This window comes from Chiloscyllium punctatum, chromosome 32 (assembly GCF_047496795.1).
Source record: "Chiloscyllium punctatum isolate Juve2018m chromosome 32, sChiPun1.3, whole genome shotgun sequence".
In the NCBI taxonomy this organism is placed as follows: domain Eukaryota; kingdom Metazoa; phylum Chordata; class Chondrichthyes; order Orectolobiformes; family Hemiscylliidae; genus Chiloscyllium; species Chiloscyllium punctatum.
Window position 1 is genome coordinate 22,249,848 of NC_092770.1, and position 144,179 is coordinate 22,394,026.

At 43.4% G+C, this 144,179-nt stretch overlaps 3 protein-coding genes and 2 non-coding genes across 9 annotated transcripts in view; 3 read left to right on the forward strand and 2 right to left on the reverse strand.

The window, feature by feature from the left end:
* Window positions 1-10,875: 10,875 nt before the first annotated feature.
* On the reverse strand, window positions 10,876-61,973 carry tbk1 (TANK-binding kinase 1). Of its 2 annotated transcripts, none has more exons than XM_072551886.1 (21): window positions 61,897-61,973; window positions 54,402-54,523; window positions 51,750-51,890; window positions 47,468-47,597; window positions 44,743-44,924; window positions 42,689-42,849; window positions 40,553-40,663; window positions 38,527-38,706; window positions 36,826-37,022; window positions 34,175-34,233; window positions 33,980-34,071; window positions 33,286-33,387; window positions 32,510-32,588; window positions 30,911-31,032; window positions 30,729-30,805; window positions 27,152-27,191; window positions 22,945-23,046; window positions 18,560-18,656; window positions 17,341-17,450; window positions 13,225-13,296; window positions 10,876-12,901 (listed from the first exon to the last, which is right to left on the reverse strand). In XM_072551886.1, exons 2-21 carry the CDS (start codon window positions 54,486-54,488, stop codon window positions 12,850-12,852), a joined length of 2,193 nt encoding a protein of 730 aa, XP_072407987.1. In that variant the 5' UTR covers window positions 54,489-54,523; window positions 61,897-61,973; the 3' UTR covers window positions 10,876-12,849. The 2 variants fall into 2 exon arrangements, with proteins under 2 accessions (XP_072407987.1, XP_072407988.1); XM_072551887.1 differs by lacking the exon at window positions 61,897-61,973 and adding an exon at window positions 57,409-57,428.
* Window positions 61,974-84,669: 22,696 nt separating this feature from the next.
* Window positions 84,670-137,694, reverse strand: xpot (exportin, tRNA (nuclear export receptor for tRNAs)). 4 transcript variants are annotated; one of them, XM_072551891.1, is made up of 25 exons: window positions 137,630-137,694; window positions 135,550-135,672; window positions 133,987-134,069; window positions 133,505-133,561; window positions 130,263-130,332; window positions 129,566-129,784; window positions 123,748-123,932; window positions 121,151-121,319; window positions 120,002-120,238; window positions 117,724-117,762; window positions 117,573-117,635; window positions 115,770-115,894; window positions 113,302-113,446; window positions 112,150-112,269; window positions 110,985-111,079; window positions 106,958-107,027; window positions 106,194-106,432; window positions 104,044-104,329; window positions 101,043-101,232; window positions 97,513-97,629; window positions 97,306-97,421; window positions 94,033-94,080; window positions 93,829-93,900; window positions 90,815-90,871; window positions 84,670-85,202 (listed from the first exon to the last, which is right to left on the reverse strand). In XM_072551891.1, the coding sequence occupies exons 2-25, from the start codon at window positions 135,607-135,609 to the stop codon at window positions 85,176-85,178; spliced, it is 2,889 nt and encodes a 962-aa protein (XP_072407992.1). In that variant the 5' UTR covers window positions 135,610-135,672; window positions 137,630-137,694; the 3' UTR covers window positions 84,670-85,175. The 4 variants fall into 4 exon arrangements, with proteins under 4 accessions (XP_072407992.1, XP_072407989.1, XP_072407990.1 ...); XM_072551888.1 differs by having other exon boundaries at window positions 129,557-129,784; XM_072551889.1 differs by having other exon boundaries at window positions 129,557-129,784; window positions 137,562-137,668.
* Window positions 137,695-138,269: 575 nt separating this feature from the next.
* Window positions 138,270-144,179, forward strand: part of rpl18a (ribosomal protein L18a) — a 12,005-nt gene continuing 6,095 nt past the window's right edge. Inside the window, exons 1-2 of the mRNA XM_072551893.1 lie at window positions 138,270-138,381; window positions 140,236-140,415. Of these exons, the coding sequence (XP_072407994.1) occupies window positions 138,364-138,381; window positions 140,236-140,415 (198 nt within the window). The 5' untranslated portion in view covers window positions 138,270-138,363. The remainder of the gene's footprint in view (window positions 138,382-140,235; window positions 140,416-144,179) is intronic.
* On the forward strand, window positions 140,037-140,168 carry LOC140458319 (small nucleolar RNA SNORA68). Its single transcript, XR_011953477.1, has one exon. It is a non-coding gene; the product is annotated as a small nucleolar RNA SNORA68 (small nucleolar RNA).
* On the forward strand, window positions 140,550-140,686 carry LOC140458321 (small nucleolar RNA SNORA68). Its single transcript, XR_011953478.1, has one exon. It is a non-coding gene; the product is annotated as a small nucleolar RNA SNORA68 (small nucleolar RNA).

Below are 144,179 nucleotides of genomic sequence, written 5' to 3' on the forward strand. Positions count from 1 at the left end.
CAGGGTGGAATGTGTTGGTGAAGTTGATGAATTGCTCAACCTCCTCGCGGGAGCACGAGGTGGCGCCAATGCAATCATCAATGTAGCGGAGGAAGAGGTGGGGAGTGGTGCCGGTGTAATTACGGAAGATCAACTTCTCTACGTAGCCAACAAAGAGACAGGCATAGCTGGGGCCCATATGTGTGCCCATGGCCACCCCTTTGGTCTGGAGGAAGTGGGAGGATTCGAAGGAGAAATTGTTAAGGGTGAGGACCAGTTCGGCCAAACGAATGAGAGTGTCGGTGGAAGGGTACTGTTGGGGACGTCTGGAGAGGAAAAAACGGAGGGCTTGGAGGCCCTGGTCATGGCGGATGGAGGTGTAGAGGGATTGGATATCCATGGTGAAGGTGAGGCATTGGGGGCCAGGGAAACGGAAGTCTTGGAGGAGGTGGAGGGCGTGGGTGGTGTCTCGAACGTATGTGGGGAGTTCCTGGACTAGGGGGGATAGGACAGTGTCGAGGTAGGTAGAGATGAGTTCAGTGGGGCAGGAGCATGCTGAGACAATGGGTCGGCCAGGGTGGTCAGGCTTGTGGATCTTGGGAAGGAGGTAGAACCGGGCAGTGCGGGGTTCCCGGACTATGAGGTTGGAAACTGTGGGTGGGAGATCTCCTGAGGTGATGAGGTTCTGTATGGTCTGGGAGATGATGGTTTGGTGATGGGGGGTGGGGTCATGGTCGAGGGAGCAGTAGGAAGAGGTGTCCTTGAGTTGACGTTTGGCTTCAGCGGTGTAGAGGTCAGTGCGCCAGACTACCACTGCGCCCCCTTTATCCGCTGGCTTGATGGTGAGGTTGGGATTGGAGCAGAGGGATTGGAGGGCTGCACGTTGTGAGGGTGAGAGATTGGAGTGGGGAAGGGGGGTAGACAGGTTGAGGCAGTTAATGTCCTGGCGGCAGTTGGAAACGAAGAGGTCGAGGGCAGGTAATAGGCCAGCGCGGGGTGTCCAGGTGGATGCAGTGTGTTGGAGGTGGGCGAAGGGGTCCTTGGAAAGTGGGCGGGAATCCTGATTGTGAAAGTAAGCTCGGAGGCGGAGGTGTTAAATACAGAGTGGGATTAACTACATTTTTACTACATCATATGTTACATGATGCATGACTAGTGCCCTCTATGCAAGCTGTGGTTATGTGTCAGAATCAGTAAAATTAGCCAAACTTTATTTGTAAAGTTTCCACTGAGGCAATGCAGTGTTTGTGAGTGGGATGAGGAGTTCGTTGCTCGGCTGTTTTGTTTGCCCCTTTTTCAGTTCAACACCAACACAGTGTCAAACCGTGTCTATCTCACAATGAACGTCCTGTTGGAACTTCCCACGCTGTAGGGAGCCAACACATTAAAGCTATTCTGTGCAAGAGAAGGAATTAAAGATTTAACATCGAAACAAGTTCAATGGATGGTTGCCTATTATTCATATAGAAACATGGGAGTAGGCCATTCAGCCCCTCAATCTTACCCTGCCATTCTAGATCTATTTTGTGGCTGAGCATCTGCCATTCTCCCAGGCCCATCTCCATATCCCTCAAAGTTATTAGTATCTAGAAAAGTTAGCACTGCTGCCTCACAGCACCAGGGACCCGTGTTCAATTCCCGCCTCGAGCAACTGTCTGTGTGGAGTTTGCACATTCTCCCTGTGTCTGTGTGGGTTTCCTCCGGGTGCTCCAGTTTCCTCCCACAGACCAAAGATGTGCGGGTTAGGTGAATTGGCTATGCTAAATTGCCCGTAGTGTTAGATGTAGGGGAATGAGTCTGGGTGGGTTGCTCTTTGGAGGGTCGGTGTGGACTTGTTGGGCCGAAGGGCCTGTTTCCACACTGTAGGGAATCTAATCTAAACTTTGACTCACACTCTGTAAATTCTTACATTCTTCATTCTGGAAGAGGAAACTTGCTTGGGTGCCTACATTCAAAACATTTGGCACAGATCCTCATGAGGAGATACGAGGACAAATGATCTAAAGCTTGGTCCAAAAGGTAGGTGTTGTGGAGCGCATTAAAGTTGGGAGAAGAATCAGAGAGAGCGCGCAGTGGTTAGAGAGGGAATTCAGATTTTAGGCCCTGTAGGGTCAATTAAAACCTGAGAGGTTCAGGAGGGCAGAATCGAATGAGTGCAAGTATTTTGCATAGATATCGCAGGCTTTCTAGCGAGAGGGTAATACAGAGATTGGGACTACTGATGCTGGGTAGGGATTTGGAAAACTTTTAGCAGCCAGTGTAGCTCAGCAACACAGGGTTGATAGGTACACAGGACTTGGTGCGAGTTAGGATATGGAAATCAGAGTTTTAGATTATTTTTCATTGGATGTGGACAGAGCTGGCTGGGTCAGCATTTATTGCCCAGAGGGCAGTTAAGAGTCAACCACATTACTGTGGGTCTAGAGTCACATGTAGGCCAGACCAGGTAAGGATGGCAGATTTCCTTCCCAAAAGGACATTAGTGAAGCAGATAGGTTTTTTTTAAATAGCAAAGGACAAAGTTAACATGTTTTTGCCTTATTGGAGTCAACCTCCACTGCCTGTCATGGTGGGATTTGAACCCATGTCCCCAGAACATTCATCTGGGTTCTAGATGACTAGCCCAGTGACATTACCACTACAGTACCACCTCGCACCAGGTTCAAGAGGTATAGAACATGGGAGACTGGCATTGGAGTGTCTACAAATGAATATACAAATAAAAAACAGGTGTACGACACTTGGTCTCTCAAGCCTACTCCACCATTTAATAAGGTGATGGCTGACCTGATAACTTCCTGCCTCCTGGTGAGAACCTTCACTCACTTGCTTATCCAAAATCTATCGACCTCTGCCTTAAAGATTCTGCCTCAACCAACGTTTGAGGAAGAGAGTTCCAAGACTTGTGATACTCAGAGAGGAAAATGTTTCTCCTCCTCTCTGTCTGAAAAGGGTGACCCTGACCTTCTATGATCACCCACATAAGCAACGATCCCCCAGCCAAGACACCTCCAGAGTTAACAAAGAAATGACAAGAGGCTTCTAACAACCGAGGAGCTGAAGTGTGGCAATGGGCTGTCCCAGAAAATTATGGAGGTGAAAACAGGCCATCTTAGAGATGGTGCTGTCATGGTGGTCACAAGCTCATCCCACGTTCAAATACGACACCGAATTTGTGAACCATCTGGTTCAACTTCAAGAACAACTGCAACCTGCCGATGGGAAATAACTAACAAAAACTTGCTCTTCAAAACACGGTGGCTCAGTGCTGCTGCCTCACAGCACCAGGGTCCCAGGTTCGATTCCAGCCCCGGGCATTTGTCTGTGTGGAGTTTGCACATTCTCCCCGCGTCTGTGTGGGTTTCCTCCGGGTGCTCCGGTTTCCTCCCACAGTCCAAAGATGTGCAGACCAGGTGAATTGGCCATGCTAAATTGCTCCATAGCGTTCGATGCATTAGTCAGAAGGTAGTGGGTCTGGATGGGTTACTCTTTGGAGGGTTGGTGTGGGCTAGTTGGGCCGAAGTGTTTCCACACTGTAGGGAATCTAATCTAATCTAAAACACTGGTCATAACTTCTCTGATCTTATCCGTCTCGACCCCTGCATGTCAGCTCATCAAAACCACATCAACGTTATTTGAAAGGGATTGAAGCATTCACAGGACCAAAGGTGAGGAGATAAAAATGTAGCTGGAAAAGCACAGCGGGTCAGACAGCTGTCTCCGGGCCTGTAACGCTGACCTTCCTGCTCCTCAGATCCTCGCTGACCTGCTGTGCTTTGCCAGCTTCACATCTAGACCATAGAATGGAAAAAAGTACAGCACAGATCAGGCCCTTCAGCCCACCATGTTGTGCTGAGGATTATTCTTAATCTAAAATAAAATAACCTAACCTACGCACCCCTCAATTCACTGCTGTCCATGTGCATGCCCAGCAGTCGCTTAAATGTCCCCAATGACTCTGCTATTAACTCTTGCTTCCAGCATCTGCATCTGGGTCAATGGGCTGAGAGGTGGCAGATGGAGTTTAATTCAGATAAATACGAGGTGCAGCATTTCAGGAAAGCAAATCTTAGCAGGACTTATACACTTAATGGTAAGGTCCTAGGGAGTGTTGCTGAACAAAGAGACCTTGGAGTTCAGGTTCATAGCTCCTTGAAAGTAGAGTCACATGTAGATAGAATAGTGAAGAAGGCGTTTGGTATGCTTTCCTTTATTGGTCAGAGTATTGAGTACAGGGGTTGGGAGGTCATGTTGCGGCTGTCCAGGACATTTGTTAGGCCACTATTGGAATATTGCGTGCAATTCTGGTCTCCTTCCTATCGGAAAGATGTTGTGAAACTTGAAAGGGTTCAGAAAAGACTTACAAGGCTGTTGCCAGCTACAGGGAGAGGCTGAACAGGCTGGGACTGTTTTCCCTGGAGCGTCAGAGGCTGAGGGGTGACCTTATAGAGGTTTATAAAATTATTAGGGGCATGGATAGGGTAAATAGGCAAAGTCTTTTCCCTGGGGTCAGGGAGTCCAGAACCAGAGGGCGTAGGTTTAGGGTGAGAGGGGAAAGATATAAAAGAGACCCAAGGGTCAACTTTTTCACACAGAGGGTGGTAAGTGTATGGAATGAGCTGCCAGAGGAAGTGGTGGAGGCTGGTATGATTGCAACATTTAAAAGGCATCTGGATGGGTATATGAATAGGAAGGGTTTGGAGGGATATGGGCCGGGTGCTGGCAGGTGGGACTAGATTGGGTTGGGATATCTGGTCGGCATGGACAGGTTGGACCGAAGGATCTGTTTCCATGCTGTACATCTCTATGACTCCTTACTGTCTGCAAGATAAAAATGTAGTTGAAAGCACTCTTTGTTCTTATTTATTTTCCAGCTATTTTATATTGAAGGCTCCAAAATGCAGAATCCAGATGGTCAGTGCACTGAGGCGATTCTATACCTGGAAGGAGATGGCAGCTAACCTATCTTGCAGAGTACTCAAGTTTGTATTTCATACATATATCTTTTGCAAATTTCTTCTTTCACTGTAACATTTACTCCTGCTAACTGCAAGGAAACAACTCACCTAATCCATTCACAATTCACTTTTTAACAAGGGTTATTGCATGGTACATGATTTACGTTTGGAGGCTGCTATTGTTAATTTTATGGCATATACTTTAGCAGAACCTCCTTACCAACAGGGGACTTCATGGCACCATTTGAGTTTGTGCAAGCAACAGAGGAATGTAATGAGCCTCTGGTTTTCACTTGGAGGCACGCAGTGAGATTGGTTACTTGATTTTAAACACCAGGAGTTTGTCCATGGGTAAGGGATATCTTGTAAACTGGCCAATCTTTCTCCCATCAACTCATACCTGCAGATAGATGACCTGGTCATTATCACATTACTGTCTGCGGGAGCTTGCTATGCTGATTGGTTGACATGTTTCCCAGATGACTGCAGTGACTACATTACCAAAGCACATCGGGTTTCATCTTGAGGTCACAGAAGGCACGATGTCAATTTAAATCATTGATTTTGACAAAAAGATGTTCTTGCATTTGGCTAAACATTCTTAGCCAACATCCCACAGTGGACAACTTATTAGAACAGAGGAGCTTTCAGATTGGTTACAACCTGTGACCAAAATGGTGCAAAACCACACCTCCAGTGGCAAGATGATAAGACCATAAGACATAGGAGCGGAAGTAAGGCCATTTGGCCCATCAAGTCCACTCCGCCATTCAATCATGGCTGATGGGCATTTCAACTCCACTTACCCGCATTCTCCCTGTAGCCCTTAATTCCTTGTGATGTAACTGATTTGATAGATGCATCTAAAATAACGAACATGAAAACTAGGAGCAAGAGTCAGCAATTCGGCCCCTCGAGACTGATCCACCATTTAACACAATCATGGTTGATCTCATCGTAGCCTCCACTCCCCCATTTTCCTGCCTGCTTGCTGTACCATTCAACCTATTACTCATTAAAAATCCGTCTACTGCCTTGTTAAATTTACTCAACGTCCCAGCATCTGGGATATCACAATCTGGGGTAGTGAATTCCACACATTCATGGCCTTTTGAAGAAAGCAATTTCTCCTCCTCTCTGTTTAAAATTTGCTAGCCCTTATTCTAAAACTGTGACCTCTCATTCCAGATTGTCCCACATGGGGAAACACCCACTCCATTGCCTACTTTGTCAATCCCCTTTCGCATCTTGCGTACCTCAAATAGATCTCCACTCATTCTTCTAAACTCCTGAGAGAATTGGCCTAGCATTAGGATAAGGTAGATTTACTCCCTCATAAACACCAATCTGACAGCCGTTGCAACACACTGTTGATGGGAAGGCCGGATCATGTTAAAGGCCAGCCTCACTGGTAATTGGCTGGAGAACTGCAGGAAGGTTGGTGAGATGGACCTTTGAACTGCTCATGTGGTCGCTCAATCCAGTGTCTGGGCTGATGAAGAAACCAATCTACTGGTACCTTTGACTAAATTTTCTGGAGCCTGAATGAATCCACTAGTCCCTTGGCTGAAACTGTTAAGAGTGCACACTGGGCAGTACTCAAGTCTTTGACCAACATTACTGTACAGGTTACCATTTGTGGGAGTTCGCTGTGAATAAATTATCAGCGCTTGCGACAATACTTCCCAAACGTTTTCACTCAGCTGTGGTGCACTCTGGGCCACCCGGAGGCTGTGAAAGGGGTCATATAAATGCAGGTTCTCTCATTAAATTAAAAATCCAGTGCTAGGTATAATTTTAATTTTATAATGACTTCTCTCCCTGGCTCAGGTAGAAGATCCGGAAAGAAAAATCATATCCCAACTTTTTAAAGGCCAACATTATGATTACTTACTGGCCAAGGTAGATCCCAGAGTGAGATATAGCAAAGAATTGCAGATGCTGGAAATCTTAACCAAAACAAAAAAAAACAGAAACTCAGCAGGTTTAGCATTACCTGTAGAGAGAAAATGGTGGCTCAGTTGTTAGTACTGCTGCCTCACAGCACCAGGGTCCTGGGTTCGATTCCAGCCTTGGGCGATTGTCTGTGTGGAGTTTGCACGTTCTCCTCGTGTCTGCGTGGGTTTCCTCCCACAGTCCAAAGATGATGCTAGCTAGGTGAATTGGCAATGCTAAAGTGCCCCTAATGATAGGTGCATTAGTCAGAGGGTGGTGGGTTACTCTCCAAAGGGTTGGTGTGGGCCTGTTTCCACACTGTAGGGAATCTAATCTTTTAAAAAAAAGAGTTAATATTTCAGGTCCAGTGACCCTTCAGGTCATCAGACTCAAAGTGTTAATTCTGCTTTCTCTGCACTTAAGCTGCCCAACCAGAGTTTCTCCAGCAATTTTTGACCTTTTTCAGATCCCAATGAGATCCGGCTTGATAGATCAAGTTTTCTCTTTCTTTCTGTTGACTGAGGTGAAGAAACTCTCAAACAGCTGTCAATGTACTTTTAACAGTTTATTAAACGAAAAGAAACAAATTTTATTGCACTATTACACAAGAGCTATTGGGATGAACTCATTACTAATATCAGATAGATTCAACCCTTTTACGCAACAACTACTTTGGGTAGTTCATAAAGAGAGTCACCCAATCTCTTTGCTAAAGTTTCTTGTTTAGTTCTCGAGCTGTAAGTAGATTTTGATAAAGTTCTGTGCATTTACTCAATGCCTTTCCCAGAGATCTTTAAATAACTTGCTAACTTAGCTCACTGTTACTGCTGAACATGGGTTCCTTAAGGCATAACAGCCTTGTAGGATATTGTCCTCTTTGATTTCGCCACAGAATGCTGCTTCTGAAGTTTCCTTCCAAGAAATGCAAAACTTCTCTGCCTCTCCCCTATTTTAAAGCCTGCTAAATTGACATCACCTCTGCTGGTAGAGACCTTTTCTCTCTGAATGAACTAATGTCTAGGCACCTCTCTGGGTTGTAAACCTCAAGTCAACAAACACCTCAGCAATAATCTTCCTAGGTACAGGGAGGCTGCTAGCCATTTAGTTAAACTCTGATGATTTATTAGAAATGCTGAATTTAACTCTGCTACATTCAACTGTTAAATTACATTCTAATCCTTTGAAAAGATGAAGCCTTCACAGAACGGAAAACTTAAATCTATTTTCCTGCAACCTAGAACCCAAGTTTCCAAATAATATATTATGAGCCTTCATCACAGCAGGTAGGAGGTTCATTGATCTCAACAGGGGTAAATTTCCAATGGTGAAAGCTTATGAGACAAGGGTACACAAACATCAAATTAAATGTAAAATATCAAGGCCAAAGGATAAATAGTTTTTCACAAGAGGGCTATGAAGTTGTAGAACAGAACTCCAGAGTTCAATGGTAAACCAGATACCATGGGCAGGAAATTACAGCAGTTCGATGGCGCATATTCCCTCCACCCATATGGAAGAAAGGTTGGCATGATTCAGACAGGTTAACAATAATCCTGCCACACTGCCAGAAATGTAATTTGGGCATGCACCAGAGCCATGGTAATGGCAGTGCCGGGACAGCAGGCTCAACCAAAGAGGGAGCCCAATCCATGCAAAAGTGAGCGAAGTCATGAACCTTGGATAGGGAAGGCTTTGGCATTTTGGAGTACAGGAGTGGGGGATGGTTTTTAAAGCATGTGTGGGTAAGGAGGGAGGTTACTATAACTGGGGTGTACCTGATGGACAAATGGCAACTCCCTGAAGTTAGCACCCACATCTCTGCCATTTTTGACACTGAAAGAGGCATCCTAGCCATGAGAAGTTTATGACACAGGAAGCAGAATAATTATTGACTTATGGTGGGGTGGGGGGGCTGCCGATTCCAGGTAATCTCAGGAGTGAGCGGGATGGTGGTGATCCAGCCATTTAATTCCACATGACTGAAAAAGCACCCAGCAGGGGGCACGTAGTGTCCAGCTCCAGATTACTACCCAGGATAGGAGAGAGACGTGGCTCATAGAAAGGCACAAAGAGATATATGAATGAGATAGCCATGCAGAATTAGGATTACTGCTTGTTGGGGGACAGGCTGAGCTGAAGGGTTTGCTCATAGAGTCATACAGCATGGCAATAGACTCTTTGGTCCAACCAGTCCACACTGACCATGCTCTCAAATTAATCTAACCCCACCTGCCTGCACTTTGCCCATATCTTTCTAAACCTTTCCTACTCATAAACTTATCCAAACATATTTTAAATGGTGTAACTATACCTGCATCCACCATTCTCTCTGATGGGTCATTCCATACACGAACCACTCTCTATGTAAAAAGGTTGCCCCCATGTCCTTTTTAAACCTCCTCCCACCTTAAAAACATGCTCCCTTGTTTTGAACTCCCCCAACCTAGGGAAAAGACCCTCGTCATTTACCTTATCAGTGCCCCTGATTTTATAAACCTCAATATGGTCACCCCTCAACCTTCCATGGGCCAGTGAAAGAAGGTCCAGTCTGTTCTTATATTACAAACCCTCCACCCCTGGCATGAATATATAAAGTTAACAAGTCACATGGATAGCTCCATTGTAAATGCAGATAAAGCAAGTAATAACTATGGAGCTACAGTGGGACGGGAGGCCACTGACCCACTGAGTCTGTGACGTCTCTCAAAGGGCAATCCCACTCTTTTCCCATATCCCTGCAATTTATTTCTCTTTCCAAGTATTCATCAAATTCACTTGTAAAGGCTGCTTCTGAATCTGTCTCCATCGCACTAATAAGAACTGCATTCTAATTATGAATTGTCCAAAGTATTAGAAAAAGCTTGTCTTCAGGTTGTCTCTTACCTTACCTCAGCGCCCCCTCAATATCATCCTGACAGTCATTAGAAATAATCTGTCTGTAGTTACTCTTTACAAACACTTTGGAAACCAAATGGGTTCTCCCAACAATTGACAACAGGCTCATCATTAGACTGTTGATTCTAAACTCGTATTAAATTCAGAATCCACCACCTGTCATTGGTGCCATTACGTGGGCCTCTGGATTAATACCATAAGGCCACCACCTTCCCATAACAATTTCATATTTCTTTCCACAGATGCTGCCAAACCTCCTGAGTTTCTCTAGCATTCTGTTTCTGCTCCAGGATTTTAAATCCTTCTCACAACCTACTCTTAGCCTGAAATTCCTCATCCCCAGAAACAATCTGGTGAATTGCTTCTCACAAATCACAGATTTGCTGCAGTGTGGAAGCAGGCCAATCCGCCCATCACGTCCACACTGACCCTCCGAACAGCATCCCACCCAGACTAACTGCCCCTACCCTATCCCTGTAATCCTGCATTTCCCATTGCTAATTCACCTAGCCTACTCAATCCTGGACACTATGGGCAATTTAGCAGAGCTGATTCACCTAAGCGGCACGGTGGCTCAGTGGTTAGGACTGCTGCCTCACAGCGCCAGGGACCCGGGTTCAATTCCCGCCTCGGGCAACTATCTGTGTGGAGTTTGCACATTCTCCCTTGTCTGCTTGGGTTTCCTCCCACAGTCACAAAGATGTGCTGGTTAGGTGAATTGGCCATGCTAAATTGCCCATAGGGTCGGTGTGGACTTGTTGGGCCGAAGGGCCTGTTTCTATACTGTAGGTAATCTAATCTAATCTAAACCTGCTCATCTATGGACTGTGGGAGGAAATCCATGCAAACACTGGGAGTATTTGAAGCTGGAATTGAACCCGGGTCCCTGGCGCTATGCTAACCACTGTGCCACCCTCTGGATTCCTAAACAAAATGTGGTTCCCCAAAACTGAATACAATATCCCTACTGGAGTAAACTTGCAAAATAAAAACACAACACAAATCTGACAACAGAAAGTTTGATTTAGTACACAGATGCAAGAGCTTTACTCTAGATGGTTTCTAAACATTCAGCTTACACAGTGGAGACAAAAGATTACTACAAAAATCTGTTTCTGTACTTTATTAAAAGTATAACCTTGATTGATTCTGCAGCTCTCAAGTGTATCATAAGAGACTTACACATGTCGAAATCAAAAATATTTATTATTTGCTCCAGTATTTATCCAGTCAGCATTAGAATACCTTTGGTCAATTTATCCAGGCAGCAGTTTGTCCCATAAACAAATTCAAATGTATCATTGACTATAAGAGTTTGAAAATATATTTTTAAATGTAATTTACAGAGACAACAGGAAACACCATCTTAATATTACTGCACTAGAAGTGCAATCTCATTGTACAGACTAGGTAGTATTTTTAAACAGTGAGTGAGAGTTAGTTTATACAGTTACACAATACATGACATAAACATCCTGCTGGGTCGCTGACGGTAAGAAATTTAAATAAACCAGCCATATAAATACTGTGACTATAAGAGCAGGGCAGAGGATGGGAATTCTACAGCGAGTGACTTACCTCCTGACTCTACAAGGCACAGGTCAGGAGTGTGATGGAATGCTCCCCACTAGCCTGAATTAGTGTAGCTCCAACAACACTCAAGAGGTGAAAAATGATCCAGAGCAACACAACTGCACCAAATCCACTTCCTCAAACACTCGCTTCCACCAGCAGCGCTCATTGGCAGCAACGTGCAACATCCTCCATCAACAGGCTTCATCAAAGCTCCTTCGACACCAGCTCCTAACACACAGCCTTAATTTGGAAACTTCAGGGTTCTGAAGAAAGGTCACAATGTTAACTCTGCTTTCTCTCCACAGATGCTGCCAGGCCTGCTGGGTTTCTCCAGCCATTTCTGTCTGTCTTGTGCGGTCAACTCCTTGAAAATGCTTCAATCTCACCACAAGGGCCTTTGAGAGGCCTACATACACACTGCAGCGACTCAAGAAGCTCACCGTTACCTTCTTCAGAGTAATTGGAGATGAGCAAAACATGCGGGCTTGGTCAGTAATGCTCACATCACATTCACAAACTGGGAAATAAAACAAAGTCACTAACACCTATAGTTTTCCAATTTCTTTTAAAATAAGCTCAGCTTCCATCTGCGCACTCTGTTCTATTCAATAGAAGGTGTAAGTTATGCATACAATTATATACATATATACAAACAAAAGGGGCTGTATTCACACTCTTTAGAAAAACACAAACAGCCATTCAACTAATCACTTGGGTTCCAGGTTCATAGAGTAATCAACGTGAACAAACTGCTTTCGTCACTTTCAACATTGGTCTCATCTGAAGCTACTGTCTGTGGAGATATGACAGAACATCGCTTAAGTCTGAATTCCTTTGCCCCGTCCCCACAGATTTAATAAACAAAGAGTTAAAAGTTTGGAAAGCACGTGCCAAAGCCATAGCCCCCATTCGACAGTTCTGCAAGTCCAAGGGTGACTTTGCACCAGGTAACACCCAGCAGGTATTTGGTACAGAAGTGGAGGGTGTACATGGGCACCTTTTGTCATCTCCCCCACCCCACTCCTGCCCAACATCTGGAGGGGGGGGTCTTCAACCCAGTTTATCGACCATATTTATGACCAGTTTCCTCAATCCTTCCTTCCCCCTGCCATTTAGCTCTGACCACCACCATGAGGCACCTCAGGCTATTTCGCCAAAACCGGCGTAAAATAATTATCAGGAGCTGTCACAAATCAGAGCGAACAAGACGTTTCTTTGTACGTCACTAACAAGCAGAGCACACCCTGCAGAACAAGTACATTTGGGAACATGGGAAACACTGTTATAAGATTTTGCTATTATTTTGATGAGGACAGCATGGATTGGAATAAAAACATTACACCAAGGTATTAACAAAAAGGGGGAAATAACCAACCCAGCTTCTATGTACATTTCAGGCTCAACTTTCACAGTCTTCGAAAACAAAAAGGTTTAGAGCAGGGTACACTAGGGTTGATAACTGGAAGGGACAGTGGTTTCTGTTGAACGGTACATTGCGCATTCCAGTTTAGAGACGATTGGTGTTTTGAATTCCTCCATCCACAGTCAAAGCTCCAAACCTGTTGGAAACAATTGAGGGAATAGCATCAGAAACTCCTGATGAACCCTTTGAAGCAGAGGGTGACCTGGCCAACTTATATCGCTCGATTAACATCACTGAAAGAGCTGATCTGGTGGCTGTCTCCATGTAGTATGAGTGAGCAGGCTGCGTGAAAATTGGCTGCTGCAGTTACAATGGTGACTACGCATTGAAAAGGTAACTGGCTCTGATCTGCTTTGAAACTGTGTGTCAATGCATGGGCTTTTTATCTGCAGTTACTTTTCTCAGTGCACAGAATGCTGTGTGGCAATTGCAGGGCTACCAAACTGAGGCTGTACTTACCTTTCCAAGATGTGATTATTCTCAGCAAGCTCCTTAACAACTCCCTCCATCTCTTCCTTCAGTTTCTTCATTCTGTGGAAAGATTTAAAGAATGCATCTTGAAGAGGAAGAAAATATTATACTAATTTTGTCCATCTACTAGAAATAGTGACACGTCCACAGAATCATAGGACTGTTACAGCACAAGAGGTGGCTGTTTGACATATTGTGCCTTTGTTAATGAACATTATGATTCAGTTCTGTTCTCCTGCCCTTTCCCGCAACTCTGAATATTGTCTCAATTTAAATCATTATTGAACAACCTCAAGAGGTTCAATTGAACTTGCTTCCACTACAGTTCCAAACCCCGATGACTTATTGTGTGAAAAATCCAATTTAATGTCTCAGCACTGAAATTCTAAGTTTCATAAGTGCAATGCAAAATAAACATTGAGTAAATTAATGCAAACAAATATCATTCAACATTAAAGAAGATCAAGACTGTGTTCTTTGATAAAGGAGAAATTATCTCTGAGGATACAACACTGTTAATTCTTTGAGCTGACTTTAATATACCACTAGGTGGCAGAGTCACATCAAAGGGCATTCTAAAGTCTTCTTTTATGAGATTTATATCTAACATTACTTGCCTTACCTAGCATAGCATTTAATTTGTTATTTATGGACTACTGGTTAAATATTAAAAGGAACAAAAGTAGGAACAGTTCATGCTTGGGTCACTAACATTCCGTTTCTTGAAGATTCTGAAATTTCTTCTGTTGTTCACACAAATCAAACATGTTTAAGTCCTTTCCAATTGTTTATAGTCTATTGTGTTGTACATTCATTGTTCAAACATTACACCTTTCTCCTAGTGTTTCAATCACCAAGGTTGATTCCAAATCAAAGGTTGTACGCAATCACGTTTGGGACAATTAAAGCAGCAAAACAGTTCCTAACACATCCTACAATACGACGATAACAACCTGCATTGATGCCAACACCTTTGAAGCAGTAAACCTTCCCAACCCATTTCACAGCAGCTTCAGAAAGGAAATTTGACAAGTCTTGAAATATTAGCGATCACAACCAAAAGCTCTGTCAAAGAGGTAAGTTTTCAAGAGTGTCTCAAGGAATTCAGAAGTTTTAGGGAATTTCAGAGTTTAGGGTCTGAGCAGCTGTGTTGCACTGATCAAAAAGATGGAGAACTCAAGAATGCAGCATTGGAGGATAGTGTACCGAAAGGCAGGATTGGGCCTCTCAAAGCTGATCGATCATATTACTGAGGTACTGACTACTGCGGAAAGCTGGGCTCAAAGTGGACAGGCGAAACAGATCACTTTTGGTGACTGTTGATTGTCAGATATCTCAGTCCTCCCAATGAACCTATCTAGAGCAAGCTATTAATGCAGACCTTCGCTTGTGCAAATCTGCTTTAGGGCAGAACAGCACATACCTGGTGCCTCATGATGTCGTAAGAACATATGAAATAGGAGCAGACGATGCAAACCGTCCAAGCCTGCCAATCATTCAATAAGAGGATGGCTGATGTCTGCTCCTCTTAACCCTTGATTCCTTTGTGAATCAACTCTGCCCAGTTTATGCCCTGCCTCCCTGTTCTTTGCAGAAGAGAACTTCAGAGATCAATGACCCTCAGGGCACGTTCCCTTGCTGCCGCACAAGGTGTATAACCTGCACCCACACCTCCCCCCTCACCGCCATCCAAGGCCCCAAAGGATCTTTTCACATCTGGGAGAGATTTTTCTCACATCCAAACACCTCATCTACTGTGTCCGTTGCTCTCGATATGGTCTCCTCTACATTGGGGAGACAGGACGCCAACTTGCGGAAAATTTCAGGGAACATCTCTGACACACACACACCAAATATGCCCACCGCCCTGTGGCCAACCACTTCGACTCCCCCTCCCACTCCACCAAGGGCCTCCTCCACTGCTAAATCCAAGCCACCCAACACCCGGAGGAGGAACGCCGCATCTTCCACCTTGGGACTCTCCAACCACATGGCATCAACATTGATTTTACTCGTTTCCTCACCTCCCCTCCTAGTCCTTGACTGTCCCGTGAGGGAATTCTCTCAATCTTTGCAGCAAGGGGCAACTTTTTCATGCAGAGGGTGGTGCGTGTATGGAATGACCTGCCAGAGGATGTGGTGGAGGCTGGTACAATTACAACATTTAAAAAGCATCTGAATTGGTATATGAATAGGAAGGGTTTAGAGGGATACGGGACAAGTGCTGGCAAAGGGGACGAGATTAATTTAGGATATCTGGTCGACATGGACAAGTTGGACCGAAGGGTCAGTTTCCGTGCTGTACTTCTCTCTGATTCTATCTGCCCTGTCAGATTACCTCAGAAATCTTGTGTCCTGACAAAGGGTCACTGGAACCGAAACATTAACTCTGATTTCTCTCCACAGATGCTGCCAGACCGGCTGAGCTTTTCCAGCGATTTGTTTTTCAGAATCTTGACTCTCACATTCAGGTCAAATAAGGTCAAGATAAGTGAGGAGCAGTTTAAGGCCATCGAAGAGGGCACAGGTTACAGGGAGATGACAGGAGAATGGCACTAAATGAATTGTTCATTCAGATGTAGACATGATGGATGAAATTCTGTGCAATTTTACACAATCTGCAGAGCAAGCCTGATGTATCAAATGATATTTTGTGGGGCAAATATTTGTTCCTACAGCTTAGATGCCAATTTAGAGAGAGAGAGAGAGAGAGAGAGAGAGACTGTTAATAGTTACTGCTTTGCAAATTCATTTTATCAATGATAAGTAATGCTTAGATTAATCCAGTAAATAGATATCCCTATTTTAACTGAAGTAAAAGAACCAGTCATACATTTATCTTTATTTAATTTATCTACATGGTGGACAGACAGTAGGCTCAAGAAGCACAGTGGGCCAGGCAGCATTGAGTGGGGGGGGGGGGGGGGGGGGGGGGGGGCAGTGGTGGAGAGATCGTTGTTTCAGATGTGGCCCTTCTTCAGGACTTCAATCCTGGGAAGGGTCGCACACGGGGAGTCGACTTCTCCACCTGCTGATGCTACCTGGCTTGCTGTGTCCTTCCAGCCTGCCGCCTGTCTAGTAAGGGGATTCTACAGCTGCATGCCAAAAAGTCCGGTCATTGTGCACAGCTCTTAACCTGGTCATGCAGAAGTGTAGGAATGGATGCAGTTCGGGTCAGATCAACCAACTGGTGGGGAAACATCCTTGCTGAAGGAAATGGGAAGACCTATCAAAAGGAATAATAAACTATAAAATGCTAAAACTGCTTGAAAACTGAGTCTAAGCTGCTGACCCTTCATCAGAACTGAAGAAAGAGAAATATATTAGGGTTTGAGGAAGTGGAAGTAGGGCGGAGCATGTGATCACAAGTGAGATGCATATTACACACCGAAATAAGTTGCTTTTGATTTTTGCAGGGAGAGCAGAAGCCGGCACAGATAGGTTTATAAAAATATTACAGAAAGACCTAGAGCACTAGAGGCTGAACTTATAGAGCTTTATTAAATCATGAGGGGCACGGAAAAGGTGAACAGCTGAGGTTTCCCCCCCGCCCCCCGTCAGGGTAGGGAAGTACAAAACTCGAAGACGTATGTTTAGGGTGAGAGGGGAAAGATTTAAAAGGGACCTAAGGGGCAACCTTTTCATGCAGAGGGTGGTGTGTGTACGGAACTAGCTGTCAAAGGAAGTGGTGGAGACATTTTTAAAGGCATCTGGAGGGGTATGTGAATAGGAATGATTTAGAGGGATAGGGGCCAAGTGTGGCAAATGGGGCTAGATTAATTTAGGATGCTCTCCTACAAATTAGAATAGTTTGTGAAAGGTAGCTGTTTATACAACAAAGGCAAAAGCGAGGACTACAGATCCTGGTGACTAGAGGCAAGAGTGTGGTGCTGGAAAAGCACAGCAGTTCAGGCAGCATCCGAGGAGCAGGAGAATCGACATTCCGGGCAAAAGCCCTTCATCAGGAATGAGGCTGGCAGCCTCGGGGGGGGGGGCAGATTTACACAATAAAGACCATTCAGTTGAAGTTGGTGAATTAGCAGCAAATGGAGGAACCCAGCTCCTCTCTTTTTTAAATGATCGCCATGCTACCAATGTATTTACCCAATGGTCATTTCCATCAAGGTGTTCTGACTTGGGTAGCCAAGGGTCCCAGGAGGTTTCCAGTCACTGTATGTTGCTGTGAGTGCTTTCTGAGGAAGCAGCTCCTGTAGCTATGAGAACCAAATGGGAGAGAAAGAGACAGAGGTGTGAACAATAACTCAACATGACTTCCCTCAACACAACCACCCAACACCGAACCACTTACAAATCAAATTGAGCTACAGTGGTCATGGTGCATGACCAACAAACCAAAAGACTCCCGGTGTACCAAGGAATCTGGCCTTTTGCTGAAAATCATAGAATCCCTTCAGTGCGGAAACAGGCCATTCAGCCCAACAAGTCCACACCAGCACTCCAAAAGGTAACCCACCCATTCCCCCTACACGAATACTCTACATTTACCCCTGACTAATGTACCGAACCTACACATCCCTGAACACTACAGGCAATTTAGCATGGCCAATTCACCCTAATCTGCACATCTTTGGATTGTGGGAGGAAACTGGAGCACCCGGAGGAAACCCACACACAGTGGGATGGCGGGCGGTGGGGGGGAATGTGCAAATTCCACACAGGCAGTCGCCTGAGGCTGGAATTGAAACCCAGGTCCCTGGCGCTGTGAGGCAGCAGTGCTAACCACTGAGCCACCGTGCCGCCCAGAAAATGGCCAGGGAAAGAATCTATCCTGACCCATCAACGACTAAAGGATAAACAGTTTAGTTGGGTATACTCCTGGAGGCTACGTGACATGAACTCTTGTTGTATCATCAATCACCTCGACTTTCAGTATCCCTCACCTTCCACTATGGCTTTTACCTGCTCCCTCTCTTCAGCACCCAGGTGCTCGTGATTGCCAGGCAAACATTTTCTCCATTAGTAAGGTGCTTAAGCAGCAGGGAAACAAGTCCAATTTTTTTTTAATGTCTCTTGTGACTTTTTCCTTCTGGGTTTGCTCACGGGAATGACCACAAGCTTAATTTTCAATTCCTTGAGAACAATTCTGGAGGTATGATAAGCTTCGTGAGAGACTAATTCTATGGCTGGCTTTTATTGGCCCTCTGAAGTAGCTCGTTAATGCCAATAAGTACAACCCAAGAATGAACATCAACTTCTGAACGCAGTTAAGGAGGGACAACAAGCTCAGCCACATCAGTCACCCATGACCCAAAACCAATTAATTTTTAAACATTTCTTGCATCTTCCCTCAGGGACCAAATACCTTTTTCGTGTGTTCCTGGTACGTGAACACCTCCTGCTCAATGTTCCCAAACTGATTTGCAATACTCAACACTTGCTTTCTCAGAAAGTGCATCTTCCTGCAGAGGAAGCAGAATTCATTACAGGGACATCAAAAAATTACTGCAATACTCCTGCTGGAGTACAACACGCATTAGATTTCTACAATTCCACAGACAAAGCTACAACAATTGAAAGACACAACCACAGCTTGCATCAATGAAGCTCTTTCAACTTAATAACACTTTGCAGGGCACTGCAGCAGTATCAGATAAAATTCAAAACTAGGCAAGGTACAGATGACAAAATGCTTGCTCAAAGGGGCAGGTTTTAAGGTGCGATCTGAAATGGAGGAGAGGGTGAAATGGCTTCGGCGGACAACTTGAAAGTCTGAGTCAGCTGAAAGCATCAATCACTGCTGATGGTCACTGATGGGAATTGATGGATGCGCAAGAGGTCAACATGAAAGGAGCACAGAGATCTCAAGATGATCTGAAGGAGGGTCACAAGACTTGAAAGGGTCAACTCTGCTTCCTCTTCACTAATGCTGCCCGACCCGCTGAGTTTCTCCAGCACCTTCTGTTTTTGTTTGTGTCAGAAATCTCAGCGGAGGTTACAAGTATAATGTTCCATTTGTCTGAAGCAAAACAACTGACGATAAAAACAATTCCTTTTCACATTTGTAAATTATGTGACACCATCTCTAGGGGATGGAATCGTAGAATGGTTACAGCAAAGTACAAGGACATTTGGTCAAATATCACCCAAGACTCTGGTAGAATGTACCTACTTTTTTTTAAATAACTATGGCTTCTACAGAGGTAGAAAGGGCATTTGCTTAATGGTTCAGCCATATGATAGCAAGCTATCTGTACTGTATTACAGCATAGATTGATATACTGCACTGAAATTTAAGCTATTTTCCTGCCATTTTCATCTTAGAATTAAAAATACTGTGTTCAGACACCAAAGACTTACTAAGACAAGCACACCTACTGGAGTTTAGAGGAATGAGAGTCGATCTTCTTGGAAAATAGGTTTTGCAGGGAGTAAACAGGTCAGATACCGAGAGATTGTGCCTTGCTGGACAGTGAATCTAACACAACGGCACATAGTTTCAGATCACAGGCCAAACAGGAGAATTCCTCCACAATCAAAGGGTTGCAAATCTTTCAAGAGGGTTGGAAATGCTCAGTCATTGAACATATTTAGGGCTGAGAGAGAGAGAGAGATTTGGTACCTGAGGGAAAATGGAATTGAGGTGGATCAGTCACAAAAACATCAAAAGGTAGAACAGGTTTCACAACAGACCTACAATCAACTCCAGCTGTTGTTCCTTACATCTTTATTCGCACCGATGGGGAGCTGGGCCGAACTTAACTTGGTTGAAGTTCAGGAGGAGAAAGCGAGGACTGCAGATGCTGGAGATCAAAGTCGAGAGTGTGTTGCTGGAAAAGCACAGCAGGTCAGGCAGCATCTGAGGGGCAGGAGAATTGACGTTTCGGGCAGAGGCCCTTCATCAGGCTGAGAGATAAATGGGAGGACTGCAGGGTTGGGGGGAGGTAGCTGGGAAAACGATAGGTGGATGAAGGTGAGGGAGAAGGTGATAGGTCAAGAGGGGGGGAGTGATGGACAGGTCAGGAGGGCGGTGCTGAGTTGGAGGCCTGGAACTGGGATAACGTGGAGGGAGAGGAAATGAGAAAACTGTTGAAATCCACATTTAAAATTCCGTGTGGTTGCAGGATCCCAAGGCGGAATATGAGGTGGTTTTCCTCCAGGCATCGGGTGGTAACGGTTTGGTGATGGAGGAGGCCCAGGACCTGCATGTCCTTAATGGAGTGGGAGGGGGATTTGAAGTGTTCAGCCATGGGGCGGTGGGGTTGGTGGGTGCGGGTGTCCCAGAGATGTTTTCTGAAACAATCCACATGAAGGCGTCCTGTCTCCCCGATGTAGAGGAGACCACACTGGGTGCAACGGATGCAGTAGATGACATTAGTAGACGTACAGGTGAATTTCTGACGGATGTGGAAGGATCCCTTGGGGCCTTGGACAGAGGTGAGGGGAGTGGTGCGGGCGCAGGTTTTGCACTTCCTGCGGTGGCAGGGAAAGGTGCCAAGAGTAGGGTGTGGGGCGAGGACCTGATGAGGGAGTCGTGGAGGGAATGGTCTCTCCAGAACGCTGATAGAGGTGGGGTGGGGTCTGTTTGAAGGTGGCAGAAGTGGCGGAGGATGATGCGTTGTATGCGGAGGGTGGAGGGGGTGGAAAGTGATGATCAGGGGGGGCTCTGTCCTTGTTCCATTGGGAGGGGTGGAGTTCAAGGACAATGGTGTGTGAAGTTGAAGAGACGCACTGGAGGGTATCGTCAATCACGTGGGAAGGCAAGTTGCGATCTTGGAAGGAGAAGGCCATCTGGGACTTTGAGGTGGAATTGGACATCCTGGGAACAAATGCTGCAGAGACGGAGGAATTGGGAATAAGAGGTGGCATTCTTACAGGAGGCAGGGTGAGATGAGGTGTAGTCTAGGTAGCTGTTGAAGTTGATGGGGCTTGTAGTAGATGTCTGTGGTTAGTCGGTCGCCAAAGACAGTGACGGAGAGGTCCAGGAAGGGAAGGAAGTTGGCCAAGATGGTCCAGGTGAATTCGAGGCCAGAGTGGAAGGTTTGGTAAAGTTGATGAACTGTTCAACCTTCTTATGGGAGCATGAGGCAACACCGATACAGTCATCGATGTAGTGGAGGAAGAGGTGGAATATGGACTTTACCACATACCCGACAAAACAGGCAGGAATAGCTGGGTCCCATGCGGGTGCCCATGGCTACCCCTTTGGTTTGGAGGAAGTGGGAGGATTGGTAGAAGTTGTTAAGGGTGAAGACCAGTTCAGTCAGGCAGATGAGGGTGTCAGTGGAAGGGCACTGGTTGGGATGGCGTGAGAGGAAGAAACGGAGGGTTTAGAGACCTTCATTGTGGCAGGTCGATATGTACAGGGACTGGATTGTCCATGGTGAAGCTGAGGCGTTGGGGCCAGGGAAATGAAAACCTTGGAGGAGCTGAAGGGCGTGGGTGGTGTCACGAATGTAGGTGGGAAATTCCTGGACTAAAGGGGACAGGACAGTATCAAGGTAGGAAGAGATGGGTTCAATGGGACAGGCAGAGGCTGAGACAATGGGTCGACCGGGGCAGTCAGGTTTGTGAATCTTAGGAAGGAGGTAGAATCAGTCAGTGCGGGGTTCACGGACAATGAAGTTGGAGGCTGTGGGTGGGAGATCCCCACAGTGATGAGGTTGTGGATGGTCTGGGAGATGATGGTTTGGTGATGAGAGGTGAGGTCATGATCGAGTGAGCAGTAGTAGGACGTGTCTGCAAGTTGGCTCCTGCTTAGCAGTGTAGAGGTCAGTGCACCACACTACTACTGCGCACCTTCCTTGTCTGCGGGTTTGATGGTGAGGTTGGAGTTGGAGCGGAGAGAGTGGAAGGTTGGCATTGTGAGGGCGGGAGGTTGGAGTGGGTGAGGAGAATGGACAGATTGAGGCAGTCGATGCCACAGCGGCAGTTTGAAATGAAGAGGTCAAGGTGGGGTAGCAGGTCGGCAAGGGGTGTCCAGGTAGATGGGGTGTGTTGGAGGTGGGAGAAGGGGTCCTTAGTGGGGGGGCAGTTATCTTGGTTGTAAAAGTGGGCTGGACAGAGAGAGACTGGGGAGACAGAGAGAGAGAGATGGGGGACAGAGAGAGACAGACAGACAGAGAGCGAGTGATAGAGAGAGAGGAATGGGGGCAAGAGAAGCGGGGGGGGGAAGAAGACAGAGGGGGAGAGAGAGAGAGAGAGAGAGAGAGAGAGAGATAGATGGGGGGCAGAGAGAGACAGACAGACAGAGAGTGAGTGATAGAGAGAGAGGAATGGGGGCCGGGGGGGGGGCGCGGAGAAGACAGGGGCAGAGAGAGAGAGAGAGAGAGAGAGAGAGACGGGGGCCAGAGAGAGATGGGGCGTGAGAGAGACAGACACACGGAGGCCAGAGAGAGAGAGACGGGGAATAGAGAGTGGGAGGGAGAGAGTGAGACAGAGACACAGGGGCCAGAGAGAGAGAGAGAGAGAGAGAGAGAGACGGGGCCAGGGAGAGAGACAGGCAGACACAGACAGAAAAAGTAATTTCCTCTGATCGTCATGGTGGGCAGGTTTGATAGGCCAGTTGATATGAGTCACATTCAGAACTCTGTTGTTCCACTGACTATCATCACTGCCAGCAGCTACTGATGCACCTTAGTCACAAATCTATCACCAGGCTGGAGAATATCAATCTGCCTGACAATCACAAAGTGGGTAAAAAAGATTCTCAACAAAGATTTAAATTAAATTTTAAAATTTATAACTCACTTCATCCAGTCATCTGCCACATCTAGAAACGCCTGATACTTTGCAGCACATTCATCCCTGAACAAGGAAATGGCTTTTGAAGCATACAGCCACATCTTCTGTCTGAAATAGAGGAGAAAAACACCATTCTTAGATGATAATACACTCTAGTATAAAAACTTAAAATGTGTTACAGCACATAATCATTGTTCTGGGTGGTGTGCAGTCTGCACCAATAAGCATCCACTGTGCACCCTTATAGATCACTGCAGTACTCTATCAGAATTGGGCTGCATTGCACAATGCTGTAGACTGAAGCTTCCTTTTATAGCCATCCAGCATATTATCCTGCAAAACCATAAGAAATTGGAACAGGAGTAGGCTATTCAGCCCTTTGAGCCTGTTCTGCCATTCAATAGGATCATTGTTGATCCAATGCTCTTCACGTCCACCTGCCTGCCCTTTCCCCGTAATCCTAGATTTCCCTGAATAGAGTATATCGGGTATTCTGAAACAAAGCAAAGAGGTACAACAGAATATCATATTACTGAACTCAGGTGATTAAAAAATATTCACAACAATTTGATTTGTCTATTTTTTCTGCCAATTCAGCTCCATGATACTGGCAGTTTTGACATATGCCACAAGATCAAAGCTCTCATGAAAAACAAGTATTACAAATAAGTGGAAGAAATAGATTAGATTCCCTACAGTGCGGAAACAGACCCTTTGGCCCAACTAGTCCACACCGACCCTCGGAAGAGCAAACCACCCAGACCCATTTCCCTCTGACAATCCACCTAACACTATGGACAATTTAGCATGGCCAATTCACCTGAACTGCACATCTTCGGACTATGGGAGGAAACCCACGCAGACACAGGGAGAACGTGCAAACTCCACACAGACAGTCACCCGAGGCTGGAATCGAACCTGGGTCCCTGGTGCCGTGAGGCAGCAGTGCTAACCACCGTGCTGCCCCAAATGACCATAATTCTCTGCAAAAGACTTGGCAACTTTCAGGAGGAAACTCGCCAGTTCACCGCCTTGCCTGTGCTAAAGCTGAACCCATTCAGTGATGCTCTCTAGCAACAGAAACCTACTGTCCTCACCCAGTCTGACCCATGCATGATTCTTGTCTCAGATCAAGCTGGATGACTCTCAAACTCCCCTGTGAAGAGGCCTCGCATGCCACCCAGCTCAGTGAGGAGGGATAGTCAATAATGCCGGTGAAGTCTGTATCCCACAAGTGAGTAACAAAATCCCGGCTAGGAAGGGCTGCCGCACCCATCAATCTTCCATACAATCACTCAGCTGATTGGAAAATCAGAATGGGCTCCCTCTCTGGCACTATATGCCCCTACACACTGAACCCAGATGATACAATAGATCAGAAAATCTAATCCACTGCAGTGCCTGAATAAGCACAGTGGCTCCTTAATTATAATACTAAACAGCTTTTCTTCTACATAAAAATGGATTCATTAGCTGCCAGCAATGATGGTATTTCCTGTCCCCAGCAATAGCTGTGGTGCAGAGGATACGCTGCAATTTAACCACCAGCTCAGATAGTAATTTAGATTAACAGCCAGAAACTACGATACAGATACTGATGTGAGGAGTGCTTCCTGCTCATTAAGTGGCACTAAAACCAATGCAAGTCTGAAATTATTGGCAGGCTCATACAAGCTCTTAAAAAGATTCTCCAAGGATATCTGGAAGAGAAGGGGAGGCACAATTAAACACACGCCTTGAATTCTGGGCAACAGAGGCTTTGTCAGTGTAGTCAGGATGAAATCAGTCGATCTTGGAAACAGAGGAAGGTAGCTGCTCCGAATACTAAAGGAGGAGATGGCAGTGGTACTGTAGGAGCAATCCAGCAATACATTGGGGGCAAAAAATCAAATACCACTCTGGCAATTCAATTAATACACAGAGAATCACAGAGTCATAGAGATGTACAGCACGGATACAGACCCTTTGGTGCAACACCTCCATGCCGATCAGATATCCTAAATTAATCTAATCCCATTTGCCAGCATTTGGTCCATATCCCTTTAAACTCTTCCTATTCAAATACCCACCCAGATGACTTTTAAATGTTGCAATTCTACTAGCCTCCACCACTTTCTCTACAAAGCTAAACGTATTAATGATGACCACGAAATGATCACCGGTTATTGTAAAAACCTCTTCAGTTCACTAATGAGCTTGAGGGACGACTATCAGCCTTATCTGATCAGGCCTAGGCATGTCTCCAGACACGCAGCAACATGGTCAGCTCTTACCTACCCTCTGAAATGGCCTGAAAGCCGTTTGCCACTCCATTCAAGGTCAGTCAGGGACGACTAACACATGCAGGCATTGTCTACCATGGCCATATCCCACGTTAAGAGTCAAGGAAATAAAAAGTTCTGGGTAAAGAGAAATCGATCCTATTGATAAACAGGTGGGAAGGTTGTATTATCGTTTTCAGGATGGTCTCTGTGGCCAAGTACAAATGGGGCAGGTTCGGTGGGTTACAGTTTTACCTGCCTACTTACAATACTGTGAGAGATCTCAAAAAAACAGACCAACTCAATTCTTAAATCAGAAAAGCAAAATTCCACAGCCGTGAGTAATGTGAATAAAAACAGGAAATGTTGCCAGGTACCCAGCAGTCTGTGTGTCTAAGCAGTTTCTGATTTGGTCTAACCGATGCTGATAAGGCTGCTTACGTCCATTACTCATTTTTACCAGGCATCAGTCAGAGGATGCCTTCTCTTTCAGAGCTATTAGCCTGTTGCTTTTTGAAAAGCTACGTTTACCACATTTATGACCTCACTAGCTTTAGTAAGGATCTCATTCCTTGAGGATCAGATTCGACCTGAGTTTGCCAATCCAATCACTGAGCAGTATTATCCCTAGACTATTAATTCAGAGACCCGGGACCCGGATTAAAATCCTGCCACTTCAATTCAGTAACAAATCTGGAATTAACAGTCTAATGATGACCAGAAGTCTGAAAGCTCGAAGAACCCATGTGGTTCACTAAGGCCCTTTACAAAAGGAAACTGCCACCCTAATCTGGTCTGGCCTGTACAAGTTAATACATGGCTTGGAAAGGGTGGACGCTAGGAAATTGTTTCCGTTAGGTGAGGAGACTAGGACCTGTGGACACAGCCTCAGAATTAGAGGGGGTAAATTCAGAACAGAAATGCGGACACATTTCTTCAGCCAGAGAGTGGTGGGCCTGTGGAATTCATTGCCGCGGAGTGCAGTGGAGGGGGGGACGCTAAATGTCTTCAAGGCAGAGATTGATAAATTCTTGATGTCACAAGGAATTAAGGGCTACGGGGAGAATGCGGGTAAGTGGAGTTGAAATGCCCATCAGCCATGTTTGAATGGCAGAGTGGACCCAATGGACCGAATGGCCTTCCTTCCACTCCTATGTCTCATGGTCTTATGGTATGTGACTCCAGACCCACAGCAATGAATGAATTAAAAATAAGGTGGACTTGAGGAAACATAAATTTGAACTCTTGAATTTCAGATTCTGATCAGCTCAGTGACGACTGCATCTACCCACAGAGCCATGTTAATAAATAGTCCAACAGTCACAGTGGTGTTTGGCAAGTCAGCAGCATTGACAATATAACGCATCAGCTCGTGAGGGGGCAAAAAGAAAGCGCCGTTTTTTTGTTCAGTGCAGCAAATCTCATCAAAACATATCAGCTTGGTCACATGTGAATTCAAATGAGACACTGTTCCAAAATCCCAACTCCGGAAAAAAAAAGCAGGGTGAGTGAACCGATTCAGAGAAGTTACATCCCTTTAAGGATTAAGTTTCAGAGCTGGGTCCTCTTTGGTCCATTGCAATGCTTGGCTAATTCAGCTCATCCCTACGGGACAGAACCATGCATAAAATCCAGATCCAGGAAGAAGGTGGAGAATATTGACAATTTGAGGCAATGCTACCAATGATTTTCCCACTAATTTGGGCAAAGGATGGAAAAATCCTGGGTACCATGTATCCTGCCCTGCTTCTGGATTCCAATGATCCATCAGTGGCAGAGAATGGCCCATCCCTCTTGCAGCTGGGACTCAGAAACTTACTCTGTGATGTATGTCCCATAGCAGCAATCCTTTTGCAGGTAATGCTAACTTTCAATCAACTACAAAAGAGTGGAAACCACAACTCTTGGGGCATTGGCGATCAGACTGAATTCACCACATGCAGAGTACTTACTTGTCAAATTTGTGAATCTGCTCCTCGTTATAAGGCAGTTCTGAAAAAGAAACAGTGGTCAGAACAAAATCTTTGGGAATTAGGAGTCTTCAAAAGCTAGACTGGAAGCAGAGCCTAGTGGGGAAGACAGTAGAGCAAAAATGGCATGAGTTTGTGGGTATAATTGAGAACAGTGTACAGAGGTTCACCCCCAAGAAAAGAGAGATTATCCGGGGAGGGATTAGACAGCCATGGCTGACAAAGGAAGTCAGGAAATGTATTAAAGAAAAAGAGAGATCCTATAAAGTGGCCAAGAGTACTGGGAAATCAGAAGATTGGGAAGGCTACAAAAACTAACAGAGGATAACAAAGAGAGAAATAAGGAAGGAGAGGATCAAATATGAAGGTAGGCTAGCCAGTAATATTAGAAATGATAGTAAAAGTTTATTTCAATACATAAGAAACAAATGACAGGCAAAAGTAGACATTGGGCCACTTCAAACTGATGCTGGAAGCCTAGTGATGGGAGATAAGGAAATAGCAGGAGAACTTAACAAGTACTTTCCGTCAGTCTTCACAGTGGAAGACATGAGTAATATCCCAACAATTAAAGGGAGTCAAGAGGCTGAGTTGAGTATGGTTGCCATTACAAAAGAGAAAGTGCTAGAAAAGCTAAAAGGTCTTAAAATTGATAAATCTCCTGGCCCCAATGGGCTACATCCTAGAGTTCTGAGGGAGGTGGCTGAGGAAATAGCGGAGGCGTTGTTTAAGATCTTTCAAGTCACTGGAGTCAGATGATTGGAAGATCGCTGTTGTAACCCCCTTGTTCAAGAAAGGATCAAGATAAAAGATGGAAAATTATAGGCCAATTAGCCTAACCTCGGTTGTTGGTAAAATTCTAGAATCCATCATTAAAGATGAGGTTTCTAAATTCTTGGAAGAGCAGGGTCGGATTAGAACAAGTCAACATGGATTTAGTAAGGGAGGTCATGCCTGACAAACCTGTTGGAATTCTTTGAAGAGGTGACAAGTAGGTTAGACCAGGGAAACCCAGTGGATGTGGTCTATATTGACTTCCAAAAGGCCTTTGATAAGGTGGTCCAGGAAATGGCTGATGGAAATCAATGTGAGCAATTGCGAGGTCTTGCACTTTGGAAAAAAGAATACAAGCATGGACTACTTTCTAAATGGTGAGAAAATTCGTAAAGCCAAAGTACAAAGGGATCTGGGAGTGCTAGTTGAGGATTCTCTAAAGATTAACATGCAGGTTGAGTCCGTGATTAAGAAAGTGAATGCAATGTTGTCATTTATCTCAAGAGGGTTGGAATATAAAAGCACCGTTGTGCTACTGAGACTTTATAAAGCTCTGGTTAGGCCCCATTTGGAGTACTGTGTCCAGTTTTGGTCCCCCCACCTCAGGAAGGACATACTGGCACTGGAACGTGTCCAGCGGAGATTCACACAGATGATCTCTGGAATGGTAGGTCTAACATATGAGGAACGGCTGAGGATCCTGGGATTGTATTCATTGGAGTTTAGAAGGTTAAGGGGAGATCTAATAGAAACTTACAAGATAATACATGGCTTGGAGAGGGTGGACGCTAGGAAATTGTTTCTGTTAGGCGAGGAGACTAGGACCTGTGGACACAGCCTTAGAATTAGAGGGGGTAAATTCAGAACAGAAATGCAGAGACATTTCTTCAGCCAAAGAGTAGTGGGCCTATGGAATTCATTGCCACGGAGTGCAGAGGAGGCCGGGACGCTAAATGTCTTCAAGGCAGAGATTGATAAATTCTTGATGTCACAAGGAATTAAGGGCTACGGGGAGAATGTGGGGAAGTGGAGTTGAAATGTCCATCAGCCATGATTGAATGGCGGACTGGACTCGATGGGCCGAATGGCCTTCCTTTCACTTCTATGTCTTATGGTCTCAAACTCAAGGGAATACAGGAGGAATGTATTTACCCAGAGTCCAGCTAGAATCCAGAATTCACTACGGCAGGAAATGGCTGAAGTGTACAGCATGGATATATGGGGAAGCTAGGGCAGCGTGACAGAGAAAGGAACAGGATGTGTTGAGATTAGATGGAGGGGGGGGGGGGACGATGCTCGGTGGAACATAACCAACAGTACTAACCACTTGGGCTGAATACTGCATGTTCTATGAATTAGCACATTTACTTATTTTATCATCTTTGAAAACAGAAAGGTGGCTAGGACAACAGTAGAACTCAAAATTCTCCAGAGTGCATGGAGGGAATAGAACTGAACTGTCATAATTGCCCAATATTTTGGCAAACAACTAAACAGGGCTCTTCTGTTCACTTTGTTTTTACTCATTCACAGGATGTGGGCGTTGCTGGTTGGACCAACATTTCCTGCCCAGTCCAAGCTGCCTTTGAGAAGATGGTGATGAGCTGCCTTCTTGAACATTGATGGTCCATTTGGTGAAGACAGACCAACAATGCTGTTCGGTAGTTTGACCTCGCAACACTGAAGGAATGGAGAGTGGCTTGATGGGGAACTTGACCAATGGTGTCCCACAGGGATCTGTTCTTGGGCTTCTGCGCTTTGTAGTTATGATAAATGACTTGGATGAAGAAGTGGAAGGATGGGTTAGCACATTTGCCGATGACACAAAGGACGGTGGTATTGTAGATAGTGTCAAGAGCTGTTGCAGGCTACAGCATGACATTGCGAGGATGCAGAGCTGGGCTGAGAAGTCGCAAATGGAGTTCAACCTAGATAGATGTGAAGTGATTCATTGTAGAAGGTCGAATTTGAATGCTGAATACAGGGTTAAAGACAGGATTCTATGCAGTGTGGAGGAACAGCGGGATCTTGAGGTCTACACTCATAGATCCCTCAAAGTTGCCACTCAAGTTGATAGGGTTGTTAAGAAGGCATACGGTGTTTTGGTTTTCATTAACAGGGGGGATTAAGAGTAAGAGCCGTGAGATTTTGCTGCAGTTCTGTAAAACCCTGGTTAGACCACACTTGGAATACTGTGTCCAGTTCAGGTTGCCTCATTATAGGAAGGATGTAGGTGCTTTTGAGAGGGTGCAGAGGAGATTTACCAGGATGCTGCCTGGATTAGAGGGCTTGTCTTATGAAGAGAGGTTGAGTGAGCTTGGGCTTGTCACACTGGAGAAACGGAGGAAGACTGGTGACTTGATAGAGGTGGACAAGGTATAGATAGAGTAGATAGCCAGAGACCTTTCCCCAGGGCAGAAATGGCTGTCATGATGGGTCATAATTTTAAAGTAATTGGAGGAAGGTTTAGGGGAGATGACAGAGATAGGTTCTTTACACAGAGTGTGGCGGGTGCATGGAATGCACTGCAAGCGGTGGTAGTAGAGTCAGAGACATTAGGGACATTTAAGTGATTGCTGGACAAGCACATGGACGGCAGTAATTTGAGGGGTGTGTAGGTTAGGTTGATCTTAGATTAGGACAAACGCTCGGCACAACAGGGCCTGTACTGGGCTGCACTGTTCTATGTTCTCTGTTTATGTCCTAAGATTTCATCGGCTTGTGGCTGACACACTGTGACCTTCAATTAGCCAGCTAACCAAGAATAAAAAGTGTATGTTCTTACTGTGCAATGCTTTATCCTTTTTGAATTGATGATAGATTTCAGTTATCGAGTCCAGAAGTACCTGAAGCTTTTCAATACTGAGAAAGAGGGGAAAAAAATGACAAATATGAACAGTTTGACAGCACCTACCAAAGGCAACAACAAAAAAGAAATCAAACAGGTGCTGGGAAACGTAAGCTCACTTTCTGTCTTCAGGATGTGTCCCTTCATGATAAGCCCAATGATCCGACAACTGACTGCCAGGTAAGAATGTGCCTTCAATATCCTTCATATCATGGCTAATGGATTCCATAGATCCTGCCAACTTTACAAAAAAACAAAATTCAAACTTGTAAAGCATGACCGTGGGAAGCATACGATAGGGTGAGAATGGAGCAGGAGGAAGCAGCAGGAAGGACAGGCATCTGTTACTATACAGGTACCTGCAGGAAATTATGATGTGTGTCATGAAATATCAACCGATAAGTGAAGCTCCCACCCATTCTAAAATATCTTTTAAAAATAGTGTTTGAGTTTCTTCCTATAATTGTATTTAGCTCAGTTGGCTGGATGGTTGGTTTGCGTCACAGAATGACGCCAACAGTGTGGGTTCAATTCCTTTACTGGCTGAGGTCACCATGAAGGTCTCTCCTTGTCAACCGCTCCCCTCTCCTGAGGCACGGTAACCTCAGGGTAAACCATCAACAGTTGTCCCTCTATAGTGAAAGAGCAGCCCATGGTCTGGTAAGACTATGGTGACTTTATTTACTGAATTCTTGTACAATCTTTCTGAAAAAAGTTAACTTCAAACAACCTGGAGTGATTAGGAAAGTCAACAAGTAAACTTTTTCCTAGTTCTCTTCAAGGAAGACGTGTCACAGAACTTCTGTAGAGCAATGCTTTACAGACAGAAAATACAAACTCGAGTGAGCAAAAGGTGAGCTTTAAATGCTCTTCTAAACTGGATCGGCTCACTAAATAAATAACAGCAACGTTCTTTCTGCATACACCTCGGCACCTAAAAACAATGCATCCATTGAGAATGGTGCAATAACGTATGATTAGAGATATGGAAAGCAATGCAATGATGCAACATGTGCAGAGTCATAGAGTCACACAGCATGGAAACAGACCTTTTGGTCCAACCAGTCCATGCTGACCATAATCCCAAACTAAACTAGTCCTACCCCCCTACGCTTGGCTCATATCCCTCCAAACATTCCTAATTCATGGACTTATCCAAATGTCTTTTAAACTCTGTAGCTGTACCCGTATCCACCACTTCCTCTGGAAGCTCATTTCACACACAAACTACTCTCTGTGGAAAGAAATTGCACCTCGTCATTTTTAAATCTTTCTCTTCTCATCTTAAAAATATGTCCCCAGTTTTGAAGTTTCCCACTCTAGAGAAAGGACACTGGCCATTCACTTTACCTATACCCCTCATGATTTTACAAACCTCTATAAGGTCACTCCTCAACCTCCTATGCTCCAGTGGAAAAAGACACAGCCTATCCAGCCTCTCCCTATAACTCCAACTCTCCACTCTTGGCAATATCCTGGTAAATCTTTTCTGAACCCTCTCCAGTTTAATAATACCCTTCTTGTAGCAGGGTGACCATAACAGGACACAATACTCCAGACGAGGCCTCACTAATGTTTTGTACAACCTCATATGTATTAACTGCCTGGATGTTCCCAGCAAACATTTACAGAAAATTTAAGTTCAACTTGTTCATAATGGGCAAGCACTCAGAGTGAAAATGGTTGGTTTCTTAATCTCCACAAAATATATTACTCACACGTAGAAGCTTGTTGTGAATTTCTGGTATCTCTTCCAAGTCTGATGACAGTATGTTTGTCTGCTGCAAACTGTTGTATCTGTCAAGTGTGCAAGGTGCATAAGCAAAAAAAGAAAAGTTAACACTAGTCTGACATTGTTAGCTAGAATTTCTCTCAACCAGAGGAACTAAAATTTTAATTAAGATTGATAAGAGAAATTCCCAACAGATATTTCATTAGTTGCTCAAAATGATTTGGATTAAAGGCTTGAGCTCTACATGTTGACCCATTGGTTTGACAGTAACTGGAAGGTGATAATCTTGAATTAATCACTTCTTTTTGCAAATATTGAGAATGTTCCTTACAAAGGTGAGAAGTTTTCTTTACATTAGAGAGTGTTTCTCGAATATGAATGATGTGAGCGAAGTGAAGTTGGAGCTGCACCCTAATTAACTTTCACTCAAAGCTCACAAGTGCAGCTGAGAATTGCGTCTAGGTTATGCATCACCAAACTTCAGCTCTACCACAACAAGTAACATCTGCAGTTTTAATTAAAATTTACTGGAAATGTTGCAGCAATGACATTGAATGATGCCAAATATTCTTGCGCCAATTTTGAGACTTAAATAAGTCAACAGCTTTTCATAGAGACACAAAAAAAGGTTTTTAAATTTACAGGATTAGGCGAAACAGCAGCTTCTGGCCTTGCCCCTCTGAGACTTTTTTTTTCTGTCTATTGACAGAAAGAGTCTGGAGTGACATGGGATGAGGTATGTCGCAATTGTGAGCAACTTACATATTCCTGGCTCTCTCAACAGAGGCCATACAGAAGTTTAGCTTCAGAATAACTTCAGTCTTCTTGTGCAAAGTTTCACGAAAGTTGTCCATGGTGATTCGACTAGAGAAGTGAATGTACAAATTAGAACTGAACGGTTTTATCAGAATGCATGCATATTGTATGCATTCCATGAGCACACATTTACAAGACTGTGGTCTGTGGATGGGGGAGTCAGCCACCCTGAATGTGATCTACTATATTTCTGCACCCCTTAACAATGGAACTGTTAACAACTTCCAACTAAGACCAAGTGATGCGCTGAAGATATTGCTTTAATCTGCGGAGTTCTTTGAACCTATTGAACAATTTGACGGACTCTTAACACATTAACAAATATGAGAGTCCACTGTTTTACACTAAAGTCCAAGGAGAATGCCAACTGGACAGGTTAACAAGTACTCGGTTAAAAGCTTCCACAGTTGAAGGGCAAAAGCAAAGTCACCAATATAAATAATGGAGAAAGCAAGGGAAGAGGAGTTTGGGGACAATACTGGATATTCTTCATGTGTTGGAATGACACAACATGCTCTTAAATTAAAAGGAATTCCCAAAGCTCTTTAAGGAAATGACTACAGTTTTGATCTTAACTAGTTTTTCCGTTTATAAAGAGACAAGCTTCTGCACATCACTATAAGGAAGAAAAGTTCCTTACATTATCCACCGAACACCTTTCCGCACCAGCTCCTGGTACTGCAAAAGTCTGGAGGCTATTTTCTGTGCTTGACAGACAACACCAGTTATACTCTAGGAGAGAAAGCACAATATACAAATTGATGGAGTGTTAACATTTGTAGGGTTTTTAAGTGAAGGTAGATAAAGTTTAAATGAAAATGAATACAATCCTCACCTTTGTGCAGGACACGTCAAGATCCAAATCATAACGAGGATGTAACTTTGGAAGTGAGACTGCAAGAGAAAACATGACTACTTTTACTATAATGCACGGTCACAGATGAATACAGACATGGTTCTGCTGCCAGTTTGGTCTAATATGACGAAATCTCAAACCTGCACATTAAAAAACTCTAATCAAAGATAAATTTTCTAAAGCCCTGCACCCAAGTATCAAAGAAAATAAATGCCGAGCCAAATAATGGAAAGATTTGGAAGGTTGCCTCACTTGTCAAAGATGCCATTTTTAGGAGAGTCTTAAAAGAGAAGGAAGATGAAAAGGAAGAGTTGGGAACAAAATTCCGGAGTATAGGATTGACACAACAGAATGCATTGTGGCTGACAACAGGGTGCAGGGAGTGAAGAAGATGAAGAAGTTATAGCAGGGAGGTTTTTTAAATTCATTCATAGGATTTGGGTGTTTCTGGTTGGACCAACATTTATTACCTATCCCGAGTTGTCCTTGAGATGGTGGTGATGAACTGACTGCTTAAACTACAGCCCTTTTGTATGGGTACGTCCAGAATGCTGTTTGGGAGGGGATTCCAGGATATTGACCTAGGAACAACTTTGGAGAAAGTGAGGACTGAAGATGTTGGAGATCAGAGTCGAAGAGTATGGTGCTGGAAAAGCACAGCCGGTCAGGCAGCATCTGAGGAGCAGGAGAGTCGACGTTTCGAGCATAAGCTCTTTATGAGGAATCACCAAGAAGAATGTTGTCATAGGTGCTTTGGTGAATTTCTATATTGCATCTTGTAGATGGTACAAGCTGCTGCTAATGTGTGATAGTAATGGAAACAGTGAGTGTTTGTAGAGGAAGTACGAATCAAGCAGGCTGCTTTATCGCTGGAGGTGTCGAGCTTCATGTGCGTTGCTAGAGCTGCACTCATTCAGACAAATGGGAGTGTTCCATCATACTCCTGACTTTGTACCTTGTAGATGGACAGGCTTTGGGAAGTGGCCACATTTCCAAATCTCAAACCTGTCACCCCATTTAATCACATATTGACTGCTGTGTAAATAAAGTGATACAATTATGGTAAAATATCTGTTTCGCCTCCATTTCTTCTACATTGCTGAGCATTGTTTTAAAAACCATGGATTGTGGAAGAGATTGCTTTTGCTGTTGTTTGGTCACACAGTAGGTACGTTTAGATACAGGTGAAATGGCATCAGGGAGTGGGCACAAAATGAGATTCAGTCAGCAACAAATAGCTGATTGGTCTGTGGAGTGATGACCAGGTGTCACCGACAAATACCCAGTGACTGCCAGCAGCTATGAAACTGGTTCCTAGGTAGCTGAATAATTATGGACGTGTATAGCCAGGAGCCTTGGAACCATTAACAGGGAGGTAGAGTCCTTTTGTCTGCAGTGAGAAAAGATCTAAAGCCCAAAAGCCAGTTTATTTTCCCTCACCAGCCGCTGTAGGCTGCTTCTTTTAACCAGTACGTTCCAGATTTTATGATGTTGTGGACCAGACCACACCCCTCAAAATATTTTTAAGAAAGTGGACTAGATCCTAACGTTTCCTAAGGCAAATGTGAAGTGCCATGTTCCAGTTACAATGCGACTGGTCAAACTACTTGACGTGTAGAAAAACGCAATTTGTTTATACATTGTAGTTTAAAAATACAACTGAAGAAAGGAATTTAAAATAACTTTCCAGGATAACAGATTACGAATTAACTGTTCCAATATACCAAAATCCCAAAACACACGCCTTGACGAAAAGCAGCATTCAGGCATAGATTCTCACATGCTCTTCTCCAATCCAGGAGAGGAAAAAAAAGTCGAGAAAATTCAGTCAGAGTAGCAGCCAGGAGACATTCATTGAAGTTTCTAACTCTGAGACCCTGATGCTACTGAAAAACCAAAACAGAGAAATCAGGATCTGACAGAGTTGGCCACACCCAATCAGCTCATTTAAAAAAACCCACCAAACCTTCCTCAGCTGTTTACATTACCCCAGTTTGCTCGGGACCTCTACCTACAACCACTCTTCAAAGAAAAACCATGACAAACTAACCTTTAAAGAAACAGTATCATAATAATGAGTTGCAAAGTAGTATCTCTTTACTCCCTGCAGGGAGGTGAAAACACAAGGAGAAGACAGACTGCGAAGCAGCATGTGCTGGCAATCCAAAAGGTCTATCTCAGTGAACCCTGCATTGTCTGTGTAGTGATGCCAATCAAAGTGTGATAACAGCAAAAAATTGTCCCACATAAACGGCACAATGTTTTATGATGCATTAATATTTGGATAAAAAGCCAATTGAATACAAGGATATGGTTTGTAACTGTGGTAAACAAGTTCATTTTCTGCACATTTAAACTTGCTAATGTGCAAATCAAAATCTTAAACAATAAAATTTAGATTTAAACCTCCGTGAATAATGATTATCTCCAGAATCTAACTTGTATTTCTGTATTCATCCCAAACTTTTAAATTCACAGTTGTCATGCCAAAGTTCAACACTTCTTTCTTAAACTAAAGTGCAGAAGCTCGTATAACACCTAAAGAATGATCAGTTTCTCACCCACACCATGAAAAATAATGCTGCCATAAACCTAGCTTTACTGAGAAAATGTTGCATCAATAAACGTACGTTCCTGGTAGATCAATCCCACTGCACTCACGACCTCTCTGCTCACAAGTATTAGAGGGTTATCCTCAGAGGTTTTGGGGAAATTGTGAGCTTGTATATTGGGTTCCAGCTCAAGGTGTTGGCCCTCAAAGATCAATTCTTGCAGATGGGGTGCAATCTCAGTCTGCTTATAGACCAAGTCAGCAAATAGATGAGTGCTGTAAAGAAAGAAAACACCATAACTAGAACTTTAACCACATTGTAGAAATCAAAACTTCACTTTGCTTTTGTCAAATAAGAATTCACATTATTTCACCAATTCTCCAATCAGCTGGAGACAAAGATTGCACACACGTCAGAAGACGGGATATGAGTTCAATATTATAATTCACACAATAGGTGTACAAGTGGACAAAATAAGTTATTTCTAATCCACCTCATGCAGATGGTTAGATTAGCAATGAGGAAGAATTCACAGAGTGCATTCGGGACAGTTTCTTAGGGTTCAGGCTTTTTTGGATTTGGTGATGTACAACGAAGCAAGTTTCAGAAATGATGTCGGAACAAAAGATCCCCGAGGAAACAGTGACCATAACATGGTAGAATTTAGCATTCAGAGAGAGGCCCATGAGTCAGAAACAATTGGGGCAAGGTTAAATACAGATAATTACAAAGAAATGAGGACATGGATGGCTGGCTTGGACTGGGAAAGGAGATTAGCAGCAAAGACAGTTGAGGAATGATGGTGGAAGTTTAAGAAAATAGATCATGGTCCACAGCAAAGATATATCCCAGTGAGGAAGGAGGATTTTAGGAAGGGGATAAGCCAATCATGGTTAATCAGGGAAGTTAAGGAAAGCATTTAATTGAAAGAAAAGAAACATACAATTGGATTCATCCCAGGATATTAATTTTGTGATTGATACTGGCCAGGACACAAAGGTTAACTCCCCTCCTTTAGTTCAAATCTCTATGATAACATCTTTCATGTCCACCTGATGTAACAGGCATGTTCTAATATCTCATCAGCAAAACAGTATCAGTGACAGCACAGCACTCCTTCAATACTAGAGCAGCACAGAGATGTGTATGGACAGCTGAGACTCTGAACATCCACAAGAGGTCAATGGGTATATTAAATATTACTCATACAGAGACCACTCAGGTTGAGAAGAGGTTCTGTTTCTGAGTCCGTTTCCAAGTCATTTTGTACACAAGTCAGAACACAATGCAGAACAATATAAAGCAGTCGTCCATAGATACTGGAAATGTTCATACATCGGATATTTAAAATTACAGCCATGTATGGGACTGCATTTGTAAGTGTTTGAAAGTCGCATGCTTGTGAATTGGAGACGCCCTGTTCTCTCACATTACTTTTATGAGGTAACTTTTACAGCCATTTTAAAAGCTTTTAAAAAGATGGTCATATTTCTCAATTTAAAACACAGTTTAATATTAGCCCACAATGTTGTTTTATTAAGAACCAATTTATATCATGAATCTTGCTCTAGCCATCTCATGCATGGATGGAGTGACAATTTAGAGGACAGACTTTCCAAAAGCAATAATAAACCACCTTGACAAGCCAAGACTAGGAACAACACAAGGACAAGTTTGCTTTGCTGTTCACAGCCATTTTCTAAATGGATCATTGACCACCGGGAAGCAGAGGCTACAATTTAAAATTTACACCATTTTCACGTTTGGTATTATACATACGTGTTGTAGCTGTGAATGTAAATCTTGTGCAATGTCACTTGCTGCAGAGAGAAGACGTGTATCACTATCCTGTGCAAAACATCACTGGTTTCTGCAAAAAATTGATCAAAACCCCAGCACTTCTCCTGATCAGCTTCAAGAATGTTTGCCAGGATAGGCGTCAACAGGGACTGCAGGCCTCTGTGGAGAGAAAGAGCAGTGAAATGTCTTCCTGTTTCAAAACCAATGACTTCAAAATGAAAGAAAAAAGTCTTTCCACCAGTTATTTCTAGCACATTTCGACATAAATGCCAATCCAAATTAGATTTGAACGACATAGCAGAGCTCTGACAGAGGATGGAGAAAACACATCCGGAAATATTTGTGGATCATTCCATCATAGGGAGAAGCAAGGCCCTTAGAGTGAGGCCTACATCTTGCCCTGACATTTCCTCTGAAGTCTCCCGGACAGGTGAACATAATGATTTTCTTTGAGCAATCAGGTCCTAGTGAGCCTCATCTCACTTGGGGAAGTGATTTGATGTTCCATCTATCAGGTTCTAAATCAATTAAGACGACAGTGCAAACGATCAACTCACTGCAAGCTGTCGGTCACTCAGTTGCGTTGACGTATTACTGATGTTCCAGCTTGCGAATTGGAAAGCTTGCAAACTTTTTCTTTTAATTTCTTTTGTTTGTCTGGTGCAATGGATTCCCACCACTTGCTGAGCACAGACTTGAAGCTCCAAGTATCTATGAAGCAGGCACTGCAGCAGGTCAGCACCTTATTATTTGGGGGTACCTCAACTTGAGGTGGACAGCATCTAGCCAGTGAGATATGATGGTAACTCTCCCTGTCCAAGACACCCCGCAACACCCATTCCCTACACTAATCAAATTGGGCTCACCACTTGTAACTGGTGTCGCCATAAAGAGTTATAACTCTGCAGAAAAACTACAACACTGTCTCAACTGCAAACCAGTGCAAAATTTAAAGAGATCCTAGGCTGTCCAAATCTCAGAGATCCCTCTTGACTGTCCAGACTGAGTCAGAAGGATGTCATATTGAGAGCTCAGTCTGGTTCTGGTTCCACTCAAAATATTTGGTCAGGGTTAACCCATGTAGCCTTCAAATCTCCCAAGGCAGTGGAACTATCTGTCCAAAGATGGGAGTATGCTTCATGAGGGCCAGGGTATGTCCATATGCCAACGGGCCTGTATCAGAGGATGTCAGGCCTCTATAGTTGGAGAGTTCCTCCAAAGCTTTAGACTAAGTTCACAGGGGACTTGACTTCCATGTGTCATCACAAGGGGACACAGCCAACACCCAATGAACGGACAGGTTGTGTCATGACAGGGAGAGACTGACAGACCTTGCCCACTTCTTCACCAACAGTATAGGTTGAAAATACAGAACAAACTAGCACATAACAGCAGAAAGCACATCAACTCTCTTCATCCACACACGAGACACATCACGGGCATGTTTTAAACCACCACAGTGGTTACACGAGCTATCCTGAAAACATACTGAAATGTTGAGCTTCTAACAGGCAAAGGGATCACTAGTGATACAGCACAGGGAATCATACAGAGGACACAGGTGAAACCTCCATTAGCTTATTATTCTCCTCCCCCATTCTGAGGACCGTACTGTTTTGATATGTTATCAGCTGAGGATACACATGAAAACCATCTACACCTAGATTCATGGCAACATAAAAATCAGCTTTTTCTAACAGACCCAGAACAAGGTTGCAGCTGTAATGGCTGGTCAAAAAAACAGCATAAAAACAAGGGGAGACCACAGGAGAAAGCACAAATTTTACTTTTAAAACCGTTTCTTATTATTTATTCATTTCTCAGCAGACAGAGTTTACATTCTAGTGGAATTACTCTATTTTTCACCTCTATGAAGCCTAAAGTAATCTTCAAAATGCCAGTGATCACGTGTTGACCCTTGTATTAATTTACATAAGGTCATTGATCATATTCAAAAACAATTACCAACGTGTAAGCTAATGTTTTGTCCCGAGCACAGGCTTACCTGGAAAGGTTACAAGACAGTGGTAGCTCATGATGCCAAACAATTGGTCCATTTTCTGATTTCTGAACTCCGGATATTGTTCCTGGAGGTTTCTCTGTGATTATTTTGTACCTGAAACACGACACATAGGCAAACTAATTTTGGATCTTACACAAAGGTAAAGTCACAATTATACGCACAAGCCACGATATTTTAACAATATCTTATTGTCAGAAATATCTCACGGATCAGCCAAGGTACGACCTGCATGAGGAGGAAGAAGAACTAGGACACTGGGCAAGAATATATGGTATAATAGCAAGAGTAAGCTTTCAGGCCCTGAAGCCTGCCTCACCATTCAACAAGATCACGGCAGACCTGGCCTATGCCTCAACTTCTCTTTGGTGCCTGCTCCTCGTCGCCCTTAACTTCCCAACATTTCTACCATCTATCTGCTTTCTCTTTAAATATTTGCAGTGATCTAACCTCCACAACTCTCCACATTGAGGAATTCCAGTTTTAAATGACTGACACCTTATTCTGTTACAAAATGGAAGCAGTTCGAAAGGTAGGCTGTAAGAATGGCTTTTGCAAGTTGAGAAAAAAAGTCCAAAGGATTCGGGAAGGCACGAGAAACTCTAAATCCTGAGCTGGTGGTGTAACTGAGATAGGATGACAGTGTCATAGGAAAATGAAGCATGCTTTTGGAAAGATTCTTTCATGGATATGTGGGCTACATTGGCCACGTCAACATTATCGCTCATTTCCCTTGTTAGGGTGGCGGTGAGCTGCCTTCGCGTAGGGCAGGTACACTCAGTGTCCACTGTCAGGAAGGGAATTTCAGGATTGTGACCCAGTAAAAGAGAAGGAACAGCAATGAAATTCTAAATCAGCATGGTGTATGGCTTGGAGCAGAAGTTGCAGGGGGGCACTGTCCCCACGCATCTGCTGCCCTTATCCCTCTAGATGATAAGAGTACATGGGGTAGAGAGGTTTTTGTCGTAGGAGGCTCAGTGAGTTGCTACAGTACATCTTCTGGGTGGTACATGCAGCTGCTGCTACCATGGATAGGTAGAGGAATGAATATTGAAGGTGGTGATGAGTTACTACTCAAGAGGCAGGTTTCTCTTCCTACGTAACCAGTAAGAGAGGGAGAAGAGCTGATAATCAACAATAAAGGAAACATTTGGAACGCAAAGATTTGGGAACAGTGCCCCAGAGATCTGAGAGACTTACAGGAGTCATCAAAGAAGACTGCAGTGATTGGATAAGATGTGAGGTGGCCGAATTTAAAGACATGCTGCAGTGGGAGTTCCGGAGACAGCAAGCAGAACTCTGGAGACATTAAGCCTCCAGTTAAGAAGCATATTAATGCGGTGGGGGCGGTGGGGGCGGGGGGGGGGCGGGGGTTGAGGGGAGGAGGTTGGAAGACATGCTCAGTGTTGATGGGGGCAGGACAAAGGCAGAGGTTGAGGAGGATCAAACCATTCTTGAAGATTATTTGGTTGTGGGAAATAAAGGCATGTCACAATTCAACAGAATCCCAAATGGCACAGACTTAATGAGTAGCCAGGAGAAGTGTCATAAGGCAGATCTTTGAACAGGTGATAAACAGGATTTCTTTGGTTCTGCTAACATAAACCTGTGGGAGGTTTTAGCTTCTTCACAAACAACATCAAATAAAGATTTAGACAGCTTTTGGAGATAGGGCAGTGGTTGATATACAGTGCTGAATTGACAAATATATCCACATATATACATACACACAAAATATATCCAGATATTTCTGAACCCCATATATTGATGATGAGGTTTGCTCTGCCACCATTTTATCTCTAAACATATTGTTTGATAAAACTGACTGCATGTACACAAATCATAACTGAAGCTGATTGTTATGACATTCATATCTGGTCATAAACTACTTGAGCTTTGCCCATCCAATCAAATTATGAAGCCACATTCCCAGCTTGGACGACGCTTATTCTGATCTCAGTGGTAAAACGTACTGGACAATCGACTAGGATTTTCAAAAAGCTAGAAAGAAATTGAGCCACTCTTTCATCAAAATAAAACACATCAAGATCCCCACAAATGTTATCTATTTACCCTGGCAGTAAATAGCACTACTGATAAAAGAGAAATATTTGAACTTACATTACTTCCTTGTTTCTGCGGGGTCCCTCGAAAGGTCGAAATGGGAGACTTCCAGTAGCTGCGTGGTAAAATGTAACTCCAATGCTCCACAGATCGACAGTTGCTCCATACATTTTCTGCTGAGGTTTTCTTAACACTGCTCGTTCATACATATCTGGATGCTAATCAGATTGGTATTCTTCAGTTAGTTGTGCTTGGCTAGACTGGAGTATAAGTGGATAAAGACTAACAAGGCCTTGCAAACTGATTCCATCAGCCTTTATTTATCAACCTTATGGATATAAAAATTTGATCTTACTCATATCAGTTTACACATAAAATTGATAGGGTGAAAGCTAGGAAACTCAATTCTTTAAGAACATCATCTCTCCCCTGATATTTAATGGTTTGTGAGAAATCCTACGATAAAGAAAACAGTAAATTGACAACTGCCCCAAATACCAGATTCATCAGACAAGAGCATCCCTGTTCCTCTTCGTGATGTGAAAGAAATCTCAAAAGGAGCGACTTCAGTCTTACATCAGAACAACTCTGAACGTGTAGATGGAAGCCAATCTCACGTTACATTATTAGCTATTTATTGCCATTCCTCACTCTTTGTCGAAAATCTAACATTGTGTCATGTTGATTTGGATTTCTGATTTTGCCAGCAAACCACACAGACACTGAAGGGAGTATTTACAAAACTCAAACTGCTGACCCTCCTGATCATGATTTTTGACTGGACTTTGATCAGTCATTCTCAGTTCCTCAGCTAACAATCAATATGTGCACTTCAGCAGACTATTGGAAGGCAGGAATACATGTTAAAAGGGTTCACACTTAGGAAATTTGGTCCAACCAGTCCCTGCATTGCTTGTGTTCCATTCAAGTCTCCTATCTTTCTGTTTCCAAACTTTTCATTGCAAACACTTCTCCCTCATTTACTTATCTAGCTTCCCCTGGAATTCACCTAATATTTCTTGCTTCAACCACTCCTTACAGCAGCAAGTTATGTAATCTCAGCACTCTATGTGTAGAGAAATTTCTCCTCACTTCTCCATAGATTCCTTGATGACTATCTTACATTAATGACCTCTAGTTGTGGGAAACACCCTGTTAATCGTTTCCTGGTATATAAACCCACATTATTCTGGTACCATTCTTGTTCATCATCTCTGCACCCTCCACAGTGACTCTGCATTTTTTCTATAATGGCCTCACTTGCTGACACCAAATATCATGCACATTACCGATGATATCTCTTACAGATACACATGTTTACAATTACCAATTAATGACAATGTTTTAGTGAACTGTAAAACAAAGGAGAATTTAAATTTCAAAAATCGATTTATTATTGCACACCTGCGTGGGTGTACATGCAGCTCAAAATGCTCTGTGGTGTTTTTGCTTAAACATTGAGTGTATTTTAATTAATCACCGCATTGTCATATTATTTTACAGTGGTCACATAAATTAATTGTAAAACAAGTAAAAACTTTGCTTTTAATATGCAATAACCATCTCAAGAGCGTGTATATGGAGGCAGTTTGTTGGTATATGTAATATGGTGACTAGAAATGTATACAAGCGCCCAAAAAATGGCCAAACCAAAATTTTATACAGATGTAGCACTTTTCAATTTTCTCTCTCCAGAAGTAAACCCCAGACCTTGGCTTTTTCCTTATTGCCTTGCTAATCTGAACATTCACACTCAGAAATCCTTGACCCTACCTAGACGCTCACCTTCGAAATAAGAACTGGCCTCCCTACTTTTCCCACCAAAAATGTAGATGTGTACACAGGGCTCAAGCTCAATCAATCCGCCCCTCTCCTAACATTCAAATCCTTCTTGCTTTGCATGAAGAGCTCAGCTAAATCCACACGCACTTCAGTTTTCAATCTGCAGAGGCACAAGAAGCAGCAGCATATCTCTGGGATAGAGGGAGGATAAATCTGACCTGGAGGTGGGAGCTACCAAAAGAAAACATGCAAGCCTGACATAACGATATGTTATGATCTTTGAGTTACAATCCCAGCTGTTGATTTAAAACGCGAAAAATGCTTCTTACTAAATACTCCTCAGTTCCATAAAGCGAGACAAACTGCTCGTCATCCTCCAATTCTCTGGCTGCTCCGAAGTCAGTGAGCTTGTAAACCGACTGTCCATCCTCCCCGATTACACGCATGATATTTCCGGGCTTGATGTCCCTGTGGACTATCCCATTCTCTCGCAAGTGGTTCATGCCTGCCACTGTTGGGAGAAGCACAGAGACTCGAGTCAAATTCAGAGGCAGTGTGAAAGAAAATGGAGGCCGCTATTAATCCCTAACCATAGACATTCACACTGAAGAGGCTTGCTCCACCTGACAGGAGTTTAGCTTTTTAAACAGAATAATTTCCTTCCTCTGTCAACAGTTTCACAACAGCTTCTAGTACCTTTGGGTTGAATGCCAATAGACAGAACTACTGAAATCGCATGTAGCACTAGGTGCGGACAGTGTCAGTTCACTCACAGAATCTCTCCAGTCAGCCCAACAAGTCCACACCGACCTTCCAAACAGTAACCCACCCAGACCTATTCCCCAACCCACTTACTCTACATTTACCCTGACTCAGTTGCATTTACTCTTAGTGGATGTATGCAAACTAGTTTCTGTTTTATTCTTTCATGAGATATAGCCACCGTTGACAAGGCCAGCATTTATCGCCCGTCCTTAACTGTGCTTGAACTGAGAGTCTTGCTCAAGCCATCTCTGCAGACAGCTGAATTAACCACATCATTGTGGGTCTGGAGTCATATGTAGGCCAGACAGGGTAAGGATGGCAGATTTCCTTTCCTGAAGAACTTTTGAGAACCAGAGGGATCTTTCTTTACAGCAATGATAGTTTAATGAGATTAGTTTCCAATTCAATATTTTATGAGCTAAGTTAAAATTCCACCTGCTGTGATGGGATTTGAACTCATTCCCCAGAGCAATGCCTCAGCTTTTGGATTACTAATCCCGTGTCATTAACATTAAACAAACCCAGATGTATGGAAGAGTGGCTGCAGCATCCAGTCTAAGTGAAGGAATCAGTGATCTGGGGGAATTATGGACTGGATCAAAAAAAAAGGGAAAGTCTAGAAAATAAATTAAAGTAGCCAAACGCCTGAAGGAGGAAGAAAATAAAATCACTATTTGCCTTCATCTAATGGAAAACAACAACAAAATTCTGTCTTTTTTAATATTACCAGATTTTGATAATAAAATAGGAAAAAGTGGGGACTGCAGATGCTGAAGATTTGTTGAAAAGTATGGTGCTGGATAAGCACAGCCGGTCAGGCAGCATCCAAGGAGCAGGAGAGTCGACGTATCGAGCATAAGCTCTTCACCAGGAATGAGGGGTTGGCCCAAGGGGCCAAGGGAAAAAGGTAGATGGGAATGCGATAGGCAGATGAAGGTGGAGGGTGATGGTGATAGGTTGAAAAGGAGGGTGGAGCAGATAGGAGGGAATGAAGATGGACAGGTAGGACAGTTCAAGAGGCCGATGCTAAATTGGAAGGTTGGATCTGGGATAAGGTGGGGGAGGGAAAATAAAGAAACTGGCAAAATCTACTTTGATCCCACTTGGTTGTGGAGTGTTCGGATAATAGTTGCAAGTTTTGAGAAGATTTGAAGCTCAGGTTGAGGTTCTGGATGTAGGTTTGCTTGCAGAGCTGGAACGTTTGTTTTCAGACGTTTCGTCGCTGTACTAGGCAACATCATCAGTGAGCCTCCGGTGAAGCACTGGTGGTATGGCCCACTTTTACTTATGTGTTTAGGTTTTCTTGGGTTGGTGACGCCATTCCCTGTATTTTTCTCAGGGGTGGTAAATGGGATCCAAGTTGATGCGTTTGTCGAGAGAGTTCTGGTTGGAATGCCATGCTACACTACATTGGACAACAGGCAGAAAACTAGCCAGCAGGATATATGAACACCAACTCGCCACAAAACGACATAACCTACCCTCACTAGTATCCTTACATACAGATGAGGAAGGACACCGCTTCAACTGGGACAACACAACCATCTTAGAACAAGCCAAACAGAGACCAGCACAAGAATTCCTAGAAGCATGGCATTCCAACTGGAATTTTATCAACAAACACATTGACTTGGATCCCATTTACTACCCCCTGAGAAAAAGAATAGGAAATGACATCACCACAAGAAATTACGTCACCAACCTAAGGAAACCTAAACACATAAATAAAAAGCAGGCCATATCACCAGTGCTTCACCTGAGGTTCACTGATGATGTTACCTAATATGGTGACGAAACGTCTGAAAACGTACTGTCCAGCTCAGTGAGCAAACTTACATCCAAAGTAAAATAGTTTGCTAGGAGAAAGTGAGGACTGCAGATGCTGGAGATTAGCCATGAGTATGGTGTTAGAAAAGCACATCAGGTCAGGCAGCATCCAAGAAGCAGGAAAATCAACGTTTCGGTCATAAGCCTTTCATCAACCCTTGGGCTGCCCCCTCATTCCTGATGAAGGACTTATGCCCGAAACGTCGATTCTCTTGCTCCTCAGATGCTGCCTGACCGGCTGTACTTTTCTAGCACCAGTGTCTCAACTGAAATAGTTTGCTGATAACCAGGGACATTCAACAAATGGATTTTCGGAAAAGAATACTTTATCACCCACCTATCTCACAATGAAATGTTTTAAACTTTTCCCGTACATGGAAAATAGCATCCTCACTAATAGCATCCTTTCATTAAGGCCGTGAACCGCATACTTGGCGGGCAGTGAAATCATCAGGAACTCACCCACATCTCGCAATACAATCAGGAACTCGGATTCGGGTAGGCCAAATGCATTGCCTGCCTCTTCCAGCACAGTGTACAGGCTTCCACATGAACAAAACTCCATGACGAGTACTTTATTTCTGCTGGAGATCTGAAGTACAACAGAACGAAGTTTTAGAGGCAACAAAGTTGGCACAACTGCTGCTCAAAACGTCTTAAGAGGGTAGAATCACCCAATCACATTAGCGAACGGAATCCAGGGAACCTTGCCACATGAGAGATCTTTGCCAATCAACTCCTAGCTGCAACTGACCAAATGAAGCATGTTGCAAGGGAATCCGAGCAAAACACATGTCTGGACATCAGGGAACAGTTGAAAAGGGTGAATGAGTAGTAATAAAGACCTTCAAAATACACACAGTTGTGAAAAACACTGAAGCAATATAAATTGTTGGAGCAAAGGTGTAATAAAAATAAAACAAATGGTTTACAAAGGGAGCTGTAGGGTGCCAAACCAGAGGATGGCACAGCTGTGGGGTGGGGTTCAGCAGTTACCAAGAGGGTGAAACATACAGAAGCTAAAGGAATGCCACTAGTACAAATTAAACCACAGTGACAAAGTGACAACTGGCAACCATCAAGTACCATTTCCAGGTGAAGAGTTGGACCGACAAAAGGAAAGCAGGCTGCAGAGAAAAGAAAGTAAAAGGGAGTTGAGTATTATTAGATCAGCCATGATCTCATTGAATGGTGGAACAAATTCGTTGGGATGGACAGACAATTTCAGTTCCGAAGTATTATGGTCCATTCTGAGAGAAGAAATCCCTCATCAGTCTTAAGTAAGCAATGCTTTACTCTGACATTATGCCCTCTGGTCCTTGACTTGCCTAGAAGGGACAATGAGCTGTTCACATCGAGCCCATCATGCTCCTCTAAAAACCTTATGTTTCAATACGGTCTCCTCTCATTCCCCTAAATTCCATGAGCACAAACCTAATCAATTCAATCACCTCTCACCTGAAAATCCCTATCTGCCTAGAATCAACCCGTGTCAACCTTTTCTGGACGTGTAGGCAAGAAGGAGAGGTCAGCCTCATTCAGACAGCCACTTCAACACAACGTACAGAGGTTTCAGTGTAAAGCAGAGCTGCTATTATATTTTCATGCACCACAAAGCTTTTTACATGTTATCACCGCTGCAATGCAAGAGAGACAGCAGCCAATTTTGCATACAGCAAGCTCCCACAAGATAAATAGCAACATAGTCCTTTTATGGCCAGGACATCAGGGAGAAGTGCCCTACTCTTTTGTAACAGTGCCACGGAATTGGAGGGAACCTTGGTATAACGTCTCATCGGTTGGAGGGCCCATGCAACTCTTCCTCATTGGTGTTTTCACAGCTGGTTTTATAATTCATTCATGGGATGTCACTGGCATTCATTGCCCAGCCCTAATTACCCAGAGGGCAGGTAGGAGTCTGGGAATCACCTGCCAGCCACACTGGGTGAGGATGGCAGATCTCCTTCTCGAAAGGAAGGAAAGGATATTAGTGAACCAGACTGGTTTTAATGACAATCGACAGTGATTACATGGCCACCAGCATTTTACCCTAGATTTTGTGATGATCCGTCATGGTGAGATTTGAATACATTCCCCCAGAACATTAACCTGGTGGTCCAGATTACTAATCCAGTGAGATAAGCCTACACCACTGCCTCCCCTCCATCTCAATATTGGTAAGTAACAAAATTGCATGAAAATTTGGAAGACCAAATTCTGGATTTAGGAAGAGAGATCCAGGGAGGGTTAGACAAGAATTACAGGAACTTTTGAATGAGGTGCTGGAGCAGGTCACACAACCCAGTCAGGTCTGCTCTGCCATTCAACAGGATCATGGCTCTCCTGATTACTTCACGTTTCTGCCTCTGCCCCAACAACCTTTCACCCCCTTCCACTGCCTCAAAAATACTCAAAGACTGCCTTTTGAGGAAGAGCATTTCAAAGACACATAACTTTTAGTCAAAGATTTCTCTTTCTTTTTTAAATGGCCTTTTATTTTCCTTTCCACATCCACCAGGTCAAACACCATCAGGATCTTATATAACTCAATGCATGTGCCAACGATAGTATCCTGTGCAGAAGTTGGCCACATCTTACTCCATAAATTGGACAGATAACTGCACCTGGTTCTCACGTGAACCCACTGAGCACTCGCCCGTGGCCTCACATTGCTGTTTGCATACAGCAGCGGTCACACCATCACATCTGCACTGGGTCATGTGCCAAATCAGACAACGGTTAGTATGCTGATTGGCATCTACATGCGAGGGAGAGCTGATGGCTCCATACACTATTTTGCAAATGCACAAAAATAAAGCTGCATTGACAGCAAGGAAGAAAAAAGGGCCACAAGAGTACCTTAATCATACTTGTACAGAGAACGTGCATGAATAGTGAGAGCATGGTGCGACTCAAATATTCTTCATTCACCACAGGCTGACTCATTGTGTGACAGTTTACTAATTGGTGTGAGGGCTTTTTCATATAGACAAACCTTGCACCGATGTGCAAGTCTGCTGAGATCAGCACTGAAGGGCATTAAGGCAAGGTTTTAATATTTCACACAGAGCTTGGCTGGGAAGGGACAGTGACAGCTTTTTCATGGAATCAGCTAATTGTACCCGTACTCTCTCTTTCAAAAAGCTTTTCGGTTAACCCCGTCCCTTGTTCTTGCTGCTGCAAACATTGCTTTTTAAATAGATATCAAAATCTGCTTCCATTTCCTTTCCAGGAAGTACACTGCAAGGCAATGCAAAAGCAGAATTATCCTTCTCTGTCCTTCAGTTATTTTGTTGAGTACAGAGAACCTCGATTGCTCAAAGGACGCAGGTGGGGAGTTTGGTTAATCGAATGCCGAATAACATAGTTAGCCAAGCATCAGGACCTTGCGATCTTGTTCGGATAATCCAAAGTTCAGTTAATCAGATAATCAAGGTTCCTCAGTGTGCCCCCTATTTAAATGATTCTCTTTAGTGGAAATAGCCTCTTTTTCACTTTATGACCTGTTTTTTAATGTCCTTGCTCTGCTCTTAAGATCAGTTCAAGATTCTCTGGTGTTTTCTGGGGAGTGTGAGGTGTGTGCTGGCCAAGTCCAGTGTCGAGAGTGTGGTGCTGGAAAAGCACAGCAGATCAGGCAGCATCCCAGGAGCAGGAGAATCGACGTTCGGGCAAGAGCCCTTCATCAGGAATAAGCCTCATTCCTGATGAAGGGCTTATGCCAGAAACGTCAATTCTCCTGCTTCTCGGATGCTGCCTGACCTGCTGTGCTTTTCCAGCACCACACTCTCGACACTGATCTCCAGCATCTGCAGCCCTCCCTTTCTCCTGGCCTAAGCCCAGCACTGGCATCATTAACAGATATAAGGAAGTTACAAACTAACAGTTCAGCTGACTGACTAACCATTCTATTGGCAGAAATTGAGAAGGTGCTTTGGGGCGGGATCACTTTAAAGTTGCTGGGTTACTGAGATAGAATAACTCAGCCCGGATCTTTGTTTGATAGTGCAGTTAAGTATCACTTTCATTTCAGTCCAGTTAATAGCATTTTCTTTTCAGTCAGTTTTGGATTCCTGTCAACACATCCACTGCTACACACACACAATGTAAACATTAAGTTGTGACGTGGGCTCAGAGATACAACTCTTGCCTGTTTCCAAAGTGTAAGATGTTATTTTTACTTCAAAGTACTTAAATTTAAAATACTCCCTAAAGCTAGTGAGGGAAGAATGATCACAGACATAACTGGAAAATAAGTGTAATGACTCAGGAAGCCTGATCGGAAAGGAGCATTATTTATTGCTGAACACCAAAACAGATCCACTGCTCGTAGCATATATAGGCTAGTCACAACCCAGCACAGGCAGTTCTGCAGACCAATCTCTGGGTCTGCTTCATTTTGCTTTCACCTATTCAGAGATGCCATTACACAGCTTAGAACAAAGAACAAAGAAAATTACAGCACAGGAACACAGTCTTCAGCCCTCCAAGCCTGCTCCGATCCAGATCTTCGATCTAAACCTGTCGCCTATTTTCTAAAGAACAAAGAAAATTAGATGCACGTGGGACTTGAACCCAGGCCTCCTGGTACCAAGACAGGGATGCTATCACTGCACCACAAGTGCCCCTGGGTCAACTTTCACGCAAGCTTCAAACTAAGCTTTTCTATTGAAGAAGGTGAAGAGTTTTGGAGTCCATGTCAAAACCAATCAGACAGGCAAGGAATGAAAGGTTGTGATTTCCATACCTCCTCTTCTACTGCAAAGAGTTTCACAATATTTTTATGGTTCAATTTCCGGAGGACCTCAAATTCCCGCATCTGTACTTCAATCGGGCGCAGAAAGCTGATGTTGTTGAATACTTTGACAGCATACAGGTCACCTGTTTTCTGTGAGAAATTACATAACACTCTCAATTACTTGCTGCAAATTCTTGCTAAGACAGCTCAAGAATTTTTTTAAATTTAAGGTACAGTAGTCACTAACGTAGACAAACATGACAGTCATGACATAGGATGAAACAAAACATAGGGCTCAGAAACAGGCCTTTTGACCCAACCAGTAGATGGTGTTTATACTCCACTCCAGTCTTCTCTCATCTTTCCTCAACAAGTGTATGCAACGAGCACAAACATCAAAAATAGGTGCAGGAATCGGCCATTTGGCCCTTCCAATGTGCACCACCATTCAATACGATGATGGCTGACCATACAATCCCATTTCCACTTTCCCCCCATACCCCTTGAACCCTTTAACCACAAGGACCACATCCAGCTCCCTCTTGAATGTATCTAATGAATTGGCCCCAACAGTTTCCTGTGGGAGAGAATTCCACAGGTTCACAACTCTGAGTGAAAGAATTCTTCCTCATCTCAGTCCGAATGGCTCATCTCTTATTCTTAGACTGTGACCACCTAGTTCTGGACTTCCCCAACATCAGGAACATTCTTCCCGAATCTAGCCATTAGGATTTCATATGTTTCTATGAGATTCCCTCTTGCTCTTCTAAATTCCAGCAAGCACAAGCCTACTCGGTCAAGTCTTTCTTCATATGCCAGTCCTGCCATCCCCAGAATCAGGGTGGTGAACCTTCGCTGGCCTACCTCAATAGCGGAATGTTCTTCTTCAGACTAGGAGACCAAAAATGTACACAATACTCAAGGTGTGGCCACATCAAGGCCCTGTATAAACAGCAAGGTGTGGACAAGCGATGAGCATTGTAGTTGAGGAATACACCTTCAGCTCATTTAAAAGAAACCTGAAACTGAACCTGAAGCATTATAATCTGCAAGCCTATGGATTAGAATGGACAATTAGCATATTCACTAGTGCAGACACGATGGGCTGAATGGCCTATTTTTGTTCTGAAACGTTTCTGTTGACTTGTACCATTAGTTGAGGAAGTAACTGTAGTCAGTACACAATTTCCCTGAATATTGTCAAGGGATTTTTGGTCATCGGTCTGAGGATAAACCTTTTTGTGCACCAAGCTGTTGGGATCTGAAATGCTTTGCCTCAGACTTGTCATGAATATATGTTCAGCTGAGGTGTTCAAAAAGGGAATTGGATCATGGGCCAAAGGTCTTACTGCGCGGTAACCAGCTAAAGACCCAAAAGTACTGTTCATTTAAAAGATTGAAACAAGCAGCCTTCATGAATGAAGCAAGGTAATCCTAAATTAATGAGGGTCTGGAGTACTTCTCCATTTACCAGTAGTGTCATGATGATAGTACGTGTCATGTGATTTCCAGTCAAACAGGGAGGTTTCTGTGGGGATGGGAAGTCCTTGAATAATGAGGCAATCTGAAAATACTTCAATGATGGGAAAAAAGTTTGTTCCTCATGAAAAACATAGTACAGTCAACTTTCGAGGCTGATCTTCAGAAACCACTGCGCTGTCTCGACATAATGTGTACTCAGGAGAAAGCAAGGACTGCTGATGCTGGAGATCAGAGCCGAAAAGTGTGGTGCTGGAAAAGCACAGCCGGTCAGGCAGCATCTGAGGCGGAGGAGCAGCAGAGTCGATATTTCGAGCACAAGCTCTTCATCAGGAAGAGCTCCAACCTGATGAAGAGTTTATGTGTGAGATGTCGACTCTCCTGTTCCTCAGACGCTGCCTGACTGGCTGTGCTTTTTCAGCACCACACAGTAATCTATACTCAATCGCACAAAGCCCCAATTTTCTGTGTCCCCCTGCCAATCAGCACCACCATTTTGAGTGCATTTTATCAACTAGATGCCAGTGCAAATAGGCATTACTGTGGCCTAGGCCTAGGTCACTGTATTCCAACAATTACTAGTTGCTGTTGGATTTATACAAATATGCACAAACTGTAGCTTCTGAGGATGCTGGCAGTTGACCCTTCTGAGCACAGAAAAATGAAGGGTCAACTGATACGACAAGCTTGCTCCAAACTCTTTATACCCCTGAGCATCATGATGTCAACCTTGCTAACACCATAGTTCCCCATTGTTAACTCTTGGGAGAGGTGAAAGAAACTGGAGCCCATCAGGAAAAGATTACATCTGGACAACTCGGCCCTGATTCTCTCTCAGTGTCAAAATCAGTCCCGATGATTCCATTAAATTCTGTTTGCACTAGCTATAAATTCTGCATAATGTAACCTCATAAGAAAACAAAATCTAACTTCTGAGAAAAAAAACTGCGACCAGCCCATTTAACCTAAGTTACAGATTCAGGTTAATCTGAGAAATAGCCGGCATTCTAAAACGAAGGTTTCAAAGTTAATCGAGAGGTATTAATGAAGTGCTGAACCTACAACCTGCCCCTGTGTAGTTCTCAAATGAACATAGAAAGCTCAGCGGGCCAGGCAGCTTCTGTGGAGGGAGAATGTGGAAACATTGAGAAGTTTCTTTCATAGTGAACCTGCACAACCCACCTTATGCCGTCCACGATAGACATTAGCAGTGGCTCCTTGCCCAAGGATGTCAGAGATGAGCCACAGGTAATTAGATGTGCTTTGCATGACTGCAGCGTCTGAAATCTCTTTGGCTTGGAAACCTGGGGAGAAAGCACAGGAGTGAATCAAAGCTCAGATTCAGAGGCGGCCACTTTTCAACGACCTCAGCAGGCTAGACTCTGGGATGCCCCTTATAGCAGCTCTGTAATCAGGTCGACTTGAGGAAGCAGTCCCTTGATGGAGGAGTTAGAAAGGTACGCTTGATTATCATTCCAAATTTTAAAATTATATCCTTGAACAACGCAATACAGTTGTTTCCGGGTGAATAGGCTCAGCTCATTGTGCGCATTCTTAGGAACAGGAAAAGGTCATTCAACACCTTGAGCATGTTATACTAACTCCTTCCCAAAAACACAACCATAAAGCACCATGCAAAGGACTCTAAACTCACCAAACTAACCAATTTGAATCACTAGAAATTCCCCGTTTAACAGAATTCACAGTTGATGAGTAGTCCAAAGAACTACGGAGGGGAGGATGAGCATAATCATTTCAGCAAGAACAAGATTAGATCACATCAGCTTTGCCAGATCCAACCAAATGCAGCAGTGTTCAGAGTGACTCTGACAACTGACCAGGGCAATGAAGGTGATGAGAATCTGAAACTTCCCACTGAAAGAGAGCAGGAGGTTTCCACAGCTATCTACTGCCTGAGCTAGACAAAGCACTGCTGATGACTGACTGGGTAACTATCAGAACCTGGGGGCAGTAGATGCCTGACATTGGGAGATGGAGGTATTTCCTACTCATTTTGAGTTAACCCTTTAAGGCGAGATAATCGTGGACTGGTATTGGCTCTGAACTAATAACCCAGAGATGCAGGTAATGTTCTGGGGACCAGACCTGAATCAATTTTTTTCATTCAAACTCTCCCAATCTGGAATTTAAAAATCTAAGTATGACCATTGCCGATTGTTGTAAAAGTTAATCTGATTCAACCTCAAGGAAGGGAAATTTGCCAGTCTCACTATGCATGGCCTATACATGACTTCAGCCTCTCAGCAATGTGGTTGACTCTTAACTCCCTTTTAAAATGGCCTAGCAAACCACTCAGTTGTATCAAACTACTGCAATGCTTCAAAAAAGGAATTAAATTAGACAGAGTACCTGAACTGACCTAGGCACTGAAAAAGACAACAAACGCAACCCTGTGATCTTGCAAAGTTCTCCTTACCAACACAATTAATGCAGTACTGAACACAGAACATAGAATATTACAGCTCAATACAGGCCCTTCAGCCCTCGATGTTGCGCTGACCTGTGGAGCCAATCTGAAGCCTATCCATCCTATACTATTCCACTCTCATCCATATGTCTATCCAATGACCACTTAAATGTCGTTAAAGTTGGCGAGTCTACTACTGTTGCAGGCAGTGCATCCCATATCCCTAATCCTCTCTGAGTAAAGAAATTACTTCTAACATCTGTCCTATATCTATCACCTTGAGGAGGTGGTCTTCTCAAGAAGACTTGAGGAGAACAAAATGGCAGGAAGCTCACCACCACTCAGTGCTGACAAATGACACAGACTTAGCTAGTTAAACTCTGAAAGTGCTCCCATAAATTGCTTTGTGATCAAAGTTTGACTCGAACAACCTGCACCTGTTCCTAGATAAGCAGAGCACATTCTAGCCAAACTGAGGCAGCGTCATTAGTTGGATTTGGAAAGTGAAGGACATTTCTTTGTGTTGCACAAAATCAAAGTTTCAAAAGGTGCAGCTCAATTTTCTCAATGAATCCACTCTTTGGTTCACATATTTTGTGGCTTTCTTATAAAATATCTTTGGGATGGCAGAAATGGCTCAAAAGAAGAGTTTGAGAAGAAAACGGGTCAACTCTCGAGAGTTGAGCTTGTGGAAGTTTTCAGGCGTTGACAGGGTGGATGTGTGTAGGCTGATTCCCCTGGTCGCTGGGTCTAGAAAAAGGGAATATGTTCTCAGCATCAGGGTCAGGCCATTTTGGATTCCTTCACTCAGGAATTCTCTGCCATGCAGGTCTTTGGGGGCTGAGTCATTCAGCATGTTCAAGGTGGATACTGACAGATTTCTGGATACGAATGACATCAAGGGACATGAGGATAGTGGGAAAAGTATCAAAGAGGCCAAAAATTAACCATGAGCTGTTTGAAAGACAGAACAGGCTCAAAGGGCTGAATGGCCTCATTGTGATTTGTCTCCTTCCCAAAAATCTTGGAAATTATTTCTCAGCAACGGCGACAGCTTTCAACTCAGGTTTTCAGGGCTCTTGCTACATGGTCAAATAACTTGCATTTACCTAGCACCACGAACACCGCAAAAATGTTCCAGTGCTCTTAAATAGGGCGTGCAATTAATTATCCCAAAAAACTGATGAAAGCAATATTACTTTGAAGAAGATGAGAGAGCTTGATCACAGAAAACAACTGTGCAGCAAGAACAGTTAGCTCACTTGCACTCCTTGTTAGCAGCACTAACTAATAAAGGGAATACACTAAATAATAAAGTGTTAACGCAGTAATTTAGTTGGCAGGAATCAGAATATTCCTGCATTTAGGACACATTCAATCAGTGCAACAGAAACCAGATTGTGAGCTAACAGACGCGAGATTTGGGAAGATGTTGCCAATTAATGAGCTTTATTACTGCTGAGACAGAGACAGACAGTAGACTGTCTTAATCCTGCACTCACCGTGACAAACACCTGATTACCAAATGCATGCCTGTCCTGATAAGGACAAGATGTAAAAGCTTGGACAGCGAGCCTCTTCAGTGCTTAAGCTCTCTGTAGCCTAGTGACATTTTGATAAGCTTTGTACGTCAAAAGAAAATTGCCAATACTGTATGGGACACATCTAATTTCTCTCATCACATCCCTGACACATCACATCGACTGACTGGGCATGAAGCTCAGGCACTGTTGTAAGACACAGATTTGTCAACAATATTACCTTGTGCACTAAATCAATGATGTGTTCTCACACCAAGGAACATCCTGGCTCAATACAGACAAGCGCAGACTTCTGCTTTGGGGGAGTGGGAGGGTCAGACTGGGGGATGGACAGGCTGTGGGGTGAGTAGTGATAGGCAGGGGGATCAGATGGTCGGAAGGAAGTCAGACTGTGGGGAGGCAGGGGAGGAGGGACAGATTATTGGGTGGTCAGACTGGGGGGGGGGGGGGGGGGGGGGGGGGAGGGGAGAGGGTCAGACTGTGGGGAAAGGATGGGGGTTTCAGATTGTGGGGAAGGGGTCAGACTTGATTGAAAGGGGAGCCTAGCAGGGAAGACAGTGGAGCACCAATGGCAGGTGTTTCTGAGCAATATTCAGGAGGCCCAGCAGAAATTCATACCAAGGAAGGAAGGGAGGACCAGGCAACCATGGCTGACAAGGGAAGTCAGGGACAGCATAAAAGCAAATGAAAGGCATACAGGGATGTGAAGATTAGTTGAAAGCCCGAGGATTGGGAAGTGTTGGAACACCAGCAGAAAATAACTAGAAAAACCAGTAAGGCAGGAAATGATAATATGCGAGACTAAACTAGCTAGTGATATAAAAGAACCTTGTAAGTGTCTTATTTTAGATATCAAAAGGTAAGAGAGATAGAGTGGACCCTGGACATTGAGGCTGGAGAAGGTGTACTCGCAGGGTCGCAGAGGACTGGAAAATAGCGGATGGAAACACCCCCATTGAAGGAGGAACGGAGGCAGAAGACAGGAAATTACAGGCCGGAGAGATTTAATGTTGGTCGTTGGTAAGATTTTAGACTCCGTAATAAGGATGAGATGGTGGAGAACCTGGAAGTGCACAGTAAAATAAGGATGAGTCAGCACAGCTTCATCGGGGAGGTCATGCCTGACAAATCTATTAGAATTCTACAAGGAGGTAATGAGCAAGGAGAGCTGGGGGACATGATCTATTTGGATTTCCAGAAAGTCTCTGACAAGGTGCTGCACACGAGGCTGCTAAATACGAAAACAGCCCATGGTGTTAGGGACAAGATATTGGCATGGATAGAGGATTGGCTGATTGGCAGAAGGCAGAAAGAAATGATAAAGGGGTCTTTTTCAGGATGGCAGACAGTGACTTGTGGGGTGCGCAGGGGTCTGTGTTGGGACCACAACTACTCACTTTATATATTAACGATCTGGATGAAGGGACTGAAAGCATTGTTGCTAAGTTTGCAGATGGAGGGACAGGTAGTGTTGAGGAGGTAGGAAGGCTGCAGAAGGACTTGGACTGGCTAGGAAAGTGGGCAAAAGAAGTGGCAGATGGAATACAATGTGGGAAAGTGAGAGGTTATGCTCTTTAGTAGAAAACATAGAGGCATAGACGATTTTCTAAATGAGGAAATGCCTTGGAAATCTGAAGCACAAAAAGACCTGGGAGTCTGAGTTCAGGATTCTCTTAAGGTTCAGTGGCAATTAGGAAGGTAAATGCAATGTCAGCATTCATTTCAAGAGGGCTAGAATACAAGAGCAGGGATGCATTGCTGTGACTGTTTAGGGCTCTGGTGAGACTACAGCAATTTTCATTCCCATCTCTAAGGAAAGATATGCTGGTGTTGGAGGATGAGGTTTACAAGAATGATTCCAGGGATCATATGAGGAGCAGCTGAGGACTCTGGGTCTGTACGCGATGGGAGTTTAGAAAGAGGAGATCTCATCTAAACTTACAGAACACTGAGAGGCCTGGATAGAGTGGATACGGAAAAATGTTTCCATTAGTAGAACCGACTGGGACTTGAGAACTGAAATGCTGAGGAATTGCTCTGGCCAGAGAGTGGTGAATCTGTGGAACTTGTTGCCACAGAAGGCAGTGGAGACCAAGTCATCGAGTGTCTTTAAGACGGAGATATGGTCTTGATTATTAACGTGGATCAAGGAAAAGGCTAGAGAATGGAATTGAGAAACATGTTGGTTTACAAAGTAGACAAGCAGGAGGCTGGAAGAACACAGCAAGCCAGGCAGCAGCAGGAGGTGGTGAAGTCGTCATTTCGGGTTGAGACCCTTCATCAGGACTGGAGGTGAGTTATACCCAAAATATTGACTCCTCCACCTCCTGATGCTGCCTGGTCTGCTGTGTTTTAACAAGCTCCTGTTTGAGAAATATATCAGCCATGATCAAATGGTGGAGCAGATTTTGATGGGCCTAATAGTCTAATTCTGCTACTGTATTCTTTGGTCTTTTTGACAGAAGGTGGAGTCAGACTGAGATGGGGTTAAATCAGTCTACAGGGGTGGGGGGTCAGACTGTCAGGGTGGGGGTGGGGGGGTCAGACAGCTGGGGGTGGGGGGGGTCAGAATGAAGGTGTGTGGGGGTCAGATTGAGGGGGTGGGGGGTCAGACTGAGAGAGTGGGGTGTCAGTCTGTGGGGTGGTGGTCAGAGTGAGGGGGGTCGGGGGTGTCAGAGTGAGGGGGGGTCGAGGGGTCAGACTGTGGGGGGCCAGACTGTGGGGGGGGGGCCCAGACTGGGGGGGGGGGGGAGGGGGAGTCAGACTGTGGGAGGTCGGGGGTCATACTGCGGGGGGTCAGACTGTGGGGGTGGGGTGTCAGAGTATGGGAGGGTCAGAGTGTGGGGGGGTCGGGGTCAGAATGTGGGGGGGGGGGGTCAGACTGTGAGGTTCAGAGTGTGGGGGGGGTCCAGACTGGGGGGTTGGGGGGTGGGGGGTCGGGGTGTCAGACTGGGGGGGTTGGGGGGTCAGACTGTGAAGGGGGGGTCAAACGTCAGACTGGGGGGGTTTGAGGGTCGGGGGGGTCAGACTGTGGGGGGGGGGGTCAGACTGGGGGGAGGGGTGGGGGGGGGTCAGACTGGGGGGAGGGTGGGGGGGGGTCAGACTGTGGAGGAGGGTCAGACTGCGGGGGGTGGGCGTCAGACTGCGGGGGGGTCAGACTGCGGGGGGTGGGGGTCAGACTGCGGGGGGCGGGGGTCAGACTGCGGGGGGGTGGGGGGGGTCAGACTGCGGGGGGTGGGGGGGTCAGACTGCGGGGGGTGGGGGGGTCAGACTGTGGGAGATCGGAGTCATACTGTGGGGGGGTCAGACTGTTGGGGTGGGGTGTCAGAGTGTGGGGGGGTCAGAGTGTGGGGGGGTCCGGGGTCAGAGTGTGCGGGGGGTCGGGGGTCAGAGTGTGGGGGGGACGGGGGTCAGAGTGTGGGAGGTCAGAGAGTGGGGGGTTAGACTGTGAGGTTCAGATGTGGGGGGTCCAGACTATGGGGGGGTCAGACTGGGGGGTTGGGGGGTCAGACTGGGGGGGGGTGGGGGGTCGGGGAGGGTCAGACTGTGGGGGGTGGGGGTCAGACTGTGGGGGGTGGGGGTCAGACTGGGGTGGGGGTTCAGACTGTGAGGGTGGTGGTGTCAGAGTGAGGGGGGTCGGGGGGGTCAGACTGTGGGGGGCCAGACTGGGGGGGTGGGTCAAACTGTGGGAGGTCGGGGTCATACTGCGGGGGGTCAGACTGTGGGGGTGGGGTGTCAAAGTGTGGGGGGGTCAGAGTGTGGGGGGGGGTCAGAGTGTGGGGGGGGGGTCAGGGGGTCAGAGTGTGGGGGGGGGCAGAGAGTGGGGGGTCAGACTGTGAGGTTCAGACTTTGGTTAGGCCACAGTTGGACTGTGTGCAGTTCTGGTCGCCTCACTTTAGGAAAGATGTGGAAGCTTTGGAGAGGGTGCAGAGAAGATTTACCAGGATGTTGCCTGGAATGGAGAGTAGGTCGTACGAGGATAGGTTGAGAGTTCTCGGCCTTTCTCGTTGGAACGGCGAAAGATGAGGGGTGACTTGATAGAGGTTTATAAGATGATCAGAGGAATAGATAGAGTAGACAGTCAGAGACTTTTTCCCCGGGTACAACAGAGTGTTACAAGGGGACATAAATTTAAGGTGAAGGTTGGAAGGTATAGGGGAGATGTCAGGGGTGGGTTCTTTACCCAGAGAGTGGTGGGGGCATGGAATGCGCTGCCCGTGGGAGTGGTAGAGTCAGATTCATTGGCGACCTTTAAGCGGCATTTGGATAGGTACATGGATGGGTGCTTAATCTAGGATAGAAGTTCGGCACAACATCGTGGGCCAAAGGGCCTGTTCTGTGCTGCATTGTTCTATGTTCTATGTTCTATGTTCAGACTGTGGGGGGGGGTGGGTCAGACGGTGGGGGGGGGGTCAGACGGTGGGGGGGTCGTGGGGGGGGGGGCAGACGGTGGGGGGGTCAGGACGGTGGGGGGGTCGGGGTCAGACTGTGGGGGGGTGGGGGGTGGGGGTCAGACTGTGGGGGGGGTGGGGGGTCAGACTGTGGGGGGGGTGGGGGGGTGGGGGGTCAGACTGCGTGAATTTGGAAGTGAACGGCCTTTCCTCACAGTATCCCCCCGGGGGGGAGGAGGGGGGGGGTATGTCGCTTAGTGAAGCCGGTACCCTCCCCCTCTCTCCCCCCCCCCTCCCCCCGGTCCCGGTCCGTTTACCTCAAAGTGCCGAGTCCTGGCCGCTCCCCCCTCCCCGGCTCCAGGCTCCAGGCTCCTCCCCGCTGCTTCCGCCTGTGCAGCAGCGGCTGGTGTCCGAGCAGCTGCCGAGACCGAAGCTCAAAGGTTCCCACCCAAACTGTACTGAACCTGAGGGTGAACACTGGGTGAGGGATAATGTCAAAATGCTGCCAGTCTGAAACTGAGAATTGCTAAATCAGCGTTGGCGGAGACAACAGTTCACAGGGCGTTACACAGAGCTCATGTGATGTGTTGTTGGAGTAGGCCATTCTGCCCAGCTGGCCCTGATGCTCCCTTATGTCAGTCCTCAATGTCCTACCCTGTGTCCCCTGGTTCCAGAGCCCCCAGTTAGCAAAACCATTCTATCTGTTTCAAGGGAGGAGTGGTATTATTGTTTGGCTGTTAATCCAGGGACCCAGCTAACATTCTGGGTACCTGGGTTCAAATCCTACCACACCAGATGGTCAAATTTAAATTTAATATATTTCTGGAATTAGAGCCTAATGATGACTGTGAATTGATTGCCGGGGAAAAACCCATCTGGTTCACTTAATGCCCTTTAGGGAAGGAAACTGCCATCCTTGTCTGGTCCATATGTGGCTCCATACCCAATGTGGATGACTCTTAATTGCCCTCTGAGATTGGCAACAAATGGTGACCTAGCTACCAACGCCCTCATCAAATGAATGAAAAAAAGGCTGACTAGTCCTGTTAGCTTTTCACACATATTAATTGGATCCCCTCTCATCCCTCTAAATTCTAGTGAATATAGGCCCATTCAAACCAACCTCTCATAGAACAGCCTGGCAGAGACACTGTCTACCACTCAGTAAAAGACCCATTTATTCTCAGTTTCTGGGAATTTGTCTGTCAGCCAATTCTCAATGCAAGTGATTATATGTGCTTTGACTTTGTTCACTAACCCCTTAAGAGGAACTTTATCAAAAGCCTTCTGAAATTCCAAGTACACCACATCCATTCCTTCTCCCTTATCTATTCTAATTGTTACACCCTCAAGTGGATATTTAAAGCAAGATTTGCCTTTCATAAACCCATACTATCTTTGTTCAATCCCATTAATGCTTTCCAAATGTTCTGAAATCACATTTTGGTGGACTCTGGTGGATTTTGTTCCCTAATACTGATGTTAGGCTATCATTACCATTTTTTCTCTCCCTTTCTTAATAAATAGTGGGGTCACATTTACCACCGAAGTAGAAACTGCTCTAGGGTCTACAGAATCATAAAGGACAACTGCCAATATTCCTGGAAACATTTCCATTAGGGTTCGGGACTGAAGATTAACAGATTCTTATGATTTGACTGCATCTGAGCCTTCATCAGCATTGCCCATGATTAAATGAGTTCCATTTAAAATTTTTATCCATGCATTGGAAATGATTTGCTTTGTCATTTGGGCTCCTTTAATAAATACATCAGGATTCCATTCTGTTTTACAGGAAGAAAATACATAGGTTCAAGGTTCAAATTTTCTTGCCAGGTCAGACTTTCAAAAAATTAATTCACAGGATATAGGCATCTCTGACTGAACAAGCATTTATTACCCATCCCTAATTGGCCTTTAGAAGATTGTGATGAGCCACTTTCTAGAACCATTGCTGTCCATGGAGCACAGTTAATCAACAGGGCTATTAGGAAGGGTGTTCCTGGATTTTGACCCAGCGACAGTGAAGGAACAGTTATATACTTCCAAGTCTGGATGTGGCTTGGAGGGGAACTTGCAGGGGATGATGTCCCATGTATCGGGCTGCCTATGTCCTTTGAGATGGTCATGGAGTCATAGAGTCACGAGCACGGAAACAGATCCTTTGGTTCAACTTGTCCATGCCGACCAGATATCTAGTCCCATTTGCCAGCACTTGGTCTATTTCCCTCTAAACCCTTCTTATTTATATACCCATCCAGAAGCCTATTAAATGTTGTTATTGTACCAGCCTCCATCAAATGTTCATATTACAGAGGAGGAAGTGCTGGGTGTCTTGAAACGCATAAAAGTGGATAAATCCCCAGAACCTGATCAGGTGTACTCGAGAACTCTATGGTAAACTAGAGAAGTGATTGCTGGGCCTCTTGCTGAGATATTTGTATCATCGATAGTCACAGGTGAGGTGTCGGAAGACTGGAGGTTGTCAAACACGGTGCCACTGTTTAAGAAGGGCAGTAAAGACAAGCCAGGGAACTCTCGACCAGTGAGCCGGATGTCAGTGAAGAGCAAGTTGTTGGAGGGAATCCTGACGGACAGGATGTACATATATTTGGAAAGGCAAGGACTGATTAGGAATAGTCATATATGCTTTGTGTGTGGGAAATCATGTCTCACAAACTTAAATGAATTTTTTGAAGAAGTAACAAAGAGGATTAAAGAGGACAGAGCGGTAAGTGTGATCTATATGGACTTCAGTAAGGCTTCAGTCAGGTTCCCCTTGGGATTCTGGTTAGCAATGTTAGATCTCACGGAATATAGAGAGAATTAGTCATTTGATTACAGAACTTGCTCAAAGGTAGAAGACCAGGTGGTGGTGGACAGTTGTTTTTCAGACTGGAGGCCTGTGGCCAGTGAAGTGGCACAAGGATCGGTGCTGGGTCCTCTACTTTTCATCATTTATATAAATGATTTGGATGTGAGCATAATAGGTATAGTTAGTAACTTTACCGATAACACCAAAATTGAAGGTGTAGTGGACAGCGAAGAAGGTTACCTCAGATTACAATGGGACCTTGACCAAATGGGCCAATGGGCTGAGAAGTGGCAGATGGAGTTTAATTCAGATAAATGCGAGGTGCTGCATTTTGGGAAAATATATCTTAGCAGTACTTATACACTTAATGGTAAGGTCCTAGGGAATGTTGCTGAACAAAGAGACCTTGGAAGTTCACAGCTCCTTGAAAGTGGAGTCGCAGGTAGAGAGGATAATGAAGAAGGCGTTTGGTATGCTTTCCTTTATTGGTCAGTATTGAGTTGAGAGGTCATGTTGCGGCTGTACGGGACATTGGTTAGCCCACTGTTGGAATATTGTGTGCAATTCTGGTCTCCTTCCTATCGGAAAGATGTTGTGAAACTTGAAAGGGTTCAGAAAAGATTTACAAAGGTGTTGCCAGGATTAGAGGATTTGAGCTATAGGGAGAGGCTGAATAGGCTCGGGTTGTTTTCCCTGGAGCGTCGGAGGCTGAGGGGTGACCTTATAGAGGTTTACAAAATCATGAGGGACATGGACAGGATTAATAGACAAAGTCTTTTCCCTGGGGTGGGGGAGTCCAGATCTAGAGGGCATAGGTTTAGGGTGAGAGGGGAAAGATATAAAAGAGACCTAAAGGGCAACATTTTCACGCAGAGGGTGGTACGTGTGTGGAATGAGCTGCCAGAGGAAGTGGTGGAGGCTGGTACAATTGCAACATTTAGAAGGCATTTGGATGGGTATATGAATAGGAAGGGTTTAGAGGGATATGGGCCAGGTGCTGGCAGGTGGGACTAGATTGGGTTGGGATATCTGGTCGGCATGGATGGGTGGACCAAAGGGTCTGTTCCCATGCTGTACATCTCTATGACCCTATGACTTCCTCTGGCAGCTTGTTCATACATGCACCAAATTCTGTATTTTGTACATCTGCCAATGAAGGAGTTTGTTCCATATGCCTTCTTTACAAACTTATCTAATTGTACTGCTACCTTTAGGAACCTGCGCACTTGCACACCACAATCTCTCACTTCATCTACTCCTCTCAGTATATTCCCATATTTTGTGTATTCCCTTTTTCCTGTTTGTTCTCCTTAAATGCATTAACTCGCATTTATCAGAATGGAACTCCATCTGCCACTTTCCTGCCACTCCACCAAGGCATTAGTATCACTTGGAGGTCGCCACTGATGATGTTACCTAGCCAGGTAACGAAACATCTGGATATCAAACCTACAGCTCAGTGAGCGAACCTACACCCTACACCCCGCATTAATATCACTTTGGAACTGCAAGCTATCCTCTACAGTCTTCAGTACATGGCTAATTTTTGTCTTATCTGCAAATTTCCCAATTGTGCCCCCACATTCAAGTCCAAATCATTAATGTATAAAACAAACAGCAGGTCCCAACACCCAATCCTATGGAATCCCAATTGAAACAGCTTTCCAATCGCAAGGGTAGCTATTTACTATTACCCTTTCTTTCCCATTACTAAACCAACTTTGGATCCAATTTGACACATTACCTTGAATCCCAAGGGCTTCTACTTTTTTTATTCATTCGCTGTGGGTGTTGCTAGTTAGGGCAGCGTTCATTGCCTGATCCTAGCTGCCCTTGAGAAGGTGGTGGTGAGCTGCCTTCTTGAACCGCTGCAGTCGACATGCTGTAGGTAGACCCACAATTCCCTTGGGGAGGAAATTCCAGGATTTTGCGCAGTGAAGGAACAGCAATATATTTCCAAGTCAAGATGGTGAGTGGCTTGGAGGGGGGACTTCCAGGTGGTAGTGTTCCCATCATGTTTGCTATGTGGGACCTTGTCAAATGCCTTACTAAAATCCATGTGGACAACATCCAATGCACTACCCTCACCAATTGTCCTTGTCACTTCCTCAAACAATTCAGTCAAATTTGTATGGCATGGCCTTTTGCTAACAAAGCCATGTTGACTATCCCTGACTAGCCCATACCTTTATAAGTGACAGTTTATCCAATCTCTCAGGATTGATTCCAACAATTTGCCCATCACGAAAGTAAGACTGACCTGTAATTGTTTGGTATTTCCTTTGTACACTTTTTAAACAATAGGAACATTTTTACAATCCTCCAGTCCTCTGGCACCTGATCCATGTCGAGTGAAGATTAGAAAATCATCCTCAGAAGCATCTATGATTTCCTCCCTAACCATCTTCAGCATCCTAGGGAACAATTCCCCTGGCTACAATGACTTATCTGAGGATTTCTCAAGGATTCCAACTCCTCTAACACTTCCACTCTCGCTTTGATTGTTTTGTCCAATATTTCACACTGCTCCTGTTGGATTACTATATTTACATCTTCCCTTTCTTTATAAAAACGGAATTTAAAAAAAAATCATTTAAATTTTTTCCCATACTTTCTGCATCTTCACTCAAGTTCTCTTCTTCATTGGCGGGTCGGTGTGGACTTGTTGGGCCGAAGGGCCTGTTTCCACCCTGTATCTAATCTAATCTAATCTCTGAGAGATCACACTGTTTCCTTAACTATCCTTTGACTTTACATTGGTTAAACATCTTTGGGTTTTCCTTTATCTTGCTTGCAAGTATTTTTTCATGCCTTTTCTTTCATTTCCTCATTTCTTTTTCAACTTGATCTCTGTACTTTCTATGCCCCTCTAGGCTATCTTCAGCGTTAAGTTTTTTAATGACTGTCATAAATTTCCTTTTTCTGAATCTTTCTCTGTGTTTTTCTGGAAAACCACAGGGGTCTAGACTAGGTGGCACACACGTTTGGAGGGGACCTGCCTCCTTATTACTCTAAGGATCTCGCTTTTTAGAGTCTTCCATTAGAATGCCACAAACCTAGCCTTTATCAGTCCTGTCCATTTCACCTTAGCCAATCATTTGTTAGTAAATTTGCCTCCCCCAACCCCGTTAAAATCTTTTTACTCCTGATTTATCTGTATTGTTTTCTACAATAATACCAAATCTGACTGAACCGTAGGCACTATTCCCAATATGTTAGGTTAGATTAATATCAAATAGAAATTTATTGTCACGTGTATTTTACAAAACAATTTGCTTAAAGGTTTTATAAGTTGCCATACCGTGGCACCTGTACTAATGAAGTAAGTTGTAGATAAGAAGAAAAAATGAATTAAGGCAACTTCATCTCAGGTCAACTTCAAGCTGATGGAAACAATAAATGCTGGAATTCCCAGAAGCCTCCAACAAAGAAGACCTCCACACTGGGAGACCTCCACACTGGGAGACCTCCACACTGGGAGACCTCCACACCAGGAGACCACCACACCCAGAGACTTCAACACCGAGAGACCTCCACACCAGGAGACATCAACACTGGGAGACCTCCACACCAGGAGACCTCCACACCCAGAGACATCAACACCGGGAGACCTCCACACCGGGAGACCTCCACACCGGGAGACCTCCACACTGGGAGACCTCCACCCCAGGAGACCTCCACACCCAGAGACATCAACACCGGGAGACCTCCACATCGGGAGACCTCCACATCGGGAGACCTCCACACCGGGAGACCTCCACACTGGGAGACCTCCACCCCAGGAGACCTCCACACCCAGAGACTTCAACACCCAGAGACATCAACACCAGGAGACCTCCACACCAGGAGACCTCCACACCGGGAGACCTCCACACCGGGAGACCTCCACACTGGGAGACCTCCACACCAGGAGACCTCCACCCCAGGAGACCTCCACACCGGGAGACCTCCACATCGGGAGACCTCCACACCGGGAGACCTCCACACCAGGAGACCTCCACACCCAGAGACATCAACACCGGGAGACCTCCACACCGGGAGACCTCCACACCAGGAGACCTCCACACCAGGAGACCTCCACACCGGGAGACCTCCACATCGGGAGACCTCCACACCGGGAGACCTCCACACTGGGAGACCTCCACCCCAGGAGACCTCCACATCGGGAGACCTCCACACCGGGAGACCTCCACACCAGGAGACCTCCACACCCAGAGACATCAACACCGGGAGACCTCCACACCGGGAGACCTCCACACCAGGAGACCTCCACACCAGGAGACCTCCACACCCAGAGACATCAACACCGGGAGACCTCCACACCGGGAGACCTCCACACCAGGAGACCTCCACATCGGGAGACCTCCACATCGGGAGACCTCCACATCGGGAGACCTCCACACCGGGAGACCTCCACCCCAGGAGACCTCCACACCCAGAGACTTCAACACCCAGAGACATCAACACCAGGAGACCTCCACACCAGGAGACCTCCACACTGGGAGACCTCCACACCGGGAGACCTCCACACCGGGAGACCTCCACACTGGGAGACCTCCACACCAGGAGACCTCCACCCCAGGAGACCTCCACACCCAGAGACTTCAACACCCAGAGACATCAACACCAGGAGACCTCCACACCGGGAGACCTCCACACCGGGAGACCTCCACACCGGGAGACCTCCACACCGGGAGACCTCCACACCAGGAGACCTCCACACCCAGAGACCTCAACACCGAGAGACCTCAACACCAGGAGACCTCCACACCCAGAGACTTCAACACCGAGAGACATCAACACCAGGAGACCTCCACACCAGGAGACCTCCACACCCAGAGACCTCAACACCGAGAGACATCAACACCAGGAGACCTCCACACCAGGAGACCTCCACACCGGGAGACCTCCACACCGGGAGACCTCCACACCGGGAGACCTCCACACTTGGAGACCTCCACACGCGGAGACCTCCACACTGGGAGAATTCCACACCGGGAGACCTCCACACTGGGAGAATTCCACACCCAGAGACTTCCACTCCCAGAGACTTCAACGCCCAGAGACCTCCACAACGGGAGACTTCCACACCGGGATACCTCCACACTGGGAGACCTCCACACTGGGAGAATTCCACACCCAGAGACTTCCACTCCTGGAGACCTCCACACCCAGAGACCTCCACACCGGGATACCTCCACACCCAGAGACCTCCACACCCAGAGACCTCCACACTGGGAGACCTCCACACCGGGAAACCTCCACACCGGGAAACCTCCACACCAGGAGACTTGCACACCCAGAGACTTCCACACCCAGAGACTTCCACACCCAAAGACTTCGACACCCAGAGACTTCCACACCCAAAGACTTCCACACCCAAAGACCTCCACACCCAGAGAGCTCCACACCGGGAAACCTTCGCACTGGGATAAGACCTCCACACTGAGACGAGCCTCAGTGGTAGATAGGATCAGGGTAAACCCTAAGGCTTTCTATAGGTATTTAAGCAATAAAGGAATGACAAGAGTAAGATTAGGGTCAATCAAAGATAGTAGTGGAAAGTTGTGTGTGGAGTCAGAGGAGATAGGGGAAGCACTAATTGAATATGTTTCAACAGTATTCACTCTAGAAAACGACAATGTTGTTGAGGAGATTACTGAGATACAGGCTACTAGACTAGGTGTGATTAAGGTTCACAAGGAAGAGGTATTAGAAATCCTATAGAGTGTGAAAATAGATAAGTCCCCTGGGCCGGATGGGATTTATCCTAGGATCCTCTGGGAAGCCAGGGAGGAGATTGCTGAGCCTTTGGCATTGTTCTTTAAATCGTCATTGTCTACAGGAATAATGCCAGACGACTGGAGGATAGTAAACATGGTTCCCCTGTTCAAGAAGGGGAGTAGAGACAACCCTGGTAATTATAGACCAGTGAGCCTTACTTCAGTTGTTGGTAAAGTGTTGGAAAACGTTATAAGAGATAGAATTTATAATCATCTAGAAAAGAATAATTTGATTAGGGATAGTCAGCATGGTTTTGTGAAGGGTAGGTTGTGCCTCACAAACCTTATTGAGTTCTTTGAGAAGGTGACCAAACAGGTAGATGAGAGTAAACTGGTTGATGTGATGTATATGGATTTCAGCAAGGCATTTGGTAAAGTTCCCCACAGTAGGCTATTGTACAAAATGCGGAGGAATGGGATTGTGGGAGACACAGCAGTTTGGATCAGTAATTGGCTTGCTGAAAGAAGACAGAGGGTGGTGGTTGATGGGAAATGTTCATCCTGGTGTCCAGTTACCAGTGGTGTACCGCAAAGATCGGTGTTGGGTCCACTGCTGTTCGTCATTTTTATAAATGATCTGGATGAGGGCGTAGAAGGGTGGGTTAGTAAATTTGCAGATGACACTAAGGTCGGTGGAGTTGTGGATAGTGACGAAGGATGTTGTAGGTTACAGAGAGACTTGGATAAGCTGCAGAGCTGGGCTGAGAGGTGGCAAATGGAGTTTAGTGCGGACAAGTGTGAGGTGATTCACTTTGGTCAGAGTAACCGGAATGCAAAGCTAATGGTAAGATTCTTGGTAGTGTAGATGAGCAGAGAGATCTTGGTGTCCAGGTACACAGATCCTTGAAAGTTGCCACCCAAGTTGACAGGGTTGTTAAGAAGGCATACGGTGTTTTAGCTTTTTATTAATAGAGGGATAGAGTTCCGGAACCATGAGGTTATGCTGCAGCTGTACAAAACTCTGGTGCGGCCGCACATGGAGTATTCTGTACAGTTCTGGTCACATTATAAGAAGGATGTGGAAGCTTTGGAAAGGCTGCAGAGGAGATTTATTAGGATGTTGTATGGTATGGAGGGAAGGACTTACAAGGAAAGGCTGAGGGACTTGAGGCTGTTTTTGTGGAGAGAAGAAGGTTGAGAGGTGACTTAATAGAGACATATAAGATAATCAGAGGGTTAGATAGGGTGGACAGGGAGAGCCTTTTTCCAAGTATGGTGACAGCGAGCACGAGGGGGCATAGCTTTAAATTGAGGGGTGATAGATATAGGGCAAATGTCAGAGGTAGTTTCTTTACTCAGAGAGTAGTAAGGGTATGGAATGCTTTGCCTGCAACGGTAGTAGATTCGCCAACTTAAGTACATTTAAGTCATCATTGGACAAGCATATGGACGTACATGGAATAGTGTAGGTTAGATGGGCTTCAGATTGGTATGACAGGTCGGTGTAACATCGAGGGCCGAAGGGCCTGTACTGTGCTGTAATGTTCTATGTTCTATTTCCCAAAACTAAATACAGAGTTGTGTCCCCTCTCTTTAGGCTTGTCATGTATCGTTCAAAACATTTTTTATCCTGGACTCAATGCATGAATTTTTCTCTCAATGCCCCTTAAATAGTTTGAAGCCCAGTTGATAGTGGGATAGTTAAAGTCTACAAATATTGATCTCTTAATCCTACAGTCAGAACTTTGTCTACCTGTGTTCTTCTATCACCCTCTCACTAGTTGGGGGTCTGTAGTAATAGTCTGTCGTCCTAGTAGTGTGACTGCCCTTTTTTAAATTCCATCCTTAACCCATACAGCCTCATTTGTTAACCCCATTTTGTATATTATCCCTTCTCACAACTGTATTTGATTATTTAACCAACACTGCTACTATCCACTGCTCCTTTTTTTTTATCACCCACTCTATCCAGGGATATCGAGCTGCCAATTCTACTCCTCCAGGTTTCCATTACAGCAATGACATCATGCTGTCACATGTCTGTCTGTGCCCATAGTTCATCTGTCTTGCTTCTAACATTCATTGCATTTAAGTATAAGGAGCTCAACCCTGCCAGTTTCCTTTGCTGGATGCTTTTTAATCTTTGTTTCTTTTGTCATTCTGAGTCGCTGACTACGTCACTACCTTATGTCCTACCTTCCTTTTCCTGATCTGAAACTGACCCATCTTAGCCTCCTCCCTTGTTCCCATCCCTCTGCCATCTTTGTCACACCTTTCTGATGATTTGCACCTTATTCATTTATCCAACTTTCCTTACAAGCATCAATGTCAAATAGTGTGGTGCTGGAAAAGCACAGCTGGTCAGGCAGCATCCAAGGAGCAGGATAGTTGATGTTTCGGGCATGAGCTGTTCACCAGATTCCTGATGAAGAACTCATGCTTGAAACATCAATCCTCCTGCTCCTCAGATGCTGCCTGACTGGCTGTGTTTTCCCAGCGCCACACTTTTTGATCTCCAGCATCTGCAGTCCTCACTTTCTCCTTTAAAAAGCATCTACGTGCAGCTGAACTGCCCTTTGCAATAGTGAGTTCTACACACAACCATTCTCTGGCTAATAGGATCAGTGACTGTCCCCGGCTGGCCAGAAAGTGCAGGAGAAAGTGAGGACTGCAGATGCTGGAGATCGGAGTTGACAGTGTGGTGCTGGAATAGCACAGGAGGTCAGGTAGCATCCGAGGAGCAGGAGAATCAACGTTTCGGGCATCAGCCCTTCATCAGTGTGCTGGAATCAGCATCTAACTGCCGATGGCTAAGCGAAGTATGTGAAATATTTTAAACTCAAGTGTCAGTGGCAATGGACGTGCAAGTTAGACTTTGATTAACCCTAATCCAATTGCTATGTTTTTCTCTTGTGTGATTGCATTGTCTGAACAAGTCTTAGTTTATTAAGAATTGACACTGCATGTGTGCATGTTGGGAGTTTCTGGCCATGCGCTTGCAGCATGATAATAGAGTAGAGTAGCTTTTATTTGTCATTTCTACCGTATACAACTGATACAGCAAAAACAAGACAGTGTTTCTCCAGGACCAAGGGTGCTACATAGACAGCACAAACTATACAATCGTAGTTAAAAATCACACAACACCAGGTTATAGTCCAACAGGTTTAATTGGAAGCACACTAGCTTTCAGAGCAACGCTCCTTCATCAGGTGATTGTGGAGGGCTCAATCCTAACACAGAATTTATAGCAAAAAATTTGCAGTGTGATGTAACTGAAATTATACATTGAAAAATTGGCTGTCTGTTAAGCCTTTCATCTGTTAGAATACAGTGATAGTTTCACTTCTTTCATGTGTAAATCACAACACCTTTTTTTAAAAAGTTGCATTCTCAGGCTAGCTGTTAACAATGGTGATAGCTAGACAATATGTTGAAGGTGTTGGCCCCCTGTGTTCTCTGTCTATGCCATGATGTTTAGATTGATTCTAATCTAAAAAGTGAGATCACTGAATTTTACATAAATTCATGTAGTTTTTGAGCTCAGATTTCTACATGAATGTATGCAGTTTTTGAGCAAAGTACAATGTATCTCTGCAAGTCCAAATTCACCACACAAAATATATGTGCGTATGTGGGTCTTTGTCTGTCTGTGTGTGTGTCTGTCTGTCTGGGGTGGGGGTTGTGAGTGTGAGAAAGTGTGTGTGTGTCGTGAGTGCAGAGTGTCTTAAATCTGTGGGGGGGTGCATGTGTGAGTGTGGGAGTGTGGGTGTCTGTGTGCGCGTCTGTGTGTACCTGTGTCCGTGTATATGAGAGAGTGTGTGTGTAGGAGTATCTGTGTGTGTGTGTGTAGTGCAATGGTGATCACCTGTAATGTAACATGAACCCAAGGTCCCAGTTGAGGCCCTCCCTATAGATTAGTGGTGCTGGAAGAGCACAGCAGTTCAGGCAGCATCCAACGAGCAGCAAAATAGACGTTTTGGGCAAAATCAACAGACAGGAGGGTTCCCTCCCAGTTGGGGAACACTTCAGTGGTCCAGAACATTCAGCCTCAGACCTTCGGGTAACCATCCTCCAAGGTGGACTTCGGGACAGGCAGCAGAGATTTCGCTGCTCGTTGGATGCTGCCTGAACTGCTGTGCTCTTCCAGCACCACCAATCCAGTATTTGGTTTTCAGCATCTGCAGTCATTGTTTTTACCTCCCTATGGGAACCGAACTTAGCTATCAGCCTCTGCTCGGCCACTTTTCTCTGCTGCCTGTCCCGAAGTCCACCTTGGAGGATGGTTACCCGAAGGTCTGAGACTGAATGTCCTGGACCACTGAAGTGTTCCCCAACTGGGAGGGAACACTCCTGTCTATTGATTGTTGTGCGGTGCCCATTCATACGTTGTCGTAGCCTTTGCTCGGTTTCCCCAATGTACCATGCCTCTGGGCATCCTTGCCTGCAACGTAGAAGATAGACAACATTGGCTGAGTCACATGAGTACCTGCCATGTACAAGGTTGGAGGTGTCCCCACATGTAATGGTGGTATGTATGTCCACACTCTGACACGTCTTGCAGCTTCCACCGTGACAGGATTGTATGGAGTTGTCCTGAGAGCCGGGCAGTTTGCTACGAACAATGATTTGTTTGAGATTTGGCGGTTGTTTAAAGGCAAGTAGTGGAGGTGTGGGAAGGTTTTGGTGAGGTGTTCATCCTCATTGATAATGTGTTGCAGGTCATGAGGAACATGGCGTAGTTTTTCAGCTCCTGGGAAGTACTGAACAACGAAGGGTACCCTGTCGGTTGCAGCACGTGTCTGTCTCCTGAGGAGGTCATTACGGTTCCTTGCTGTGGCACGTCGGAACTGGCGGTCGATGAGTTGGGCATCATACCATGTTCTTGTGAGGGCATCCCTGAGTACTTCCAGGTGTCCGTTGCATTCTCCAAATCATGTATACAATCGTATACGGCCTAAAGTGCATAAGGATTATAAACACACAAGTTACAGTGTAATAGAAGAATGACATTTTTCATCACAGCAATTCAAAGTCATGCAAAGAATTCAAGATGGGAAAGAGTCCGATCATAATGTGTAAAGGAGCCTGATGGTTTAGGGGAAGAAACTGTTGCACAGTCTGGCCGTGAGAGACTGAATACTCTGGTATCTTGAGTGAGGGGTGTGTGGGACCTTCCGCAATGCTCTTCACCTTTCGGATGCAGCGTGTGGTGTAAATATCAGTAATGGGTGGGGGCTGGAGAGATGAAATGACTGTGTCACTGTGGCCACTGAAGTCAGTCAGTCTGTGCATTGGTTCACAAGTGCACAGCCTTTTCCCGATGTTTCTGCAGTGCCAGAATCAGATCCCACAGGCAGCATTATATCACGGAACTGAAATGAGTTAATGAGCGCACGCCCAAGGTGACATTAGTATGGGAAGTCTCATTAAATAGTAAATTAAAATGAGAAAGCTGCAGCTGCTGGAAATCTGAAACAAAATCCGAAATTGCTGGAGGAACTCACCGGCAACTGCAGAGAGAAAGCAGAGTTAATGTTTCAAGTCCGGTGAACTTAAGAGCTGAGTCCCTCCAGCAATTTCCTTAGGAAACCTAAACACAAATAAAAAGCAGGCCATACCACCAGTGCTTCACAGGAGGCTTACTGATGATGTTGCCTAGTATGGTGACAGAACGTCTGAAAACGAACCTTCCAGCTCAGCGAGCAAACTTACATCCAGAACCTCAACCTGAGCTACAAATCCTCTCAATAAAAAAGGAAAAGTCATCTCAGGTTCTTGCTACTGAGACTTTAAAAGGTCTGAATGATTTGCACTTTTATAAAAGGAGTTTAAGAGAGTATAAAGTCATCAATGAATTACTGTCAAAAAGATTTCCCACATCTCCCCATGGTTTATATTACTGCTCAGAGTACATGGTGCATCGGTACAGGTCGGATAGCTCATTTGGCTGGTCTGCACTGCAGAGGGACGCCAACAGAGAAGGTTCAATTCACACTGGCTGAGGTTAATGTGAAGGACTCTCCTTCTCAAACTATCTGCTCACCTGAAGTGTGGTGACCCTCCGATTAAATTGCCACTCGTCATTTCTGTTTCTAATGGGAGGGCAGCCCTCTGTTTTGCCAAGACTATGGCGATTTTACCTTTATGGTGGGTGAATGGATATGGAAGTGCCAAAGCTCAGCATAGAAGGTAAAGAAGCCATGTTGGGGGAAGTACATAAAGGGGACAATGTTTGGCATGTTGGGGAGCATGAGGGTGACATCTGAAATGTTCAGAAGGTTCCCTTCTGAAGACAATCATTCATTAACCTAAGTGGTAGCATACTTCAAGTGTTTTATAAAGCTGGACTGACTGCACAAACTCTCCATGGTGGAGAGAGTAGGTGACCTCTATCCTTGGGTCTCCATAAAAGCAGACAGGTCAGGAGTACAAGGTGCATGGATGAAAAATGAAGTCAGAAATTGAAACCCAACCACCAATTGTTTTTGGTTGTAGAATCCCTACAGTGTGGAAAGAGGCCTTTCAGCCAGAGTCTGCACCAATCCTCCTAATACCATCGCACTCATACCCAACTGCCTACCCTATCCTTGTAACCCCACATTTACCATGACTAATCCATATAGCCTAGACATCCCTGGGCACTGCAGGACAATTAACCATGGTCAACTCACCTAACCTGCATATCTTTGGACAGTGGGGGGGGGGTGGGGAAACCAGAGCACCTGGAGGAAACCCACTGAGTCCTGGGGATAACGTGCAAACTCCATACAGACAATTGCCTGAGGGTGGAATCAAACCCAGGTCCCCTGCACTCTGAGGTAGCAGTGCTAACCACTGAGCCACCCTCCACTTTATTGCTCCCAGATTCCATTCAAGTTCAGTCCTCTGCTTTTGAATTTAATGAATAATTATTGACCAGTCGGATTTATTTGATGAGTAACTCTGAAGAACTGAACTGCATTTATTTCAATGCAAGGGGTCTTACAGGTAAGACTGATGAACTCAGGACATGTTTAAGAACACGGGCTTGGGACATCATAGCTAGTGCAGAAACGTGGCTGAGAGATGGACAGCACTGGCAGCTCCATGTTCTGGGTTTTAGATGCTATAGGAAGGATGGGAGATGCAGCAAAAGGGTGGAGGGGCAACTATGATAAAGGAATACATTACTGCAGTAACAAGATTTGATTTTTTTTTAAGATTACTTACAGTGTGGAAACCGGCCCTTCCGCCCAACGAGCCCACACCAACCCTACGAAGAACAACCCACCCAGACCCATTCCTCTACATCCATCTAACACTACAGCCAATTAAGTATGGCCAATTCACCTACCTGCACATCTTTGGATTGTGGGAGGAAACTGGAGCACCTGGAAGAAACTCACGCAGACACAATGTGCAAACTCCACACAGACAGTTGTCTGAGGTGGGAATTGAACCCCGGTCTCTGGTGCTGTGAGGCAGCAGTGCTAACCACTGTGCCACCCAGTGAAGTGAAAACACATGGGTAGAAATTAAAAATATGAAAAGAAAGGTCAGCTTGATGGGAATGTGCTGTGAACACCCCAATAGTAAGAGGGAAATTGAGAAACAAGTATGTAGGGACATCTCAGATAATGTATATGTAAGCATAGTAAGGTTATAATGGAGGATTTTAATTTTCCAAACATTGCATATTGAAGTGTTAAAGATTTGGATGGTGATTTGTGAAATGTGTTCAAGAACATTTTCTTTATCAATATATGGATGCACCTACTAGAGAAGGAGCAAAGCTAGACCTTTTGGGTAATAAGGCAGGACAGGTGACTGAAGGAAAAGTGGGGAAACACTTTGGGTCTCGTGATCCTAATTCTGTTTGTTTCAAAATGGTTATGGAAAAGGGTTCTAGAAAAGTTAAAGCTTTTAACTTGGAGTAAGGCAAATTTTAATGGCGTGAGACAAGAACTTTCAAAAGTTGATTGGCATACAGTTCACAGGTAAAAGGACTCTGACAAATGGGAGGCTTTCAAGAGTGGGATGCATAGACTTCAGAGGCATTATGTTACAGTGAACGGGTAAGGCTGGTAAGATTAAGGATTAGATTTCCTGTTACAGTGAAGGGTAAAGTGAGAAAGTGAGGACCGCGGATGCTGGAGATCAGAGTCAAGAGTGTGGTGCTGGAAAGGCACAGCAGGTCAGGCAGCATCCGAGCAGCAGGAGAATCAACGTTTCAGGCATAAGCCCTTCATCAGTAATGGCTTAATGGCGAATTCCTGACGAAGGGCTTATGCCTGAAATGTTGATTCTCCTGCTCCTCGGATGCTGCCTGACCTGCTGTGCTTTTCCAGCATCAGACTCTTGACAGCGAAGGGCAAGGCTGGTAAGATTAAGGAAAAAAAATGGATGAATAAAGATATTGAGGTTCTAGTCAAGACTAAAAGAGAATCTTATTTTAGATATAGACAACTTGGTTCAATTGAATCTCTTAATGATTAAGAGTGTAGGGGCATTCTTAAGAAAAAAATCAGGAAGGCAAAGAAGGGTGATGCATTGGCAGGTAAGGTTAAAGATAATCTAAAGGGATTCAACGGATATGTTAAGAGCAGGAGGGCGACTAGAGAGATGTAGGGCCCTTAAAGATCAAGGAGATTGTCTTTGTGTTGAACCTCACGAGATGGGAGAGATGCATCAGTTTTTATTGTGGAGTCTAGAGAACGCAGAGCAATAAACTTTGACGTTTTAAAAACAGTATGCATTACAGAAGGAAAGTTTGGGAACTCTTAGAGAATATAAATGTGGATAAATCTCCAAGACCTGATCTAATCTAAGCCAGAACGTCGTGGGTAATAAGGGAGGAAATTATGAGACCCCTTGTAGAAATATGTGCATCATCTATAACAATGGGTGCGTTGCCTGATGACTGGAGGTGGCTAATATTATACCTTAATTTAAGAAAGATTGCAAGGAGAAAATGGGAAACTACTGTATAGACCTGAGTCTGACTTGTAGTAGGTAAATTATTGGAGGTGATTATAAAAGATATGATTTATGGACATTTGGAAAGGCAACAAATGATTAGGGATAGTCAACATAGTTTTGTGCAATGAAAATTGTGTCTCACAAACAGAGTTTTTTGAGGAAATTACCAAAAAGATGATGAGGGCAGAGCAGTAGACAATTGTTAATTTGAATTTAAGTAAAGCTTTCGACAAGGTTCCACATGGTAGACTAATAAATAAAGTTAGGTCACATGGGATTTAAGGTGAGCTTGCCAATTGGATACATAATTGGCTTAACAGCAGGAAACAGTAGTGGTGTAGGGTTACTTTTCAGACTGGAGGCCTGTCACCAGCAAGGAATAGTTCTGGGTCCTCTTTGGTCATTTATATAAAAGATTTGGATGAGAATGTAGAAGGCATGGTTAGCAAGTTTGCAGTTGACATCAAAATAGAAAACCTTCTTCACTGTCTGCTAAGATTACAAAGGGATCTTGATCAAATGGGTCAATGGGCTGAAATACGGCAGGTGGACTTCAAACTGGATAAGTGTGAGGTACTGCCTTTTGGTACAACAAAGGGTAGGGTTATAAAATTGATGGTAAGGCCCTACTCACTGCTCAGTGAAAATTAGGAGGTAAATCTCAAATGATTTTTTGCTGAGTTAGACTGATTTTGGGGAGGGATGTGGTGTACAGGTTTCAGTGCACCTACAATCTGTGCCTAAAGAGAAGTTTTGTATTTCTAGATCCTTTCAGAACCTCAGCATAGCTGTGAAACACTTTTGGATAATGAGGAACTTTAAGTGGAAGAATCATGGCAGGCAACTTGTGCACAGCAAGGCTTCACTGATAGTATTGGAAAAAAGAAATATTGCCAGCTATTGTTTTAAGATTTTCCTTTATTCATTCAGTGTGGATGCCATCATTTGTTATGTAACCGTAACTGACCTTGTGGTGATGAAACATCTTGAGGAATTGTAGTTCATATGTTGTTGGAGATAACACCAAGACAGCTCCCCTGCTTTTCATCAATTTAGTACCATGCAGTCTTTGAAGTGCAGTTGAGGGTCTGGGGCAAGGTCCGAGTTAAACATCAGCCAACAGATATAAAACCTCTGGTTTTAGAACAAGCATCCATTTCCTCCACCACTGATGCTCAGTGGCAGCACTGTATACTACCGACAAGATGAACTGCAGAAATTCACCAAAAAAGGTCCATAAGACCATAAGACATAGGAGTGGAAGGAAGGCCATTCGGCCCATCGAGTCCGCTCCGCCATTCAATCATGGCTGATGCACATTTCAGCTCCACTTACCAGCATTCTCCCCGTAGCCCTTGATTCCTCTAGACAACAAGAATCTATCAATCTCGGCCTTGAAGACATTTAGCGTCCCGGCTTCCACTGCACTCTGTGGCAATGAATTCCACAGGCCCACCACTCTCTGGCTGAAGAAATGTCTCCGCATTTCTGTTCTGAAATGACCCCCTCTAATTCTAAGGCTGTGTCCACGGGTCCAAGTCTCCTCGTCTAACGGAAACAATTTCCTAGCATCCACCTTTTCGAAGCCATGTATTATTTTGTACGTCTCTATTAAGTCTCCCCTTCATCTTCTAAAATCCAACGAATACAATCCCAGTATCCTCAGCCGTTCCTCATATGCTAGACCTGTCATTCCAGGGATCATCCGTGTGAATCTCCGCTGGACACATTCCAGTGCCAGTATGTCCTTCCTGAGGTGTGGGGACCAAAACTGGACACAGTACTCCAAATGGGGCCTAACCAGAGCTTTATAAAGTCTTAGTAGTACATCTCTGTTTTTATATTCCAACCCTCCTCAGACAGCACCTTCCAAACCCATGAACACTTCCATCGAGAAGGACACAGGTTGCACATGTATGGGAACACCCCCACCTTCAAGTTACCTTCCAAGCCACTCACCACCCTGAGTTGGAAATAGATCACCAATCCTTCACTGTCACTGGGTAAAAATCCTGGAATTCCCTCTAAGGGCATCGTGGGTCAACCCACAGCAGTGGTTCAAGAAGGTAGCTCACTGCCACTTTCTCAAGGACAACCAGATACAGGCAATAACTGCTGGCCAGCCACATCCCACAAAACGAGTAAACTTTTAAAACAAATACTCAGTAATGACAGGGAATATCAAGCTAACTTTAGAACCCGAATCTGAAGTAGGGACATAGTCGAAGAGTGTGGTGCTGAAAAAGCACAGCCGTTCGGCAGTACCCAAGCAGAGGAATTGACATTTCTGGCATAAGCTCTTCATCAGGAATCATTAAGAAACGCCGATTTCCCTGCTCCCCGGATGCTGCCTGACCAACTGAGCTTTTCCAGCGACACACTCTTCAACTCTGATATCCAGCATCTGCAGTGCTCACTTTCTCCGAGATACATAACTCCATAGTCTCTCAGAGGTGAGTGCATTACTGATAATGGAACACAAATGACTGAACAGAGTTTACTTTCTCCCCTCCCATGGTTTCTGACTGGCTCTCCGGATGTCTAGATCATTCTAAAATGGCAAAAATGTTCCAATATATTCTGACCTTCACACTAACTTTTATATCTTAAAACTAACCACAAATAGGTTGTGAAAAGATGAGAATTACCAGATCTCTGAATAGAAACATTCCCATCTGAAGAGGGAATAGGGACCTATTAGTTGTCTCAAACTTTCAAGACATCAAAATCACCACAGAGGATGCATAATTGACCTAATAACACATTTGAAAAAGAACTTTCAATTTTGATTTAAAAAGTCATGATGAGTTGCTATAAAAATTAGCGAGAAGCTATGATGCAGAAACAGAATTCCATCAGAAAGCCATCCAATCAGCTGAGAGTCAACCAAGGTGAATTTCATAGCTTTAACTTAATCTTTGAACCAATGGAAGTTAAATAAGGAGCCTCACCATTTACCAAGAATTCTATTTTGTAACAACCTTTACTTCAACTAAAGACTCTACTCTCTAAGAAACTACAGGTCTACCACAAAAGAGACTTAGCTGTGATTGTACTGTCTTGGCTTCGATTGGATCTAATCTACATGAGCAATAATGGGGCTCGGACAACCAGAGTACAGTGTCATGTTTTTGAATCTCCAAATGTAGCATTTGATAAGCTTTTACTAAACTCAATGCTTGCAGTTTAATTCAGCCAAATCACTGGAGGTAAGAAAATATATATCTCCCATACTGCAAGAGAAAGTTTCTGTCCAAAATGAACATACAAAATAAAAATACATGTTTGTTTCAGGCAGACATTAATTCCCACTGTTCCTTCACATTCACAATGGATATGCTTTTTGCAAAGAGAAAAATCAGATTTAAACAAAAAGGACAAATAATAGATGTGTTGGGAGCAAAAACTGAACAAATCTTGTCCAACTACAAAAGGGTGATCAAAAATTGGTTCCAGACGACAGTAGCCATGAGGCACACCCCAAGTTCCACATACCTGTGTCTGTATGGATATTAGCAATTGCAAGGAATTTGTCCACGCTAGGTTTTCTATTAAATGTTGCACGCCACTTGCTCTGACAAGTTGATTCAGACATGAAGACCCAAGGCTTGCAATCATCAGATCTCTCAATGTTTTCCTGCTTCAACTCCACCCACCATTCCAATCTTTGGGAAGGTTCTACTTGGTGGGTATCTGCCCCAGCTTTACAGTCATGCTATGATCTAGCATTACACATTCAAGAAGCTCGATAGCAATGTTTAACAGGCATACAGATACACAAACAGGCTGGGAATAAAGGGATGCAGATCATGTGCAGGCAGATGGGATTAGTTTAGAAAGGTCAGTGCAGAAAAAGAGGGCTGAAGACCCTGTTCCTGTACTGTACTGTTTTATGGCACCATCCAGAACAAACAGCTTGCTCCATTGGTACCTGATCTAATACCTTCAACCTCTCTCCCTCAAATCATTGATACAGTGTGTACCATCTACAAGATGCACTGCAATATTTCCAACATGCTGTCACAGGAACCTCAATGCAAAAAAAAAAAGCCCAAAATGTGTTAACTAAATGCATACTTTGAAAGGTTTAGAATCTGATCAGGGAAGCAGTTTGCTATCTGTAATTACACCGGCACCACTCCCCACCTCTTACTCCGCTACATTGATGACTGCATTGGCGCCACCTCATGCTCCCGCGAGGAGGTTGAGCAATTCATCAACTTCACCAACACATTCCACCCTGACCTTAAATTTACCTGGACCATCTCTGACACCTCCCTCCCCTTCCTGGACCTCTCCATCTCCATTAATGACGACCGACTTGACACTGACATTTTTTACAAACCCACCGACTCCCACAGCTACCTGGATTACACCTCTTCCCACCCTACCTCCTGCAAAAATGCCATCCCGTATTCCCAATTCCTCCGCCCAGGAGGACCAGTTCCACCATAGGACACACCAGATGGCCTCCTTCTTTAGAGACCGCAATTTCCCTTCCCACGTGGTTAAAGATGCCCTCCAACGCATCTCGTCTACATCCCGCACCTCCACCCTCAGACCCCACCCCTCCAACCGTAACAAGGACAGAACGCCCCTGGTGCTCATCTTCCACCCTACCAACCTTCGCATAAAGCAAATCATCCGCCAACATTTCCGCCACCTCCAAATGTCCCCACTACCAGGGATATATTTCCCTCCCCACCCCTTTCCGCCTTCCGCAAAGACCGTTCCCTCCGTGACTACCTGGTCAGGTCCACGCCCCCCTACAACCCACCCTCCCATCCTGGCACTATCCCCTGCCACCGCAGGAACTGTAAAACCTGCGCCCATCCCTTGTATTGTATCCGTTGCTCCCGATGCAGTCTCCTCTACATTGGGGAGACTGGGCGCCTCCTAGCAGAGCGCTTTAGGGAACATCTCCGGGACACCCACACCAATAAACCACACCGCCCCGTGGCCCAACATTTCAACTCCCTCTCCCACTCTGCCGAGGACATGGAGGTCCTGGGCCTCCTTCACCGCTGCTCCCTCACCACTAGACGCCTGGAGGAAGAATGCCTTATATTGCACCTCGGAACACTTCAACCCCAGGGCATCAATGTGGACTTCAACAGATTCCTCATTCCCCCTTCCCCCACCTCACCCTAGTTCCAAACTTCCAGCTCAGCACTCTCTCCTTGACTTGTCCGACCTGCCTATCTTCTTTTCCACCTATCCACTCCACCCTCTCCTCCTTGACCTATCACCTTCATCCCCACCCCCACTCGCCCATTGTACTCTATGCTACTTTCTCCCCACCCCCACCCTCCTCTAGCTTATCTCTCCACGCTTCAGGCTCACTGCCTTTATTCCTGATGAAGGGCTTTTGCCTGAAACGTAGATTTCAAAGCTACTTAGATGCTGCCTGAACTGCTGTGCTCTTCCAGCACCACTAATCCAGAATACAGGAAAGATATGGCAGGGCATTTTACAGCAGAAGTCTGTTCACATGAGATGAAAGCTGGGAATAAATAATTGATTGTTGCCGTGAGTGGAAGAAAAGAACAAAAATAAACAAATTGGTTTTTAAGAAAGAAAATACTTGCAAAGACATCTGACTGAAATTTATTTTAGTTCATTTATGCCTGGGACTGAAATTCATGTTTAGCTTATTAGACATCTGGGACAATGTTCTCTTATCAAGCCATAAAAATTTACAATATAATGTGACGGCCAACCACTATTAACAAGAAAAATTCCATATTTTACAGTGTACTCTGCTCATTTGAATACTTTTTTCCAAAAGGTTAAAATATGGCATTTAAATGCTGTATTCATACCACAGCACATAATTCAAAATGTATTATACAGGAATGAGTGTGCTGACACCTCCTCAATAAACAAACAGTCTAATAAGACAAAATAAGTAATTGGTTAACAAATTACTTCAATGTAATTTAAATAAAAATGAGCTAAAATAGGTGACCTACACAAAAATACAGAAAGCCTCTTTTGGAACTGCAAGGTTTTTCAACCTTACCAAAGGCAATCTGCATAAATGAAACTAAATGTAGATTCTTGAAATGCCAAGACAAACGGATCTTGAGATTCATTCTCAAGGTTTTGCTCGCTGAAAGAATACCTGCAAGATGGACGGAAGAAGCAGTTAGTCATTAAGGTAATTTGAGAGATATCTTTTGAATGGCAATGCACATAAGTTTACATCGCTGTATCGCCCAGATCATCATGCAAGCCGACCTCCCATCCATGGACTCCATCTATACTTCTCGCTGTCGTGGAAAAGTAGCCAAAGACCCTTCCCACCCCAATTATACTCTCTTCCAACCTCTCCCATTGGGCAGAAGATACAGAAATTTAAACACATATACCAATAGGCTCAAGAACAGCTGCTTCTTGCTGTTATTCGACTGAATTTACCCCTTTAATTTCAAATTAATGCTGATCTTGCTTTTGGGCAGCCGTAACATTGTATGACTCGCTCTGTCTGAACACCCTATGATAGGTACGTTCTTGTATGTTATGATCTACTGCATACAAAAAATTTCACTATACGTGGTACATTACAATAAATCAAAATCAAATTCTACACTGCAGAAGAGCAGGAAAATTGCATTTATTTTGTTTATTTAAAAATCTGCAGATAGAAAAGTTTGGGCAATTTCCATGTAAACATTTTATTTGACAACATTATATATCACCCTGGTTCCAACTCGAGTGTCAATCTGCTCTCTTTAGCTTGTCACAAAACAAACACCAACTTGGAATGACACTTTGTCCAGCACATTTCAAGTGGGTGCCGCCTCAATGACAGCTTATAGTTATATAGCACCCTTCAAGTAATAAGACACCCATGACACTTCACAGAATTATTATAAATCAATATGGGAAGGCAGATGAACTCAGGGCATGGTTTGGAACATGGGACTGGGATATCATAGCAATTACAGAAACATGGCTCAGGGATGGGCAGGACTGGCAGCTTAATGTTCCAGGATACAAAAGCTACAGGAAGGATAGAAAGAGAGGCAAGAGAGGAGAGGAAGTGGCATTTTTGATCAGGGATATCATTACAGCTGTGCTGAGGGACAATATTCCCGGAAATACATCCGGGGAAGTTATTTGGGTGGAACTGAGAAATAAGAAAGGGATGATCACCTTATTGGGATTGTATTATAGGCCCCCCAATAGTCAGAGGGAAATTGAGAAACAAACTTGTAAGGAGATCTCAGCTATCTGGAAGAATAATAGGGTAGTTATGGTAGGGGATTTTAACTTTCCAAACGTCGACTGGGACTGCCATAGTGTTAAAGGTTTCGATAGAGAAGAATTTGTTAAGTGTGTACAAGACAATTTTCTGATTCAGTATGTGGATGTCCCTACTAGAGAAGGTGCAAAACTTGACCTACTCTTGGGAAATAAGGCAGGGCAGGTGACTGAGGTGTCAGTGAGGGAGCACTTTGGGGGCCAGTGACCATAATTCTATTCGTTTTAAAATAGTGATGGAAAAGCATAGACCAGATCTAAGTATATTCCTGTCAGGGTGAAAGGGAAGGCTGGCAAGTATAGGAAATGCTGGATGACGAAATAAATTGAGGGTTTGGTTAAGAAAAAGAAGGAAGCATATGTCAGGTATAGACAGGATAGATCGAGTGAATCCTTAGAAGAGTATAAAGGAAGTAGGAGTATACTTAAGAGGGAAATCAGGAGGGCAAAACGGGGACATGAGATAGCTTTGGCAAATACAGTTAAGGAGAATCCAAAGGGTTTTTACAAATATATTAAGGACAAAAGGGTAACTAGGGAGAGAATAGGGCCCCTCAAATGTCAGCAAGGTGGCCTTTGTGTGGAGCCACAGAAAGTGGGGGAGATACTAAATGAGTATTTTGCATCAGTATTTACTGTGGAAAAGAATATGGAAGATATAGACTGTCGGGAAATAGATGGTCACATCTTGCAAAACATCCATATTACAGAGGAGGAAGTGCTGGATGTCTTGAAACGGGTAAAGGTGGATAAATCCCCAGGACCTGATCAGGTGTACCCGAGAACTCTGTGGGAAGCTAGAGAAGTGATTGCTGGGCCTCTTGCTGAGATATTTGTATCATCGATAGTCACAGGTGAGGTGCCGGAAGACTGGAGGTTTGCAAACGTGGTGCCACTGTTTAAGGAGAGCGTTAAGGACAAGCCAGGGAACTATAGGCCAGTGAGCCTGACCTCGGTGGTGGGCAAGTTGTTGGAGGGAATCCTGAGGGACAGGATGTACATGTATTTGGAAAGGCAAGGACTGATTAGGGATAGTCAACATGGCTTTGTGTGTGGGAAATCATGTCTCACAAACTTGATTGAGTTTTTTGAGAAAATAACAAAGAGGATTGATGAGGGCAAAGCAGAAGATGCGATCTATATGGACTTCAGTAAGGCGTTCAACAAGGATCCCCATGGGAGACTAATTAGCAAGGTTAGAATGGATTACATTACTTTAGTGTGGAAACAGGCCCTTCGGCGTGACATGTCCATACCGATCTGCTGAAGTGTAACCCACCCAAACCCATTCCCCTACATTTACCCCTTCACCTAACACTATGGGCAATTTAGCATGGCCAATTCGCCTAACGTGCATATTTTTGGATTGTGGGAGGAAACCAGAGCACCCGGAGGAAACCCATTCAGACATGGGGAGAACGTGCAAACTCCATACAGAGTCACCTGAGGCGGGAATGGATCTCATGGAATACAGGGAGAACGAGCGATTTGGATACAGAACTGGCTCAAAGGTAGAAGACAGAGGGTGGTGGTGGAGGGTTGTTTTTCAGACAGGAGGACTGTGACCAGTGGAGTGCCACAAGGATCGGTGCTGGGTCCTCTACTTTTTGTCATTTACATAAATGATTTGGATGCAAGCATAAGAGGTACAGTTAGTAAGTTTGCAGATGACACCAAAATTGGAGGTGTAATGGATAGTGAAGAGGGTTACCTCAGATTACAACAGGATCTGGACCAGATGGGCCAATGGACTGAGAAGTAGCAGATGGAGTTTAATTCAGATAAATACAAGGTGCTGCATTTTGGGAAAGCAAATCTTAGCAGGACTTATACACTTAATGTTAAGGTCCTAGGGAGTGTTACTGAACAAAGAGATCTTGGAGTGCAGTTTCATAGCTCCCTGAAAGTGGAGTTGCAGGTAGATAGGATAGTGAAGGCGGTGTTTGGTATGCTTTCCTTTATTGGTCAGAGTATGGAGTACAGGAGTTGGGAGGTCATGTTGCGGCTGTACAGGACATTGGTTAGGCCACTGTTGGAATATTGTGTGCAATTCTGGTCTCCTTCCTAAAGGAAAGATGTTGTGAAACTTGAAAAGGTTCAGATAAGATTTACAAGGATGTTGCCAGCGTTGGAGGATTTGAGCTATAGGGAGAGGCTGAACAGGCTGGGGCTGTTTTCCCTAGAGTGTCAGGGGATGAGGGGTGACCTTATAGAGGTTCACAAAATTATGAGGGACATGAATAGGGTAAATAGGCAAAATCTTTTCCCTGGAGAGGGCGAGTCCAGAACTAGAGGGCATAGGTTTCGGATAAGAGGGGAAGATATAAAAGAGACCTAGGGGGCAACCTTTACACACAGAGGGTGGTATGTGAATGGAATAAGCTGCCAGAGGAACTGGTGGAGGCTGGTACAATTGCAACATTTAAGAGGCATTTGACTGGGTATATGAATAGGAAGGGTTTGGAGGAATATGGGCCGGGTGCCATATTGGGTTGGGATATCTGGTTGACATGGACAGGTTTGACCGAAGGGTCTGTTTCCATGCTGTGTAAAATAACATCTGGCCGGTTAAACAAAAGTAGATCTTTAAAAAGACGAGGAAACTGGAATTGGGGGTGGGGTGGTGGTTGGAGAAAGAGGTACAAGCTGCATTCCATGGCTCATGACCGAGGTCACTGAAGGTACTGTCACCAATGAGGACCAGTTCAAAAAGGAGATGCACAAGATGCCAAAAATCAGAGGACATCTGATATCTTGGAGAATCACTGGTTTGGAGCAGGTAGGGACAGACGAGTCCAAGGAGAGTTGACGATCTGTAGAAATAGGTCATTCAGCCCATTGACTCTGCTCTGCCAATAAAAATGTAATTGATTCGATATTCCTCAACTCCACTTTCCTGCCGTTCCCCTAAATGATTAATAATCTCTCATCCTTGATTATACTTCATGACCTAGCCTCAATAGATCTCATCATTAAAGTTTTCCACAGATTCCGAACCCTCGAGGGGTAAAAAAAAATCCTCACCTTCGTAAGATTCTGCCCTCTGATCCCAGACTCCCTCACAATCTCTTTGCTTCTAACTTGTTCAGCCTTCCTGCCCCCAGCCAGAGAAATCACATTTCAATAAGGTCTAAATTCCAACATGTATAGGCCCCAATCTACTCAAACTCCCCTCATAAGACAGTTCCTCCACACCTGATGATATTAGCCTGCTCGCAATGTCAATCTTTCCTTAGAAAAGGGACCCAAAACCATTCCAGCTGTGATCTGCCTACAGCTTTGTAAAGTTATAACAAACACCTCCATATTCTGTACTCCATTCCCTTTGAAATAAAGGGGTTTTTGACCGTGTGGCTCGGTGAGTACATGGAACGACATGGGAATGCAACTTGCAGCAAGATCTTTTTCACCTCAAGTTTACAGACTGTAACAGACTACCTTGGAGTGCATTGGAACAGTCGAGTGAAGAGGTTAAAAAAGGCATGAATGAGGATTTAGCAGTTCAGCTGGGATAAGTTATGGAGGCAGAATTAGATGGCATTAGAAACGGTATGAAGAGGTTGATCACCAGTTGAATGTAACACCAGATTGCAAATAGACTTGTTTAAATTCAGTCTGTTGCCAGAAGTTGGTAGTTAGGGAACCAAGTTTGGAGTAGTGACTAAAACCAACTGCTTCAGCCTTTCTAATATTTCATTAGAGGAAATTTCACCTCATCCAGTACTGGATATCCGACAGTTCTCTGATAATTTAGTGATATTAGAGAGGAGTCAGAGGCAGAGATAGAGCTCGGTGTTGTCAGTGCAAACATGAAAACTAACCCTGCGTGTTCAAATCAACGTTGCTAAAGGACAGCATGTTGTAGATGAGAAATAGGAAGGGGAAATGGATGGATGTTTGGGGACACTAAGAGGTAAAGGTGCAGGAACAAGAGAAGTCATTACAAATTATTCACAAAAGTGACAACATGGAAGGAGAGAGATAAAAGGTAGTGAGCTGCATGTTCAGCTTATTTTGTTTGTTGGATGTTGCAGTACATCATCCAGCTCAATTTGCAAAATAAGTAGGTTCAAATTTCCAAGTTTGCTTTTCTTTAGTCAAGTTAAGAGGGAACGAAGTCCTCCCAACCAGCCTTAACTTAGTAGGAGCTCAGCCCGGGTTCCCACTTCAGGTCGACTTCCTTGCCAAAGTTGGCCAGCATGTGTGGACTTAGCCATATTACCACCAAAAGCAAACGTACAATAATACTAAGGTTTATAGATACATAGTCAATGGAGCTGTATGTACAGGGTAACAGGTCTAGGATACGTAGATGACATCACCAGTGAAAAACCTCAGGTACAGAGTAATTCCACCCTTACAAGTGGATGGAAGGAATCCTGTACTTGTAAAAATTCAAAGGGACGGAAGAATGCAAGAGATTTAACAATTTGTATTTTTAACATGAACCCTCTGTCCACGCTAACCTACCTTTAGATAATTTTTAAAGATTTTTCCATCAGCTTGCTGAAGTGCCTGACAAAACTCCTGCAAAAATAAGTACACAAGAATAAACATTTGTTGCATATCCTTCTCCATTCAACATGAGCAAATTCCAAGAGAAAGTTTCTTCCTGTCTACGCCCCTCAATTTTCCACATCTCAATCGTATTAATGTGCCCCCTCCCAACCTGGCTTTCCAGGTTAGATGCAGAAAAGGAGGCGTCTCGGACGAAAGGGCATAATCTCAGAATAAGGGGTCATCCATGGAAGACAGATGAGGAATTTCTTTGTCAATTTGTGGAATTCTTTACACAGTGGGCTGTTGAGGCTGGACCATTATATATATTCAAGGCTGAGATGGACAGATTTTTAATTAGTAAAGGAATTAGGCTTATGGGGAAAGGGCAGGAAAAGTTCAGGATCATCGGATCAGCCATAGCCTCACTGAATGGCACAGCAGACTCGATGGGCTGAATAGTCTACTTGATAGTCCTCGGTATTCATGGGCAAAACATATCTTTTGGGTGAAGCAGCACTTCCTGCAACCTAGCCTACTTCATTCGCTGCTCACAATGTGGTCTCCTCCACACTGGGGAAGCAGAGTGTAGACTGGGTGACTGCTTCCCAAAATACCTACGCCTGCAAACAAAGTTCGAGCTTCCAGTTGCCTGCCACTTTGACACTCCTCCCTGTTTCCTGGCCAATCTCTGTCTCAGGCTTGCTGGTGCTTCAGCAAAACTTAACTCGAGCTGGAAGACCACCACCTCATTTTCTGCTTGGGGACCCTGCTGCTCTCCAGACTCAACGTCAAAATTAATAATTTCAGGACCTGAACTCTCCCATGTCCTAGCCCCCAAACCCACACACCAGGCCTTACCACATAGTCTGCCAATACACACTACCTATTGTTAGCCACTAACGGTCACCATTAACAACTATTCACCCACCTGGCCAGAGAATCTTCAATGCCTTTGTCTGTCCAACTGTTCTTCTCTCTTTAGGCTCTGTCCCCACCTATGATTTACTTCTTACCCACATTCCCCACCCAAGCTTTGCATAAAAAAGATTTTCCGAGCTACCACTTCTTAGGAAGGGTTACTGGACTCAAACCATTAACTCTAATTTCTCTTCACAGATGCTGCCAGATCAGCTAACCTTTTCCAATCAACTAAGGTTCTTGGCTTTACAGGTTAAGTCAAATGCTTTTGTTTAGTTTCCTTTCAACAGTGGTTTCCCAACCACACTCAGACAGACAATCCTTTACCTGCAATGTAGGGGTGACTCACGAGCGACCTCTAGCTGTGGATCCCATGCTAAGACACAAGTACTGTAGCCCATTGGCACATACGAACACCTCAGCTCACTAGCACAACTTCTTAAGAAACAGCAGGGGTAAATTGGCTTTTAATCCTTGCTCATGTATGTTTTAAAAAGGGGAAGAGACAAATCTATTGCCCAGATGGTCTTTTCTCCCATTATGTGCCCAATGAGATAATCCTCAAGAGATAACTATCTAATTCATTGTGCATTTCAATTCGTTATGTATTTTCATAGGTGATCTGCGATGACGACAATTCTCAGGTCAGAGTTGGTAACAAAGCTTTCTGGACTCATTACTGAAAGCATGTGGAGACTTGAACATGTAAAATAAAAACAAAATACATCCTGAAGTGTGAAACCAGGACTGAATACCATTCTGATGATATAACTTGAGGGGGGAGGGAGCTGGGAACATGGAGCAGAGGTAAAATTCAGATTAACCTTGATCTTACTGATTGGTGGAGCTAGCTCAATGCATCAAATGGCCAAGTTCTGCTCTTACTTCATATGTTCTGTAGTACAATGGGGCTTTTCTTCTCTCAAAACGAAAGAACATTGACTAGTGACCTTGCAGATTACAAAAGTTTGTGACATGGTACATGTCGAGATGACAATTCCACGTAAAGGGAGACAAAAACTAAAAGGTCATAAATAAATTGACTAATAAATTCAATAAGGGATTCAGGAGAATCCTCCGTCCAGAGGCTGGTTAGAATATGGAATGCACCGCGACAGATTTAAGCCAACAGCATGACTGTATTTAAGAGGAAAGTGAGGTAAATACAACGGGGGGGGGAAGGAATAAAAGGATAGATTGATAGGGGGAGATGAAGAGGTGTGGGAGGTGGGTCAAGAATATAAACACTGGAGTGGACTAGCTGGGCTTAATACCCTGTTTTCTGCTGTAATTCTATACAAGGCTATGTACATATCCACAGAGAGCTGTAAAACTAAATTATGGTTCATTTTGGGTAACGGGCTCAATTTGTCTATACAAATTATCAATTCCACAATTTTTTATATTGCATTTTAAATCCTCCTGGTAACTAATTCATGACCGTCTCTACTTATCAAAGAGTAGACAGATGTGCTACCACAGAGTAGTTGCTAAAATTTCTTTTGTTAGATGCTTGTGTACAATCTTAACCTAACCTGATCCCCCCATCAGCTTTCTGAGATGGAGCTTATGGAGTTCTGAAGAGGAATCAGATCGGACTCTGAACCTTAACTCTGTTCTTTCTCTCTCCACAGATGCTGCCAGACCTACTGAGTTTTTCAAGTACTTTCTGAAGAGATGGATCTCTAAGGTTAGAAAGAGCAGATTGGGGCGGGGGGGGGGAAATTAATTGGCATGAGGAGCCCTAAAATAAAATGCTTCAACTTTGCACGGGTAGGACAGTTTGTGAATTTTATACACAATCTCATTTCTCTATAAGCTATCTCAGAGATTAAATCTTCCTGATATATAGTGCACCTTCCACAAGGGGGAGCAAGTCACATCATTGCAGCACAACTATTCATAGCAGGGAATTGATCCCTAGACTAGATGATTAGTTGTTCTTGAAGTAAAAGCCTCTTAAAATTTAATTCCAAAAGCTTATGTGCAAGATCTATTGTTACCCAAGAGAATAGGTTTTGAATAGGATACAAATTCCAATGATTCAAAGCAAAAGTCTCACTCACTTGTATTATTTCTGGGGCTACCTGCAAAGACTGCAGGTATTCTTGCTGAAGATACTGGATGAATTCAGGTCCCTAAAATGCATGAGTAACAATAGCACAGAAAACACCAGTGTTAGTATCAAAGCATAATTCAAAACAAATTTATTCCAGCAATTTATTCATAATTCAGCACAAACCACAAATACTAGAATGAAAGACCATTACCCTTTTGAGATGAATCGTTTTCAATGTTACTGCACATTCAGATAAAGCCTGTTAAGAGACAAAAGATTAGACAAAATATGCTATACATAATCCTTTTGTTTATTAGTGTGCCCATGTTTTGGCCAGTAAACACAGAGGAAGGCAAAACTGAGATGACTAACATTTAATAAAAAATACAATGAGCTTTACCTAGCAACAGTCTCAAATTCTCTGCAGAACCCCATGACTAAAATCATCACAATTCAGTGAGGTGGGATTAACTGAATGAAACTTCTTTGAAGACCCTTTTAAAAATCAGTAAATTCAGGCTTTGAGATTATTGAAGTGTTTGAATTAGCAGCAATCTTAAATCAAGCTGCCCTCCACCTTAAACAATTACCGCCACCATCAGTATATGATGGCTGAAGTGTGTACCATCCACAAGATGGACTACAACTACAAGTTATTTTAACTACATCTTCCAAACCTTCCAAAAGGACAAGGGCAACAGATACATGGAACCTCACTATGTGGAAATTCCCCAAACCATATGCATTATGAACTGGAAATATCACCATGCACGCACTGGTCATTAGGAAAAGCCCCGAAACTCCCTTCATAAGAACAAGTGAGCGTTCCTAAACCCCAAGGATTACAGCAAATCAAAAGGTTGCTCATCACCGTCTCCACACCAAGTACAGACAGGTAACAAATTGTCAGCAACAAAAGCACATTCCATGAATGAAAATAATTCTAGATTAGAGTGGTGCTGGAAAAGCACAGCAGTTCAGGCAGCATCCGAGGAGCAGGAAAATCGACCTTTCAGGCAAAAGCCCTTCATCAGGCTGCAGGATGGATTGTGGGAGATACAGCAGTTTGGATCAGTAATTGGCTTGCTGAAAGATGACAGAGGGTGGTGGTTGATGGGAAATGTTCATCCTGGAGTCCACTTACTAGTGGTGTACCACAAGGGTCGGTGTTGGGTCCATTGCTGTTCATCATTTTTATAAATGACCAGGATAAGGGCGTAGAAGGGTGGGTTAGTAAATGTGCAGATGACACTATGGTCAGTGGAGTTGTGGATAGTGACGAAGGATGTTGTAGGTTACAGAGAGACATAGATAAGCTGCAGAGCTGGGCTGAGAGGTGGCAAATGGAGTTTAATGTGGACAAGTGTGAGATGATTCACTTTGGTTGGAGTAACCAGAATGCAAAGTACTGGGCTAATGGTAAGATTCTTGGGAGTGTCGATGAGCAGAGAGATCTTGGTGTCCAGGTACACAGATCCTTGAAAGTTGCCACCCAGGTTGACAGGGTTGTTAAGAGGGCATACCGTGTTTTAGCTTTTTATTAATAGAGGGATAGAGTTCTGGAACCATGAGGTTATGCTACAGCTGTACAAAACTCTGGTGCGGCCACACATGGAGTAGTGTGTACAGTTCTGGCCACCGTATTATATGAAGGATGTGGAAGCTTTGGAAAGGATGCAGAGGAGATTTATTAGGATGTTGCCTGGTATTGAGGGCAGGGCTTACGAGGAAAGGCTGAGGAACTTTAGGCTGTTTTCGTTGGAGAGAAGTAGTTTGAGAGGGGACTGAATAGAGACAAATAAGATAATCAGAGGGTTAAATAGGGTGGACAGGGAAAGCCTTTTTCCAAGTATGGTGACGACGAGCATGAGGGGGCATAGCTTTAAATTGAGGGGTGATAGATATAGGGCAGATGTCAGAGGTAGTTTCTTTACACAGAGTAGTAAGGGTATGGAATGGTTTGCCTGCAATGGTAGTAGATTCGCCAACCTTAAGTACATTTAAGTCGTCATTGGACAAGCATACGGGCGAACATGGAATAGTGTAGTTTAGATGGGCTTCAGATTGGTATGACAGGTCGGTACAACATCGAGGGCTGAAGGGCCTGTACTGCGCTGTAATGTTCTATGTGGTAGCACATCAGTCTACTCTTTGATAAGTAGAGATGGTCATGAATTAGTTACCAGGAGGATTTAAAATGCAATATAAAAAAAATGTGGAGTTGATAACAAGTGACCATGATAGTATCATTGATTATTGTAAAAACACATCTGATTCACTAATACCTTTTAGGGAAGAAAGGGCAGCTTGGTGGCTCAGTGGTTAGCACTGCTGTCTCACAGCACCAGGGCCCCAGGTTCAATTCCCGCTTCGGGCGACTATCTGTGTGGAGTTTGCACGTTCTCCCCGTATCTGCATACATTTCCTCTGGGTGCTCCGGTTTCCTCCCACAGTCAGGTGAATTGGCCATGCTAAATTGTCCATAGTATCAGGTGCATTCACCAGAGGGAAATGGGTCTGGGTTGCTCTCAGGTGGGTCAGTGTGGGCTTGTTGGGCCCCAGGGCCTGTTTCCATGCTGTCAGGAATCTAATCTAATCTAATCTCAAAAGCTTCCATCCTTATCTGGGCTTGCCTATTTGTGATTCCAGACCAAAATTTGGCTGACTCTTAACTGCCCTCTGAAAAGGCATCACAAAACACTCTTTCAGTCCAAAGGCAATTAGGATGGGCAGATACCCACATTCCATGAAATAAACTGGACATTTGCCTGATATAAATGACTGCCCAAGATCAACATGGAAGGAGTGAATGGAAATAAGTTGGTTACAATAATCCTTAACTGAAACCGAAGAGTCTGAAACCCTGAGCAACTTGTTCCTTACGCTTCAAATTAATACCAAGGCAAACTTATGGCTGGAAGGGCAAATGAAGAGGGACTGTGCCTGAATCGCATAGTACAATGTACAACGAGCTTTAATTTCACTTTACAGCAGGATAATGACTGAGCATCAGTATCTACTGACATTTCAAATTAATGCATTCTCTCTAATATTGGTTCAAAGTCTTGCAATACCCTCCCTAACAGAGTGTACTCTCACACATGGACTGCACCCCTCCCATTTATCTCTCAGGCCCCCTTGACTATCCACCCCCCCCCCCCCCCCACATTCCTGATGATCTTATGTCTGAAATGCCAACTCCTGCTCTTCGGATGCTGTCTGATCAGCTGAGCTTTTCCAAAACCATACTTCTTGACTTGGATCTCCAGCATCTGCAGTCCTCACTTTCTCCCACATGGACTGCAGCAGTTCAAGGCAGCAGCTTCTCAATGGCAAGTAGGGATGGACAATACTGCTCTAGCCAGAGACACTCAAATCCCATAAAAGAATGAATGGCAGAGATTAAGAAAAACCCGTAAACTAATTTCTATGATATAATTCATATACACAATAATTATATGCATATAATATACACAATACATACCAAGACTGTTTGAGCATCAGCTAAATCAAAGGTTGGTTTAAGTGGTGCCAAAAAGCAAGCTGGGACAATATGTTTGTAGATGAAGTCTTCGAATCCTAGAAGGCCATCTTTACCCCCTGGAATCAACAACATTCAGTTAAACCAGGTATTTGGTTGAAAGAAAAATAAAGGTTGTTCTCATCAACTGAGGAAATTTGTAGTTCTTACCCCAAAGTTCGACTAGTTTTGAAAGTATGATAAAGCAAGTTTTTTGAGCAATTGGATCTGGAAATTCCACTGCTCCCTGAATGACTGTAAACAGGACACGTTCGACATTCTGTACACCTGGGAGGGAGAGGGTTATTGCACTATTGTTAAAAAAGTTATGAGGACCGGCATTAATATTTGTCACATGGATCAATGTCAATGGCAAGGCATTGTTAAAATCAGATCTTGACTGATTCCCGAAACAAGAAAAGCCCTCCAACTAATCAGTATGTAGGGAACAGAATACAACACCATAGCATGATACCAAGTGACACCGTACACAAAATCATTGGAGGTGGCAGGCAGGTAGAGACAACAGTTCAATGAGGCAATGTTGCAATGCTGAAGCAAAAGCAACAAAAATTAACACTGGAAAATACTCATTAGTTCAGGCAACTTGAGATTACCTTTCATTCGTTCTGCTAAAAGATAATCTCTAAGACAGTAACTGTATTCTTTCACAAAAACTACCTTACCCATTAAGCATTTCCAAACTTTTTTAAATTTTAGAATTATACCATCCACAGTATTTTGCTTTTGTATAATAGCTATATAAATACAGGCATAGAGTAGGAAAGCACTGAAACTGCATTGGCTTTCATTTTCCCAAGATACATTTGGGGACAGTCACATGTGCTACATTCCAGCCTAATCGCCTTTTGTTCAAAAAGACACAGAAACCTATTCTGGTTAGTTATTTACATGCTGTGGATAAAGGGAAACAAAGTAGTCACGCTTGGATTTCCAGAATGCATTTGAGAAGATGCCCAAGACTATTTTGAAAAGTAAAAACTCATTGGTGTGTTTGGGGGCGCAACATTTCAGCTTAGCTACAAGTAACAACAATACTGGGGCTTCAACTGTTTATAATTGGTAAATTTGTTTAAACGAGAGACGAAAGGAATGCTTCACAAATTTTCTGATATCACAAAGACAGACAGGAAAGCAAGTTGCAAAGAGCATATGAGGATATGGCATATGGAGCATAACAAGGTAAAATGCGACATTTTTGAAAAAATTCTTCACATCAAAATACACAATCATATTAGTCAGATTGCAAAGCTCTGAGATGCAAAGAGATTGGGAATCTTTATGTACGAGTTGCAAAGCATTAGTAAACAGGCACAGCAAGTAACTAAAAAAGCTATAATGCTATAATTTATCATAACGGGAATTAAAATATACAAATAGCGACATTATGACTTGGTTATACAAGGCATCAATCAGACTGCATCTGGAGTACTGTGCACAATACTGGTCACTTTATTTCCGTGAGAGTGGATAACTGCTGGAAGCAGTCCAGAGGTGGTTTGCTGGACACGAGCGGGGACAGAGTAGGGGCAGCTGACTTGAAGAAAAATTGCACAGGCTAGGCTTCGAACCAGCTGGAGTTTAAGATAAGTGGGACAACTTGATTGATACATACAAGAATCTTGACAAATGAATTTGAAGCCGGCAGTCCCTATTATGGGAAAAGCTAGTACAGAGTATCACTGTTTAAAAACCAGAGGTCACCCATTTAAAACAGAGGTTAGGAAAATGCTTCTCTCAATAGATTGAGTGTCTTTGGAAGTCTCTTTCTGAAAGGATGATGGAAGCAAAGTCCTTGAATATCTTTAAGACAGTGGTAGATTCTTGAAGATAAGCAAGGGGCTGCAAGGTCATTAGGATAGGTGGCACTGCAGATTTGAAGTTACAATCAGATCAGCTGTGATCTTACGGATGGCTTCGTCAACAATCAACAACGGATTCATGGTCACCATTAAACTCTCAATTCCAGATTTTTATTGAATTCAAGATCCATAATCTGCTGTGGTGGGATTTGAACCCACGTGCCCAGAACATTACCTGGGTCTCTACATTAATGGTCTAGCAATAATATCACTAGGTTAACACCTCCCCTTAAAAGATGAACCTTTATGAAACAGCAGTATGTATGCCCAATTGTGGGAGTTACGTTCTAAGAAGGATGTGATGGCATTAGAAGGGGGGTGTAGAAAAGATTTTGAGAATGAGGTCACTCATCCGTGCAACCAATTATATGGATATTTTGAAGTGTGGACAGTTCTCCATAGAGAAAGTGGAGTGTAGAACTGGACAGAGGTGTTCATATTTATGGTGGGGTCAGACAAAACAAAAAGAAACCATTCCAAATAGTAGAATGTAGGAGAGAATCAAAGGACAGTAATTGAAAAGGGAATGATTAAAGAATCAAAAAAGGTGATGTAAGGAATATCTTATTTTTACAGCAATTGCTTAGAACATGGAATGCATGGCGTGTGGAGGAGGCAGATTCTGACGTGCGGCTCTCAAAACAGAATGGGACAACTACCTGATAAGAAAGTAAATGAAGTCTGAGAAAAAGTAGCAGAGTGAAAGTGGAGTTGAAGATTGCCAGATTAGCCGTGATTTTGTGGAGTGGCAGAGGAGACTCAAAAGGTTGAGAGGCCTCGTTCTGTTCCTCTGCCTTATGAGAGGTCACAGATGGAGGATAACTGGCAAGACAGCCAGAGGGCGAGAACATGTTTCATTTTAGAACAGTATTACAATGATCAGAAACAGCTTGCTTGAAAGCGATTGATGCAAATTCAATGGTAACTTTTATGACGAAACTGTGCCTTTGAGAGACATATGTTTGGTGTTGATTTTCTCTGCTGGGGGCGGGGATGGGTTGCCACAGTGGTACTGGAATGCCTGCTTCGGACAGGCAGGTGAACAGCTTTACAGTTCTCCCTGGGTGATCTTTTAAAATGAAACAAAAGAATCACGAGCAGGTGGTGTCAGGGCTCACACACACACAAACGATTTGAGATTTCCTTGCAATTTGAGTTCGTTGAAGGTTTTTCGCTGGCTGCTCAACTGAAAGCTAGAGTTCCCAACTGCTGTACTGAAGTCTTAGATAAGAGACTTCCTCATAAAAGTCAAAAAGGCGAATTGTTTCTTTGCCCTGGACTACACAGATAGACAGCAGGTGAGACTAAACTGTTTCGCAGAATTGCATTTTTGCCAAAGGGTGTGTTTATGGGACGCTGCCTATATTGAAACAGTTGATGATCAGTGGTTAAATAATACATTAAGTTTGTCAAGAGTTAAAATTACACCAACTTTTTTTTTTGTATTTTAACCATGTTGTAATAATAAAATGTGATTTGATTAAAGCCCAACGATGGACCAAATGACACCTGGAAAATAACAGTTACTATATCAGGGGAGCAGGTTCTGGTCTGGTCCGGTCCATTACACTTTCAGAAGAACGTTGAATAAACACCTGAACAGAAACACTGTCAGGGCTTTGAGAAAACAATAGGAATGGCACTAATTTGGATAACTCACTTGCTGAGCTGTCCGAATAGCCTCCTTTGCTTCAATACAAATGTATCTGCATATATACGACTTTATTTCAAAAAGCAGTGTTAGTCGTAAGGGTTGGAGGTGGTTTTGGCGGGGGCAGAAAACAAAAACTTTTTTTGAAAATTTACAAATTCATTTACCTTGGTTGGCAATGACCTCACTCATTCCACTTCCTGTAACGGTTTGTAGAAATGCGAAGTAACTTCTGCGGAGCATCTGGTTCTCAAGTGCCGCGGTTTGGTCATTTTCTTCTGCGGGCCGTGATAATATTTCAAATATAGCTTGAACCAAAGGCATAAATACTTGTTGCAAAAATGGTGAAATCTGTGTCTGTGGAAAGGAAGGCATTTTGCAACAACACAAAACAGTGACATTTTATCAAATGGAGAGCGAAATCACAATATTGTGGTGATAGGTATTAATTTAAAATAGGATATTGTAACAATTCAACATAGGACAACTACAAGTTTTCTCTTGTAGTAAAGAAAACATTGTTGGGCCAGTTTCAAAATGTACAAGTTAAAGCCAAACCTCAACTATTGTTCACAAGAAAACAAGATCAAAGCTAGAACAAGAATTATTACACATAGTTTCCCATACACAATCAAGTTCCAAAACTGTGGGCTCCCAAGTCTGAGCTGTGTTCTCAGTATTACACCAATTGTTCAGCACAACATAATATCGCCTTTGATTACTTTGTGTACTGCTGTGGTTGCCACACTACCAGAGGGATGTTTTGGCTTTGGAGGGGGTACAGATGTTGCTTGGTTTGGAGGGTATTAGAATAGAGAATGTGTTGTTGGAAAAGCACAGGTGAAGCAGCATCCGAGCAGCAGGAGAATTGACGTTTCAGGCATAAACTCTTCATCAGGAAGGATATTAGCTATGATGAAAAATTGGACAGATTTGGTTTGTTCTCACTTGAACAAAGAATGAAGGGTAACCTGATACAGGTTTATAAAATTATGACAGGCATGGATAGTTGAAGTCAATTTCTAGGGGATATAGGTTTAAGGTAAAAGGGGCAAGTTTAAATGAGATCATAGGTATCATAAAATCCTAATAGTATGGAAACAGACTATTCAGTTCATCGAGTCACACTGACCCTGTGAAGAGCACCTCACCCAGACCCATCCCCCTACCCTATAACCCTGCATCTCCCATGGCTAATCCACTTAGCCTGCACACCCCTGAACACATGGCAATTTAGCACAGCCATCTACCAAACGTGCACATGTTTGGACTGTGGGTGGAAACTGGGGCACCTGGAGGAAACCCGTGCAGACACGGAAAAAATGGGCAAACTCCACACAGACAGTTGCCAGAGGGTGGGACCGAACCCAAGTCCCTGGTTAGTGGTAACCACTGAGCTACCTTGCTGCACTAGATGTGAAAGGTTTTGACATAGATGGTGGTAACTATCTGGAATGTGCTGCCAGGGGCGAGGGGTAGGGTTGGAGATGGAAACAGAAGCAACATCTGAAAGGCAACTTGACAGATACAGCCAACGTTTTATTAACTGGGACCAGGGGTGTACTGGCTGATCAGATATTCCATTTAATCAAGGGGTCCACATAATCAATGTGGAAACGCACACTAAGTAACAGAAATGTAATGCGGGGGCATGCACATCACTGTTTATACCTACCAGCAAACAGCCTTCTCAATTGACGGCTCTGACATTACGGGGCTCATGATAATACAGTAAACATCCAGTATTTCAGGTATATAATTTTTGCAGGTTTATCAGGTGCCGATTAAAATTAATAAGCAGGGGATGTGGGGATACAGACCTCTTGGACAGAAAGGTTTTTAGAAAGGCATCATGTCTTGTCTTGGTCTTGGTGGGCTAAAGGGCCTGTTCTTTGAACTATTTTATTGTCCATTCTTAATAGTCCTGGAGAAGGGCAGTAGTGAGCTGTCTCTTGAACCACTGCAATTCTTGGGATGTAGGAGCATCTTAACAATTCCAGGATTTTGATCCAGCAATAATGAAAGGACAACAATACAGCTCCAAGTCAGAAATATGTATGACTGGGAGGCATTGGTGTCCTATGCATTTGTTGCCCATATCTTTTCAAGTAGAAGAGGTTCTGGCTTTGGAAGGTGCCGTCAAAAGAACCTTGGCGAGTTGCTGCAGTGCATCTTATGGATTGTACACACTGCTGCCACTCTGGTGAAAGGAGTAAACGCAGATGGTGGATGGGATGCCAATCATATGGACCTCTTTGTCTTGGATGGTGTCAAACTGGAGTCTTGTAGCTGCACACAGCCAGGCATGTGAGAGAGTATTCCACCACTTGTGCCTTGTAGATGGATGTTAAGCTTTGTGAGAGGCCACAAGTCGTGAGCTATTCTCCAAAGAATACCTAGTTTCTGACTCAGCTAGTTCAGTTCAATGTATGATTAAAGGTAAATGCCAGGATGTTGATAGTGGGGAATCAGCGATGGTAAAGCCATTGAATGATAAGGGGCAACAGATGCTCTCATTGGAGATGGCATTGTCTGGCACTTGTGATGCCAACATTACTCGCCACTGAACAGTAAATGTCTGGATTTGTCATGGTCTTACTGCATATGGACATCAACAGTTTCAGTATAAAGTCTCATGAACAATGCTGAACATTGTTTGATGATCGTACATCGCTCTGACTTTACGATAGAGGGAACGGCGTGATGAAATAAAAGCTGAAATGTGCTGACCCATGTTGTGATTTGAAAGAACAAACTTGTGGGTGCTTGCCTTCTGGATTCCACAGTGAGTTAATTTGATAAAATGTGCACGTTATTAATTACTTTGAACACAGAAGAGTCCCTCAAACTACAACAAAATAAGGTGAGCAGTTATTTAGTTTTGACACTGATTTGAGGGATGATCAGGACAATACCATGTTTCAATAATACCGCAAGACTGTCTGTATCCATAAATCAGAAATGGTTTTGACATCTCACCTGAAAGCTGCACTTCCAACAATACAACACTCCATCATGAGTGCAGTGCATACTGGCCTTTAGCATTCAGTCATGAATGGGACTTACACACAATTTTAAAATTCAGAAGTGAGTATTACCACTTAGCAAAGCTGGCATTTGGCTTAACAAGTCTCAAACTACTTTCAAAACACAAACGAAGCATCATACCTTAAATTTTGCTGTGATTTGATTAATAAGAGGGATAAATTCCTGAAGGTCCTTTGCCTCACAGTCCTTAAGCATGTGTTCTGATGCTGTAGGAATGAATGGAAGAACTTCTTCCTCTAAGCAAATGATCATTCTGTGAAGAAAGGTCCGAACACCACTTCGCAGAACTTCCTTCTGCAAAGCACAACTTAGAGCTGGCAGGAATGCTTGCAGACAGTCTCTGTACACTTCAGAGCAGCCACACTGTTTCACTGTCTGCTTGTTGCTGAAGGCCTTACTGGTCCGGCTGTAAATAAGAGAAATGGAATAAACACAACAGTGCTTAGATCAAGTCTTCATTACAAAATCAGGGGAGAGGAAATGTAGTCAAATGTGGGAGTCAATGGATACGTAACAGACAGCCTATCCCCAGAAATTGAAACAGAAGTCAAGGGAGGGAAGAGTCATAGATAGAGCAGTAAAAGAGAGGGGGATGGAAAATGGAAGCAAAATGAGATTTCCAAATTAGGATGAAAATAGGACGCAGCACTGATAATACAATTGGATGTACTGGACAGTGAGTTGTGGGAGGGTGTCAGCGGAATGGGAATATTCAGGCTTCGTTTCAAGGAAGCAGAGAGGCTTCAGATCATCCACAGAATATGAAATTGGAAGGAATGCACACTCATGGTGAAAAGGAAGTGGGTGGGTCCAGGAAACTAATGTTGTGGAGCATCAAAAGAAATCTTAAATGTAAGTGAGAAGAGACTGGACAAGAGGTGAAAGAAGAAAGGTTGAAAACAAAAATGAGTTCAGTGGGAGTGGCACATGAACAGGCTGAAAATGGGCCTGCCATTCAGAGTTTAGGGACTACGAGAACTATTAAGCTAAAATACAAGTTTCCTGGATCGTAAAGTTCGTCTGAAATATTGTAGCTCAAATAATTAAAACATGCATCATTTGCAGCTGACAGTTTGACTGTGAGGACTGCAGGTGTAAAATAAGGTAGAATTCAAACAGAAGTCTTGAATCTTTTAGGAAAGGACTAAAAGTCACAATTTTAGGGCTTGCAGTGTAGCTGAATGAGTTCACTGGCCTTCCCCAATGTAATTCCCTTGGCACTAGTGGTCATTTTAATATAATTTCTTGAAGTACATACAAATTGTATGCCCCTTTATTTTAAATTCATATGTAGATCATTATGTGGTAAACATCTCATAGATCAAGTCACCGCATAAAGATAAATGGGGGTTAGTACGCAGAGAAGAAAAAGCATGACATCCAAACTGAAAACAAACCAGAAAGGATTATGAAATCACATCACTTGGCTGCTGTAGTTTTTCCTCCAGGATAAGGAAATTTTTAAAATTTCTGGATAAGAGGCACTTTCTCCAGCGCAACTCAGGTGTTCCAGCAAAATTTCAAATGAACATTACTATTTTTCAACACAAGGCAGCCGTACAAGTGCGTGTCAGCCGTACAAGTCAGCATGGATAAATGAAGACTACAGGCAAACTGGAGAGCATAAGCAGCAGAGCACTAGGGATAGCAGCAGAATGATTCAGAACAACTGGGAGCGAGTAGAAGAAAGAATTCAGCAGGTAAAAGGGTAATATGCTTTTAGAAATAACTCAAGACACAGGCAATGCTGTAAAAGCAGATATCCGCCACCCATTCTTAGTCGTCCCAGAGATGAAGATGGGCCTTAGAACCAGTGCAGTTTTGAAAATACTTCTGCAACACTAACAAATAGGCAAAAGTGAGGACTGCAGATGCTGGAAACCATAGTTTAGATCAGAGTGGTGCTGGAAAAGCACAGCAGGTCAGGCAGCATTCGAGGAGCAGGAAACATTGACGTTTCGGGCAAAAGCCCTTCATCAGGAATAGCCTATTCCGAAACGTCGATTTGCCTGTTCCGCGGATGCTGCCTGACCTGCTGTGCTTTTCCAGCACCACTCTGATCTAAACATCTGTAACATATGTAGCTCCAGTTCAGCTTTGTTAAAGGAAAGGTGATATTTATCCAACTGAAGTATTCCTGAAAGGTCATATATCATAACTACATCAACATATAGTTACATGAAGCAGCTAAACATGGGCTCAGAAAATGAGGTCCGTAACCCCATGGCTTTGCGTCATGCACTTAGAATTTTAATTACAAGAGGGCTAACCTTGCAAAGCCCACTGCATGGTTTAAGCAGTCTGCCAATGCAGCTTGCCTCTCCCCATCCTGCTCTGTTAAGAGTTTCTCCAAGAACACTTTGAACTTCTCCATTAGCGGTGTGAGCAAGTCCCTCATCAAAGCCTGTTTCCTCTCTGCCGGGTATTCACTATTCACAATTAGTACTCCGGCTGTTTCGTAAATAAACAGCTGATCGTCGCTGGTTAAGAGAGCCTGGAAACCGTTCTCCTGAAGTAGGATGAAAGCAAACCGTTACAATACTCAGGAACTATCAAAGTCAGTCAGAATATAATGCACACTGAAAAAGAAAGCATTCAAAATCAATTTTGGCATTTTACTGGCCAGAACAGAGGGGAACATCAGATCAGGTATTCCACTGTGTAATGCACAGTTTGCAAAAACCTTCAAGACAAGCTACAGTAATTTGCTCTTAGAAATTGCCTTTAAAAGTGAAATATCCCAAGGCATACCTTGGAAGGATAACCAAATAATTTTTTGACACCTGCCAGAGAAAGGAGTTATTAAATCAGTTGATAGGCAAAATGGTTTGAACTGTTTGAAATTATTCTCTTAAACCAGTGCAAAAGGCAGTGTTCACAATGGTGTTTCCTTAGTCCTGGACTTGGGACTAAATTTTTTTTTGAAAAGCACCTTCCCCTTTTCTAACAGAAATCAAATGATTTGCATTATCTAGCCTGAGGAAATAATTTAATCTCTTTCAGATTTCCAAACAGAAGATAATTCAAAACTTACTGAAGGAGAGAGGACCAGTAAATCCTGTATTCTGTTCAAAATATCCTCGATGTACAGATTCATATGTTTACTGTAAAGATAAAGACAGTTAGTTTCATATTTACAAGCAATTCAAATTAGTGACAATTCTGTTGCTTTGAGCAGCAATTTTAGTTGCTCCCCTTGCTCTGAGCCATACACACCAGGGAGAGGAGGCAAGGATACACTGTAACTAAACTGGAGTGATAGCTCCTAAGAATGAAAATAGCACTTGTTCATGGCAAGGACCTGCATGTGGAACCTTTTAACTGGGGAGGCTTTTTTTGTTTTGGAGATGCCGGTGTTGGACTGGGATGTACAAAGTTAAAAATTACAACACCAGATTGTAGTCAAACAGGTTTATTTGGAAGCATTAGCTTTCGGAGTGCTGCTCCTTCATCAGGTGGTTATGGAGAATAAGACCAAGATCTCCACAACCACCTGAACGAGGAGCAGCACTCCGAAAGCTAGTGCTTGCAAATAAACCTGCTGGACTGTAACCTGGTGTTGTGCGATTTTCTTTTGTTGTACTGTAGCGAGCACACTGTTTGAGCTGACCAGAAAATTCTATTGTTCTTGCCTCCTGTCACAGCAACATTGGCAGGATGCAAGGTTGATAACCAACCTGTTTGGCTGTATGATGACATCTGTGGTTATTAAACCTGGAGATGGGACACAAACCTGGGGCACATATAGCCCAGAGTTAGAATAAAGAATACAGCACAGGAACAGGAACAGGACCGTCAGCAGTCCAACACATCTTGCCCTTCCATACTAAAACGGTCTTCACTTACTGAAACCGAATCCCTCTATTCCTTCCTATTCATGTATTCGGCCAGGTGCTTCCTGAATGTGGTCTTGAATATCGTGTCTGCTTTGGACCACCATCTCCGGAAGCACACTCCAGGCATTCACTACCCTGTGTGGAAAAATTTGCCTCGCACATCTCTGAAACTCCACCTTTCCCCCCTGGCCCTTAAATCTATGTCCCCTAGTAACTGACCCCTCCACCCTGGGGAAAAAGCCTCATACTTTCCACTCTACCCAAATGATTCAATCTTCTAAACTTCTATCAGGTCACCCTTTAATCTCCCATGTTCCAATGAAACCAAACCCAGTCTATCTAGCCTTTCTTCATAGCTAAAATCCCCCAAAAAAGGCAACATCCCAGTAAACCTTCTACACACCCTCCCCAAAGCATCCTCATCTTTCTCAATGTGCTGAGCAGAACTGTATGCAATATTGCAAGTGTAGCTGAACTGAAGTTGTATAAAGCATAACTCGCCTATCCTTATACTCTATGCCCCTTCCAATGAAGGCAAGCATGCTATACGCCTTTTTTTTTTAAAACCTTATCTATCTGTGCTGCCACCTTCAGTGATCTGTGAACCTGCACACCAATACTCCTAAAGATTCTGCCATTCACTATATAAATTTCCATCGATATTTAATCTTCCAAAATGCACCACCTCACATTTGTCCGGATTAAGCTCCGTCTGCCATTTTTCTGCCCATGCCTCCAACTGACCAATATCCTGCTGTATCCCCTGACAATTCTCATTCTCCACAACTCCAACCTTTGTATAGTCCACAAACTTTCTAATTAGACCAGTCACGTTTTCCTCCAAAGCATTTATGTAGACCACAAACAGCAAGAGGTCTCAACACTGATTGCTGTGAAACACTAGTCACAACTCTTCATTCTGAAAAGCATCCTTCCACAGCTACCCTGCCCCCAAGTACTAAGTCAGTCCCGTATCCAGATTCCCAGCTCACCCCAATACTATATAACTTCAGTTTTTGTACCAGTCTGCCTTGAAGGACTTTGTCTAAGGCTTTACTAAAGTCCATGTAGACATGAACAACCATTTTTCCCCACAGTCATCTTCATCACCTCCTCAAAACACTCGATCAAATTAGTGAGGCACGACCTCCCATGCACAAAACCATGCTGTCTATCGCTAATAAGTCCATTTGTTTCTAAATGCGTATGGATCTTGTCTCAGGGAACCCTGATGCGAGGCTCACAGGCCTGTCATTTTCTGGGTTATACCTGCTACACTTGCTAAACAATGGGATAACATTGACTATTTCCCAGTTCTCTGGGACCTCCCCTGTGGATACAAAGATGTCTGTCAATGCTCCAACAATTTGTTCACTTGCCTCTTTCAATATTCAGGGATAGATCCCATCAGGATCCAGCGACTTATCTACCTTAATACCTTTTTTTTTAAAAAAGATGCATAAAACCTCTTACTTTTTAATAGCAACTTGGCTTAGAAATTCGACACTCCCAGAGATCATCCACCACCAAATCCTTCTCTATGGTGAATACTGCCAAAGTGTTTGTTTAGGACCTCACCTCCCTCTTCTGGCTTCACACAGATTCCCTCATTTGTCCTTAAATGGGCCAATCCTGAACCCAGCTACCCTCTTGCTTTTAATATATGTATTTGGGATTCTCCTTAATCCTGTTGCTAACAACTTTTCATGACCCCCTTTAGCCCTTCTCATTCCTTGTTTACATTCTTTCCTTATATACTTCAAGGGCTTTGTCTGCTCCCATTCTCCTCGACCTTATGTTTGCTTCCTGTTTCGTTTTGACCAACCTCAACACATCTCTGGTCATCCAAGGTTCAAGTAACTTGCCGTACCTATCCTTCATTTTTGCAGGAATGTGCCGCTCCTGAACTCTCATCAACTGCTATTTGAAATTCATGTCCAATGTGGACTTCCCCTCAAACAGTTGCCTCCAATTAACACTCTCCAGTTCCTGCCTAATATTGCTGCAGTTCACCTTTCCCCAACTTAACCCCTTCACCCAGGACTGCTGTTATCCCTATCCATGAGTATCTTAAAACTCATGGTATTATGGTCACTCCTCCCAAAATGCTCCCCCGCTGAAACTTCACTCACCTGGACGGGCTCATTTCCCAAAACCAGGTCCAGTGTAACCCCTTCCCTGGTTGGACTGTTTACATACTGTGTTAAGAAACCCTCCTGAACGGTCCTTACAAATACTGCCCTATCCAAGCCTCTAGCACAAATTGAATGTCAGTTAATAAAGGAGGAGTTGAAAATCACCCACAACAACCCTGCTGATTTTACACCTTTCCAATATCGGTCGACATAATCATCTTCTCTATCTTCCACTGACTGTTGGGACAACTGCAGTATACCCCCAGCACTGTAATTTCATCTTTCTATTCTGGAGTTTTAACCATATTGCCTCGCTGCACAAGTCCTCTGATGTAGTCATCTCTTCTGTAGTGTGAAAGTTCCATTCTTGTGTGACCACACCCTACACAAGAATCACGCAACACAAATAGCACTTAGTATTGGTGATGTAATCACATTATAGCCAACAGATGTTTGAGAAACAGTGTGCCCTATTGTCAATTGCTTTACAGCCATTTCACATTGACAACATGCGCGTAATGGAAGAACGACCTGTATCCTTCCTCAGTTCAGCTGAGAGATACTCTTTTACCAGTAAAAAAAGACTCCCCCCTCACCCCTTTTACAGCATTTTCTACGTCAACTGAAACATTAAATCCTGGACATTCAGCTGCCAGTCCTGTCCCACTTTCAACCAAGCCTCCATCATCACAATAATGTTATAGCTCCATCTGCTAACCAAAGTTCTCCGAGTTAATCTACCTTGCCTATTACACTTCTCGCATTGAAACACATGCATTTCAGGCCATCTCCCTGCCCTTTCAGCAGTTTTTCCCTGCCTGTGTTAGGACACACCACTACAACAACACAGGAACACAAAGAGAACTCCCCTCCCCCCACCCCAAGGGCACGTACGGCCACAGCCAGTGATGGAGAGCACCTAGATTCCACCAGACTGCCCTTCATGGAACAATTCAGAACTCAATGCAGACTTTTACCCTTTAAAAATATTAATACCTCATGGTAAAAGTTCCTGCTATTAGGTATTACAAAGGATTTCCAATCAAAGTGAAAGCTGGAAGGAGTCTCATTGCTTATCGGGTTTACCTACCTTAAAGATTTAATGAATCTGGAGAGCAGGTACGCTGTCCTACTTCGCACCTTAGGGCTACTATTACGTAGTCCTCTATGATCTAAAAACGCCATCTGCAAAAGTAATAATAAAAACATTACTTTTGAGATGTGCCGTAAGTTACAAAACAAAAGAATGATAAAGAATCCAGTTATGTTGCATTTTAGCTGATCCACTAATGTAAACTTCACTTGCCTATTAAAAAGCACTCTCATGGGAACAGATATTTTTCATAGTGTTATGACACAACTCTGAAGCAGGTGGGACTTGAGTGCAGGCCTTTCAGACCAGAGGTGGGAACAACTACACTGCACCGCAAGAGCCCCTTTATTGCCTAACTGGGAATTGATCCTGGGGCGTAGCAGTCAATCTGCAAAATCCTAACCACTAAAGTAGCAGGGAAGCTCCCACACAGACTAGGGCTTCTTCCTCTAGTAAAGTTTGAAAGTTTGAGACCTGAAAATGTGAAGAGGTGTGCCCCCAAAACTACCACTTTAAAACGTTCACAAAAAACTAAGAGCAGGAGCAGCGAGAAGGCCAGCTGAGCTCCTCTACCACTCTTTACAATCATGGCTAATCTTGGGCTTCAACTTCCCACTTGTTCACTGTATTCCCTGATTTCATGGAAGGCCAAAAAATCTGACTATTCCAGCCTTGAATATATTTAAGAGAAAAATGGAGCGGCAACAAATCCTCTGGTATAGAGGATTTAGCACATTCACAAACCTCCGAGTGGAGTAATTCCTCATTCCAATCCTAAATGATTGTCCCTTTATTCAGAGACTGCGCCTCCACATTTTAGACTCCCCAGCTCGCAACAATCTCTCAACGTCTACCCTACCAAGCCTCTCCAGAATCTTGTATATTTCAAAGAAGCGGTCTCTGATTCTTCTGACGTCCAGAGAATATAAACCCATTTACTCATTCTCTCATTTCCTCAAACCATTAATTCCTATAAACACTGTCCTGTAGACTAGACCCTAATATTTAGGAATAAATCAGTTTTTCAATATTCTCAGACCCTCTCCATATATTAGAGCATCAGTACACTTTATATACGTGTCCAAATTGAAAAGGAAACTCAATAAGCCAATACACTTTTTGGCAATATTCAGGCCAGAGATTTGTGTTTGAAACAACTCACCAGAACAGTTGGAATGTGTTGTGGTTCTACAGTAAAAAATTTCTCATAGCGAACTACTATTTCGAAAAACTCCAAGGCAACCGATGTATGCTGGTACTGACTCACTCCAGATGTCACCAACTATAGGGACAGTAAAAGCATGTTATATTTCAGAAATTAATAGAAACCATTCATTTCATTTGGTCCACACCTACAGTACTCAGGCCAGGAAGCAAAGATTTATAAATGGTATCTTATTTTTCAACAACGTGAATCTGAAAGTAATATCACACTCTAATGCTTGCAAACCACATTTTCAACAGTGCATGACAACCACATGGTTTCCTTTTTCTTCAAGGAATCTACACCGCAGTAATGTGGGAGCCACGCACAGATCGACCACAAACTGGTCAATGTCAAACTTTCAAAAAGCAATTTGATTTGCACTTCAAAGGGTAATGAATTACAGGATTCTGAAGAAGACCAGTGTTGGACACGAGGGATACACACGGCAAGTATTTTACACAGAGGGTGGTGGATGTCTGGAACCAGCAGAGGTGGTAGAGGCAGGCACGGTAGATTCATTTTAGATGCATCTGGACAGATGCACAAGTAGGTGGGGAGTAGAGGGATACAGACGCTCAGGAATTGACCAACAGGTTTAGACAGTACATTTGGATCGGCTCAGGCTTAGAGGGCCGAAGGGCCTGTTCCGGGCTTAAATTTTCTTTGTTCTTTGGATGAAAGATATCTTCGTGGTTTGTGTTTTCATTTTAGTTTTATGGCCAAGTGCTCCCTACACTGAAGAATTTTCACCACCTCAGAACACTACAGTGCTTTATAAGTAATGAAGTACATCTGTCCTGCCATTAAATTGGGCAGCACTTTCAACAAACGTGCACAGGCATAATGGGCTAAATGGCTTCTTTCTAGAAAAATCAATTCCCACTGAATTCATAAGTTGCTCTGCAATCTTATACACATGCAATGGCATTCACAAAATGTTTCATAACTTTTCTAGAAATAATTAATCCCCAAATGTCAATCCACGTAATAAAACAATCTTGGATAAAGTTCAGAATGCCCTTTTTAAACAGTAAGGTCCTGATCCATCCAGATGTTCAGTATCGATAATTACAACGAGGTGAATTACAACTTTTCTAAATACTCAACTGTGTGCATCATCTCCTGCAAGACACTGGCTTTTGCACTGTCTCCAGAGAAATGTGCACCATGGGACACTGGGATTGCCTCTCCCAACATGAATAGCAGCCTCAGAGCCACTTCCACTTCCATGAACCTTGTGTTTTGCCAGTTCCTGTAAAGGAGGAAAGAAAACAACTAAGTACACTAGGATGCAAAAGGAAAGCCCAAGTTATATTGTGGAGCATTACCCTTTCATGGTGAGATCATGGTGAGATGCTGGCATTTACTGCACATGCTTAATTCCCCTCAAGTGGTGGTCAGCCACCTTTGTCAATCACTGCAGTCTACAAACTTTCTGCAAAAGATTCACACCTCCGATCCTGTTATTTCACCACAAATAATATTTATCAAAACATATTTTTACACAATTTTTCTAAGGAAGATCAGGTTTATGAAATAACTGCAGAGACCTAAATCAAATGGACTTGATATTAACAGACTCAGGTAATATAACAAATACTGCATTGCACCCAAACACTCAACATGTTAGTAGTCAGTGTGAGCATGCTCACAGGTACCTCATTATTCCTCCAATATTCCCCATTAAGTTGTGCAATTTACTTTATGGGAAAGGGTAGTCAGTGGTACAAGCAGGTGCAGTGGTGACAAAGATCATTAGCTACCAAAAGTAATGCAACGATGGGCAGCAATAGAGACAGATTCCCTATTGTCTGGTGCGTGCTTCAGCAAGTGAATATGCAAAGTGATATTAACTGAAGTGTAAACATTTGCAGAACGCAAGGACAGAAGCAATTGAAAGCAAGTCTCTGTGGGCAGAGGTGGTGAATGAAGTCGACGTTTTGGTGTTCCTTTCTAACTCTGAAGCTTGAAATAAATCAGCATTGTGGATCATAAAGATGATACAAAACAGTTACACTATCCCTCCGACCAGGCTGCCAGAGAACTGACAGCCCCATCACGTCTCCTCTGCATAGAGAGAGATGTGGACTTTGAATCCTTGCCCTGCACACATTTGGCAGAGGCCTCCAGACCAGAATCACAAGTCAGCAACATACCATGCCTGAGATTCTATCCATGGGCAGTTTCAGGCTTTGTAAAGTAGTAATGTCTATTGTCTATTTCCTTAACAACAGTCCAGCCAAATCCAAAGCCAAATCCTGGTTCCTCCAGGAGGAGAACAAGCCCAGTAATTGAGTGTTTCACAAAAGAAATGTATTCCAAGTGAGGAAGCCTCTAAACCTTTATCAACATGCTACTACAGTTTAACAATATATCCTGCATCATAGTATTCCAAGAAAAAGCTTTGCATACCAGCACACCAGGTAGAGACTGAGGATGACCTTGCATAAAGCGTGGCTGATTTCCTTAAAAAGGATGTGCATACATCAAGATAGAATAAAGACTTGCATTTATATTGCATCTTTCACAACCTCAAAGTCCCAAAGCTCTTTATCGTCAATGAGTGCTTTTAAAGTTGCTGAAATGTAGGAAATTCAGTAGCCAGATCATACAGAGCAAGCTCCCACAAACATCAGAAACAGGTCAAATTTACAAGTGATTAAAACATGGATTAGTGCGATCTCAGTGGTCCACTTTCAAACCGGCCACAGTCAAAGAGATATAATGATTACAAAGAGGATGGTTATTGAGGCTACCTACCCAAATTGTCTGTCTGTCTGTCTGTCTGTCTTGCTCCTGTCCATAGTTACGATGCTACCTTTCTATCATATGCACTGTTGAAGAGTGAAAAGTACAAATGTGATAGGCCCCTGTTTGCTTTAATTCAAACTGGCATACACAATGCTCCGGCACTCAAGAAAAAATTTATTTAGAAATACACAAATTTTCTGAGCTGCAAACAACCAGCAATTCTAGTTCTCACTTCAGTCAGTTGAGGGAAATATTACTTTAACCAAACTTTGAGATTCTGGACTTCCAAATAGATTAAATTAAAAAGGAGTATTAACTGTTCCTAAATGTTTGGTGTTTATAAACATTGGGATGGATTGATAACATTTAAAATTGTCCGTTCAAGTCAAAATCCTTTAACCTCCTCCAGCTCCTTTTTAAGAAGTTCTCCCAGCTTTGTGGGTTGGACCTAGTATTTGGCCTGTTGTCAATTTCTGTTTGACAACATTCCTGCATTGTGCTGTGGGACATTTTGGTATGTTAAAGGCACTATATAAATGCAAGTTGTTGCTGCTTCATACGCTTGTCCTACCCTCCCCTGGTTTCACCATGTAACATGTTAATCTAGGACAACAGTTCTTGCCATTTTCAGTCTTCCTGCAGAGAAGCATCTAGCCCACACGTGCCACAAATTCACTATCTGGCAAGTAAACCTGTAACTGGCTTTGTGCAAAGTTCCAAGAATTGACATACAACTCCAAATGCTGGAGCACCGACACATCACACTAACTACACATGACGCAGATCTGTTTCAAACGAGGACACACACGCTCAGTGACACTTACCCCAGCGTTGCATTGAAGACCCGTCGGACAGCAGCTAAGAGTAACTCGGGTGAAACTTGTGCCAGTCTGTCCAAAAGCAACTTCAAATGCTTTCTATATTCAAGGAACATGGCTTCATCTTCACCCTAGTGAAATAATAAAAAATGAGCTGTTGGGTGCAAATCGGGGAAGGCACTTTATTGTCGTCAAAGATTTGATTCAGAACCATTTCCAGTGAAACCTGAACGCACTTCTCTGGTTACATTAGCAACGTAAAGCAGATCAGCATCACGGAGGCTGGTTGGAAGATCGGAGGCTGGTTGGAAGATCAAAAGATTGAAAAAGGATGTATAAGGGGCTATTCAACTGAAGCAAAAATATTTCAAATGGGTTATTATTCTCACATGCTGTGAACAACGGGTGTTCTAATGGATGATCATGTAACTGCTGCTTGTAGTCAAACTCCATCTGGTTCACTGACGCCCTTAAATATGAAGGAAAACTGCCAGCCCTTCCCAGGTCCAGCCCACAAATGACTCCAGGCCCACAATAATGTGGTTGACTCAGTGTTGGATGGTTATTCAGGTATAAGTAATGTGTGTGGATATGGGATAAAAAGAATTCAGGAAAACTGCAGTAGATAATGATGCACATCGAAAGGGTTAGTGCAAACATGACAGGTTGAACGGACTCCTATGCTTAACACCAGAGACTCCTAACTATCCTCGAGGCAATTAGGCATGGACAATAAATGCCAGTTTTGCTTGTAATGCTTACAGCATATAAATAAAAAAAGATAGTTACAGCAGTTGTACTAAAACGTTCCTTTTCAACTGAATCAGTAATGAGATTTAAAGGCCATAATTATCACTCCTATTAAAATCAGACAGCACTACTGCCTCTCAGTGACAGGGAGCTGAGTTCAACTCCATCCTCAGACGACCATGTTGTGTGAAGTTTGCACATTCTGTGTCTGCGTTGGTTTCTTCTGGGTGCTCTGGTTTCCTCCCACAGTCTGAAGATGTGCAGGTTAGATGGATTGACCATGCTAACTTGTCCCATAGTATCCAAGGATATGCAGGCTCAGTGGATTAGCCACAGGAAATGCAGGGATAGGGTAGAGTGGTGGGACCCTGAGGTTGGTGTGGACTGGATGGGCCAAATGGCCTGCTTCCACAATGTAGGGACAATATGTAAAAACCTTGTAATATCCTGTATAGTGAACAAGTCCTCTCCTGCCTTAAGGTTTGCTTCCACTGATTGAGGTACAGTTCTGGAATCATCTCAGAAACATATCAAGGTGGCCATTATTCAAGTGCATAACTCAAGTTATGTGGAATCTCTCAACCATTCAGAATGCACAAAAGTCAAAAAGATCACTGATTTGTAAATCTAAGAATTGCTGCACACAGCTATCTGAATTGCTGAGCATTTCCAGTTTCGTTTAACTGAGTACACAAACTTCATTTATTTGATGGTGACCAATATCAAGAAACATATCTGACTATTTCCCCTTCCGTCATTAGCTACAAGTCTGGCTGTGACCAGTAACAGAACAAAGACATGGTCAAACCTAGATTGGCTCTGGGTCTACAAGCATCAGTGACAAAACCTTAACCTGCAAACCATCTCATATACACTAGTGTGCTTTTCACAGATATAGATTAAAGGAAAGTTTTTATGAGGATTTCTGAGCTAAAGCTGGTTTTGCTAGAAACATACAATTGCAGAATACAGGGAAACATGGCTTTTGCACTCAGCAAGGTAGGTGATTTCATGCAATACAAAATTCCTGATAACCAAATTTGAAGCACACTGTCTTACCTCATTTTCAAAATTGAATTCTTCATCATAGGTTAATTTCTTTATAACCGCATGCATAATTGCCTACATCAAAAAAATGGACACAGGATGTAAATAATAACTAGAACTTGAGGTGTAACAACTTTTTTTCATTTAAGCACATCAGGCTTACCTCAATATTAGCCTTTTGCTGTTCAGTCAGTGCAGGAAGCTGAAGAGATAATGAGTACAGAAGGTTATGAATTCAGATCGCCCACACGGCTTTAACAAAGCAATACACATAGTCAATCTACATTACGAACAATAAGTTATTCTGCAGGAAAGGGATAACATTAATCATGTGCATAGTTTTCACTCTTAGCTAGACTACCAATGAAAGAGGGAAAATAAAAGCCTCATCAGTTGAGCATTCCCACTCGCACCAGGTAAAACATAGGTGGTAACTTTACACTCCCTCAGCCTAGAATCCTGCAGGCAATTTCCCTTGGTCTGTCCAAAAATAAAGAGATAACCGAAGAAAGAAACTCTTACTGCCATATAAATTCTGAATCTCAAACTAAAATATAGCAGAATGCAGTAATCAAAGTGAAAGTATGCAGACATCATTCACAAATTAAACTGCAGAGTTTATCACACAGGACTACAATATCAAGAACACGTGGCCACTTCACTGCTTCCTCGACAGGCATGGAGCATTGTTTAGCTCATGTAATATATGCCACACAACACGAGTCAATCATCATTTAATTGCCAATTTGAACTTTCTAATCACTGCCACTGTACTCTTAGTAAAAGCTACAAGTATTCTAGTTACCTACCAAAGCAAATATAGAATCAGAGAAGCATAACTACATTCAAAAATGCTTGCCATGTTTGGTAGGGAGTTTAAGATGAGAAAAATTTCAGACTAACTCATTTGAAAACACAGCATGCGAACTCATTACTCAAGGATAGCAACATGATTTTTAAAACAAACTTAATTCTGTATATTCAAAATTGTAGATCTAATTAGGATTTTGACATACCAGTCGGGTTACAGTATATTGTTTCCCTGGATTCAAGAAACAGGCCATTTCGGCTCAACAATTCGGTACTGGTGACAATACTCGACATGAATCTCCTTTTTATTCACTTTTCTTTCACACACCTATCTTGTTTTCTCAAAACTATCGAAGTTATTACGACAGGATGTGGCTGAGATAAATAAATTCAACATTCTCATCACTCTGACAAAACAAATTTGTCGTAATTTCCCTTTTGGATTAATTATTAATAACTATCTTGCACTTTTGGCCCCTACTTTGTTTTTTATATTAAAAACACAACAACTAGTTCTACACAAGACCCTACATTTAATGCTAACCAAATATTCACTACATTTAAACACAATGGAAGTCAGATCCAAGATGATTCAATACACCGCAAATTCACTGTATGGAGGGATACCCTAGCTCCCAAAAGGTCTCCACGTCAGGCTGAGTGAATGGGCTCCTAATTTAGCACAATTCGTGTCTGACATAAGTATTAACCTTATCTCTATTCTACTGGTACAGGGGTACTTAGAATTTGTCTTGATTATTTTCAAATTATAGCAAGGAATTTCCCCACAATTGCCAAGTAGTAATTATGACCAGATTTGAAATAATAGTGGATAGATTATAATGTAAATTATCTAATTATACACAACTGTCAGATCAATTATCCTCTTAAGAAAGTGGTTGTCTAATTGTAATGTTAAGTTGTACGACTCATTTCACTACAAAAATAATTATAACAAGTTAATTAGGTTGTTTAAATCCCATCCACGGTCAGTACTATTATTTTACCCATAATTAACAGAGGAAGATTCTGGGAACATGCATTCATGGACGAGATAACTCAAGCCTCTATTTGCAAAGAAGGTTTTAAAGAACTAAATTCAGGTGAAGCAAATCAGATCAATTCAGTAATAGTAACCTGCATTCATATGACAATGTGAGAGAATGTCAATTTAAATATATTCTATTATCTAAAAAAAATTCTATTATGATGCAGCTCAGCTGTAACACTGTTTCATTTCTTGGAGCCCAACATCTATATCATCAGATTTCCAGTGGGCTGTTATTAAAGATCCTGAAGACTCAAGGAGCTGCCAACAAATTCAATCCACTCCAGCAAAGTTCTACGGTTTCAGAAAAGTACAATTACATAACACGGAGTTGCACAACCATTTCCTCCCAAGCGAGGCCAACCTCAGTTAGCTGATTTTTAACAGAAAATAAACCAGTCTGCAATTCAAATTTGGGACAGGTGGAATGAGACAAAAAAATGCACGACTTGATGAAACATTAGATAAATTAGGTGTCCACCCAGCTTTCTTTCCACTCCATGCAAAGGTTGCTTTAGCCCAGACAAATATTTACTAAAACAACAAAATCAGACACCAGAAATCCTTTTGTCTTCCAACTTACTTGTTTAAGCATATGAAGGTAGTCATAGCAGAAACCGATTATATTTGAAGAAATATCATCATCTTCGTGTACAAGCAGCTTAAGCAGAAGAGGCACTTTTGCCTCCACTGCCTGAACGGTCATCTGGCTGTTCTTCACATCCCCTGCTTTTACAAGCTTACTCCAACTTGTTATCAAAGCCTGGCCCATCCCATTAACCAGCTTGGAAAATCTTGCCAGGAAGTCAACATCTTCCTCCTAGATAGGAAAACAAGTTCATTAGTCTGATGCAATGCAAAAGAATGTTTACCTCTCTGCAGTCATTTTACTTCCTTGGTACATGAGCATCACTAGCAAGGCCAGTTTTTAAACTCCCACTCTCAATAATTCTTTACTCATTAATATTAAGGTGTGGGTGATGCTGGCATCGGTATAATGTGTTGTCCATCCTTAATTCCCCCTAATCGATAGGGGGAAAACAGGCAGGAAAGTAGACATGAGGAATGTCAATCAACCTGTTGAATTGCATAGCAGATTGGAGGGGCCAAATAGCCGACTCCTGTTCCTATTTATGGTCTTACAAGGGCCACCAGGTAAGGACTTCGCTCTAACCTGAGCAGTTGTTGTGTAGCATAAACCTACTTCTAGGGACTAGTAGTTATGTCAATCACCCATTCTAGCCAATGGACATGGCACAACTACACTTGATGTCTTGATAACTGTTCCCTACTTGGCCAATTTCACCTGAAGGCTAATTATAAATTATTTCCAAGAGGAGTACTTATTTTCCCCAAACACAGCATTGATTATGGGGTACACATGGCGCCAGGTAAGTTATTACATCACTTCAATAGATCATTGTGATCTGTTATCCTGATGATTCTTATGACCTTTATTGCATTCTTCTGTCTTTATTAAAAGACATTTGCTTGTTTGTGAAATGCTGGTTACTGCAGGAGCAGTCATTCTATCAGACTCTGTTACATAAGAAAAACCAAGGAAATTCAGTTTTAAAGGGGAGCCTTGTGTCCAACAACAGAAACAGCCAATCATATTTATTTGTCATAAGTAACATGCGAATCTCTCATCACAACGTTCAAACTATTAGAGAGGGAGCACAGCCAAATACAAAAAAAGGAATACTTGCTGTAATTGTACTATAGCACAGACCTGCTCAGTGTTGAAGAAGCCAGAAGCCAGCAGCACCTGACATAGTGATTCCACAAGTTTTGTCTTATCAACAGGATCCATGCCTTTATTTACTATTTCAAATAGACAGTCACAGGCTTCCTCACGGAGGACTTCCACCGACATGTGACTGAGCAACAAATTCACAAACCTAGAAAGAAAAACAAAACAACAAATTGGTGGCTACACTCTTTAAATGACTGAAATTCCTAAATGCAGAGAGAGAGAGAAAATGCTGGAGAAACTCCATGCCTGTCAGTATCTGCAGCAAGAGAAACAGAGTTAACATTCAGTCTGATATAACTCTTCTTCAGAATGTTGTTCACTCCCGACAGGTTTAGTCCTACACATCACAAAATCAGTCATCAAAGTCTGAAAACATCAGTGGGGACAGCACCTGCACACTTGCTGACCTATGCCAGATCTTTAGTCTATGTTCAATTGACCACATGGGGAATGAGAATTACAGATCCACTGTTTCAATGGAAGCTCTCCACAACTGCTAGACAAGGGAAATTAACTCAACATACCAGACGTTCTAGCTTACACAGACTGCCTGATCTTTATTAATAAAACTCGGGGAGGGGGTGGACAATGCATAGTTGTCCAATGCTTGCCTTTATTTTAAAGTAGAAACGCATTGCAATAAAAAGTTAGTCAACTACACAGACCAGTAGAACACAACAAGATATTTTGATATAAGCCAGACACTGGACATTAAAGGGGAACGTTATTGTACTTTGCAAAGGCTTAAGCAAAACAGCAAAAAATTCATATTACAAACAATGAAAAATAAAAATCACTTGCCATACACCAGTGATGCCATGGACCTTTCCTTCCTATTTCCTGTAATTACTTTTAAAACAATAGTCATCATTTAAACTTCTGCACAAAGAGCAAATGTTTTGTCACTGCCAGTCACGTGGTTTTGGGACAATTCATGGGTTGACAGCAATAAGGTCATTTTGCCCTTGGCCTTCCTCTCCAGGGCACTACAAACAAAAATTTCATATCCAAAGTAAAATTTAACTTTCAAATCAAACAATGTAAGTTTGACTCAGTTTGAACCTTCCACATTTTTAGATAATTCTGCTACAGCATGTGGGCATAACTAGGTTCTAATTTATTGCCCAAGTCTAAACTCCCTTGAGAAGATCAGCCTCCTTGTTGAAGTGCTGCAGTTCTCTGGATATATAGGAACAGCCACAGTGCTGCTCAAGAAGGGATTTCCATGAGTTTGACACAGTAACAATGAAGGAATGGTGACATAGGATGATGTGCAACTTGGAAGAGAACTTGTAGGTGGTGGCTGTGTTCCCACGCATCTGCTGCCCCAGTCCAAAGAGCTTGGGTGAGTTGCTGCACTGCATTTTGGAAACCGTATATACTGCCACCAATACGGCTGTTCAAGGTTGTTAATCAAGTAGACTGTTTTGCCCTGGATGGTGTTCAAGGGCTTTGGAGCTGCACCCAATCAGGCAAGTGAACAGCTTTCAAGTACACACTCTTGAGTTGTCCCTTGATAGAAGACAAGGGATGAATTACTGATGCAGACAAGTATTACAGGCAAATGAATGAAACCAGGAGCTAAACTAAATCATGGCTATCATGTCTTTTCGTTTCGTGTCATAAATCCAGCATCCCTCAATCCTGTGTTCATAGGGCAGAAGACAGAAGCAGAGAAGCGTGGAAGCAGGCCATTTGGTCCATCGAGTTCACAGTGACCGTCCGAAGAGCATTCCACCCAGATACAACCAATTCTTGTAATCTTGAATTTCCTCTGGCTAATCCACCTAGACTGGACATCCCGAGGCAATTTAGCATGGCCAATCCACCTAACTTGCACATGTTTGGACTGTGGCAGGAAACCCAGAGACATGGGGAAAACATGCAAATTTTACACAGACAGATGCCCTCAGGTTGGAAGCAAACCTGAGTCCCTGATATTGAGAGCCAGCGTGCCTCCTGGTAAGATTTGTAAACTAAAGTAATACGCACTAAGTAAATTTTTATGTTGTAAATTACAGTTACATTGTGTTCACTATCCTCGTAAAATAAAATTGTGCAAAGAGGCAGAGGAAGGAAGATTAGTGCTTCTAAATTTATTAAGCAGAATTTGAGAGTGTGAAGCTGCTTGACCAGTAGTATCCACAGCCTTTCCAACTCTCAAAGCCTTCAATGTTTGTTTGTATGAAGACCAACCATGGTTAACCTACATGGCCTGAGCTGACTGCTTGCTGAGAGACATGAGTGAAAAAGCTTACATTTATAGTGTGTATCTCAGGACCAGTTCAAAAGACTTCACACCAATGAAGTACTGATGAAGTTAAGCCACTGATGTAATGTAGGAAATGCAGCAGCCAGTTTTTACACAGCAAGTTCCTATGAGTTAAACACTCAGTTAACTGGATTACTTTTATCAATGCACCATTCTATTAAAGGAAACAATGCACACTAATGATGGGGTATCATATAAAGAATTCTAATGAGCCCTATTCATGTAAAGGCAAAGAAGCTTTTCTTTCACAATGAGGGAAAAACAGTTTTGTCTGAAAACAAAACATTAAGAAAACACATACCTGTCATTTGCTATCAGATTCAAGTCAATCCAGGATACAAAAGCTCCAACAACCTCAAGGCACTGACACGTTAGTTCAGAGTTGGTTTCCTGATAGGTGTGCAGGATCTGGTACCAGGATTCCACGAGATTTGGTATACATTGTTCCCTCATTGCATCCTTTATTAAAGTATTTCGTCTACACTCCTGCAGTGACAGAAAATACTTTAATTCACTAAAGCATCCTTTTAACGAAGCAACGTTTTCCCTCAAAAACAGGATGTCCTCATTTTTAATGCAAGAAATGTAGGTTTCAAACTCAATTATAAACTAGATCAAGCGTCTGTTCTCCAGAATAAAAATCCCAAATTTGACGCAGTGGTAGTTCCAACATAGCGACAGAGTCAGAGATCCCGATGAAGGGTCCTACCCAAAATATCGACTCTCCCGCTCCTCTGATGCTGCTTGATCTGCTGTGCTTTGTCCAGCTCCACATTTTATCAACTCCCGTTCTTACAGCACTAAAGAGAGACCTTATTATGTCCATGGTTATCAAGTGTCAGTCTACTCTAATACCATTTCAAGCAATGGGCTTGTCACCTTAAATACTATGGCATTTCATATGCTCATCTCGATTGTTCTTCGATGTCAAGGTTTCACACCCTTTTAGAGAGAGAGTTCCAGATGTCCACCACCCTCACAGTGAACGAAAACATGTCCTCAAACCCCTTCTAAATCTCCAGCTCTTTACCTCAAAGCTGTTCTCCCTGGTTATTGACCCTCAACGTTGAAAAGTTCCTATCTAACTAGCCCATTTAGGTCCTTCACCTTTGTAAACCTCAAGCAGGTTTCCCCCTTAGCCTTCCCTGCTCTAAGGAAACCTGCACCAGCCTATCTAGTCTCTCTTCATAGCTGCTTCACTTCAGCTGAGGAGCTGAATCTCCTCTGCACCCTTTGAGTATAATCACATCTTTCCTATAGTGTAGCAACCAGAACAGCAAACAGTACTCCAGTTGTGACCTAACATTATATACATTTCCATCACAGCCTCCTTTTTCTGTATTCAATGCCTGATTAATAAAGGCAGGTATGTAATAAAGCATTTTTAATCACCTAATCCACCTGCTCTGTTGCCTTCAAGAATCCAAGGATCATGCACACCAAGGTCCCCTTCTGCTTCCTAGGATCATAACATCCAACATCTACTACCTTGACTGTTTACTCCTCCCAAAATGCATCACACTTCATTTTTCAGGATTAAATTCCATTTGCAATTCTTCAGCCCATCTGACAGCTTGATCACGCTGACTATCCTTGATTTAGCCATGTCTCTCCAAGTGGAGATTAATTCTGTAATTGAGAATATTTTCAAGTAGTTTTCCTACAACTAGTGTTAGACTCACTGGCCTGTAGTTCGTTGGTTTATCCTTGGCACTTGTTGAATAATGGAACCCATTAGTTGCCCTCTAGTCCTCTGGCACTTATCCTATGGCCAGTAAGATGTGAAAATTAATATTAAAAGCCACTGCAATCTCTTCCCTTCCCTCACTCAGCGGTCCTGATGTATATATTAAAAAGAAAGGTACTGTGTTTAACAATCTTACTTTAATCTTTGGAAGTCATATTTCAAATCATCCCTTCACTACTTAAAAAATGTACAGGGAAGTATTGCAGATGAAGGGAAGCTCAGGTATGAGAAAAAATGCTGCATTCTCTAGAGTCCATAGCTACAGCAAGGTCAGCAGATCTTTAAGACCACACTTACAAAAAAAGACATGTTTAAATCGAGGACTTCAGAAATTATACCAAGACACTATTCACATGACGCTGAACATAGGGGTAATGAACTCCGACAACTGCTGTACATCTCTATGACTCTAACTGTTTCAGATTCAGTGGGAGCTTTGACTTGGACTGCTGTAGGGCCCTCTTGTGGTACAGAGGTACTTCTAGACCTGAAGGCCTGGATTCAAGCCTCACCTGCTCCTGGAAAGGAAAAATAAAGACTTGGACTGCAACTAAATTTGTTTGAACCCAACAGATTTTTACTTTCAATGTTATTATATTTGCTCATGGATAAAGCAAGGGTGAGTTTTTTTTGGACTTTGCACTCATCAGGACAGCCAAGAGTGTCAAACTTCAGAGGGAGCATCAATCTGCAATGCACGAGAAAAATGATGATAGTCAAATGATTGACTATGATGGCCAGTCAACACTGATTGATCAAAATGCTGTCATCAAGAACGTACCAGGCAGCTATCATCTTCCACATGTTTTCTGTTTCAATAAAAGGTACAATGCCTGACATTATCATTTTACCTCAGAGCAGAGAATTGGTCCCAGAGTATCGCCAATTTCTAGTGAGCTTAAATGAACCACATTGCAAGCCGCAATTGATAAGTATTAAACTATCAGTTTAAAATTATCACACTCAGCGAATATTGCCTTATCATGATAACACATTTAATATTACAGAGGCGACATGATGGATTGGTGGTTAGCACTGTTACTTCAACAGTGTCAGGAACCTGGGTTCAATTCTAGACTCAGGTGACTGACTGTGTGGAGTTTGCACATTCGCCCTACGTCTGTGTGGGTTTCCTCCGGGTGCTCCGGTTTCCTCCCACAATCCAAAGATGTGCAGATTAGGTGAATTGGTCATGCTAAATTGCCCATAGTATTCAGGGATGTGGAGGTTAGGTGCATTAGTCAGGGGTAAATTTAGAGTAAAAATAGGGTAGGGGAATGGGTCTGGGTGGGTTACTCTTCAGAGGGTCGGTGTGGACTTGTTGGGCCGAAAGGCCTGTTCCCACACTGTAGGGATACTGAGATTCTGTTAGGTTTTGAGTTTTGCAAGTATGGGGTAGTTTAGTAGGGTCAGTACATTGCCCATTAGAATAGAATAGACATTTATTGTCACATGTACGTTTACATGAAAAGTACAGTGAAAAGTTTATAAGTTGCCACACCACCAATATTAATGACAGAAGCCATACATGATTAAAGTAGTTCACAGTTCAGTTACTTTAAGAAAGCAAATAAATTGTTTGATATGAGCTGACACATCCCAACTTGCAGATATGTGCCACACAGTATTATTCATGTTTGATAGGTAATATGCCCTTTGGGTGGCCACAGCACCATTACCAGGGAATACCACAACAATTGCTCCTTCATAGTAGGTGGCATAAAACAAATGGTGCGCAAATTTGAGATTTTAATGGTTTTCAAAAATCTTAGCCCTAACCTTGAAATTTGCCATAACATTTTTCACATTTATACTTGAAATTACAAGAAAAGAGGCAATGCATCCAATCTCTAAGCATTTAACATGTTTCTTTTCATCAGTTCTTCCAAGCCCATTTTCACAAAGCTTTGTGCTGAGGTATGCTTCTGTTAGCATTTGTGTCCCGTCAGTACTTTATGAAGGTAGTTCATGGTACTTTATCATTATTCACAAACTGGAGTTCTAAAGGGGTCAAAATTATAGAACAAAATCAAACTTAAAGCTATACATAATGTGTGCACTCAGGGGGAACATTAAATTAGCTTTATTTTACACTTCTGAACGCGGTACTAAGTTGCCTGGAAATGTGTTATATGCATTTAAATGAGGCCTTTTTAAAACCCTACAGAGATATAGCTTGATGTCTTAAAAAGGGCAGAACGAAGGAAAAAAACCTGGGCTGTTGCCTAGAAACAGCCAATGTCCTGTAGCTTAGGAGGACAGAGAAACAAATCCTTTCAGAAAGATTCATCCACAAGCTCTGTGAAGATACAGATTTCTTTCAGAGAAAGGAGCAGGTAATTCAAATAAAGATTCATTACAGCAGCAGTGCAGTTTAGCAGTCTCCAAAACATGCCGGGCAGAAGAGATGCTGGAAAGTCCCAGAAATTCCTTTTCCGCATCCTAATGTTTAAAGGAAATTTGAACTGCATTAACGTGGTTTAAGAATCTCAGGAAAAGACACTAGGAAATAGCACCGAGTGAACCAATTTACAGCCAGCCACTGAACAGGAACTTTCAAGCTAGAAATAGGGTTACCCTTAAACTAGCTGATCTGTAGGTTGAATATTAGCTTTTGATATTTATGATGAGACCACATCAAATAATTCTTGCGTAGTGTAACATCATTCATTTATTTTTCATTTTGTGTAATAATCAATATGTTCAATGTCCAATTACTATGGTACTCAAATTACAAAGTGAAACTTATGGTCTGTCAAATTTCATTTTGGTTTGAATGTGTTCAGTTGAACCAACTTTTACAGATGCACCATAGAAAGCATTCTACATAATGGCTTGGTATGGCAATTGCTCTGCCCAGGACCACCAAGAAACTATGGAAACCATCACGAAAGCCAAACCCCCATCCATGGACCTCATCCACACTTCCTATTGCCACGGAAATATTAGATTACTTACTTAGTGTGGAAATAGGCTCTTCGGCCCAACAAGTCTACACCAACCCTCCAAAGAGCAAGCCACCAAGGCCCATTCCCCTACACTTACCCCTTCACCTAACACTACGGCAATTTAGCATGGCCAATTCACCTAACCTACACATTTTTGGACTGTGGGAGGAACCCGGAGCACAGGGAGGAAACCCACGCACACACGGTGAGAATGTGCAAACTCCACACAGACAGTTGCCTGAGGTGGGAACTGAACCCGGGTCTCTGGTGCTGTGAGGCAGCAGTGCTAATCACGGTGCCACCGTGCCGCCCGAAAGACTGTCAACAAAAATCTCTCCCACCCTAGTAATACTCTCTTACAACCTCTTCCATCAGATAGAAGACACAGAAGCTTGATCAAACGCACCAATTGCTTCAAAGACAGCTTCTTCCTTGTTATTACACTGAAAGGAGCTCTCCAATTTCAAATCTAATACTGATTTTGCTTTTGTGCACCTCCTACGTAGCTGTAACTTTATATGCCTTGCTCTGCCGAAACACACTATGATCTGGATGCCCTCATTTATGTTCTGCCTGTACTGCTCGCAAAACAAAACTTTTCACTGTACTTAAGTACATGTGACAACAATAAATCAAAGTCAACTGGAATTAGAATGTCAATTACCTGCCTATTTCAGATCAATGCAGCAATTGTTTGATATTAAATTATGGTGCTTCCAATTCAAATTAGTTAAAATATTGTTGAAAACCTAAAAGATTTTTCAACTGTTATAATGGTGCCTGATCCTCCTTCCAATTTCTCAAGTGCTCAGTTTTGGAATCTAGGAATAATACAATGTGAAATTCCTATTGGCCAAAAAAAAAATCAGCATCAAGCAGTGTAACCAGAATTGGCAATTCCTCAGCAACATTTATTTCAAATGTAAAAGTAGAAGCTATTTTGCGCAAAGGTAAACAATTGTTTAAATTTCACTAGCTTCCAGAAGCAGCTGTACATTCCTTTGAAAGCACATTCCAAAAACATAAGCTCAACCTTCTGACAAGGACAGATGTACGACAGTACCACCACCTGTAAGTTCCCCTCCAAGCTGCACATCATTCTGACTTGGAATGATAGCGTGGTTCTTTCACTGTGACTTGGTCAAAATCCAGGAACTCCCTCCCTAATACCTACACCACACTGAAGGCAGAGAAATGACAGCTCATCAGCAACTTCGAAGGACAAATAGAAGTGGAAAATAAATGCTGGCCAAGCCAATGGTACCCACATCCCAAGGGCAAAAGCAAAAATAAATCCACTGACTATTGCCAAGCAAATTTATACACAAAATCACAACTGTCTAAGTCAATCACAGACTAGAGTAGAAATTAAGCTATAACAGATTATTCCAGCAAAAGGTCAAAATTGTGCTCACCGTTCTTACCTCTGCTGTGTGAACAATGTCCCGATCTACTACTTCTGCGTCGATAGCCATTAGAATTCGCAGGTAGAGATCAACTCCTCGTGGATTAAGGCCAACAACTGAAAGAATGTCAAAGAAGAACTTGGGCCACTTGGTAAGATACTCCGCTAGAAAAAGCATAGCAAAGACCTGAGCCGCTTTGTTGCGGATAAAAGTCTTCTCTGGATGTGGATTCACTGTCTGTGGAGGATAAAAGACAAACGTGGAAGGATTCAGTGTTTAGAGAATGGTGTTTAAAGCAGACTTTTAAAGGATAATGGGCCAAGGACCTCTCATCCATGCTGTAAAACAAAACTCTGATGTTATGACTTCCCTCCTGCAGAATCTGGAGCATGTGACATGATGTGAAATCAAAAATCAATTTAGTTGAAGCGTAATTGAGGAGACCCCAATTTTGCAAAGAGGTAACAGAATCAGTCAGCATCCCAAAACTACCCCCCTACCCTTGGAAAAATAAGAAAGCCATTCAGCCCACCATTCTGCTGTCTGCTCTTAGAAAGCATACTGATTAGCCCCAATTCCCATTTCTCCATATAATAAACTTAACTGCTTGTGGGAACCAGAACCAATTTTGAAAATTCACGTGCTCCTGGCCACATGCAAAGTTGAGAATTTTGTTCACTGTAATAATGACAAATAAGACAATAGCAGAACTCACTTGAGCCTGAAGCCATGTCATCATGGTTTGTCTAATAAGTTGTTGTTGTGCTCCAGTCAGAGCAGCATACCTGCAAAGTTAAAAACCAAATCAGACTTTGTGCACTATGCTCATAGGACAAGTAAAATATTTAAGTAGCTTGCAGCAGGAGACTATATTGAAGTACCACAAAATACATCACATTTTGAAAATGTCAGACGTTACACCTGAATCAACATTTTACACGTGGATTATTTTGTTACTAAAGACTTGCATTTATAAACTTACCCATTATGCGTGGACCCATGCACTTACAAGGTTGGCCCATTCTCAATTTTCTCCTCTCCCAAAATGACTAATCCCAACAGATTACGTGGCTCTTTGCAATACAATGGGATCCTTATTACAGTGCTACCACATTTCTGTGTTATCTGCAGGAGGTCTGTGCCCCTACACCCCGAAGGATAACAAAGATTTAGCAACCCTGACTCTTTCTCAACAGGGATCCCAAAGCAGTTCATGTCTGACAAAGCATAATTTTTGCAACACCATTACTACTTAATACAGCAAATGTAGCAGTAACCTTGTGCACAGCAAGCTCGCACAAACAGTCATGTCATAATGACCAATCAGCTTTAGTTACTTTGTGGGGAAATATTAGTTGGGACACCAGCAAAAATTCCCCTGTTCTTCCAAACAATCCAAGGGATTGGACACTCCAGCAGCAGTAAACATGTTTCCGCTGATGGGTGAGTGCCGAACCAGAGGACACAGCTTAAAAATACGGGGTAGACCATTTAGGACAGAGATGAGGAGAAACTTCTTCACCCAGAGAGAGTGGTGGCTGTGTGGAATGCTCTTCCCCAGAGGGCAGTGGAGGCCCAGTCTCTGGATTCATTTAAGAAAGAGTTGGATAGAGCTCTCAACGATTGTGGAATCAAGGGTTATGGAGATAAGGCAGGAACAGGATACTGATTAGGAATGATCAGCCATGATCATATTGAATGGCGGTGCAGGCTCGAAGGGCTGAATGGCCTACTCCTGCACCTATTGTCTATTATCTGTTACTTTGAGCTGCAGTTCAGTACTGAAAGATGGCATCTTAGATACATAGATCTCTTCGAACAAGTGAGCACTTTTATCTTTAAGTCGTGGATTTATAAAAAAGTTATTTCATTGTGTGGGGCTTATTGCAATAGGCAACAGCCTCCAAGCAGACCCTTGAGATTTCTGCTCCTACCTTTATACTCTTACAATAAAGGTACTGTCACACATTCCCTAAAATCAACAAAAAGCAGCACACTAAATACTAAAAAAGGCAAAATAAAAAATATACAGAAAACAGTGGCATCAGATTTGTTTAGTTAGTAATTATTTTGCTGCTATTGGAATATCTATACCTACCATGTAAAGGTTCACGACACTGTACTAAAACAGAATCAGTGGATTTAGAAGATTATAACTGCACTCAACAAATTCAACATAATCAGAAACGGTAAACTAAAGACAGTCACTGAGTATTTGGTGTCTTGGTCAACTCTTTGAAATGGCATAATTTACTCCGCAGCTGTCCGGTCTCTTCACAGCTCTGCTTCTATTTTACTTTGGAAGAATTTATTCAATACCCTTTTGAAAGTTACTGCTCCCAGCACCCTTTCAGGCAGGACATTCAAGATTAGAATTTGCCGAGTTAAAATTTAAAAAATTCCCATTCTGTTCTCTTGGTCCAGGCACTTTTTGACATTTATTTTAAAATGTGTCCTTTGGTTACTAATACTACTGTCAGTTGAAAATTCTTTAATCTGTTAAAAATCCTCTTGGGGACACTGAAATAGGAACAGTAGACCACTGAACCCTCAAACCTGCTCTGTCATTTAGGTTATCTTTAATATCTAGAAATCTAGATACACTCAATGAAGAGCGACTGCGGAAACCCCTCCCTACCAGCATTATGGGTCAACCCACACAAGTGGGCTACAGCAATTCAAGAAGGCAGCTCACCACCACCTTCTCCTCAAGGGCAAATTGAGATGGGTTATCAATGCTGACCAGCCAGCGACGCCCAAGTCCCACAAATGAATAAGAAAACAAAATTCCAAACTATTTAAAAGATGCATTAACACAATGCTAGTGATGGCAGTGCAGTTTCTGCATAGTATGTGCTAGTAATTGCAGGGTGAAAGGTTCCATTATTATATCTTATATCCATAGATACAATGCATTATAAAAAACACGCAGAGTTATGGACAATAAAAGCCCACAGTTTGTGTGCACACATGGCAGAATGCAATCCTGGAGAATGTTGCCACTGGCAAACATGGCAGATTGCACAGCTGCAGTGCACACTTTTACTTCAGGCAGCAGTTTCCTTTCCCTTTTTCTTTAAAGCCGCAGATAAGCGATTGGATTTATAGATGGTGAAAAGATATACGGTAAGTATTAAATGGAAAGCAAATTCTCAAGTGGTGCATTTACCATAGGTTCACAAGTTTAAAAAATGACAAAGATGTGTTTTATTTTAGAATCGACAGAGCCATTTTTAAGAAATACTATAAAAAGTAACATTCATGGATGTTTCTCAGTTTCTGTATTGCTTCCACTAATTACACTCTTTCTGACAAGACCCTTTAGTAATATCAAGGGAGATCTCAATTTCAGCACTGCCTGCATCTGCGATGTACCACTGTTAATTCATAATCAAAGACTACTTATATTTCTATAAAAACGTTTCCCTACAAATTCCAAAGTAAGATCAATTTAAACAGAAAATGTTAATTTGTAGGAATTGAACATTTCTGAAGAGACAGACATTAGCAAAGCTTTCCACAATGTACTCACCAGGGCAAATACAAGGAAGCCAGATTTCAAACAATAACATTTTAAAGAGGGGAAAAAAAAGGTGTTGAGCAGTTTGACACAGTCAGCTGAGACCAGTCAAGGTATCACAAAGAATAACACAATAGTGAACTTTATCTTAGTAGAACTATTGGCACAAAATTATTCAGGCAGTACTGCCCAATCACAAAACAACAACAGTAGACATTTTGTTTAAAATATTTCATTGTGGTGGTGGACGTTTTAACTGGGGTTTCCCCTTTTTTTCCCCACAGAAGCCATAGAATCAGAATATATGTTTTATCAATGTCACTGCAAATAACTGTTTATAAACATTGTGAAGACCAGGCTCCAATCCAACACTTCACACCTTGGGTGTTCTGAAACAGAAAACCGGCAGACACTATATATAGCACAGTCACTCTTACCTGAATTTAATTTGATGTTCTAATACTTGAATACAAAAAAACTTTACATGGTCGTCACTGTGGACAAGAAAAACAACTGCAGTTAGTTTAAAACAAAAACTAAAATAAAAAAGCTGGAAATCAAACAGAAACAGAAATTGGTGGAAAATCCCAGGTCTTGCAACATCTGTGGAGAGAAATCGGAGTTAATGTTTCAGATTCAGATTTGTTCTGAAGATGGATCACTGGACCTAAAACGTTAACCAATTTCTCTTCACCAATGTTGCAAGACCTGCTGAGATATTCCAGCAATTTCTGTAATTCCAGTTAGCGGCTTTCTTGTTGAGATCCAGCACTAGTTGCTCATAAACTTCACCCACCCCAAATTCAAAGTATGCACAGTTTCCCACCCATTCGTCTCTAGCACACCAGTTAAGCTTCGTAAATCAAAGGAAAACTCTCTTCTGCTACAATGGTGAGTAGAAATGTCTGCAAATTCCTACCTGTATACTCCCTGTGCTAAAGCTTCAGCACACACTTGCCATGCATTCTGAGAGACCTTTAGCTGTTCAAAATATGCCAATGCCTAGAATATGGATTGAGAGAAAATACAGTTTTAATATAGCACTTTCATCCTGGATTAAGCAGACAGATACAAACAAGGGGAAAGGAAAGGTCACTTTTCGAAATGCAGAACCTCCATAGGTTACAGATGTAGGCTTGCTCTTAAGTGACCAATAATCATCTGCATGGCCAGACAGTAACTGTCAGCCAGCTATTTAACTCTGGAAGACATCACATTGGAGCTTTGAAATGCACAGTTTACAGAGAGATGGTACCGAGGCCAGATATAGAAGGGCAGTGTCCTGTCCAAGATACGTTTTCCAAACCTAACGAATAATCAGCCCCAGGACCTTTCTGTACATGAAATTTAAAACAGAAGATGCTTTTATCCATCAGGTCACTTGGATGCTTAGGTGCTAATTTCTAATGGGGAGCAAAGCCATTTTCCTATGGACTATATTTGAGCCCCTTCCATTTCCCTGTGATCACAGCAAATGAAAGGATACCATGAGAATTAGCCATCACGTATAAACCTTCCAGAGAATGCCTTAAAATGGAAGGCACGTGGGATACTAAGCTTCTTCAATAAAGCATACAATAACAAGGTAGTTACATTAAACATAGATAAACACTAGTTCAACACCAGCTAGGTCAGCACCAGCTAGAGTACTGGGTCCCATTTGGAACTCAGCACTTGAGGATGTCAAGAACGTGAATACAAAAAAGGGAGCAAGACAGGGGATGGTCTGAAGAGGAGAGAGGTAGTAACTGGAAGCAGCAAAAACAATGTTGTGTTTCCTTCTGACTTTGTTTAGTTTTTGTCATATTTGATACAGCAGCTACCTAGCACTTTTGAAATCACAAACATTGCACGAGCAGGGAGTGTGTTCTCTATGGAGTTGTCATCAGCAAATGCAAACGGTGCAAATTACCATGTCGTTCAGGGTGCCCCAAAGCCCTGCACAATGAGCTCCATTCAAGTGCAGTCACGATTGTAATGTAGACAAATGAAAAAGCAATTTTGTACAGCACAGATAATGAAACAAATTTTCACTTGACTGATTTCAGGAGTGAGGGGATTACTTTTGAGGAAAAATTGGACCTGCAGTCACTGGAGTTCAGAAGAATATAAAGTGATCCTATTAAAACAGGACCTGTTTGCAAGCTGGGGACTGGGTGTATTCATTGCTTACTGAATATTCAGGTTCATTGTTACTGTTTCATTGAGTATATCTGTCAGAGATGGACAGATTTCTAGACAATAAACCTAACAAGTGATTTGAGAATGGGATTGGGAAACAGCACCCAATGAGATGAGCCACAATCACAATGAACAGTGCAGCAGACTCTATGTACCAAGCCTATTGTTCCTCTATTCCGATTGTGCTAGTCACCCATTTGTGTTACATTAACATCCTGCATCTCTTGACAAAATATCAAATTCCTCCCTAGATAAATCAAAACTGATTAACCGGTATTTTAATTAGAGTTGTTTAACTCACCCTCTGTCTGAAACTTGCATCTGCATTTGGGTTCAAACCCAAAAGTGCTTGTTCATCCATTGCTGCCGTTTACCTATTCTTGAAGGTAGGTTTGGCCTGTTTCCATTTACAGACTTTCCGCATCTGCCAATAGCAACAATTAAAAAAAAAGCACATCGAATACTCAAATACATTAACAAAACTCAGCAGAAACGATTTGTGCTTTATCTTGCTACAGATTCTATTTGCCCACCATGTAAAATATTATCACTAGCTGAAAACCAATCAGTTATTGTGGCTTTGCTGAGACAGGATGCTGTTACAGAGTATGATGCAATAGCCTGACTTCCTGAGACAAGTGTATCTCAGCTCCTATTCAAGTGAAAACATGAAATTAATCCTTAAAGGTGAAGCATCAGCAACTCATATTTCTGCAGAATAGGAAAAGAGTGGAGGAAAGCAGGGACAAGACAAGGATAGTCTGCTTTTATTCAAAGCTGTCAGCACACCAACAGTACTTAGTCATAGAGCTGTACAGCATGGAAACAGACCCTTCAGACCAACTCGTCGTCCATACTGACCAGATATTCCAAATTGATTACTCCCATTTGCCAACATTTGACCCATTTTCCTTTCAACCCTTCTACTCAACTACCCATCCAGATGCCTTTTTAAATGTTGTAATTGCAGCAGCCTCCACTACTTCCTCTGACAGTTCATCCCATACACACTCCACCCTCTGCATGAAAAGGTTCCCCCTTAGATTTATTCCCTCTTGTGTTAGACTCCCCTACCTCGGGAGGAAAAAAAACCTTGAATATTCACCCTAACTATGCACCTCAATTTTATATACTATTAAAGGTCACCTCTCAGCCTCCAAAGCTCCAGCTAAAACAGCCCCAGTCTATCCAGCCTCTCCTTGTAGCTCAAACCCTCCAGTTCTTGCAACATCCTCATAAACCTTTTCCTAAACATTTCAGGTTTAATAACATCCATCGTATAGTAAGGAGGTGGATGGTAGGGGAAGGGAGTTTGGGGGGGGGGGGGGGGGGGGAGTGGGGGGTAGGGGAAGGGAGTGGGGGGAGTTGGGTGGTAGGGGAAGGGAGTGGAGGGGGGAGTTGGGTGGTAGGGGAAAGGGAGTGGGGGGGTTATAGGGGAAAGGGAGTGGGGGGGTTATAGGGGAAAGGGAGTGGGGGGGTTATAGGGGAAAGGGAGTGGGGGGGTTATAGGGGAAAGGGAGTGGGGGGGTTATAGGGGAAAGGGAGTGGGGGGGGTTATAGGGGAGGGGAGTGGGGGAGTTATAGGGGAAGGGAGTGGGGGGGTTATAGGGGAAGGGAGTGGGGGGGTTATAGGGGAAGGGAGTGGGGGGGGTTATAGGGGAAGGGAGTGGGGGGAGTTGGGTGGTAGGGGACGGGAGTGGAGGGGGGGTTGGGTGGTAGGGGGCGGGAGTGGAGGGGGGGGTTGGGTGGTAGGGGAAGGGAGTGGAGGGGGGGTTGGGTGGTAGGGGACGGGAGTGGGGGGGGGGGGGGGTTGGGTGGTAGGGGACGGGAGTGGGGGGGGGGGTTGGGTGGTATGGGAAAGGGAGTGGGGGGGGGGGTTGGGTGGTAGGGGACGGGAGTGGAGGGGGGGGTTGGGTGGTAGGGGACGGGAGTGGAGGGGGGGTTGGGTGGTAGGGGACGGGAGTGGAGGGGGGGGTTGGGTGGTAGGGGACGGGAGTGGAGGGGGGGGTTGGGTGGTATGGGAAAGGGAGTGGAGGGGGGGGTTGGGTGGTAGGGGACGGGAGTGGAGGGGGGGTTGGGTGGTAGGGGACGGGAGTGGAGGGGGGGGTTGGGTGGTATGGGAAAGGGAGTGGAGGGGGGGGTTGGGTGGTAGGGGACGGGAGTGGAGGGGGGGGTTGGGTGGTATGGGAAGGGGGGTTGGGTGGTAGGGGACGGGAGTGGAGGGGGGGTTGGGTGGTAGGGGACGGGAGTGGGGGGGGGGGGGGGGGGAGTTGGGTGACTGTTGGGGTGGACGGTGCATGGGAGGAGACCCACGGAGAGGGGATGGGCCTGTTGCTCGGTTCAGGATGGACGGGGAGCAGCCCTGGGTGGTCCTCCTTTACCTTCCCCCTCGCTCCCCGGGGCCGGCGCCACCGCCTCGCGGCTTCAACTCCACCGGAAGTACGGGGCAATGGCTTGGGTCATGACCCCCGGAACTGATTCCGTTAAAATTAATTTTACTTGAAGGAATCGGTTTAAATTGTATTTTTAAATATATTTTGTGAATATGATCGATTTGAAGATGATAGGCGGGTTTTCACGACAAAACATGAAGCTGTATGAGAACGCAGACCTGATTGGTGCAAACTGTTATAATAGGATTGCAGATTTAGCTGAGTAAAACTAACTTCTGTTTGACCCATTGTAACTGTTTACATTTTAAAATATTGTAAATTTCATTTTTTACAACGCGGTATTCCTTTACTTTCTCTTTTATTTCTTTAACGATGATAGACCGTCTCCGTCAACCGGACCAATCGGCTGCAGTGTGACATACTTATCTCCAACTAACTGGTGGAGTTGGGACCAATCAAACGCCGTGTACCATCGAGGTGCCTCCGCGTTTCCTCACTTCCGACAGGCATTTATGGGGGGCATCTAAACAAATCACCTGCAGCGTTAGGACGCCTCACTTATAGTAATCAGGGAGTGAGGGGCATTTAGACCAATCACCTATCGGTTGGCCGCTGCCGGGGGGGGAAGCGTCGTCACTTCCGGCGGCTGGTGGCGGAGAAGGTGAAGTTGGGCCGCTAGTGACGTCACGTCCTCTTTTCGGTGGCAGCGATCGAGCGGCGACATGAAGGCATCGGGCGTCGTAGGTTGAGGGAGTGCGAGCGGCATCTCTGGGCGGCGGCGGGGCGGGGTGTCTGGGGGAGTTCAGTCCTTCAGTGAAGAGCGATTGTAACGCGAAGGGCGATCGGGGGAGAGGAGGGGATTGTGAGGGTCCGGCGTCTGTGTAGCGGGGTTGTTAATGTCTGTCGCTTCAACATGGCCGCCGTGGCTCAGGGAGGGATGTAGCCCATGTGGTGGTGCTGGGCCCTGGGAGCAAGGAGTGGATCTCAATGCTGCAGTCAGCACTAACCTTACATTAACCTGCAGTATAGGCAGCCGGGGATAGAAATACACCTAACTGCACGTTCACTTTATTTCATTCACGGGACATTACGCGTTGCTGGCTGGGCCCGCATTTATTGCCCAGGCTGCAATTAAGAATCAACATGTAGGCCATTCCGGGTAAGAAAGACATATCCTTTCCCTCGAGGATATTAGTAAACCAGACGGGCATTTCCAACAATCGTCATTGTACACTTAATTACCGTTCTTTTTATTTTTTAAGATTGAATTCAAATTCTACCGTCTGCCAGTTATGTATTCAGCAAAACATTACTGGGGTGCTTGGATTAATAGTCGGGAGATAATGCTATTTTGTACCATGCAGTAGCAGTATTTGCAGCATTGCATTCCACAGAATAATAATTTTACGCACTCCATATGATATTAGTGCAGGCAGCATTTCTGTGCAGCATTTCATTGCAATGCACAAACTGTTTCAGGACTTAAAATATTATACACACACTGTGTTAGCTTACATACAGCTTTTAAGAACCCTGTTCTTAAATTCAGCTCATCAAGTCTGCAGCCATTGGGACAAACTTATTTCTTCTGTCTAAAAGTGTATTTTTAAAAATTTAAGTAAAAACAAAACGTTTGCTCTCTGTCTCCATGCAGATCCTACATAGCCTGAGTTTTTTTAAAGCATTTATTTCTGATTTCTAACATCTGCATTCTGCTTTTCAGTTAGAATTGATGCAAGTCGAAGAGTGTGGTGCTGGAAAAGCACATCCAGTCACACAGCATCCTAATGAAGGGCTTATGGCTGAAATGTTGATTCTCCTGCTCCTCGGATGCTGTCTGACCGGCTGTGCTTTTCCAGCACCACACTCTTCGACTCTGATCTCCAGCATCTGCGGTCCTCACTTTCTCCGAATTGATCCAAGTACCAAGTTTTGTAATTTACAAACATAATTCTCATGTTAAAACATGCTGGGAGAACACTAGTGGATCAAGGCTGCATCTAAAGAGAAAGTTTTCAGCTGGTTATCTGTTTAATGGAGAGGAAATGTGGGCTGGTTATTAAAAAAGAGATTGCAAGAAGTACCAGTAGATTTGGCAGCCTTGCTGGAGGAAGAAACTAAGTTCATGTTCCAGGTCTCTGATTATGCATCTAGTTTCTGTCTTCTATAGATAGTAAGCATTTCTGGCTGTATGGTATTTTGTATTTTAAAACTTCCAGTTGCCAGCACTGTTGTTTTGTTGGTGAAGGTAGAAAATTTTATATTCACCATCAAAAAACACTGATGGAGCAAAGGTGCAGTGAAAATAAGACTGTACTGTCATGCCACTGTAGTGCTGTTTACTTTCTGGTATCTAGCAGTCCAGTGGCCAAACCAGCCATGTTTACTTTCTGGTATTGCACACAAAACCCAAAAGTCATTATTTTTCACTTTAATGCCTTTTTTATAGTGTGCACAAATGAGCAGTACCTTGTCGCCTTTTGAAACCACTTGTGTTTCACAAAGTGAAATTGAAGGTACTACATGGTTTGTCCTGTAGATGTATAGTGTCTTTATTGCGAGTGGTATTTTAATTTGTATTTTGCACATTTCAGCTTAAGGAGTACAAGGTGATTGGGCGACGCATGCCGTCACCAAAAGACCCCAATCCTGCACTCTATCGGATGCGCATTTTTGCTCCAAATCACATTGTTGCCAAGTCTCGATTCTGGTACTTCGTTTCAATGATGAAGAAGCTGAAGAAGTCTGCTGGTGAAATTGTCTACTGTGGGCTGGTAATTTCTTTTGTTTAAAATTGCAAATGTTTAAATGATTGATCATCTTGCTTTTCAGTCTCTCAAACATCCCGGTTTCAGTTTTTACTACTTCTGGTGTTCAGTGGCCAAAACAGCCATGTTTACTTTCTGGTATTGCACACAAAACCCAAAAGTCATTATGTTTAACTTTGTTAATGCCTTTTTTATATAGTGTGCAAAAATGAACAGCACCTTGTCGCCTTTTGAAACCACTTGTGTTTCACAAAGTGAAATTGAAGGTACTACATGGTATGTCGTGGAGATATATAATGTCTTTATTATGAGTGGTATTTTAATCCGTATTTTACATGTAATTTTGTTCCAGACTTAGGAGAGATTGCACTTTATGACCAGCTTTTACCTGATTTGGATTTGGATTTACAAATTGCAGAATGTGTTGTAAAATTGAATGCTGGCAGATAGTTTTGGAACTTGCTGTGAATTGCAAATTTTATCTGTTGATTTTTACTGACAATATAGTGAAGGCATTCTCCCTCAGTATCCCTTCTGGCAGTGAGTTCAAGGCCCTTGCTGCTGTTTTCTTCACTCTTTCTATCAGTTGCTTTAAATGTATAATTTTTCTCTGCCAAGGGAAATGCATCATGCCTATCCACTAATTTAAGACGCTAACCTGTGTATCTTTCCCTTGGCTTCGTCTGTCCTTTAAAAATACCCAAGCTATCAAATCTTTCTTCAACTAAAACTGCCATGCACGTGTTCTCTACTTTCTAGTGAATTGCAAGTTTACAATGTTACACTTACCAGAACTGTATGCAGTGCTGTAGTTATGGATAAACTAATAGTTTATACTTTATACCAATATCAGCCTCTCTCCTTAGCTTGGCTGTAGTAAATTAGCATGTATGCTTCATTATCTTTTGCAGATTATTGATAAGGTGCCAACTCAGAGTTAGTGCTGATGGAGAATTGATTAACAGCCAGTACAGAGGAGGGGTGAAATGGGTTATTTGTATGATCTTTGTGAATTACAAAGCCAAATCCATATTTGGTGCCATGCAAGACATTATTACACAAGATTCTGTATTTTGGTAATATATTGGTATTGATTGTGGATAGGTTAATGGACAGGAAGCAGCCCAAAACAACCCAGCCACTGATAGTATGGTTACTACCAGGGTAAGTGCTGGGGCATAGCTGTTTGTAGTCTGTATCAATGAGATAAAAAAAAACAAAGAAAATTTACAGTACAGGAACAGGCCCTTTGGCCCTCCAAGCCTGAGCAGATCCAAATCCGCTGTCTTAAACCTGTCGCCCAATTCCTAAACATTGTATTCCTCTGCTCCTCATCTACTCATGAATCCCACAGTGCCTGCCTCTACCACCTCTGCTGGCAACGCATTCCAAACATCTATCACCCTCTGTGTGAAGTACTTGCCGTGTGTATCCCCCTTAAACTTTTCACCTCTCACCTTGAAAGCGTGACCTCTCATTATTGAATCCTTCACCCTGGGAAAAAGCTTGTCTCTATCCACCCTGTCTATACCCTTCATGATTTTATAAACCTCAATCAGGTCCCCCCTCAATCTCTTTTTTTTCTAATAAAAATAAACCTAACCTACTCAACCTTTCTTCATAGCTAGCACCTTCCATACCAGGTAACATCCTCGTAAATCTTTGCACCCTCTCCAAAGCGTCCGCATCCTTTTGGTAATGTGGTGACCAGAACTGTGCACAGTATTCTAAATGCTGCCAAACCAATGTCTTGTACAATTTTTAACATGACTTGCTGGCTCTTATACTCAATACCCCATCCAATGAAGGCAAGCATATCATATGCCTTCTTGACCACTCTACCCACCTGTGCAGCAACCTTCAGGGTACAATGGACCTGCACTTCCAGATCTCTCTGCTCATCAACGTTTCCCAAGGCTCTTCCGTTCATTGTATAAATCCGTTTAGAATTAGACTTGCCTAAGTGCATCACCTCACATTTGTCTGGATTGAACTCCATCTGTCACTTTTCTGCCCAACTCTCCAGTCTATCGATATTCTCCTGAATTCTTTGACAGTTCCTTATGCTTTCTGCTACTCCACCAATCTTCATGTCATCTGCAAACTTGCTGATCATAACAACAGTGCCCTCTTCCAAGTCATTTTTGTATATTATAAACAACAGTGGCCCCAGCTCTGATCCCTGTGGAATGCCACTGGTCACTTTTCTCCATTTCGAGAAACTCCCTTCAACTATAACTCTGTCTCCTGTTGCTCAATCAGTTCTTTATCCACCTAGCTAGAACACTCTGTACACTGTGACTTCACTTTCTCTATTAGCCCACCATGGGGAACCTTATCAAACGCCTTAAAGTCCATGTATATGACATCAACAGCCTTTCCTTCATCTATCAACTTGGTCACTTCCTCAAAGAACTCTTATTAGTTGGTAAGGCACGTTCACCCCTGCGCAAAACCATGTTGTCTATCACTGATAAGCCCATTCTTTTCTAAATATAAATAGATCCTATCCCTCAGTACTTTTTCCAACAACATTCCCCCACTGGTTTGTAGTTACCTGGAATATCCCTACTACCATTCTTGTACAGTTATCAGTTAACTGAGGGAGCTTAATTTGCTAAATTACATAGGAATTAGACAGAAGGACATGACAGTCAGGGTGTGATCAGACAGGAAAATGGCAGAATACAATGTGGGAAAGTATGAGGTTTTCCAAATTGGAAGGAAAATTATTAAAACGATAATGTTTGGGACCTTTATTATAAAATTGATGTGCAGGAACAACATCCCATCCAAAAGGCAGATTGTAAGTTAACCCTTATGATGAGAGTATTAGAATACAGGAGTGAAGATGTCTTATTGAAATAGAGGATCCTCGATAATCTGACATTCAATTAACTGAATTTCAGTTTATCCGAACAACTTCGCAAGCCCAAGCGAAATAAATCCCCCAACCACTCCATATCCTTTGGATAATCAAGGTACCTCTGTAATGTGAGACCATACCTAGTGTACTGTATACACTTCTCTTTACCCAGGAAAAATATCTTAGTTTAGAAGGATTTATTTGATATCCCTTTTCTGCATGAGTGCAGTTCCAACGAAGAAGCTCAATGCCCCAATCTAGGACAAAGCAGCTTTGATGATTTGTACCCAATCTGCACTTTTGACAATCTCTCTCTATCTATTATTGATGCACTGCGGCAGCCATTTACACCATCCGCAAGAAGCACTGCAGACATTTACAAAGGCAGTACCCTTCAAACCCTCGAACCTCCCCCAGAAGGACAAAGGCAGCAAATACATGGAAGTGCCATCACCTGTGTGTTCCCTTCCAGGCCATGTGCTATCTTGCCCTGGAGCTATGTCATACTCCTTCAGTGTTGCTAGGTCAAAATCCTGAAACGCTACCGCCTTGTGTCTGTATGTACTCCTCGTGGGTTGCAGCAGTTGAAGAAGGCAGCTAATCACCACCATCTAGAGGACATTTGGGGATGTGCAATAAATGCTGGTTCAGCCAGCTCTCATGATTGAATTTTCAAAAAATTCTGCTGGTCTAAATCTTAACTGGCAGTCTGTCTGTTATAGAATAGAAGCGCAGGAGTCGATCATTTGGCCCTTTTTGATCTTGCCCTGTCATTTGGTGTAATCGTGATTGCTCATCTAATTCAGCTCCTAATTTCTCTCCATATCTTTAGTCCTAAGAAGTATATCTAGATCTTAAAAGTCACCTGATGAAGAAGCGGCGCTCCGAAAGCTAGTGTACATCC

Excerpts from the sequence above, each read along its gene's own strand:
- tbk1 (XM_072551886.1), bottom strand. The coding sequence starts at position 54,488 with ATGCAAAGCACATCTAATTACCTGTGGCTCATCTCTGACATCCTTGGG. Across the intron at positions 34,072-34,174 it reads TTGACGTGTCCTGCACAAAG|AGTATAACTGGTGTTGTCTG; the intron begins GTGAGGATTGTA and ends TTTCTCTCCTAG. Across the intron at positions 33,388-33,979 it reads AAAGGTGTTCGGTGGATAAT|TCGAATCACCATGGACAACT; the intron begins GTAAGGAACTTT and ends TCACTTCTCTAG.
- xpot (XM_072551888.1), bottom strand. The coding sequence starts at position 135,609 with ATGGATGAACAAGCACTTTTGGGTTTGAACCCAAATGCAGATGCAAGT. Across the intron at positions 117,763-120,001 it reads ACCTTCATATGCTTAAACAA|CTTCCTGCACTGACTGAACA; the intron begins GTAAGTTGGAAG and ends TTATCTCTTCAG. Across the intron at positions 106,433-106,957 it reads TACTGGTCCTCTCTCCTTCA|GAGAACGGTTTCCAGGCTCT; the intron begins GTAAGTTTTGAA and ends ATCCTACTTCAG.